Source organism: Melitaea cinxia, chromosome 3 (assembly GCF_905220565.1).
Source record: "Melitaea cinxia chromosome 3, ilMelCinx1.1, whole genome shotgun sequence".
Taxonomy (NCBI): domain Eukaryota; kingdom Metazoa; phylum Arthropoda; class Insecta; order Lepidoptera; family Nymphalidae; genus Melitaea; species Melitaea cinxia.
In genome coordinates, this window is record NC_059396.1 from 14477966 (window position 1) to 14622144 (window position 144179).

Genomic DNA, 144179 nt, shown 5'->3' on the forward strand with positions numbered 1-144179 from the left:
GTTATGTAAAATAACCATGATTATGTACTTGAAAAGCTTGCCAGCAGTTTTAATCTGAAAGAATAAAGTTACAAAAGCTTAATCTTGAAATATTATCTCCAGTATCAAGGATCTCTGTATAAATAAAATCTTTACTTCCGCACCTAGTTTTATGTTCACGTGTGTGTTTATATTTCGTACTTTTAGAAGCGACATTGAGACATAACCGTAAAGTAGATGAATGTGTTATATTCAGCAAGCCGTATAATTAATACTGTTCATTGAAGTTTTTAAAGATATACTAACTAAATTTTTAGAAGAAAATTAATAAGCTTTCACATACAGATACAAGAAATAAGTTCGTCGGATTTTTTTAATCACAATATATTATATTTACAAAAAATAATTAGAAAACAGTGGTATACGAATGGTGATTCATTAGATACTTGTGGAAATATTCAGTTTATTACACGTCATTAAAACTCTAAATAAAATTAGCGAAAATTTTATAGTATGCCAAACAACAAGATGTTTTGAAACTAATTGAATATTTGTAAATAACCAAACGACATAAAAATATTACGACTGTTTTTGATTAGTCGCTCCATAAACGTAAAATGTGATTTCCGAATGTTAATAAGTAAACTGGAATTTTACGTAAAAAAAACGCATTTTCTAAATAGAACATCAATGTACGACATCGAAATCATAAATATATACACACATAGCAATAAATGTTTCTGCGGCCCACGATTCCGCGTCGTGTGTGATGCAATACCCACTCTATAATCGATAAAATGACGAAAGATCGAAATATCAACAAACATAACATTGAATAGCGGACGTAAACTGCGAAAAATTAGGTCTATATATAATTTTAGGGTCCGGTCGAAAAATGTACCAATGTATTTTGTAATATTTAGGTTTTGTGGTTTGTGCTTGTGTTTTGTGGTTTCAGGATATACGACTGAATTTATAGCAATTGAGTATTTATAAAGAACTTGAACTTCTTGCCGATATTAAATTTCTTGCCGATTGTTCTCATCGAATCTATATTTTGAAACACTATATACAATATACAGTATTTATTGTACGTGAGATACGTACCCTAAAATGAGGAATAGCAATTCTACTTGAAATAATAATACATGTTATTCTTTTGTCGAGTTGTCCACATACGAAAAGTCGAAATGCTTAAGACATACAAAAAAATATCAAACATCATCACATCATCTCAACAATCAAGAGCTACAGCTCTTACAGAGCTGGTACTTCGTCAATTCCTCTCAAATAATTTGAAACATTTTTATAAGTGAAATATACTTTCTAAGCAATTCGAAAAAAAGTAACGTTTAAAATGAATACAGCTGATACAACATATTTTAATTTTATAAAACCTTTTGATATTTAATATTTTAATAGTAAGTGTTATTTATTTAGAGTATTCAATTACAGAATAATTTAGCAACGTGTTTGTATAATCTACTTAGGAACGTAACCTCATTCATGGAATGTTATATAATTCGAAAGATAAATATTTTTATGTACGCTAACTGTTATTTTTGCGCATGTTTCACATTAGTGCCTTAATAATTTTTTAAATATTTATTTTGCCCTCGTTCCAAGGATGTGATTATTGCTTTGTACTTCTACTATATCGTTATCACAGTAATTGAAAGAAAAAAAAAACGGTCTCATTAAACGGTTCTAATTAACATTATAGGTAGCTATAGTACGAATGTAATTTTTTTTCGTTTTTTTATTTTTTCAGCACTTTGTGGCTACGGCGATTATGTCACCACTTTTTATAAGGACATATTTATACATTCTTAATACACTGTTGACAAAAAATGTATCTATAATTATTTGTTAAGTAAAAATTCTTGTCAAAAAATATTACCTACAGCTCACGAAATAGTTAGTCTTAAATTATAATAAATATAAGAGTAACAATATATCATATTTAATTAAAATGACCACGAATGTCATATCCGTGTAATAGTTGCAAAATTTATTATAGCTTTTTAATTATACGTATGTATATATTTATACATTCATCCATTATTCCGAAATTCTCAATCATTGTGTTCCTTTATTTTGAATACGAAAATTCTTTGGCTATCTGTCCCCGGAAATATAAAAATGAGCTGTCCCACTTTGACACTTTTAGAGATATATAGTATTTAAAAATACGTCGATCTTACTATTGAAATATTCGGGCTTACTATACTTACATTAAAACATTATTTAATGCTTGTACTACAAGAGGTTACATTACATTTACAAAAGTATATAATTTAACAGTAACATTTAATAATAATAAAATGTATGGAAGAATTAACGAACCAACGTCGGGAAATTTTTGACATAATCAAATAAGCTTTTCTGTTTCAATTACAACGTTTAAAAACTTATAATATTATATCCTGCCGTAATTTTTTTTCAAAAATACAATAATTGTGACAATAGTATTCTATTCTTTTCTTTACACTGACTTTATTTCAAAACACCATTTCAGAACTAAGCAAAAGTAATGAAAATAATGTAAAAATAGCATAATACTCATTACTGTACACTATATAGAAACAAACCAAAAATTAATACACATAAAAAAGATGTACTTCGGCGCTCTTGTCGCTAAGAGGGATTAGTGTTACTTAGAGGTGGATTAGGTAATGTATAAGAAGTTACAGGACTATACATTTTATTATTATATTCTATTTCTAATTACAAAATATTACTACTAATACTACTTCTACTAACGACAAATTATATACTGTGTATAACTGATATGATTTAGATGATTTGATAGCGATCACGAATTCATAAAACGGGCACCTTCTTAGTTATTAAACGGACGTAAGACGGTTATAGAACTGAGATCGAGCGCCCTTTACTATCGACAGTCCCTTTGAAGATAGCCCAGAGTGACTCACTGACGCTTTGTGAAGACGGTAGATAGGTTACTATGTATTTTTACAGCGACTCGCCTTTCAATCATGTTACCAATAGCCATTTGACAGGTCATTACTGAAACACGAAGATGGCTATAAGTAGTTAATGAAATTAATGACGTGTTTTTAATTTAAAATTTTGATTACAGAAGAGACTTCTTGTTTCTATACATTTTATATTTATAATTAGCATTTGTTTGTGTGATTGATTGATTAATGTGACGTTATCACCCATTCGAAATGTAGATTTAACAGATAAAAATAGGCGAGAAAATCCGCAGTTATTAAAAAAACTATCAATAATTGTAAATTTAATCATGTCTTAGGTGAAATAGATCACCACTATCTATATTTTTAACATAATCTTGAACCACTTTGAATTCACTCAAAGTAAATAAATAACAATGAAAAAATGTATTAATAATTATTCATTTTATAATATCAAGTCCATAGTAAGTCTTTGAAAACTTTTTCTTTCAGTATTGTAGACACTTTGCTTGTAAGTACGATCTATGCTGTTGGGACGATTAGGCATCTGCCCTAATTTGAAGATGAGGATTACCCAAATATGTTAATTTACTTACAAGACATTATTTCATATATAAACAAGACGACCGGTACACTTTCATTCGCGTTCACCTTTTTCTGTTTCATTATCCAGATTAGATTAATAAATTCAGCGAACTTTTAACTTTTCTTTAGAACTGGTTTTATGTGTATTTTAAAGTCACAACTTACTAACGGAATGAAAAGGAAATTGGAAATATTGAACTTTAATTGAGATTTTTAAATAACAAGGAATAACGATTAGTACTAAATGGTCTAATATGGATAAACAATAAAAGCATAGTATTCTGTACAGTGTATTATCCGCATAAACATTAATAAAGTCGATGCTGTGCAAAAGTCAAAACAATTGGCCGATAAGACGTCTCTCTCCACATAGTATTTAAAATACATACTTCGTTAGAGACCAGCCCATGCACGTGCTAGCCGTTCGTTCCGTAAGATGTTGAAACTGCGTGGTCGGACGATGCTTCAGCTATTTCCGGATGCTCTCGTAAAACAAACTATGAACTTTTATCTTTTAGAATTACGTAACATTCAGTGTTATTTAGTGTTACTAACACTAAATGTTGAGTCTTATCACTTTGATTGAAGACATCTTTATAGAGTTTTGCAATTAAGTTACTATTAATGATATTTTTTTCTCTCATAACACTATTATACTACTGGCTGTGGCTAAATCTACCCTGTAATTGCAAAAACCAAATACGCGCGTTTGTTTTTTATGAAGTATGTATCTATCTTAATGTAATAATAGTATTGCTGTTTATATTTTATGTGTCAATGACGCCGTTATGAGTGGAATGCAGAACCATTGAACAAAATAATATTAAAGTATACTTTGATATGACTCTTATACCTAACGGTCATGTTATACCTAACGACCATGGCAATTTTCTTTGAACTTCAATGTCAAAGAAGCTTAATCGACTATTATTTTTTAACTATCCGAAATTTTCACAACATCTGCAAATCAAATTGGTAAATAGGCGTAGTCTGGTAGAATCCACAGTATATTTGCTGTGTCCGCGCATATTTGGCGCAGAGCCAATTGCACTCGCCGGATGCCGTTCGTTCTCAAGAATTTGAATCTGAGCATCATCGGCGTCGCGACTCGCGCCCTACCGACAAATGACGGCGCCTGCCCACCATAAATATGGATATACGTATAAGAAATCATCTTTGATTTTACATTTACAAATAAAAAAACATATGTTTTTAGGGTGATATTAGGATTGTGTGTTATAAGGACTCGACTTCTTGGAAAGTTTGTACAGAAGTTAATACGTGCATGCGATGCCGTAATTCCGGTGCAATTAAACCGTTTATGAGAAAATGAGTAAACAGGTTGACGGGGCGCCCACGGAATTTATGAGTTACTTTAACATTTAGAGATCATTGACATCGATATGTTTATAAAAATAAAGTGTCCAATCTAATGAATAAATGATTTATATTTACATAACTAACAAATAGACAAATTGATATTGCTTAGTTACAATCTCATATAGGTTTCAAATTTAAAAAATAAAATAACTACAATGGCAATAGTGTATTTATACGTCGACATCGCTAATAAGGAATAACTGTCTCATCATTCCAGTACAAGACAGATGTGGGCTAGGTCCAGATTGAGAAGTACTAAAGATGTTTAATTTAGAATATTATTTATGCTTTGATGACATCTGAAATTAAAGATATGCGATCCTTGTCGACTTGATGACTACCGGGTCTGACAGAAGGACGCACTTTATAACCCACACAACAAGGCTGAATTATAACTGTAATAATTTTGTCTTTCTTCTCTTCAGGAACCTTGGAAATGTTTGTTCTTTGTAACTTAAGTATAAACAAATAGTTTATTTTACCTAGAGTATCGTTTTTCGTTACATCTTTTTTGTCCGTAGTTCTCATTAAACTGTTAGACAACTAATTATAACAAATTTTTAAATAATATCCTTGGATAAAAACAATGAGTAAATCCTATTGACCTTTATTCTCATCGAGAAAAAAAAAAAAAAAAAAAACAATTGACCTAATTTTCATTTAAAACAAGGCGTGTTTCATGAACAGTCATGCATAACAAGAACTTCCGATTTCTTTCTATCGTAATAAATAAACATGTCCTCGGAGACATCTTCAGTACACCAAATGGTCGCCAGAGGTCGCAAGGTGGTGAAACACATCCGCGGTATTGTATGACAATTAGCGGTATGAGACACAGCTGCTCAGCCGGCGGCCAAGAACATTAGCTGTCATTCTTGAAAATAATGTACTGAACAATAATATTGAAATCGTACCAATATTGATCACATTTCCTGCTAATTTTCGTGAGTAGTTCGATTGATTTCTATACTCTTTTTATTACTGTTTCCTGTAAAAGATATACGACTTCTAGTTAAGTATATTAAATTTTATGAAAATAAGGCAATTTACTAAGATATTTTTTATAAATCACATTCTTTATACTTTAAGCTCTGATTTAAATATTTAAGGTAATGAAGTACTAAAAAGATGATTTTGATCATAAAAAAATCAAAAATAAGAGAAAGTAAGTATATAAAAAATAATTGGCAATTATCAATGTTTATTGAATGAAAAGTGTAAGTGCTGGTCGTCTCATCTCGCGGCCTTTACCGAGGTCGTGCTCGACCTGAATTTGCCACGCTGCCGACGTCGCACAGAGAAAAACATGAGTGACTCACTCTTTCAAGTATAATAACTACAACAACAAACATGATACAACAAACATCGCCATGATATTAATAAAAATTCGCGATCCGATGGGATTTCCCAATGAAAAATAAGAAACTACTAAACAAATAACATCTCTTCATAATCTCACTTTTCTTTAACATATTTGGTGATGATTCAAAACAATTATTAATGCTATCGGACGGTTTTAAAGAATTTATTTGCTTTTAATCTTGTCGGCTTAGGAATACTAGGTAATTAGTAGCCTAGGCAAAGTCTGCATCGATTTCAGCGACACTAAATTGTTAATGCGGGGTCAAAGGTCGTGCTTAACAGTTTGTCGTCAATAATTCCCTGTTATTTATTTATAGAGGAAAATGGTATATTATTAGTTGTAATTAATTCTTACTACTTATATTTTATAAGTAAAGGACAATGACCTATAATACAAAGCCACTTTTTGCGAAATTGAACCCGGTGTGAAAGGTTAAGGAACAATTAGATCGTCGAAATCAACAGATTATAAGGAAGCAACATACCTACTAAAATTTAGCTTTCCTTTTTTCACTTGGATAACTATAAGTAGAAGAATATATGTTATATAATGTTTAATTATATTGCAGAAGTTGTTATTAAGTAGTTATGACTTAACACAAAATATTGAGATGATATTAAATACCTACTATGCCACAACCTATTTCTTATTAAACAGAAGAAAATTAGGAAATATTCCCTGAGACGAGGCTATTGACAAATATAAAATGTATTAAAGTTTATAAGAAATTGATTATAAGAATGAAGTTGCCGATTCTTCTCAGCTGATTCTACATTTGTAATTGGTTGTAGCTTAATACTGATTGTAACTAATTTATTTAATAATATAATATATTCTGTCAATTGAATAGTTTAAAATGCTTTTGTGACCTACTTAAATACAGAAAATATTGATTTTGATTTTTAAACATAATCCGATATGGTGTTTCAATTTATTTATAATTAGCGAACCGCCGCAGCTTCGCAAGGTTGCAAAAACTGTCAGTGTTGCTTTACGATATTATGCATGTATTACACATATAAAACTTTTTCTGGAATATCTCTATTTACCAAAGAAAACTGCATCAAAATCCGTTGCGTGGTTTTAAAGATCTAAGCATACACACAACGGGAAGCGACTTTGTTTTATACTATGTAATGTAATTAAAAATAATAAGATATATTTTAACCAATATCATCTCCACAGTAATTTATAGTTATTACTTTTATCTCTTTATACTTTTAGCTTTTATAACGAACCTGTCATGAAAATGCATCTCAATCACTACAGCGGATAGACGGATTACGTACATTAGTGCCGAGGCACGAGGCTAGTGAAAATGTTTGATCACCTGGTTCAAGCGCAAGTCGATAGTCACGTGATTTTTATTATATGATTGAAAAATAATATGGATTTAATGGTAATAAAATTAATGTATATATATATAAACATTGGTAACAGCGGAAACTGTTGTAACCATATTAATCATCAGACAGGAAAATTATTACGATAACGTTTTTTTAAGCAGGACATATCCTGCTCAAATTCTGGAGCAGCCTGACTCGGATAGAGTATCTCGACCTTACAGAAGATAATACTCCTTTAGCACAGCAAATTAATACTAATCTTACAATACAAGCAGTGTTGTGGTCCTGTGCTAAGTAAGGTGACGAGAGTTCCTGGAGGGATTCAGCAACGCGCTTGTAATTCTTCGGGTGTTGTAGGCATTTATATACGCCTGTTTGCCGTCCGAGTTGTATATAAAAAAATACTTACAGCACCAATTAATAAAGAAGTTTATTTTTGCAATAAGATATAAATATGCCATTAAGTTCTAAAAGTCAAATTAACACTTTGTTTGATGTGCTATGTTATAAATATGTTATATAATACGTTATGTTATATGTTATTTTCGATTCGCGTCCTTTATATTTGAACGAAGATGGTAAATATAATAAATATTAATATTACACGCTATATTATTACAATTTGTCTTTGTAAGTTACAGTTATTGCGATACAGCATTGACTTTATATTTTGTTAATATACAATATTTTAGATGTAAAACAAAGATGTCACAAAATATCAAATTCCATATGAGCGCCGTGAAAAACAAATACCTAACGGTTTATTTGGAACAAAGTTTTCCACAGCAGACGGCTGCGGACATAGAAACCATTGTTTCCTTCCATTCATTACTCTTTTGTTTTGCCCGATATTAGCCGGAGCTATGACCGGCTCGGACACGTGTACTTATTGTTAGCAGTATATAATAATAAATAATGTTGTTATTTATTAATGACTGGCGGTGCCCGCGACTTCATCCGCGTGGAATTTAACAAAAAAGTTATTGTTCAGTCCGCAGTGTTATAAAATAAATAAATTTCTATAATAAAAATAGCCTATGTTATTCCTTATTAGATCCGCTATCTGCCAGTGAAAGTCCCGTTAAAATTGGTCCACCCGTTTCAGAGATTAACCAGAACAAACAGACAGACAGACAGAAAAATTGTAAAAAAAATATTTTCATATATGTACCGTGTATCAGTGTATCCATAATCATCCATATGCATTTAGTGAAAAGCGGTTATTTTAATATTACAAACAGACACTCCAATTTTATTTATTTGTGTAGATATATTAAAAATTTTTAACGCTTTATATGCTTGTGTAATTTTTATAAGACAATTAGGCTCAAGAGTAAAATGTATAAGTCTTGAACAGTAAATTTGTAAAATATTACTGTTTTAAGTACAATTGTTTTATGAGTCTTTTCGTATTTAAACAAACATTTTTTTAGAACTTCGGACAGAGATTATATGCTATAGGGTTTGAATTCAAATTCGATTTTCTATTTTAATTCATTCTTCTAAAATATTATACCTATTCTTCTAAATGGATTCCTTAAGTACATAAAAATAATACCGAAGTACCATTAAATTAAGGTTAGTAAAAATGTTCATATTTCTTAAGCATTGACAGATTTCAAAGAACAATAAACGAAAATGAAAAAGTACGTAAAAAACGTTCGTTCCAGGGCATTTTCAAATTAATAGAAAAGCTTAAAAGCTTTTAAAGATATTATAAAAAAATGTCTTACTTATTATCTAATATATTCCTTACTTATGGTCTTAATCTAAAAGATTTTTCAGAAACTCATGTTTCGTATCAGTGAATTAATCATAATTTGAACAAAGAACTTATGTTTCAAACAACACAGGGCCGTTAAACTCTAATTTAAAATGGTAATGTGGCCTACTATGAAGGAACGAGGGCGCAGTCGACAGGGATTACAAACATCGCTACATTCTCAGGTAGGTAAGGTTTTTGACCGAGCTTTTGACATCGCAAAAATTCCGAAGTGGCGCCCGTCAAATTTATGCGTCGAGCTTAAGTTGTCACGGAGGAATCCTGAATACATTTCGTAGCTAGATGCAAGATGCGTCCCGTTTGCTCTCGTCTGAATCGCGTGAAACCGTCCTTAGGTACTAATATAAAAGTAAACGACTTCTTTCGCTCTTCTTAAATACGGTAAAATTAATAACACGCAATTTGGGCTTGTTTACAAACATTAACACAGTAATACATTTGTTCCGTTTAAAAATGTCGATAATTTTTTCCGTGTTCTGTTTTATTTAGAACGTTCAAATATAATACTTACAGTGAAAAATCATAATATATTATTCGTAGCATCATTCATTTATAATAGCTTTTTAAATGTTATTTTTGGATGCTAACCGCTTCCGCAATAAGAATAGTTCAATTAATGAAAAGGGAATGTCAAATTCTTGGCAATGCTCGTGTAGACAAGGGAATTTTCTTAGCTTTGTTTATTGATATAAGGTAGGAGATTAGTGATTATCGTTGAGTGAGGTCGACTGATGCGTACTTCGATAGTTAATCACAGGACGAATAGCTGGTGAATCACATCGCTTGAGAACGGTGGGCGACAAGTAATCCCGTTTATTTTTACAACTTGACTTGTGATACAATAAGAAAGTAATTTTGGAAAGCTTGTTACGTCCCTGTTAGTATTTATACAATTTTCACTTTCCGTTTGGTAACGCGTGCATCAGTAAGAAGACCACAATTGGAACGTATTATTAACAGTCCAGGCTGCGGCAATAATTCCTTAATGCGACAATCTCAGAATCATAATTATATCGCTAATATATGTAGTCTAAAATTAAAAAAGAAAGATATATGTATGTCGCTTTCAGCCTGAAACATACTACTGCTGGACATACGCCACTTTCTCACTGTGGGAGAAGGATTGGAGCTTAATCCACCACGCTGCTCCACTAAGGGTTAGCAGATATATTGCTTAATATGTATAACGATCGCTATAAGGTACTTATGATAACAACCAAGACCGACAGCTTAACGTATTCTTCGAAGCACGGTGGGGAGACTCGCAAGAATAGATATTCAAATCGTTAAAGAAATTTGTAAAAATACATACATAATAGTATACCCATCCCGAGCGGGAATCAAACCCACAAACCATCGGTGTTTTAGGCGCACACCCGCACCACTAAATCAGAGCGTTGTGATAATGTAACGTTGTTATAAATTATTAATTAAATTTTAAGCGAATGCGTCAGAAAAAGTATTATTTATCTAGAATATTGTTGTATAATATAATACGCTTCATAAATCATAGTAGTTTAACATCACTTTGGATGCAAATATCCATGTGCTGACATGACCAGACCCACTCTTGGTCACGAGGATCTTATCTAAACGCCATTACTATCTGAGTACTCAAACAGACTTTCAAGTGTTTACAATTATTAATAATACGCTCTCCTTTGAAGAAAACAATGTAACAAACATACATATCTAGGAAGAGAAGATTCAGGTGTTCAATTAAAAAAAATCAAAGTACACAATAAAAATATTGAAGTAATATTTTTTATTTATTTATTACTTAGCGAACATTATACAAAGAATACATTTCTTAACTTAATACAATTATCAATATAAAAAATGTTACAAAATATACCTATATCATAATTATACAAACTTGCATGCAAGTAAAACTTTTACACACATATAGAATCAAAACACATAAAAATGAATATAACTCCATATTTATTTTGCGGTTGCCATATTATCAGAAGTATCACAAGTGCGTTACCGACCCTACCCCCCGCCCCCTCCGATTTCTGGTCACCTTACTTACCATAGAGCATTGTTAAACATCCTTTGTGTCGAGATGACTATAAAACTCTGTTATAGATAACACAAAGTTTTAGAGTTTCTGATGAAATTGGAAGGTTTCAAACATATACAAGGAAGTTTCTCAAATACAATCTATTATATAGTTGTCAAGAAACTTAGACTAAATAAGTTGAGCGTGAATGAATATTGAAATAAACTTAAGGCTTACACGTGATACCATGAGGTTGTTGCGGTTTGAGCAGAACGGAAGAACAACTCTAAAGGACTTATAATCCATACTAATATTATACATACGAAGGTAACTGTCTGTTTCTTTTTTTTATACAACTAAGTCGGCAAACGGGCTTATGGCTCACACGATGGTAATCGATTATCATAATTACAGACGCCTGCAAAACCAGAAGTATCGTAAACGCGTTGCGAACCCTACCCCTAACGCCCCAGCAGCCTACCTTACTCACCGCAGTAACACAACACTGTTTTAAAGCAGTATCATTTAGCTATGATCTTCTCTAAGGTACTTCCTTAATCGGGCTGTTCCTGATTTTGAGCAGGATATTTCCTGTTATGCCCTACCTCAAATAAACACATACATTTTGTGATTCATTTTTAAACACGTTTTACATTGTATCATAACAATATTGGATTACCTAATAAAATAAAATATTATCATAATCCTTTCCGTTGAAAGATCACAATGAAACAACGGCACATTGATATTATTTGTTTGCGTATTAAATCAGCGCGTATGAATTTTAACCGAGAAACTTAAAGTACAAATGCTAAAGCAATTTCCTCCTTTACATAAATCCGGACAAAGACATTGTTTGCAAACATAACCGGAGATTACACAAATCACTGGCGGATGGAAATTGGATTAAAAATAAATCCATAATAATAACATAATCCTATCATATTTAACATCTCACAAAACTTTCATAATGTACCTACGGTGTTATTACTTTTATATTGCAAAAGGTAAAATTTGGCTTCTGTTTGTATGTTGTAATAATATGTAGACTTTTAAAAACGCCAAATGTCCATGTGATTTTTCGAAATTGTCGAATCACGCAGTTCATTCGCGGTATCTTAATTTTAAAAAAAAATCTGTAAAAAAAATGAAATCGGTTACCATGATTAAATCTTTTAAAATAATCAAGTATATTATGGTTATTATAATAATAATATGATAAGTACAGCATTATCTAGAAAAAATAAATAAATCTAAATAGTTTAGATAATAATTATTATTGTTCTTCTACAACCTCATATGAAGGTTCCTTATAAACTAAACATTATATATTTCTACCTCTAGTAACACTAAAGTGTTTAAAATTGTACAAACAAGTAATATAGATATTTAATATAAAATTAATTTAATTAACTTTTCTTAGAAATAAATATTTTACATAGTAACACATTCTATATTTAATTTTCGTTTAGCTAGGATTTTACGAGATATGAAAATTATTACGGTCAATGAAATATTTTAAAGTTGGTTCTTGAACTATTCCAGTGTGATATATATATATTGTACAGTGTTTAAAAAATCCCCCTTCCTTCGGGAACAGTCGGATCAATGATGATGCGTATTAATAATTAGTAGTGGTCACCCAGTGGTCGAAATTCGACGATAATTAATTTAAAGTTTGGACATTATTAAGGTTCTGTTGTCAAAGACGCTATACTTCTATAATAATAAACAAAAGAGTATATATACGTGTGTGTGTCAAATACATAGTAGCTGTGTAATGTTTTTTTATTGATTTAATGTACTTTTTATGCATAATTTAAAAAAAATTAGGATTCTGCACTCCTTCTCTATATAAAATATAAGTATGCTAAAGTTCATACTCCTCCGTCCGCGCAATTTTCATAAAAAGATTTACAAAGTTTTTGCTTCACGTATTAATATGTAGATACTATAACTATATGAAATTGAGGCCAAACGTAGTGTAAGTTATCATATTTGTAATTATGGAAAATTTAAAACTATATGAGAACCTACATAATTGAATATTAACGAGTATGCATTTCGGTTGCGTCATTTATACTAATTTAAAGCGAGAAGAGTAGGAGGCATTTGTTGTATGGGAAATTTATTACGTCAGAATAAATATGGCGGAAAAAAGATAACGTTATGGGTCTTTCATAAGAAGAACGCTTACCCAAAGCGAGGCCCTCCGGCCTTTTAATCTTTTAAAAGTATCATCTTTACATCATCTAATTTTTTTCAGACTTTACGACGTCGCTCAATGTATGTCCGTATTAAACTGCGGATTTTAGTGTATGGATTATTTTCTCGAAGGGGCCAGTTCAGGCATTCCTCGTGAATAAAAGGATTAATGTGTTGAATATTTAAGACAATATTTACATGACATAAGCTCGCGTCAAGATCACATCACTATCTTACTTTCATTACAATGTATGCAACATGTTCGTTATAAAACACCCTACATATTACAGTATTTGGACATTAATTACTTTTTTATAACCAATTAAATGAGCCGTGTGCGTATTTTTAGTGAGCGATCGATTTGTGACTGATTCGATCTGGACCTAGGAATGAAATGCATATAATATGTGTTTTGTAAATATATACATAAAAATATTACTTGCTCGCCCTGTGGCGCGAAAGCGCGTGGTGGCCGGGTTGCGCTGGGCTCCCTGGAGCTTTATTCACTTGCTCGGTGCGATCCGGCTACCAGGGATAGGCTTGACCTGATGATCGCCTGACCTCAAACTTTAGGATGCTCCTGGACCTCATCTCCCTCCTGCAGACAGCAGTGGGATTGACTTGGACCGGTTGAGTGTCCCTTCCAACGGGGCCGAAAGGCCAACACTGGGGGTGTTGTGGTAGAATGCGAAAGCAATCCCATTGCGTCCCCACTGTCCCAAAAACAGATGATAGTTTTAGTGGATAGTCTGGCAGTAGGCTGGAAGCTCCACACTCTCGTCGCCCTCGGGTGCCGGTGCTATGCGTAAATAGCATTTCCCCGTCTATAAAAAAAAGACAATTTATGTTTAAAATATAGGTACTCGATACACTAAGTTCATTTCTAAGTAATTAATTTCAGTAAAACTTAAGCATTTAAAATTTGCAATTTACAACTGAAATAGTGTTTTTAAATTTCAAAATGTTAGCAAAACTTCTTAATAATTGATTTCTGTGAGTTTGACGTCTGATATGTTCCATGAGTGGTTCAAGCCCCTTATCATTTTAAGGGTGACCACTCTGTTCTTTTGAGACTTTGACAATATGTTCTGGATACCAAAACACGAAACTTTTTGAGGAGAAGAGAAGAAACCACACAAATATTGTTTCAGTTTGGGCTTCTTTTTATCAATTGGGCCATCTTTAAATTATTTACGTAATTATAAAAAAAATATTCTTGAGAATTATTAAGTTATCACTTCTATTACAAATACTTAAATATCAAATTACAGTTCTACCTGAAATAAAAAAAAAAAAACGTGAAGAAACTTTTTAAGACTAGGGGACTAGATACCACTAGTGTGAATGTCTCAAAAAAAAAACAAAATCGAATACATTTGCAATTACTGCAAAAACGTACGTGTGACTCAAGTTTTCTAAGAACTAAATAGCTTAAAGAACATGTCATTTGCAAGAAACCGATTCATATGTGTAATTTTAGCAAACGAATTTAAACTTAATCCTCACGAGCATCGCATTGTTTTAAACACAAAAGGTATTGTGTAGACAGATATGAAGCCAAACAACAATATTTCTAGTAGCTATTTCCAGTATTTATTAATCGTGATTTCCATGAATATATTTTAATTCCCTTGTTTGGCTTACACGAAAAATAGATTTGTCTGGAGACAGATTTGAATCGTAATTGCTTGAAATTATATTTTGAGCATTATGTGTTTTTAAAAATTTTATTGCGTAATAAACGAAATGTCTCCAGATTCGAAATGTGTGACGGAAGTCCTTTTATATTTAGCTCGAAGTTTAATATCAAAATATTTGAACCGAATGACGTTACTTATCAATATGTGAATAGATAGTTGCCTTCTATGCAATGCCAATAACAACTAAACCATAATACATTTTTATATCAAGAATTTATTATATATATAGTGACATCCTGTATCCTCACTAGGATGTCATTCTGTGTCGGTGGTCTGGAAATAACCACAACACGTATCACAAACACCTAGGCCAAAACATTCATCTATATCTCAGTTCAGCCTATTGCAGTCCGTTGCTGGACACATAGGCCATCTCAAGTTGGTTTATTCAAATATTTGTCACATGCGGGGCCGTATCTTAGACCGCTAATGTACCGTCACTGTAACAATTGCACCATTGCATTGTCTAATATAGACTACTAGTGGATTTATTAACTTTAGATTGTAAAATATTAGACGGACAGACGGTATCATCCACTCATTTAGTCAATTATTATTATTTATTATATATTATTATTATTGTAATTATAATTTTTTTCGTACGAAAAAGTCAAATTATTACACGCTTATGTAGCCAATAATTTCACTTATAAGTAAAATTACCGTTCGTCATTTAAGGAAACGATAATGTTTCTATTTTATTAATATTTTATTAAATATATTAAAATTTTATTTACAATTTTCAGATGCATGGTTCACCAATATACAGTTCAGTAATATAGCGTGACAAGCTCTAGCTCTTTATCAATTTAATCTAAAGGTGAAAGGGCTTTTACTTAACAGTAATTTACAGGACAAAACAATAAGTTTTAATAAACGATTTGTGTACACATAATACAACACAAAATTGTAGCGCATGCGGTCCGCGTGTGCGAATATAGTAAATATATAATACTCCTAATTTACGTTTATTTAATGAATGAAATCCAAAAATAGATTATCAAGTGCCATTTTGGTATCTCGTAATTTACATATTTAGTGATCGTCCACTTCACTCAAGTTGAGTGTATAAATTTCAATGGAAACGTACTTTTTTGGTATAAAAATAGGATATTTTTTATTTATCAAGGTTAAGTCTAAATATATAGCTTTTATTGATTTTTATTTATCCTTTTTAGTCGCATGACTGATATAAGGGTTTGAAATAGGTATCTCACAAAAAAAAAATCTGATAAACCCATTTATAAGCTACGACCTATTGATTTTCAAATTTGTAAAAAGTGCAATATTTACACAGCTTATTTTAATGTTTAACAAGATATTTTAATCCCTATTCATTTTAAATTGTATTATTCTAGAACAATCACATTTTAGCACAAAATGAAACATAAGCTCCTTGTTTTTTGTTATTTTAGGACGAGTATAAAGGCCAAACTTGTGTAAATAGCAGTGTAATATTTGTATAGGTTTTTCTTCACTTTATTTAAAAAGTTAGATTGAAATTTATAATTTTATTAAATCATTAATATTGTATTAGTTTACTTAAATCTACGTACAAACGTCAAATAGCAAGGTCGATATCGGTTATGCAAAAAATACGGTGTAGTAATAACAATGTTTATTGGCTTGTTAGCGTGTTCTCATTTCTTGGACAGTAAATAATTCCGTATATCCGGGGTACCGGCACACATCCCGTGGGCCCACGGGCAATTAATTGACAATTTTATCTAAGACTTTGTCAATATTACGTCGCTATTACTTAAACCTTACAGTAAATTACTCTTTACACGTAACTGACATCACATAATTACATAGACTAGTATATTTATGTATATGTTAATCTGAAATAACAATTCTGGTGTTGCAGGTGTCTATGGATATGGACAAAAAAAACAAAATTATTTATACACCTACCTACCCCTAAAATCGTAACCTATCACTAATAGTTCTAAATTCATAGGTATACTCATGTGTAAGCTAATGTATATCAAGTATTCACCATTGCAGAATAAGCAGTATTTCTGTCTTAAACATAAACGTAGTAATGAGAACGTGTATCATAATACACGAATATCATATTGAATTTGATTTTTTTTTCCCTCAAAAACTTTACCCAATCGTATTCTTAAAACCAAGTTTATATTAGCTGGTTTTTTATTTTAAGTTGAAGGTTTTTGTGTTAATGTACTAAACGAATTTGGTGAATTGATTACTCAATCTCGAAACATTCAGTTTCAATTAATTAAGGCATAAAACTTATTATACACCATATTATAAATACAACTGTATTAGGTTTGTACTGTGATAAGTTACCTAAAACGAGTTATTACTGCCTCAGGCGCAATAACTGTTTGACATTAGTCACGGCAATAAAAAATTAATTCTAGATAAATATGAAAATAATACTCCGATATCTCTAGGCTAATAAAAGTAATATTCCACAATAATACTAAGAAATAATTATCAAAAAATCAATTTCAGAAATCAATTCTATCGGATCGGAATTATTCAGAATTGGATTTTAAGTTATACCACGAAGAACTGGCACTAAAATAAACAGTTGCATTACAAATTCAACTATAATTATATACTGTGTGAATGACAGTGTTACTGCGTTATTTAATTTAATACGTTTTTACAATTGCTATTTATTGTAAATTTACAACAAAGCTACTATTCCAATAGTGAATAATATAATTTTTATGTTTTAATTGTGTTGTGTGTTAAAAAAAAAAAACAAAAGAATAATAAAAGAATGGCCTCCATGTTTATTAATTATTTGAAAGAAAACTTTTATACAGATAAATACAAAAACCTTCACTTATTTCTTTCTCAAGTTCTACTCTCTGTATTTGATTTTTCTCGGTCAATAAACAAGTGTAACACTTTTAATGGAAAAATAAGTTATATGTAGCCGTGATTGCTTGGAGCCTTTTTAATATATATCTCACATTTCTACATAATAGAAAAATTACTAAAAAACTTATAATACAAGAAAAGAAAGGTAGATAATATCAAAGTTTCATTTCTTTACAAAATTAAGTCTATTTTAATCTAACGCACCTCTTTTGCAAATAGTATCTACTGAAGGTTATAATATCTGTAATTTTGGACTGTCAAATCGACAAGCTTGAAATATTTGCGAGACTTTTTTCAAGAACCTTCCCTGTGATAAAAAAAAAATAATGACATCGAAAAACTACCTTAATAAATTAAAACAAAGTATAAGGTATAAGTTTTTTAGATTAAAAGTTTGGCATGATACATTGCCAAGATATACACAGAGAGACACAAAAATATACTACAGTATGTAGCCCTCCCCCTCAAAGGGAGAAAACATTTTAAATATCTTCAATGCAAAGATTTAGACCTGTTACAATTGATAAACAATCTAGTGTATGTTAGTTATTATAGTTGTTGTCTTGTAAAATCTATATAGTTATTTGTATAGTATACAGTCTTTGTCAATAATAGGTCGTCTCGTGTAAAGTTTGTAAATAAACGTCAAAGCTACTTGTGTCGCATTCATGTCACGTCAGTATCGTAGACAAAGCCTTCGTAACGCACCCGCTACGGCTACGAAGTACCTGTCTACACTTTGACAGCAGTCGTTTAATGTGGTGATTTTAAATAAAAAAAAAAGTAATATGTAAGAGTAATATATATCATGTATATACTTTTGTATCCGCCAACCCGTATTGGAGCAGCGTGGTGGATAAAGCTCTGATCCTTCTCCTAGATGGGAAAAGAGGCCTATCCTTAGCAGTGGGATACAGTGTGTCTGGTATCCCCAGCAGTGGAATATTACAGGCCGCAGCGTATACTTTTGTCTAAAAATTATTTTATAAATATTCTTATTATTATGTATTCACACATTTATATAATTTACTAGTTGTGCCCCGTGGTTTTACATGCGTTGATTTTAGGAGAAATAGCCTATATACTTGCTCGGTAAATGGGCATGTTCCTCAGGTTAGCGCCTTTAAAAAAACACAAAAAAAAACTTTCCGCTTTATAATATTAGTATATATATATTTAATAAGGCTAAAGAAGCTTGCTAATATATTTGAGGCTACTTAACTTATATTTTGTATTTCTGAATTACAACAGATTAAATTTAAGTGACGAAACTACTATTATTCTGTTTTGTGTCAATATTTATATTTGTGCAAATACATATATATGGTTTGGTCAGTGACGTGCTCAAAGAGCACGTAGTGTTCAGTCCAGGCTGTTATGCTGTTATTCTAAGAAGACAGTAACGATCCTTACCTTGGGAGAGTGAGGATGATCTATGAAGGCGCAAAAATACTTTTAAGAAGAATTTTTAAGAAATTTGAATTGAATGATGATCTGTGGATAAATTGTATTAATTGCTTAATAATAATGCGTATATGAGTGAACAACTAAACTCAAACATAATTATAGTATGTTTTGTAAAAATAAAATTCGTACAAGTGTGTAATTTCTGAGTCATTAGATACGAAAGAAATTTTTAAGAGACAAAATAGATTGGCATGTAGATTATAATAGCTACAATAAAAATTTTAGCGTAAAATAGATTCGGTGACATGATTTTCTCACACATTACTTTTTTTTTCTTGTCTACATCTATATATAAACTGTCCGAAGCGTACTACTATCTTCTAGTCGATAGGATCTTGTGATAGTCATTTGAAATATAAAAGCTTTTCTGGCTTGGGATACAAAAACCTCTCTATATATTGACCTAAAATACGAGTTGCCGTATTTTATTTCGGTCAACTCCATTGTTAATTTGATTCGTACAAGGAAAAAAGTGTGTATGTAGTTTATCATACGAAATAATTTGCGATTTTACTCACGGTTATGTTTTCGAATACCTACTCTGTCTCGATATATTTATGAAATATTTCCTGCACAGTTGACCTTTCTAAATTAAAAACAAAAATAAAAATACGTTAGTAATTTACGAGATTTCAAACAAATAAACTCTGCTACTTGTAAAAAGACAATGTTTAATCATATATAATATCAAGACAATGTTTTTATAATGTAACTCTGTAAGTATTTAATTGTTATTTTAAATTCATCATATATGTGTAAATGTGTTTTCATAATCATTATGAAAATGCGTTTCAGTAAAACTATCAAATGGATTGCAAATACAAACCAAATTTTCAATTCCTCACAAGAGTTACTGTTAGCGACAGACATTCATGGAAGTTTATTGTCATTGTCGCTTATATCGCGAAAAAGTTGTATACATTTATTCCAAAGTTACGATTTTCAATAATTTTCGTTATGCGTATTTATTTGATATTATTTCCGTTTTTACCAATTTACAAAGTAAGACGTATTGCGCACCAATTACCATAAAGAATGAACAGTGTATTTGGGAGTCTCCAATTTTGTTTCAAGTGTAAATTTTATCCTTGGACTGATTTCTTCTTCAAATCATTTGTTTAAAAATTCCGTTATTACGCTTTCTGCCAAGTTATCTTAACAATTATAAGCCGCAAAATCTGAAACAAATTTGAATAAGTGTTAATCATGTAATGATTTTAAGCTTAACAAAATTCTGATGTGTACTAATAATGAGTTTGTTCTTCATCTAAATGGCTACTTAATATTTCTGTCTCTATATGGTATTGCAAATATTGTGACTAAGTTACTAATGTCGGTCATTAGAGATTGAAAGAATCTGGTCAGCTATCTCCCGATGCATGCCTGGGATCAACGCTCTCATTGTGTCGGAGAAGTTAGTGACAGAGAAATTTAGGTTCCAGATTCTTACTGTATTTTTGTGTGAAAATCGCTCTGAAAACGGGCAGATGTAGCTAGTAGCGATACGTATATATAGGCCTGAGTGAGAGCGGGCAGCTCAGTCACTTGCAGGCGTTCGCTCTAAACGCATGTTAATAGCGCGTAGTAAGTGATTTTTGTAAACATTTCTGTATTTTAAGCATACTGAACTGAATATCTTAGTTATTTGTTAATAAAAGTTGAAAAGCTGTAAAATATAGTGGCTAAAGAACTACTGTGTTTTGTGAGAAGACTTTTTACATACAAGCGTTGCAGAGCCGGCTACTAGTTGACCTGAAACTGTAAACTCGGGTCGACTTTGATTTCATAAATTATAACAGGTGAGTGTATTTCTCGACCCGTTCATCCTTTTCATTCTCTTTTGTATATTGTTACTGTACTGTCCTTATTGTTATTATACAAAGAGTCGTCAAAAAAGGATTTAAAAAAATTATTTATTAAGTGTTTTTGTTTTACATATTTTAATTGATAAATTCATTCCAAAATATTCAATTTCTTATTTTGAAAATTTTTATTTTAATATAAACTTGGAAGAAATCAAATATTTTAGACAGTTCATTCAGTCAACCGAAAATCGTCTTTCTATTTCAATCATTTTGTTAACAATTATAGGTAAATTTTTTATCACTTATCTGAAAAACTCGACCACCAGACTGTCTTTAGCTATGTGATTTTTCTTTGAAAATGTTAAATTCTTTTTTTAACATTTTATAGTTACATTAATACGTTACGTTTTACTATCTCGCAGGCTTATTTTATTTTTACTGTAATATAACACATAGTAATTGCCTTTTTTAAAAGCTTTTCAAATCATAAAAATATTGTAGGAGATCCAATCTAGACGCGAACTTCACCCGTCTATTACTACTTACTTACATTTAATTTTTTATATTAGAAAAATCGCGAAAAGGCTGACTGAACATTCCTGGCTAGGCTATATTTAATTCAAAATTGAAAAATTTATTTTTATTTAAAAATACATCTATGAGCTTTAAGAATAAATTTAATATCTACCGACAATATGAACCCTATAGAAAAATCAATCGTTGGGTTGTCTATTATTTATTTATTTTCCTATCATAACTACTATGTTGGCAGGTATGCCGAAAATAATATAGCCTGGCCAGGAATTTTCCAGTCAACGATTTTGCGATTTATCTTTGACATACTAAAGAAGATAATTATTTTATTTTATATAGTCGGGATCTTAGACTAATAGTAACGTTCAACATATATACTAAATAAATAAATATCTTCATACAAATACGGTAGCATGTTCCTAAATAGGTAACTTAATGCTTGTGTTAACTTAATACAGTTCCGATACTACCTTGGAACTTAAAAAGCCGATCGATGGCGGGATAGCCATTCAACTGCTGACTTTGAAATACACAGGCCGAAGACGGGCAGTAGCGTCTTCGGTGCGACAAAGCCAGCCCTGCGGTCACTAACCCGCCTGCCCAGCATAGTGACTATTGGCAAAACACATGAGTTCACGCCATTTTTGGCGTCAACTTGTGGAGGCATAGGGCAGTAGTGGACTGCGAAAGGCTGATGTGATGATGATGTGATGATGATGTGATGAACGCTTGTGTTATAGGTAATTAGAAACTGATACAGCAACATGTTTTTTTTAATTTATATATATATATATATTTCAGCTGTGTGATTACGGCATCATAGCCCTCTCTTCTCGTAGGTGTCGTAAGAGGCGACTAAGGGATAACACAGTTCCACTACCACCTTGGAACTTAAAAAGCCGACTGATGGCGGTATAACCATCGACTGCTGGCTTTGAAATCTTATACGTGAAGTATCAAATCGTGATATTGTGATATGTGAATAGTAGTATTTTTAACCGACTTCCAAAAAAGGAGGAGGTTCTCAATTCGACTGTATTTTTTTATTTTTATGTATGTTACATCAGAACTTTTGACCGGGTAGACCGATTTCGACAAATTTTGTTTTAATCGAAAGGTGGTGTGTGCCAATTGGTCCCATTTAAATTTATTTGAGATCTAACAACTGCTTTTCGAGTTATATCTAATAATGCGTTTTTACTTGACGCTTTTTTCGTCGACCTACGTTGTATTATACCGCATAACTTTCTACTGGATGTACCGATTTTGACAATTCTTTTTTTGTTAGAAAGGGGATATCCCTAGTTTGGTACCGTGATAAGGAAACCAGGATTTGATGATGGAATCCCAGAGAAATTGAGGGAAATTCTCGAAAATCCGTAATAACTTTTTACCGGGTGTACCGATTTTGATAATTTTTAATTTAATCGAAAGCTGATGTTTATCATATGGTCACATATAAATTTTATCGAGATCTGATAACTACTTTTTGAGTAATCTTTGATAACGCGTAGTTGCTTGACTATTTTTTCGTCAATCTACGTTGTATTACTTGTCGATGTAATTGAAGTCGGTTTTTTTTTCGTTTGCGAGCAAACACAATTATTTCAGAATTGTTCGTTAGGTACCTCGAAACATAAGACGTTATATGTCATGTGAACTATACATAGACAGCCTTTTTCCTTAGGTACATAAGCTTAAGCTCTGATATATTTTACATGGCACGAGCATAGATCAAGTAAAAAGAATAGATAACGCACTTAGAACAAAAAAGTGAAGCCACTTTTTTAAATATGTGTGAGTGAGTGAAGTGTTGACACTTTTTAAAAAAAGTCCCTGAAAATTTTATTAAATGGGATTAAACACAATTAATTTAATATAGGTAAAATGGGTATGCGAAAATAAAAATCTGTTTATAGTTTTAAATATATTTACTCCTTTTTTGCTTCAAATTGTTAAATAAATCTATTGCAGCCATGTTTTGATTTAATGAATTATATAAATTTTTGTCAATGAAAATTGCGTTTTTAAGTAATTGATGATTCCTCTGAAGGGCAAGTTCCTGTTTTAAAGACGTCTAACTCTTTGCTGTAATGATTTAATTTTTTTACATTTTTTTTAAATAAAGTTCCTGCTTTTTTAACTTTTCTCTTAGTTTATGTTTTCTAGGTGTATCAAAGATTGAATCTTGGTTAACGACTAATTTAAGACTCATCCGGTAGGTCCTAGAACAAAAAAATCAACATTAAAATAACTAGTAGTAAGTAGTAGTATATACGTGTTGGTACTTACTCTGCGAAGTCCACGTTTTGTACCGTACATGTCAGCTTTATCAAAATGGTTTGAACAAACCACACTAGATGAGGATGGCTGTCGTTGCAGTTCGTTTCAGCTCAGTCGCACAGCAGCTACCTATTTTATCTATCTCCTATTAAAATATTCGTTGGAAACCTAAAATTATGATATTTAGTAGTAAAATATGAGTAGTTAATTCACAAATTTAAACAGACAAAAACGAGTTAAGAATTCATATTGACTTCAATTTAGGTAAAACATAAAATATAAACAAAAAAAAAAAACACAATAATGATGTCCACTTTCTACTTAATTATTTTTCTATGATTGCCTGCAATTTACTTACCCGCATTTTGCGCTAATGGAAATAAAAATTACTGGTAACACTCCCTCGGTACGTCATTTCGGGGCATAGAAATTATAAGTTCCGAATAACCTCAATATTATTTTGGAATAACAAAAAATATAAAGTTTTGTATGTATTTACGTGTGAAACGATATTTCTTCAGACTTTTTGTTCGCTTTGGTATTGTTTTTGCACCATTTAATTACAAAAGAACGGCATTTTATAGGCAAAGTTACTGTACGAAGCCTCGTGAGATACTAACGAAAATGAGCGTAGTTTGATGCATATGTGTGCGTGAGCGCGTGTGTTTACTTGAAGGAGCCGAGTTTTGTGGCTTCACTAACAACAAAGGCCGCGCATTATCTACCTTTTTTTACTTCATCTATGGGCACGAGTATTTGTTTTTACTTGACATAATTATACACATGGTTGGCTACTAAAATAGGCTACTTAGTACCGGGTATTTACAGTAATTAAAAGCTTGATATACTCGTATACTTATATATACGATATATAATAAATGACTTTTTCACACGCGTCATATGTATATAAATCTATACTACTCGTAATATTATAAAGCTGAAGAGTTTGTTTGTTTGTTTCTTTGAACGCGCTTATCTCAGGAACTACTGGTCCGATTTGAATTCTTTCAGTGTTCAGTGTTTGATAGCCCATTTATCGAGGAAGGATATAGGCTATATATCATCACGCAAAGATCAATTGAAGCGGAGCGCTAATGAAGAACGTTTCAAAATCGGGGGTGTTTTTCAAGTAACTATTCAACGCCGAAGTCGTGGGCAGTAGCTACTATTACTACTAAATTCAGAATCAAACCTACAATACAAGCCTACATGAAAATATAATTTTTGTTATTAACTTTGTTTAATGGAAATGTTAATATAGAGAAAAGTACACATCATTAATCATACACGTTGGATGTTAACGGCCGTAAAATAACTGCGCTTTATTTTTCCGCTGCACATTTAAAAATTTATAAATTTTTATTAGTTTAGTTTGTATACATATATTAGATTTTTAGTCAAATGACGTTCACCTCGGCCTCGAACGCAATAATTAGACGCAATAAGATTGATCTAATTCATTACTTTAGTTACCAATTAACTGTTCTCTGTTTTAATTATTATAGAAAACAGAACGGAAATCGCATAGTTATATTCTGAATGATATGACTATTCCTTAAAAGGCAAGATACTATTTCTCCAAATTCGTATTACATACGAGGAGACAAATTAATATTTTTTTTTAATTTATTTTACCAAATATCTTTAAATGGATCTGAAAAAAATCAAATAATCGAGATACTCAAATTAACGATTGTCGAGATTCTACGAGTACTCTCTTACTGTCTAGCACTGTGTAGGTTATTATGGATAGAACAACCACAGTTATAAATTTCATTAAATAGACAAGAAAATAGGTTTTTTTTTTATATCACTAAGTCGGCAAACAAGCGTACGACTCACCTGATTCCCGTAGCTTATAGACGCCTGCAACATCAGAAGCATCGCAAGCGTGTTGCCGACTCAATCCCCAATCAGCCAAGGAGCTCTGGTCACCTTACTCACCAACAGGAACACAATACTGCTTGACAACAGTATTATTTAGCTGTGATCTTCTGTAAGGTCGAGGTACTACCCCAGTCGGGCTGCTCCATATTTTGAGCAGGAAATTCCTGCTGTGCCCTACCTCAGAAAAGGGCATAGCTTAAACGAGATAAAGCAGAATTTTTACTTTAGTCTCCTGTTTACTTTTCTATGTCCTGTCATAAAAGAGGTTTTATATGTGGGTTGACTTGTTGTTTTATGTCGTAAAGCTTACTTACCTATTTTTTTTTCGCTTAAATTCATTACGGTGACTATTTTTTCAGATTTTTTTGTCAAATATAAAAACCAAGCGTTTAACATGAGGCTTTAACTATAAAGTACGTCAAAGTTTACGAGTAGTATAACGCAATCAATTATCTGAATCGAAAATGGTTTTCATGCTCCCACGTATATTTTTCAACTTTTCCAACGACGTCCCACACTTTGGCTTGAATGAGAAAAAATTTATGTATATGACAGGCTTATGTACTAAAATGAAACCATATTTTATTAGTTTTTAGTACTTTGCGATTATACTAGTATTGTATCGGTTACGGGCAAACAGATAAATAAACTCACTATGATATATGTTATTGCTTACAGGAAAATATAATCTACAAAACTTTTTTACCAATCGTAATGACCAATCAAAACAAATATTCTTTGTTTCGAACTTTCGAATGGTCAAAGGTCAACAAACATCTTTAATATATGTATGTTATGATTACACATTACACCGAAAACTATTTTTACTCTATACCTATATCAAATAAAAAAAAGAAAGTTTGTAAAGCTTTGTTATCCATTATTTTTTTATTAAATAAATTCTCCTGATAGCGATCGTTACTCATAGTAGGCATATATCCGCTACCCCGTATTGGAGCAGCGTGGTGGATTAAGCTCTGATCCTCCTCCTACACGGGGAAGGAGGTCTTTACCCAATAGTGAGATATTACAGTTTGAAGTGAAAATTAAATTCTCGGATTTCGGAAATTGTTTCGTGTTTCAATTTATATTAAAAGTAAGTATTTAATTGAAAATCTTGAAAGATATTAATGGGGCTAGTTTTAGAATATCCATAATGGATGCGGACAAGTCTCGAGACTGAAATCTTAAAAGATATCATATTATAACATCAATCGATTTTCAAGAATCTCCGACATTTTTCTTTGAAATAGCAGGTTTCTTTGAACAGTAAGTCAATTAATTTTACTACGCTGTTAATGCACCATAATATTTTGGGGCATTATTTTAAAAATGATTTGTCCAACTTCGAATGTTTAATATGTATGTTATTTAACATCACTACCGAAGTTAATTTTGATTACTGTTTACTGGTAACTTTATATTTTAGGATAAAATAACAAAATGTAATATACGCGTAGCGAAATATAAATCATGATGAATAAATGTGAAATATAAAATGTTAACATCTGTCATTTATCATTAAGTTTGCTATAAACATAAAACAAAATGTTCATATAAATGTGGGTACACACAAAGTTAAATCATTACACATTATAAAGAAAAAGTATAAATCATAGGCCTCTATTCCTCCATATAGGAAAAGGATCCGAGCTTAATTATAACGAAACTTAGGCCAAGATCAACGTAAGCACTGTACAACGAATTACTTTGTTGTTTGTTGTTTTTGTCTATTTATAATTGATTTTTCCTCCTTAATTTGTGCAGACCTTAACCGCCGCTACTGTATCGTGTCCAGTACCCAAAGGTTATCTGGAAGAAATCGCTATTTAGCGATAAGTTCGCCTTTTACATCTTCTATTGTATCTTTCTTTATTTGTGTCTGTATTTCGGTGTACATTAAGAATGCAGAAATAAATAAATACTTTATAAAACGAACATTATATGTGCGATATTTTCTAATTCAATTCAGCTCATGCCTCCAAATTGTGTCTAGGTAATATCATACAAAATAAATAATTCTTTATATTGAACGCAACATCCATCTTAGGCAAACCCACTTTAGAACGGTAACCCTATTTTGTTTAATACACGTGGTGAAATGATGATCGTTCATATCGTAGCTATGTTTGTTATTGATTCGTGCCAATACCTCGCGGATTTACGATGAAAATATTATCATGGCGTACATCGGAAAGTTTCATGAGCCGTACGCATTTGAACTGTAAGAGAATGATGACAGATACACTTGTTGTTTCCATAGTAATGTAATATAGGAATAAGCTTGGGGAGTAATATAATAGCTAATAAAATTAAAATTCTTATAGTACATAAGTAATACAACATAATATATAATAATCAATTATGGTTTCGCTTATAATTTCCACAGTAAGACATAAGATTCCTGTCAGCATATAAGACTAAACAGTAAACATTATCTGAACTCTTTTGCCGAATTTATTACGACCAGTAAGAAAATGTTAATAAATAACACATCAACATTATAAAATACTATTTACAAATATTAATGGCAAGCTAAATTGATGTTAGCTTCCACATGACCGGATGTAAAGGCGAGGTATAAACACATTGATATTGTATTTCAGAATATTGTATATTAAGCGTTCATTTTCTTTATTACATTCATAAATAAACCGACGAACTGAGTATTTTGAACAAAATATCATTTTGATACGTGCATTCGAATATTCGCAGTTGCCAACTTGAAATAGAACGTATTTTTTATTATTTTTTGTCCTTGAAAACGTCATTACAATGCATATTATTGTTTGACAGTGTTAAAAATTGATGTACAGGAATCTTCATTAGCCTAATTTTACCGACAACCTCAAATGAGCCGGCCAAAACATTGTGCAATTTTCATAACTGGGTTGGATCTTATTGTAAGGCAAACAACTAGGTCAAGTTTACAACAAACAGAGAGACGAGAGACGAGTTATTTATTGTTAAAATATTATAAAAAAAGTCTCAAGTTCAACCAGCCCTTTAATCTTAGTGTTATAAACAGTCCCCCAAGGTTGGCCCTTTTTTAAATGTAGATATTTCATTCACGATCTCGAGTCCTGAATCCGATAATTGTTTAGAAAAACCGTGAAATGTATTGACGCGTGTTACAAGTAATGTACGTAAACTATGGCTGTAGTAAATAGGAATGTTATCAAGGCGTGAAAAATATTTTACGCCTGATGAATAAGCAAACCTTCAAACTTTAAACAACGAATAAAACGAAAACCCATCGAAATGAGTTTGATGTTGAAAACAATCATTTTTAATAATTGAACGAAGGTATGTTAATTCAACATTACGTAATTTTTATAAAATTGATCATTGCCATAAGCTAGTGGGCATGCAACAGGAAATATAAATAATTTGTAGATAATATTCCAACTCCTGCATAACTCCAGGAGGCGTTTACCTCCTGCACTAAATATAATTCGATCCACACCCATTGCGTTAATCCAAGACTATTAGATCGTTGTCCATGATAAAATACCATTGCTGCTATATAAATAAATTGCGTTCATTTAAATTTGAAATGAAAACTGTTTCAAAAATTCCTAATGGTTTTTAGGAATAAAGCTAAGCTACCCTTAGGCACGTTTTCCGTTCTAGATAATGAAATACAAAAAAAATGCTTTCAGTTTTTGTCTTTCACTTTTCTGTAGGCACTATTTTCGAATCATGTACTTATTTCGAATTTTATATATAAAATATATATAATTCTCGTGTCACAATGTTAGTTACAATGCTCCTCCAAAACGGCTGGACCGATTTTTATGAAATTTTGTGTACATATCGAGTAGGTTTGAGAATCAGTCAACTTTTCATATCCCTAAGTTATATGGGGGGGATTAAGGGGGTTATTAACATATATGCCAAAACAACGTTTGCGGGGTCAGCTAGTATATAATTGATTAAAATTTGTTTTTATTTTGTGTACTAAAATGTACGAAGTTTTTAATGTATTTTGGTGTATGTTTTTGAATTAAATCAATTAATTATATAATAAACCTTTCAATTTTTACTATTTTCCTCATGCCATTAATTACGGGAGCCGGGTTAAAGGAAAATTTTACGCAGGAGATATGTAAATACTTCATATTCGGGCTATCAGTGCGTAACAAATATAGTTTTATCGTAAAATAGATGGCACAAATCTTGATATATAACGATCGTATTTTTTGGTTAATGGGATTAATGTATCGTAATAAACCAAAGGGAACACAGACTTAAGATTTTCTTTAATTTTTTATTGAATTACTAAAACGTTTTCCACATCTATTGCAAATATCCGGTTACAGCGCCATTACTATCCGAATAAGCGATATTGTGAAAATCTTTGATCTATGTTGAACAAAATCGACCGAATGTTGCCACCAAATAACTGCACCGAAATGCCGACATCAAAGTATATGTTTTACGACGTTCCGCGATTCTACAATATTTAATCTTTGTAGTGACAAAGTATTGCAAAACTGCGAAATATACCAGCGAATAAAAATAAGCAAATATAAGGACATCCCGTACTGAAATTCTGAGAGGAAATTTTAAGACCTTCTTCTTAGTAGTAAAATATCTTTACTTAAACGTGGGAGTGGTGGTGAGAGAAAAGTCGTTGCGGTAAAATATATACCATAAAATGCAGTACAATGCACTCAAAATAAGAAAAAATTAAATTTAAAATTTAAAAAAACCTTTGATACAATAACCTGATTTGCCTTTAAAAAGTAAAAAATAATTAAAGAAACTCAATCTTAAAGTACCTAAGTATGTACGAGAATTAATAATTCTAAAAAAATACATCGCGTTGGGGGACCGCTCCTACTTATTTATTACCTACTATTTATTTTTCATTAGTATCACATGTCTACTTACTAATTTTGTAAAGTGCACGTGATGCTATTTCATTTGGTAGGTACTTGGGTAAATTTTCTCTCCACCACATATATTTGCAGATATTGGGTATTTTCCCCACTTTTACCCCCAGAGTTTTTTCAGGGCTCAACCGATTTTCATTGAACACATTATTTTGTAATATGCACGTGATGCGCTTTCATTTGAGACTCCACTAGATTATATTTGCAGACATTCGGTTATTCTTCCCCACTTTCACCCCCCACATCTTTTAACCGACTCAACCGATTTTCATTAAACATATCTAAAAACACTCGCCCGTAATTCACCTTTCATACAAAAAAAAAACTAAATTGAAATCGCTTCATCCGTTCGCGAGCTACGGAGTTACAGACAGACAGACAGACACGTCAAACTTATAACACCACTCTTTTTGCGTCGGGGGTTAAAAAACTAAGAACATTGATTTACGTACTTATAGCTATACACATTTATAACAGCTATTTTATTGAAATTTCTCAGTCATCTTGATCCTTTTTCAATTTCGATTCCACTTTTGTTTCAAACCTTGAATTTGCCTTGACGACAAAAACATAGGAATTATTAGGAAGACTTAACGAAAGCCCCGACCTTCCTAGTAAGCGTTCGATTGGGGTCTTTGGGCGAAATCGATAGCAAAACAAGTATTTGATATTGGTGCTGTTTGATTTCAAGGGCGACAATCGAATCGCTTATAATACGATATAAATTGTGTGGTTATATGACATTACACATTAGTGACATTGTTATAAATAGAAGGACGAATATCTTAATATTTAATTTAGGAGCAAAAAGAAATTATATCTACTTTTACTAAGGTACTAGCCGACCCAAAAAACGTTATTCATGTGAAATAACGTTATGTTATCAGATATTTTCTAATTTTCTTAATATTTCATTTCGTAAGAATCTTCCACAAATAATTAGAATTCTTCAAAAAAATCAGCCGAAATTGTCCAGTCGTTTTCGAGTACTGCGTTTAGCAATACCTCTAATGAGCTATTTTTATGTACACAACAAATTATTATCAGACATATATCAGACGCATTAACAATAATTTAATTTAAATTTAATTAGCAGTTAAATTTGAAATTACAGACACGGACGCATTACCGTAACGTATGATCAAACGTTAGTTGTATTCAATTTGCATATTATTAGCGAACTATTTTCAAGTTCAGTGTTTGTGCATACCACCCACCCGTTCCGCATCTATCTACCAAGCGCGAAGGAATCGCCCACGCGCCCGCGGCGAGTCGTCTTCATCACATCTGACTAAATCATTTGTTATCGCTGTATAGCCCTTTATTTAAAATACCAACACCCACGGTGACCTTTGCATTAATATAATTATATTTGCTGGTAAAACAATTCTACTTGTGGATGTACGTCAAATTATATGATTAATTTTCATGTTATTTGTAAAACTTTTTATTCCACTATGTTCTGCTTTTATAATCTTTGACTAACGTATGATATGTCTAACTGATAATGCTATCAACAAATTAAGCTTTGGAAAGGATAAACCCTTAAGAATTGTTTGCGTAAGATATTCAGAATATAAGGTATAATATGTAAATACTTTTTATTTTCAAATTTTTTGTCATTATTAGAACGATCTCTAAAGTACACTTGTAAAATAACTTAAGCACACTTGTAAAGTATATTCAACAACTTGACTTTTATTACTCGTGGTGAATATTTTTGGCGACAACTTTATTTATATCTCAGTATATTTAAACATCATATTTATTCTACATAAGCTTTTGTCCGTGACTTCGTTCAAGTAGAATAACTACATTGAGTGGCATTTTCAGTATTTTAGAATACTTATTTTGCAAATAATAGACTTACTTTTATCGTAATAAACGTTAGCCTAGCTTTCTTAAGGTCTAGTCTATTTCTGTACCAAATTCATCACAATCAGTCAAGTGGAGTCGGTGTGAAAGTGTAAGATATAGACGGATAGGTCTGAGGTAGGACACAAAATGAAATACCTACTCAAATACAGAAGCGGTCCGACTGGGGAAGTACCTTGACCTTACTAAAGATCATAGCTAAATAATATTACTTTCAAGCAGTGTTGTGTTCCTGTGGTGAGTAAAATGGTGAGAGCTCCTTAGGGGTAGGGTCGGCAACACGTTTGCGATACTTATGGTTTTTTTTCTGTTCTGCGTCTATAATCTGCGATAATCGCTTACCATCGTGTGAGCCGTAGCGCTTTTTGCCGATCTAGTTGTATAAAAAAAGATAGAGACAGATAGTTACCTTCGTATATATAATATTAGTATGGATTATAAGTCTAAGTATAAGTTTAGTGTTGTTCTTCCGTTTGCTGATAAATATATTATCGTATCACATGTAAGTCTAAAGTTTATTTCAATATGCATCCACGTTTAACTTATTTAATATAAGTTTCTTAACTACTTTCTTGTATATATTTGAAACGTTCCAATTTCAACAGAAACTCGAAGACTTTGTATTATCTAAAACAGATTTGAATGATCATCCCGTCACAAAGGATGATTAACAATGCTTTATAATATAAACATCGACCTCTAAGAACTTTGCATAACATTCTCTCAAATATAATAAAAATATATTTTAATGTATGTACTCGCATAATTCTTAAGGTAATGTTTGGATGTATAATAAGAATTATTTCTTATGTAGACCCGGCCCAGTTACAGCGTTATATGTATGGATAATACTGCGTCAAAAGTAAAATTTTGGCAGCATTCTACCTTTTTTTCGCGACACCTCTGAAATTATTATAGCTTGACGCCACACATAAATAAGACCTGACAGCGTCGCGACGAAGTTACTACCGGCGAATACAGCAGTGCATCAAACCAATTTGTTTTGTTTTTAACCTAAAAAAACGAACTTTATTGTTATTCCATTAAAAAGGGTCGGTTTTTTATATCAAATTATAACTTGACGTTATATTATAATAATATTTTTTATGTCTACAAAAAATAACAAAATTGCTTCAACATTTATGATGAAGCTATTTTATTATTAAGGATGTATTTTGTTATTGCTTAGAATGAAAAATCACATATTTCAAACCATTACCTCCGATAAATTTTATATCTACTGTAGTACTGTACTGTAGTCTGTACTGTGTACTTATGAAAACACTTTCTTTGAATTTATCAATCTTTGAAAATATTTAAGAAAAAAAAATTAGTGCATCTAAACAGGCTTTTAATTATGCTTCAGAATGGCGGCTACTAGTTCGAGATAAACGACCGGCGAAATAAAATTGATTTATAATTTCAGATTAAAAAGTTTTCTTTTGTACGATAGTAAATTAAATATATTAAAACAGAAAACACTTTCAAGCGGTTTATTTTGAATTAGGTCGACTATTAATTCAAGTACGAATACCTACTTGTAGTACAAATGTTTTTTTTATTTCGTATTTTTTTATGTTTTTTCGCATACAAGTGGCTTACGATAAATTTAAATAAATAATTCATTACATGCAGCTATATCTGTTGTATAATATATTCAAGGATGGAATACATGCGCTTGTCACTTGCATGTTCAGTTAGGGTTATTCAACCATTTGATACAACTGACGTAAGACGAAACTCTATTAATATTTCTTATGCCTAATGAGGCGTGGCAAACAAAGTTGTTTTTGTGAGATTTTTGAGTATATAATTCATCATCTCATGCTTTACGCTACACTTACATTAATAATATAGTGATTCACACTTTGCTTACTAGATTTATTTATTCTCTGGATTGACTGACAAAATTCATTGAACTTAAACGAAAAACTTACAATTAAAAAATCATCTTTGTTAGATATAATTATTTATTTTGAGTAATTTTCGTTCAGCATATATGTTAAAACAAATAAGTCGAAAACTTTGACATCCGCATTTTCCCGTGTTAATAAAAATAAATAACCTATGTTGAAACATATTAGTTCTAAAACTGGTAAGGTTAAGTATGTCGTATTCAGTGAGAGTATAAGTGTGAGACGTCATCATGGTGGTATGCCCCTAATGAATGAACAGAAGTCCGCCAACCACCTCTCTACTCATTTCGATGACATATTAGATTTAGTACTTGGAAATGTTTCAAAACAATTAACAAATTTTTGCGACTGGCCGACGATGTTTTCTTTAAATAATTGCTGTAGAAAAAGGACAAAATAAACAGAGTAACATTTTACACTGACGCATTCGCTTAAGCAGGAAACTGAAAAACCGCAAGATTTAAAAATATATTCCAAGCTGAATTCGCTCTGAGAAGTACCTATACTTAAACAACCACGTTTCATTATATCTAATAGTTATGTGTTTATAAAAGTGTTCGATAATAGATCATTGTTTTGTTCCAGCTGAGCCACATTTACGCAATCATGAGGGACGAGCGTGCCAGTCCTCCGCGCGTGCGCATCGCTGTCATTGGAAGCTCTCGCGTTGGCAAGTCTGGTGAGTAAATACGTTTTTCAATTTTTTTTTGCCAATCAACATTCCGTATAAATATAGTTTTGAGAGATATTAATGATTCTATCGGTAACGTATATCTAAAAATGAATCATGAAACTAGGAGCCAAAATATGTAAGTACGAAAAGAATGCTTTAGATATGTTTAATACTTACGAGTACAGCGTAAGTAGTAATCTAGAATACGATTCACATAAAAATACATCAGCTATCGTAATTTTTATACACAACAATATCACGTCGGTTTGTAGACTGTATATTTAACCTAAATGTTAAAGAGCGTCTGTCATAATTTTAAAAGTTTATGACCTGAAATTATTTTCAGGTCACATCTACTTTCTGTCTTATGAAATTTGAAACTGTGGAATACAGTTCTATATATACCTAACGCTACAAATTATACTATGACATCCTAATGAGCAAAGGTGTTAAAATGCATAAGCTTAACAAATTATTGTGCGTATCTATCAGAACCGTAAGAAAATTTTACAAGAGTAAAAATATTGCTTTCCTTTTAATAAACAATAAACGGCAATACATATAAATATAGAAAAATATTTATTACTTACCTCCATTTTCAATATATGATATTATAATATATGATATTATTATAAATTATATTTGTAATGACAATTTTTTTTAAAACGGCACCAAACTAACTCTACAAGTAATCTTTAAACTGAACAGTGGCTTTTTCCATTAAAATGTATTTCGCGCGTTTGTTTGTTTTTGTTTCGCATACATTAAAACGAGCTAGCATAAATTTATCACCAATAAATTTACCACCAACTACAAGCAATACCTATATTTAAATTTTTTTTCACGAAATGGACGAACTTCTACTTGCATTAACTCGTAAAATAAGATATAAAGTGCAAGTTATTTTATTGTAAAACTTTGAAAATAACAATCGAATTTTTTAATTTTTCCGAGTTGACAAACTTTTAACTAGTTTATGAATAGAATATCGAAAATCTTGTTAAGGAAAAGTGTTAGCATAAACAAATTATTTCACTATTATTGCACAATATGGTCGCGATAATTTTTCTGGTAATGTATTCATATTGCTGTTTTCTTAAACAGCATTCCAAGTTCTCATCAAGCCCATCAATCTTTCAATTTTGAATTTCCATCAAATATCATTCTAAAACAATTTGCTAACAAAAAAAAAGCATTACTGTTGGGTACTTATTTTCGTTAGCGATGCAATTTCTTTTTCCCGTTCTTTGATCATTTTTTCCATGATCATTAGTTTTTCGATCTTTTTAAAAACTTACTAACCATTATTTTGTTACTGAATTAATTAACCGACTTCCAAAAAAGGAGGAAGTTCTCAATTCGACTGTATTTTTCTTTTTTTTTGTATTATCGTTGTATTATAACACATAACTTTTTACTGGATGTACCGATTTTGATAATTCTGTTTTTGTTGGAAAGGAGATATCCCTTGTTTTGTACCATGATAAGGAAACCAGGATTTGATGATGGGATCCCAGAGAAATCGAGGGAAACTCTCGAAAATCCGCATAACTTTTTACTGGGTGTACCAATTTTGATAATTTTTAATTTAATCAAAAGGTAATGTTTATGATGTGGTCACATTTAAATTTTATCGAGATCTGATAACTACTTTTTGAGTAATCTTTGATAACACGTAGTTACTTGACTATTTTTTCGTCGATCTACGTTGTATTACTTCTCGATGTAATTGAAGTCGGTTTTTTTTCGTATGTCTGCAAACACAATTATTATGTTAAAAGCGTTCGGTCAAACACCGTGATACACAATCTCAAAGCGTTATCAAGATATGCAAGCCCACACGATAAAATAAACGTTGTTTAGTTCATAATATACAAACCCAATAACTGATGTTCTTTGTTTCAGCTCTTATCGTACGATACCTTACTAGGAGATATATAGGAGAATATCATTCAAATACAGGTTAGTATTCGTGACTACTAGAATAGTATTTTTATATTTATATATATATAATGGATAAATAAATAAATTAATAGTATTTTTAAATAATTGTCGATCACGTTATTACCCTTGTTGTGTACGTATTTATTGATACTGATATATTCATATAATATGTAGTGTGATTATTATAGCCCATGTTACTTTTAAGTTTAAGCTCTAATACATATAAAATATCCTTTTCTTTACTTAATATTGTACGACTGATTTCTCAGTTCCGTAGTTCTCTTAATACGAGTAATATTGGTGTAGACAAAATGTTCTAATTTATTCTCAATGTTTAATTAAGTATTTTTATTGAAACTTGAAAGTAATAAATTACCGCTTTAAATGTTTTAAACGTGTCAATTATTTATTCATTTTAATTTTGACAGATCTCCTCTACAGACAAACGGTTCCAATAAATGGAACTCCAGTTGAATTAGAAGTAATTGACGTATCTGGATCGAACGCTGACAAATTTCCGTCTGAACAGGTAATGTAACTTAATATACAGAGAAACAGCTAAAATACAAAAACATATAGGGACAACAATATACATTCTTGCAATAGAGATCATTTATATATTCACTTTACCACATAGATATATTAATTTGTTAGAATCAGTTCATTCATAAATGTAGGATAATAAATACATCATAATAAAACTCACTTTGCGGGAATATATTTTAGTTTTACTTTTTTTTCATGTGCGATATGTTTCTAAAGGAACCAATACGTTGAATTTAATTCTCGTTGTAAATAATGACTTTTAAAGCGTATTATTAGGTTAGTAGAACATTGAGATGATGTTTGGCATCCTTAACCTACAATCACTGCATTACGGAAATAATAAGGATGTTTAGTTTTCTTTTGAATAACTGTCCGAGGTCATATGTTATAGGCACTCAACGCCTTTGTTTTACGCCACATAATCGTAAAATAAACTGATTTTTTATTGAAACAAACTTCACAAAAATATTATTGTTCACTTCCGTGCATACGTATTACGATCTTTTTATTTACTGACATAACGATTTTCCGTGACATAAACCTTATGTTTTTACACGTGTGCTAGTGTTAAACAGTCCAAGTTGGATCGTCGTAGTTGCAAATGAAATCATAGATTAATCCAAGTCAGCACAGTCGTTTAACGTCCAGGCAAGTGGGTTAATCGTTGCGAATATAATACGAATGTTAGGAGGAGCGAAGTCGTTCTAGTGACCCGAACCGTCGCTCACCACGCGCTGCGTATGAATCACTCTGTTTACAGCACTGCGTTAAATGAATAATTTCTCTTACCTGTCTTGGACTTTGTATATTTCCGCTGCCTTGATATCTGCTTCAATTTTGGTCTGAAATAATGATCTGAAGATGTTTTGAACTTTGATGCACGAGCTTTTGTACTACGTATTTAGTTATTTACGTTAAGTACTACCATCGTAATAGTAACTATCTAAATTTATAAAACGAGCAAGTGATCAAGGATCAAATTGAATTGAATGGGTGGAAATTTTATCGTACTCTCAAGGCCGTTATTGTAAGAAAAAGTAATCAATCATTGCCCTAGAAATGTTTTATACAATAAAAGTTTTTCATTCAGTTTTAATTGAGTTTATTTTTTTTTTTATTTTTTTTATTTTATACAATGATAGGCTTGCGTTTGACCACTATTTCACCTGATGATAAGTGAAAATGCGGTCTAAGATGGAGCACGCTTACCTAGAAGTAACCTATTCACTCGCGACTTATAGATCCCCAGGTTATAATTTTCTGGAAACACAGACGCTGGTAGAGAGTTCCATTCTTTGGCTGTACGGATCAAGAATGTACTAGCGAATCGCTTAGTGCGTATAAGGGGAATGTCAACCATATAAGGGTGGCGTAACGCAGAGCGTCTGGTTGTACGATGATGGAAGGGCGAAGGGGGAATCAAGTTATGGAGTTCCTGCGCACACTCTCCGAAGTGTATCCGATAAAAAACCGATAGGCCGGCCACCCTCCGTCGATGATGCAAGCTTTGCAGCTTTGCAGCGACCAGTGCATCATCACCGATGAGCCTCCTGGCTCGTCTCTCAATCGACTCGAGAAGCTCCAGCTGGTACTTGGCTGAGCCATCCCAAAGATGAGAGCAGTACTCCATGCATGATCGAACTTGCGCTTGATATAAATTTAGAAGCTGTTCCGGAGTGAAGTACTGTCTCACCTTCGAGAGGACGCCCAGTTTTCTGGCAGCTGTTTGAGCCTTTGTCTCTATGTATGAGCCGAAATTGAGGGTGGATGACAAAGTAACGCCAAGAAGCTCTAGGCGGTCGGTTATGGGCACGGGCACACCGCGGAAAGAGGGAGTCAGATGAAAAGGACTCCGCTTTGCCGAAAAAAGACACGCCTGGGTCTTAGAGGCGTTGAACTTGACCAGGTTTGCGTCACCCCAATCGGAGACAGCTTTAAGGGACAAGTTCAGACGCTGAATCATAGCTTCCCTCAGCGATTGGATCTCAGACCCACTCGCTCGTGCGTTGGACACGTAACGCTCGACAACGGTGCTGTCATCTGCATACCCAAAAGTTCCGGGTTTGAGCAGGTCGTTGATGTGCAGCAAGAATAGCGTTGCCGAGAGTACAGACCCCTGAGGAACCCCGGCATTGATGGCCAAACGATCGGAATCGCAACCGTCTATGACAACGCGGATCGATCGATCCCTCAGGAAGTCAGATATCCAAACACAGAGAGAAGTGGGTAGGCCGTATGAAGGAAGTTTGCTAATAAGGCCGTCATGCCAGACCCTGTCAAATGCCTTCGAGATATCGAGCGAGACCGCAATGGCTTCCCCGTGTTTCTCGATAGCCTCACTCCAAATGTGTGTGGCATACGCCAGAAGATCACCCGTTGACCGATTACGGCGAAAACCAAACTGTCGGTCGCTAAGGAGATCGTTCTTCTCAAGGTGTGCCAGGAGCCGGTTATTCAGTATACGTTCCATACTCTTACAGAGTATGGACGTTATGGAAATAGGTCTGTAATTGACAGGGTCAGCTCGACTGCCCTTTTTGGGCACAGGCTGCACGTTAGCTTGCTTCCAGGCTTTCGGCACTTGTCCTGTCGCTAGAGAGAGACGAAACAGACGTGTCAGGATTGGAGACAACTCAGGCGCACAAGTTTTGAGTACTATGGCAGGTATTCCGTCAGGACCACTAGCTTTATTTACGTCCAGATTGCGCAAGGTTTTAAGGACCTCTTTTTGACGGATTCGGACTTCAGACATAGACGTCTCGCATCGAATCGAAGAAGTTGGAGGTGTGGCGCTGCCTAAATCAAGACGCGAGGATTCCGCAAAGAGATTAGCAAACAAGTTTGCCTTCTCCTCAGCGGTGTGGGCTAGTGATCCATCGGGTTTTATCAGTGGAGGTAGTGAGGGGCGACAGAAGTTCGATTCGGCCGCTTTAGCCAGGGACCAAAAGGCTTTACTACCAGGTGGGTATGACGCAAGTCTAGTCCCAATTCTGCCAATGTGGTCAAATCGAGCCTTCTGCAGAGCCTTCTTGCAGGACTTAGTGGCTCTGTTATAGGCTTTCTTCCTCTGACCCACGTCTGTTGTCTTGTGGTTACGAGCGTCGACCCAGGCCAAGTAAGCAGTGTTCTTTTCTGCTTCAGCACGAGAACAGTCAGAATTAAACCAGGGTCGAGCTGCCACGGATGCTGATGCGTCAGTGAATGGTATGTAATACTCCATTCCCTGACGCAGAACATCAGCCACAGCATTCGCACAAGATGAGGGATCATCGGAGGAGAAGCAAATCTGTCGCCATGGGTACGATGCAAAGAAAGAACGCATCTCATCCCAGTTTGCTGACTTGTATCGCCATATTCTACGGGTGCCTTTAGGGCAGGGTAAGGGCGGTGAATGGACGGATATGGACTTCACCAGACAGTGGTCAGAGCTGCCTAAAGGCGATGAGACCGAAACCGAATAGCGGTCAGGATCTGTTGTCAGGAAAAGGTCCAAACAGTTAGCAGTATGCGAGTCAACATCGGGTACCCTTGTTGCTTCCTGGACCAGCTGGGTGAGATTGAGCGCTAAAGCGAGATTGCGAATCTCTTTACCAGCGTGGTCAGTGTGCTGGTATGGGAATAGCCACTCTTGGTGGTGGGCGTTAAAGTCCCCCAGCATTACCAATTGAGCAGTAGGATACCGGTGCTGAGCCGCATCAGCCGCCTCACTAAGGTGTTGAATAAGCCTGGTTGTCTCCAGATCTCCGCTGTGCGAACGGTAAACACAGACATAAAGAATTTTCTCCACTCCTGTGTCCACCAAAACCCATAAGTTAGAGAAGCTGGGATCTTCAAGATTACGAAGACGCCGGCAGCATATGTCGTCGCGGGCATATAAGCAAACACCCGCGTGTGGTTTAAAATTATGCTCCAAGGTATAACCCGGGTAACACAAGTATGCTGTGTCAGACGGGCTGCCGATCTGCGTCTCCGAGAGGAACAGTAGGGCCGGTTTCTCAGTCTCAAGATGGTGGTGGACTGCAACGAGATTGGAGTGCAAACCTCGAATGTTAGAGAGGTGCACTGAGAGTGAGAGGGAGTGCAACCGCTGTGCTGTCTTGTTAATTCTGTTACTCTTTTTCATAAAGGCGAGTGAAGGAAGGTGAGAAGAAGGAAGTGAAACGAGGCTCCACACTACTAACCCTCAGACTTTCACCGAATCACTACGATGGAAAAGGGGATTGGACTGGAGACTGCGGGGACGCCCGAGCCCCCCCGGAGATGTCCACCGGGCCCTCTCATCCGGTCGCCAACCGGCACGATGGCGCATCCCGGGATTTTTCGACAGTTGGCGGGGCAGCCTTTCGTGTGTGGCTGGCACATAATTGGGCCCCCAACTACCTGCGGTCGGCCAGCGGTGCACCGTGCCTCGGATCCCGCTACCCTCCAGAACCAATCACCACAGCGCAGCGGTACCAGTGCCAGTCAGACTGGCCAATTCGCGCGGAACAACTTTTTCGACCCAAATTCTCAGTCGGCTACACCGATCAACGTACCGAAACACGAAACCGCTTGACGGTACGACTTTGTTCGGTGGGTGGTCGCGAGCCGTCGGCCAGAGCCTACCACCAGTATGTCACCTGATTAGCACCACCCAGGGACCACGTGTAGGGTTTCACAACGGGGTATACACCTACGGACGAGGGCGACTCAGTCCCCAAAAACCAATTATATTGTAACGGATTGATTTTGTAATCAATAAACTCAATTAGTACGATAAAGTTCAAGTCTGATTGTACTTTAGCGTAAAAATTAATTTGAAATTCTAAATTAATTTAGTTATTATTCTACTTATTCGATCTTATTATGTGAAGCTTTTTTTACAAAAGCGAATCCAAAATATTAATACTGTCTGGCATCAATCTCAGAAAGACTACCTGCTCTACATTACGCGACCTAATTAATATCCATACACGGCACTTGAATCTGTATGTTCTATAAGTTGTAAGACAAGTTATTAACAATATAATATAACCTATTTTAATCAGCGAGGAGTAAATCATTAATGTTTTAGTATATGTAGTTAGTTATAGTATCCATATTTTATAATTTATTTCATTTGTTACAGATTCAGTGGGCTGATGCCTGTCTTCTTGTTTACTCCGTTACGGATAGAAGTAGTTTCGACTACGCCACAGAGATTTTAAACACATTAAAAAGAACGCCTATGCATGGAAGCCCAGCCCATGGACCAGCGGGAGCGCAGTCAGGAATGCCTCTCGCACTATTGGGGAACAAAACAGACTTAGATCATCTACGACAGGTTAGTGTCTAAAATAAACTTGCTATTTCAGTATTCGTAATTAACGTTTTACTATATAGTGATTAGACTTTTAACTTTCAACGCCTCCACGCCAAATATTTATAACGTAACTAGCAGTTGCCCGAGACTTCACTCGCGTAGAAATTGATAACATTTACATATAGGGGCTAAAGTAGAGTATAATCATTATAGTACAAAAATTTATGACCTCTTTGTACCACATTGATGGTTCACCTTTCATGTCTTAGAATCACCACATTGCTGGAAAGCTCGCTCTCAATCAAGCTTCATGAAACAGTCGTGCAATAATCTTCCCTTAGGTTTCTCAAGTTATTTTTGCCTCAGTATCAATATTACTGATCAAATATCTATGGAAAAAGTTTAAAGCTTCTTACTCCAGAAGTAACGGATTTCTGTACAAATTTTATTCCGTATTTCACCCATTTACGTTTAGAATTTACACAAAAACTGAAACACTCGTTCGCTCATTTTTAATAGTAGTCCAGAACTATAATTTGATGTTTTGAGCTTCAAAATAGACGAATTTCTCAATCAAAATTTCAATCCCTATTTCATCCCTTTAAGGGCAGTTTATCCACTAATGCTGAAATGCATATTTATTCATTTTTAGTTAATAGTACAAAAATAATTTCATGCCCCTAAGTTAAAAAATATAATGAATTGATTGTATGACAAATACACATGCTTACTAACTATTGACTATCTCCCTGCCAAATTTCAAACTTTTAGCGTTAAAATTTAAGATCTATCATACAAACTTTCTCTAGCCCTTAGATCACAATAATCCGGTCCTGTCACAAAATACGCTCTTAGCGGACCTTTACTAACTTTAAACTACATCTGAGTCACATTTCAAACTTTTAGTACAAAAAATGATCGACTTTCATACAAACTTGTGAGAGGCCTTTCTAACCTTAATCCCTATCATCCTTAAGCCCTATCGGAAAAACCGATCTTAGCGGACGTCTACTAACTACAAACTATATCCCTGCCAAATTGAATCTTTATGTGTCCTGCGGTTTTTGTGATTTCGTAATGAATCAATGACCTAATATACTTATATAGACTAGCAACATATAAAAAATGAGCTCAACTCGTAATAACTGCTGAAAATTAATTTACTATAAACAAATTTAAAGTTTCACATTATAGATTATTAAGTGTTAAATTTAATTTGATATTCTATTAGAGTATACCTATTTATGTCTTTATAATTAGTATTGATCGTACTTATTCAAGGCTTCATCGTACAAAATATTTACTCAATACAACTTTATCGCTACCATTATCCATATCTGTGTTAAAGTACATAACTTCCTACTTACAACATAAATAAACTGGGAAATATCTTTTTGTGTTTCGTCAATTATAAATATTTAATAATAAAATTTTATGGAACGTAAAGAAAATGTCTGATATATTATATTGTATTTTTTACTACATATCCTTATAGAAGATAAGGACGCGTGGGTTTAAATTTATATTACATCTAGACTCTATACATTATTGATAGGTTATAAAGCATGAAATTGTGTGCGTGGGGATAGGTCCTTAATGTAATCTTAGACGTTTGACATTTTAAAACATCAACTACAAAAACTATAATTAAATTATCTTCTGGGATGGGGTTTTCGCAAATTTGTATCAGTATAGTAGCTACTTTCCTTACCGTACATTCACGAAGTCTTAATGTCCCACTGCTGGACACCCCTACCTCTTGGAGAAAAAGCTGAGTGAAAGAGTTTACCTCAATGGGATAGCGTTAAAAAAATCGACTTGAGGTGATGAGTTAAAAAATATGAGTTTCAGAATTTCTTCCCACGTAAGCTTTCGAGTACGCGTTAAATTCTACGATGGAATAAAATTACCCTCGGAAACATGAATACGTGATATATATCATATTCGTATCATTAAAAACTATATTATATAATTATGTTATTAGTTAAAAATAATTATATATGTTATTAATTAAAAACTATATTAAGCCTATAGACTCTCACTTTGACGAAGCGGACATATGTATGATTGACCATAAATATACAAGTACAACGTTATGAAATTCTAATTTTTGGGTGCCGTTGTTACGAGAAAAGAAATCACGTCGATTACTGGAACATATTGAATAATCCATCATCGACATAGCTATCGTCCATTGGAAGTTGTAGTTTAGAGTAGTTTGACGATTTAAATTAAAATAACTTATTTTTACAGAGCTGAATGAAATAAGCTAAATAGCAATATAAGGCGCACAAGAGCAATAAAAATAAAATTTTCAACATCCGTCGAAGATTAGAACATGATAAGAAAAAGCATCTAATTACTGATAGGCGACTTTTCATACTGTAATTTTAATTTTGCCCTGGTAACTAAATTACTAGAAGACTAGAATTTGTGTATTAACTTTATAAATAAATAACATTTTTGAAAAACGAAAAGAAATAAAAGTTATGGACAATATATCCTACACACCTTCTTAGTGATTTCACTAACAAAATTGGATTTTTGTTGAGTTCTCTCGCGGTCGAAATGTATGACAACGCCGTTTTATTCATAATATCTGAATATTGGAAACGCTATCCGCTATTTCGAGTAGATCATCCTTGTCTATATTTGTTCGCCTAATACGTTAATAAATGTGAAAATACTATAGATATAAAATGCTAGTAATAATATAATGCGTAACTAAGTTACATAATTAAATATGATATTGAAAATTATAGTAATTGAATAAAAATACACCTACACTTACCGCCATATATACAAGGCAGGTCTGAGAGTTTGCGTAGACGGAAATTCATAATGCTTAAAACAATGGCGTAGGTAGACCCCTCGTTTGTGTTTCAATTGAGGTTTGTCAGTTTCTTAACGAGAACGACAGAAATAATATAAGGTACATATATGTAACCTGATGAGTCAGTATATCCATTTCACTGTCGAAAACAGTAGGTATGTATGTTAATTTTTTTTTTGCATTTGACTAACGGGTAATATCAAACGAATGTATTTTATATTACGTGTCTGTTGCTCTTGTATACATATAAAATAGTAATTAGTTTACTACAAATGCGTCATTATATATATCGAAGAATTTTCTTATTATTTCCGTTTGAAAGATCCAAATATGTCTATACTTTTGGGAATATCCCAATAGAATCCCTTACATTTGTCATCTATTTTTTCGTATACTTAAGCTAAAATATAATTTATTTTTACAGGTACCAACAAAAGAGGGTCAAGCTGTTAGCGTAGCGTACGGTGCCACGTTCAGTGAAGCGAGTGTGGCCGACAATTCCGGCGATCTCTATCGTTGCGTTGACCGCTTGTTAGCTGAAGTACGCACTCCACAGCGAACGAGAAAATTTTCTGTGACGAAGATGTTAGGATCTTTAATAGGTTGGTAAATTTTATACATTCGACAAACACATAAAAATTTTCACGTTGTTGGTATAAACTCAATGTGTATCTGTACATAATATAAATGAATTAAATATAAATTAATAATCAATAAATAATATTATTTTTAGGTGGAGCAACGAATAATAACCAAACAACCCGCGGATCCGTAGTGGCGTGCCCGAGAGTGCCCGCGCCGTCGAGGCCTCCACTAGCGGCCGCTGCACCCTGACCGACCCTGGAACCCACGGACCGCGCACGCTGACGTTTCGCCGGTGCCGTATGCCTCGTCTGTCTACCAGTACCATCACGATTCTCATCACCACTGCCTAATATGTAAACCTCTTCCGCAAAAAAAATATGAAGACATTTCTTCGTTGAGAAGAGGATAAACACATTTTTTGGTTTCATTTTACAGTGATTGGTGGTTGAAGACAATGCGCCTAAGTGCTGGTGTATTTTTAAGCTTTAAATTTCCGTTGCTTTGTTTTTTTAGGTGTATTTTATGATATTATAAATCTTATTTACAATATGACAAAATACACCTAAAAGAACTTAGCAAAATACATATTTTATCGTAACTTTGACAATAATCATATCTTGGAGTCATCGTTAGTAAAGATACCTGATAGATATCGTGCCAAAGAACTAAAATGACTATATATGATAAACGATGTAAAAGGACACATTTTTAGAGAAAATTTTCTTACTTTTTCACTTTATGCGCAAACGGGGACCCAAAATCCAGTAGATCAATTTCATTGTATAAATTATGAAAATGTTAATTACGTATTTTTTTTATACTGTAGAAAATAAAACGTTCTCTATATATCTACAAAATATCTTAAATATTTAGAATTATGATGAGACGATCATTTGTGACTCGATAAAAACTTTTTATATAGGTGTAACAATACACTAGGTACATACAATTAGTTAAAATTCATACACGATTTTCTACTTTTGCATTGTATTAATCGTAAGAATTTTTATGGTATACATAACAATTTTTACTACTTACTGTAACTTGAAAGAAGAAAGAAGGGATACATATATAGAACTATTGCAAATTTTTAAGGCTGCTTTTCTATAAATGTATTTCTATAAAGATCATATTATTCTCACAAAAATTTAATTTTGCTAATCTATAGTATAATCCACAACTAGGCTATATCAACAATGGCAAATAGATATAAAATAGCTTATTGTAACAATAACAAAGTATGAAAAAAACACTGTTCTTTTAAGAATTGACATTCCGATTGAAAGTATGAAAAAACTGTAAAGTTCTTATTCGTGTGAGTTTCAGATTTTTTTGCATTATTTATTAGTTTCAAATTACTTATACATATGAACAAAAATTCGAATATATTAGATATTAAGAATTCATAACCCAGTTAAAAGCTAATTAATTGTTTCGATAAATACATTATATAACGTGTTCCGAAACAGGTGTCCTTCCGCTTAGGGGCATATAGAGATACATCTAGGCATCAGTCAGTCAGAAAGTTCAGCCTATCGTGGTCCTGTACATAGTAGGCCTCCCCAAGTTTACGCCAGACATCCCGGTTTTCCGCAATACTCATCCAGCCTATACCGGCAATCTTTTAGTCGGGCATACCGTAGGCGAAATTATAAGTGAAATAAATAAAAAAATAAGAAACTACAGCTAAATAATTAAAAAAATCAACACATTTTAAAAACACACGTCGTGAAGGCATCGGTAAAGAGGATATAATAAATAACCGAATTTACTGTAAAATAGTTACTTAGTAATGAGCTACTTTTTCATTTTTTTTTTCACTTATAATTTCGACTGTGGTATGTATGCCTACCCCTAAATGAAAGGAAACCTGTTTGTGTTAAAATGTTGAAATAGTATTTAAATTATAAAATATTATTATAATCTGTCTAAAAATTGTCATAAATGTGTCTTAACCAAATATATCAATAGAAAATCTTTTACGCATGTATTAAAAAAATAGTCAATGTCTAGTCATTAGGTATAGGCTGTGAAAAGACATGAGAAGGAATATGCAGAATCAATGTTTTTTTTAATAAAATAACTAATTAAAGCGTATAACGATGATTAAATGTATGTTTCTTATTCAGGATCAAAATGAAACTCGAATTTGAAGTTTCGATTGTATGATGTAAGATGTAAAAATCATCAAACATGTCTAAAACTACATTATTTTATTAAATCTTAAATTTTAATTTAAGATAAGAGAACTGCTTTTTTGAAATCCTTATGCATTGATAAGTTAAGGTGGATTTTGATAAAACTTGATATTGGTATATCTATCGGCTTTTGGCAAGCAAGCACTTGCTCATTATTAGAACATCTAAGTTTTAATAACACAATGTAGCTTTGGTGATTTTACTGTTTATATAAAATATTTGAGCGGAATGTGCCTAGAAAGTATATGAAATGTGTAATATTTACATGTTTGTAATTTATGTATTATAATAATATGCCAAAGAGTCAAAATATTCGATGTTATAGTTAATGGACAATGACAGGTGAATTATGTTTGTTGATGATTACATGTTTATTATAATTCGATGTATTTAATTGATATTAGATAAGAATGAAGTAAGGGTAGAAGTACGTGTTATAAATAGAAAGTAAGGAATTTGAACTGACTGGGATAAGTTGTAAATAAAATGTATGTTAAAAAATAAACGTTTAATAAATAATTTCCTTTTTTATTTTCTTCAAAAATATTTACTTTTTTTTTTAATTATAAATAGACTTGAAAACAATATAATATATCGGAATTATTTTTTTTATTTATGAGACAATATTTACGAATTCTTAAGCTTCAAATCAGTGCCATGACTTTTATAAAAGGACTCGGTTATAAGATAAATATCTTATTTAAATAATTTTACCTACTTATTGTACGTTTTCAGTTTGAGCACAAAATAATATAATACTTGGATGAGCTATGAAAATTTTCACAAAATGAATGTAGTACTTCGCACCACTGTTTCGTTATACAGTTTTCTAGCGGTAATAAAGAAAAAAAAAACTCGTTACACTGTTATATACTTAAATTCACACTAACAACCAAAAAATCATAATAAACACATATTTTATTTTATTTTATTTTTATTTTATTTTCAAATTTTGAAAACTTACAGCTAAATTACAAATATAAAAAAAAAAACAATGATCAAGTTACGGCCAATTACAAGTTTTCGCAAATAGTATGGTGGACATATGGAAAAAAATCAATTTAATATAAGATCGAAAACAATAACCACGCAAACAACTCAACACAACGGCCAAGAACACACCACTTCTGAAATAAATATACTACCGTTGATTTGCAAAAAAATCGATACACATCGCTCTTTTTAGTCTTGTCACAGTTGTGCTAAATATATCAATATCGACCCTCCGGCACACCGCATTGAACAACCGACAAGCTCTGATCATGAATGAATTCTGCCTATAGATACTACGGGTGGCAGGAGTGTAAAGAAGATCATGTTTTCGTAATTGAGCTGATGGTACGCACAGTCCAATTTTGCTCACCAGCTCGGCTACATTCGTCGACCCATTTGCAATTTTAAATAAAAAGGCAATATCCGTTATTATTCTACGCTGTCGCAAAGGAAGTAAGTGAAACTTTCGGCATCGGCTGAAATAGTCCGGCGAATATGTTTTGGAACGATATTGTATGAACCTTAAGAACTTTTTTTGAATATTTTCTAAACGTGAGATATATATATCATAATTGGGGTTCCACACCTGAGAAGCGTATTCGAGGTGACTACGGACAAAAGCGCAATATAAAATTTTGATTGTTTTAATGTTTTTAAAATCTTTTGATGACCTAATGATGAATCCTAGTGCCTTATTTGCCTTACTAACTATGTTTGAAATGTGTGCATCAAATAAGAGCTTTGAGTCGAATGTTACCCCAAGATCTCTGATAGCGTTAACTCTAGTTATTGCGATACCAGATAATGTGTATTGGCAAATTATTGGTTTAGGCTTGCGTGTAAAAGTACAAACATAGCATTTTGAGATGTTCAAGTCCAGTTTGTTTTTTGTACAGTAAATTCGGAACCGATCCAGATCGTCTTGCAGGTCAATAGTATCCTCATATGAACATATTTTACGAAGTATTTTCATATCGTCTGCATACAAAAGTATTTTTGACGTACGAAAACAGGATATGACATCGTTTATAAATATATTAAATAACAGAGGTTCTAGCAAGGACCCCTGTGGAATTCCTGAAGGGATACACAAAGACCTCGTCGACGAGTAACCGTTAAGAACGACAACTTGACTTCTGTTCTCAACATATGATGAAAACCATCTGTACAGATTACCGCATATACCCATATGTAATAGTTTCTGTCTGAGAATAAGATGATCTATTCTATCGAAACACTTGCTGTAATCTGTGTATATAACGTCTACCTGGAATCGTTGTGACATGTGTTCCGATATAAAATCGCTGCAAACTATAAGATTTGATGTGGTGGAGCGACCACCAAGAAAACCGTGTTGATGCTCACCAAAGTTAAGTCTAATAGCCGAATAGAGTTGCCTGTAAATAATTTTTTCGAGTATTTTAGCGAATACACACAGCTTGGAGATAGGTCTATAGTTCTCCACCTCATCTCTCGGACCTTTTTTGTGTATTGGAGTTATATATGCCGACTTCCAAATCGCAGGTACTTCTCCCTCAATGAGAGACCGTTCAAAAAGGATCGTAATAGGAACAGTTAGAGATTTAGAACATTTAAATATGAAGATTGGTGGAATATTGTCGGGTCCTGCAGATTTATTCAGGTCAACCTGTTTTAATAACTTAAACACTTCGGCTTTTTGTATTTCTATCGAGCCTATACCTGAGTTATTCCCATAACAATAATTATGAGTCAGCTGGGACTCTTGTAAACCAGCGGTCACGTTAGTATCTTGAGGATCGGAGTGTTGAAAGTTAGAATAGAAATATTCCGAGAACAGATTGCATATGTCTTCCCCATTTTCCAATGACTGTCCCTTATATTTTAGTACAGAGGGATAAGAATGTGACTGATTTTTATATTTAATATATCGCCAAAAAGCTCGTGGGTTCTCAGAAATATCCGACTCAATTTTTGACATATATTCATCAAACATACTTTTCTCTAATTCCCTGGCACGCTGTCGCAGTGTAATGAAGGAAAGTTGATCAGATAAGTTACCATATTTTTTGAACTTTTTGTGTGATTTAGCTTTTTCTTTAAGAATCTTCATTAACGGTTTATTATACCAAGGGTTGGTACCGTTGGTATTATACCAACGGTTTATTATACCAATATCTTTCATGTCTCTAGTTTTATGACACTTTTATTAGATAATTATACATATAATCAGAAAAAATCAAATTGAATTAAAAAAAAACTTAATAAATGTAACAATTCGTTGTGCATTGTTGCAACTTGTAAAAAAATTGAAAGTATACATATTTTCCATTTCTAGGTTATCCCTGCTCCGGTGGATAAAAACGTGATATTGAAAATAATACCTTTATTCCAGTCGTTCTAATTTCATGAAAATTTACACGTACACACGTACGTAATACTATTTGGAATGAGCTTATACGGAAAACGAATCTAAATCTGATAACAATGAAAAGTTTTAATAACTCTAATAACCCCTGTAGGGAAAAAAATATGCCCAATGGAATCGTTTTTTTTATCTTTTTAATTTATTCAGTTTTTAAAAATCAAATAACTACAGTAGTTATATTATTGTGCTTTTATATGCTACTATTGTCTATAAATTAAAAAATCATTTTATAAATCAACATAAAAAAAAAATAGCTATACAAATACTCTACAAGCAGAATGAGCTGATACAGTTTGTTGTTTGACTGACTGTTAAATATTTCGTTGCCTAATAAGTAAACATTGTACAACAATTTGGATGTCGATATAATTTTTAACCAATCATAAATGCAACTACAATTCGATTTTGTATCCTTTGCCTTCGTAATTAGGATTTAAGGAGTGTGCGAGTGTTTGCTTGACAATGGCGTAGCATTACTTTTCGCTGCAAAGCACATATTTGCTGATGCTCCCTCACAATTTTAGCTATTACTTTAAAGTTTAAGTATCTAATATTTTATTAGATTTTTTTTAATTTAAAATTGAAAAAATACGACACCACGTTTCGTTTGCTACTCGTGGCCTCGGTCTCCTGAGATCTTGCACGCTACGCCATTGCGATCTGTGTGTTATCAAAAACTCCATTAACTCCGACTGCAGGTTTGATATAGGCACTCATTTATTTGATTCATAAGTCTGATATATTATGTAATTTTTGTGCAGTAATATTATTGCGGCGTCATTATCATGTCACCAAGGTATCATTATGGTTTATAATGTTATATCTAATTTTTTACGTCGTCTTCCCGAAACTCACTTAATATATAAATTTTACATTACCCACAGATATAATATTCCAAAAATAATTAAAATTCCAAAAATAATTATTATTTCCAAAGAGGCGTAAATTTTGTGTTTATAAAAACTAGATTCATAGATTATAATATAATCAGACAAAACAAAACTGTTTATTATTCAATCGCATCAATCGACCTCGACCTATTGAGAAAGAGTGCGTAAGGATTTAAAAAGTTTGGTTAACTATAAAAATTTTAAACAATTTTATAAGTCAGCGTTATCTATCAAAACCAGTTTAAGATTTTCCGAGCATTCAGAGCTTGGGAAATTCCTACAATAACAGTAGCCGCGATGTTTCGTTGATTTAATACTAAAGCTCATCTGCATTTAGCCCACTTACAAAATTGCTAAATAAATTATATCAAAGTACGTTGGAGGTGGTGAATGCACCGAATCTACTGACGAAATACCGTTAGTACAATATAAATAAACATATTCGTCATTTTTAACCGACTTAAAAAAGGAGGAGGTTACTCAATTCGACCGTATATATATTTTTTATGTATGTTCGGGGATAACTTCGTCGTTTATGAACTGATTTTGATATTTTTTTTATTGGAAAGTAGATATCCCAGGTGTGGTACCATGATAAAGAAACTAGGATGTGATGATGGGATCCCAGAGAAATCGAGAGGAAATCCTTGCAAATCCGCATAACTTTTTACTGGGTGTACCGATTTTAATGATTTTTAATTTTATCGAAAGCCGATATTTATCATGTGGTCACACTTAAATTTCATCGAGATCTGATTACAATTTTTGGAGTAATCTTTGATAATGCTTATTTACTTGACTATTTTTTCGTCTACCTATGTTGTATTACTTGTCGATGTAATTGAAGTCAGTTTTTTTAGTTTGCCACCAAAGACAATTATGTGTTTTCAATTAAAAATCGATAATTATAAAATGTTGATTGCAAAATATTATTTAATATACTTTCTCAAATTTTTTGAAACTCAAATAAAAAATTGAAAGTTTTTTAAACTTTTTATTCTTTCTTGCTTAAAAATGTGTACTAGATAAATCTGCAATTTAAATGTTTTTCTCAATTACTACATAAATTATTTATATGCCCAAATTAAAAAAAAAATCATTAAAATTGATGTGATTTTAAAGTAAAAAATGTTAGGGTGAATCGAAGAGCGGGCATCATAATCGTGATTATGCTATAACAATAGACGCACCAATACCGCGGGTCGTGCACGCGCTCAAATAAATCACATTCGCATCTCCGAACAATGCCGCGAGATCAGAGGGGTGCGCACCCCAGCTGCGTGCCCCGATCGATCTGTGGACCGCTCCAACTTCTCGCTGCAAAGCTTTACTGTCTGTCAACTCCGCTCCAAATTCAAACGTCCGTCAAAAACAAAATTAAAAAATAAACGTTATGTATTAATTACTGGCCAGTCTGCGTAGATATATTTTGTGATTAGTGCTATGTGTTAATATTTTTATAATGGAGGGGCGGAGGACTTGGGATGGAGTGCCACTGGGCGAGTCGCACTCTCCTCCACAGTCGGTGCCGGGGCGACGGACGCCGTTGGGAGCCGTCGGCCTCGGCGGATTCTACATGCAAGGAGGCCAGCCTCCGCCTCAACAGCACTGCTATCCCACTGATGAGAATCAACCAGAACCAGGAACAAGCTATGCTCAAAGGTTAGTTGAATATCACTGAAGTATATTAATGTTAGTATAGATTAAGGATTAAGTAATTTGAAATGTATTTCGTACAGTGTACACAAATATATATTATACATTATGAAAAATTAAAATAACATATACGGCTTATGTTAAATGTATAAAACCACATTAAGCGTTATAGAATAAATAAATAAAAATAAATTAGTATGTTTATATAACATGTGCACAATGTAACATAAATTGAATGTAATTCTATAAAATATACAATAAAATTAAAGCAATTAACCAATTTCCATTACGAATTAAAATTCTGTTTATCCTACCTGCATATGATTTATATAGGTCTATTATTAATTGTACAAATTTTATTCTAAATCATTCGTACCGGACATTTAAGAGGAAGCCCGTCTATTGTTAGACACCGTACACTCATACACTAACACTTGTTACGCTTCGGTACATTGAAAGCTCCGACCCGATTCCCGTGGGTTGAACGTGTCGATTCACTTACTTATAAACGTATTTAATAACAATACATAATAAAAAAAATCTTATTAATGCAAGCTAAAGTAGTGGATTTAAACAAACTATTGATAGGACGCGTTTGCGCAACGGTCACTGCACTGGTTTGTGGCCATGTCGGTTGCAGGTTCGATCCCCTCACACATTACATGACAAACATTTGTATTGGCCATACAGATGTTTGCCGTGGTCTGGGTGTTTGTGAAGTCCTTGTGGGTCTCCCCACTTTGCCTAGGAGAGCACGTTAAGCTGTCGGTCCTGTTTGTTATCATGTACACCTGATAGCGATCGTTACTCATAGTAGGAAATATATCCGTCAATTCGCGTTGGAGCAGCGTAGTGGACTAAGCTCTGATCCTTCTCCTACATGGAGAAAAAGGTCTATGCCCAGAAATGTGACATTACAAGCTGAAGTGTGAAAACCAAAAAGCACTTTATTCTAGTGTGTATAATCGTTCATGCTACACGTCATAAAACCAAAACATCGACTATAAAATAGACGGTAATTTCATTGAAAAAATTCTTTATTTACAGACCTATCGGAGAAGGTAAATCAAAACAGAAGATAAGACAAGGAAAAAATGTGAGACTGAACATAAATGCACGGGAACGAAGGAGGATGCATGATTTAGTACGCACTTTTTATTTATTTAGACTTTAAGTAAGCCACTACATTATTTGTTAAAATTCTGACATTTAATGTTCATAAGGATTATAATACATACATCTAAACAAATAAATAAAATTGGAGCGGTTATCTTAATATTTGTAATATTAAGATAATCGCTTTTTACTAAATGCATATGGATACATAGTACATATGCCAAAATAACATTTTTTTTACAATTTTTGTCTGTCTGTTGTTCCGGTTAATCTCTGAAATAGCTGAACCGATTTTTACGGAACTTTCACTGGCAGATAGCTGATGTAGTAAGAAGTAACATACGTGACTTTTATTTTAGAAATTGATATTTATTTTATAGCACTGCGAACTGAACAATACCTTATTGTAAAATTCCACGCATTCCACGAAGTCGCAGGCACAGCTAGATTTTTGTTGATAAATACCCTTTTCAAATGAATTATAACGAAATAGTAATAAAACGTCATAATATGTGTAATTATGTAATTTTGATTTGTTGTACTTTTTTGCGTATGTACTGTGTTTATAATTTAAAGTAATAATAAAATTGTAAGAGGATAATTTATATATAATTGAAGGTATTTTCTCTCTATTGACACTGAAGCCAATAACGTATTAATTTTCTCTCAGTCTATCTTTCTAAGCCAAGTACTAAATGAATTTGAATAAAACTTAGCAGGGTTTTATTATTTAAAGATTTATGAAACTGGGTACTTTTTATACAATTCAGCTCGGGTTCTTGGGAAAGGATGTGAAAATCAAAATATTCATTACATTCGTAGTCCAATTTTATTATTTATTTTTTATTAGACAGGAGGATGATACTAAATTATCTACTATACTAGTTTACTAATAATAATTAACCTTTGTATAATTTTTCTATCTACAGAACGACGCGCTCGACGAATTGCGCAGTGTCATTCCCTATGCTCATTCGCCATCAGTTCGAAAGCTTTCAAAAATAGCAACGTTACTTCTTGCAAAAAACTATATTCTTATGCAAGCCAGCGCTCTGGAAGAATTACGAAGGTATGACTCCTTATATATCTAGAATTTTATGTAGACTTGTATGTACTTATATGGAACTTATTCTATATATATGTAGTAATGGTAATCTATAAACGCACAAACTTCAATATAGAACACATTGCTATAAATACGAATATAGCAATGACTTTATAAAATTATTAATGTATTTACTAGATTTATATAATTTAAAATAAAAGTATTTAACTGCACATTAAAATTAACCGAAATTAGCTTAAGCTTTTCTTATAAGAAGAATTTGAACAAAAACATATATTTTGACCTTTTTTATATCCAGGTTGGTAGCCTACTTACAAGGCACGGCGACAGCTGCTGGTATTGTTCCACCGCCTGGTTTCGACCTAGCAGGTCTTCCTGCAGCAGCAAAGCTTCTTCAACCACCTGCTACTGGGCCGCCCGCCCCTCCTGATCCACCCTCTTGAGACCCAACTGTCAAATATGAACCATAGAGTTAGCAAGTATAAAACTTATTTTCACTGGTAATATTATAAAATTGAAATAATAATGTAACGATTTAAATTCTAGGAAATGTAAAACTTACCAAATCGCTTCGTTGATGCTTGTTCTCATGTTAATTTAGTCTTCTTTTGCAATCACCATACATAACTTGTTTCACATAATAAAAAATATACCGATATAGTGTTTATTGAATGCAACAACATATTTATAAAAAATATTCTAATGACTAGAAAATATGTTTTATAAAATATGGATGAGGTAATAATTATTTCCGACAGTCACAAAAATATTGGAATAATTATTATTTACACTAAGAATAATTTGTCAAAGAAAAACGTGGAAAATAATTAGCATTTAAGATAAATAATTTACATAATAACAATCGTTTAATACAACTGTTTGTTTGGAAATAGTTGTGAATGCTGTTAGTACTAAATATGCCTATCTGTCATCTTAGATCCTCTGATTTGAAAATTTGTGTGTGTTAATCAACGTACCTAGTAATTTAAAAATATTATAGGCAATATGATAACAGGCTAAGCTAACGCTTATTTGACGGATGACGGTATCCAACAGATATTTTTTTTATATATTATTCTTTATTACTATCGAATTCCACTATATTTATGAGATATTCTATTCGCAAAAACGAATCTAAAGGTTTTAGTTTATTAATTGAGAAGAAATAGGTCCTAATGGCCTATTCTACCTCCTACTATTAAATTTATTCGTAACTTATTTGCAGGATAAACTTTCCTATCAACCGGTGAAACAGATCCCATGACTTATATTAAAGGAGCAGTAAACATAAACACCAATAAATAATAAAGCCAACGGGAGTCGAAATTTAAAATTAATTGAACTGCAGGGCTCAAAAAATATATGTATAATAACAATTTCTCTTTTTTATATATACAATATGATTTATGTATACAAAGTACATGTACATATGTGCTATGACAGAAATTATTACAGTTTAGTTTTAAAGAACTAGCTTTAAGAAATAGCTCTATGTCGTTTAGAACTTAACGCTCATTTTTTTTTTGTTTTTTTTTAACGTAGAATATTCAAAATAAGGGGGTTTCTTTAGCTTGCAAGATGGCGGTTACTTGCTCATACTACATAGCTACACATCACGGTTTTTCGGCTTTTGTGTTGTACGCTTATTTTAATAAATTAAAAATAGTTTTATAAAACGATATTTTACCTTATATTGATTATTTTTGAAGTAAAACTTCTTAAAGCACGATTGACTTGGGGTGTAAGCTGATGGATGCGTGACAAGAGCGTTACGAAAAGTGTGATCGGGCGAGGCGAACTGAAATTGAGAGCGACATAAGTTAGTGAAGATAGATAGAGAGAGAGTTACGTTTCCTAAGTTTTACTTCAGTAGTGTGGTCTAAAGCACATAGTTTTTTTTACTATGAATTTGCTTAATATTCCTCATCTTGCAAGCTCTAGTAAGTAACAAAACTTTTTCATCCTCTTCTCACAAAGAGGAGACTGTGAATGCATGTGCCAAATAATTAGAAAGTATTATAGTAAAAATGTAAGTTAATGCATATTGTAATCTTTACTAAGCTACTGTAATAAACTTCTTATATTGTAGTTAGTAATACTTATATTTAAATATAAGTGGCATGTATATTGCCTTTAGAGTTAAGTACGAGTGTTAAAATAGTGTAAAAAAAATACTTAATTCGATTTAATAGAAGTTAATTTTTTTTTGCTGATTCCAAGTCCAAAATTATATGTTTCTAAAACAGATATAATTATAGAATTTTATACGGATATTAAAAAAAATCATTTAATATAATTATATTTTTAATGAAATTAAATCTGCTTTAAAAGGACTTTTAATTTTGGTCAAAATGGCAACGAGTTGTATCAAAGTCATTTCCGTGTCATAGGTATGTTTATATGGTCATCGTTTAATGTTGCATTATAAATAATTATAAAGAGTTTAGATATAAATAGATTTAAGTAAAATATGTATTATGATTTAAGTTTTTCTATAAACCAAAGTAAAATGTGATTTTTATTAGCAATAAATCTTAATAAATATAATTATTTAATTATTTATAGTGAATTGTACCTAAAATAAAAAAAATTAAGTGATAGACAATGTGTCTTTTATTAATTGCGATTAAAAACTATGTTTGTTTCAAAAATACTGACTTTGTTGCAGATAACCCTAAATTCACTTTAATGAGGTAGGGTACTGCAGCAAATATCTCGTTCAAAAACTGGAGCGGTGCGGCAGAAGAAGTACCTCAACTTAACAGCAAATCATAGCCTAATGATACTCCTCTCAAGAAGTGTTGTCTTTCTGTGATGAGTAAAGTAGCCAGAGCTCCTGTGGCCGGATGAGGGTAGGGTCGGCTCATAATTTTGCTGGTGGTGCAGGCGTCATTTGGCTACGGTATCCGATTCCCATCAGTAAAGCTTATTCGCCACTCTTGACGTATAAAAAAATGAAATAAGCCTAATCTAAATACTCACTAATCAGTTTTACGTCCCTGCTTCCTTAGCTCTACGTAAATAAATGTGCTTATTCTTCATTTTTTTCACTTGAACAATAATAAAAGTATAACATCATTACATGTTAAAATTAAATTGGTATTGTTAAATAACTCCATCTATAGAAATTCTCTCACTTAATTTAAAGCGACATTAATAAAATTATTGTTATGAGAATTAGAAGAATATCAGACACGTATATAGTTTGCATAGTTTTAAAAAACTAGAGCAAAAGGCAGCAAAGAAGTTTTCACACATGCCGGTAGATGGCGCTGTAATTATAATTATAAAAACCACACCCAAATGCATATACATACATCTACATAAGGACGAATAATGTACGTATTATATATATAGGTGTAGAAAATAATAACACACAACACAGACACAACTGGTTTTATATGAAGTAGGCGTGTACGTTTACCGTTACAAAAAGTATTAAAATGAAAATTTTACTCAGTATGAAATAATAACTTATATTGATAAAACTTACATGTATAAAATTATGAATATATAAACTTAGACATTTCGGTTTATAAGTCGTCATAGCAAAATAAATTGTTATCAAGTATTTGTTTTAAATTGAGGCAAAGAATATATATTTAAAAAATTACATTTAGATAAATACATACGCTTCTATTGTTATTTATTCATACGTAATAAAAATCGCAAAAAAATATTTTGAGATATTTTTCTCCTTGTATATAGAAATAATGTTTGTACCTAAATTATATTGTGTTTTCCATTGACACCATGACCTTTGTATTCTAGGTCGTGACATTTGACCTATGCAACGTGGACTAAGAAAAATGAATGTATAAAACTATCACTTGTAATAATAATTATAAATTGAATATGTGTATTACTAATATCGTGTACTTCGCGTTTTTGTTATCATATTATAATTCAATTAATTTACACTTTATCACGTTAAATATTATAAAGACGATTATGCAAACAATGCTATTTTCGATAAGAATACTTTTTAAATAATATTCCTTATTAACTTTACACTTCCTCATATGATATATCAAAGCCGTCGCAGGTAATGTCGGGGCCCTTGAGCACACTTTACTTTTAGGGTCCTAATAGAAAGTAATAGGTAAGTAGTAAATTATATCCAACTACGTCGAATTTCTTCACAAACAAATATTTGAAAATAAGTAGAACAACCTAAGATAGCTAATAAGCTACACGAGATATACAGTACTGGACAAAAATAAGTACGCACTGCTCAAATTTCAATCGATGGGTTTTTCTCATTCTAAATATTAAATATAAACCAAACTTGGACCATTCATAACAAAATTTCATTTATTTACCTTTACGCTGCTTTTAAAAAAATGTTTTAAGTAGTGGAAAGCAGAAATAAAACGATTTTAGAGAAAAGATGCATCTTATCTGCTAAACAAAAAAAAGTATGCAGCCCAGGCTTATTTTTTGCCTATTTTCTGTATCCAAATACGATAGTAAAAATTCCACGATATAGAATTTTTTCATCTAAGTACACATACTTATAATTAAAGACCAAAAAATTACCTCTCTAAAAAAGAAATCAGGGCATAATATTAAAAGGTTCAGGGGTAGTTATAAAAAGAACCAAAAGCTTAAAGAATCGCAAATAGTGATAAATGAAAATGGCCACATTGAAAGATCGTAAAAATCAACTGTTAACTACTAGCCGGGTAATTTTCAAAAATACGGGGATAGATGTTTTTAAAAGAATATCCCGCAGAAGACTTCGAGCAGCAAGGAATAAAAAAGTTTTGCCCAACGTCGCCTGTTTATTCAAAAAGGATTTCGTTTCGGAATAAGGTTTTTAGAGTGAAAAAAAATTAATGTGGATGAAGGCCTATCTAGCTTCGTGATGAAAATATAAAAGATAAGTATTTAGTACGAAGAAAACAGTACATTAGCGAGGTTTGAGTGAGCAGGTGTGGAAAAATTAAATCAAATCAACGGCATAGTAACCGTAAATGTAGAAAAAAAGATTACTTTAACTTTATTTTTTAGCAAGATAAAGATTCCGAGCACGAAAATAATTATTTATTTCTGTTCTTCGCGAATAAAACTTTGCCGATTTGGTTGCACACATTTAAATTCTAACGAAAATCTGTGATCTGCTTTAGACCGAAATATTAATAAGGACAAAATTAGAATAAAGACAAGTTTTTTAACCGACTTCCAAAAAAGGAGGAGGTTCTCAATTCGACTGTATTTTTTTTTTTTTTTTTTATGTATGTTACATCAGAACTTTTGACCGGGTGGACCGATTTCGACAAATTTTGTCTTAATCGAAAGGTGGTGTGTGCCAATTGGTCCCATTTAAATTTATTTGAGATCTAACAACTACTTTTCGAGTTATATCTAATAATGCGTTTTTACTTGACGCTTTTTTCGTCGACCTACGTTGTATTATACCGCATAACTTTCTACTGGATGTACCGATTTTGATAATTCTTTTTTTGTTGGAAAGAAGATATCCCTAGTTTGCTACCATGATAAGGAAATCAGGATCTGATGATGGGATCCCAGAGAAATCGAGGGAAACTCTCGAAAATCCGCAATAACTTTTTACTGGGTATACCGATTTTGATAATTTTTGATTTAATCGAAAGCTGATGTCTATCATGTGGTCAAATAAATTTTATCGAGATCTGATAACTACTTTTTGAGTAATCTTTGATAACGCGTAGTTACTTGATTATTTTTTCGTCGATCTACGTTGTATTACTCGTCGATGTAATTGAAGTCGGTTTTTTTTTTCGTTTGCGAGCAAACACAATTATTATCTTAGCGAGAGACGGGACATTAATCCCGTAAAAAGTGTAAGTGGTCACACAAAATGTTACATGCCTGTGGTGCCCTTTGCGTGCGTACTTTTTTAGTCCAACATAAAATTTCGAATTAGTTTTATAACTTTTCAGTGAAAATGTAAGCATTATGTGATAATAAACTCTCTATGAAACTTTTTTAGAAGTACTCCATTTATTATTTTGAATTGAATTATAAAGAGTATATACATTATTTTGTCCGATACTATAAATTTGTACATTAATAAAAATAACACCAAGTCATATTAAGCAGACGGAACTTCTTTGCACATATGAAGTTACAAGAAAAAAAATTAAAACTACAAAAAGTTAACTAGTTTTTGTTTACAATTTAAAATAAAACGAAATTATCCATAAAGACATTAATGGAGCTCGTCTGTTATTAAATAAAATGAAGGTCGTAACTGTGAATTATTTGCAACATTGATATTTTCAAGATTTCTATTCTACGAAATATACTCACGGCGGACATTAAAGTAGATTTTGTCAGACATTTGGGGTTCCCAAAATGTCGGAGGCTCTGGTAAAGCCTCCTTGTGCATATGATAATATGATTTTAATCGCTAATGTTGTCGGTTTTCGGATTTCGACTTAGTACACATATTCACTAATAGATCCTAGTATCTTAGGACCCTAAGACCCTGGTACGTATGCACTAAATCAATTTTGAGTATATTTGTCAAGACCTATGTATGTCCGTTTATACATTTGTATAGGGTATTTACATATATAGAAGCGTAGATAGAGATATCTTATATTATTCATAATGGTAGTTTGGATTTACAACCATTTAGTATGCACTTCCCAGTTTAATGTCCTCCTCCTTTGACAGAAATTCAGGATAATGTCGATATTTACACGGACTTCTTTTTGTGTTAATTTTTTTTTTTTTGTATTTTTTCAATCTAATAAGAATAAACAATAACTAATCTACTCATCCTTCATAAATGTTAGACATACTAAGTGTTTGAAAAGATAACGTTTGGATAAGACTGGGTCAAAAGGGCATTGAACTTCTTTATAAAGTAATAAGCCTCTTCACTGTGTCCTTATCAATATATGCTTGTTTTGAAAATACGACATAACAGTAAAATCTCGTAATAATAAATACCTAAAGTTTAAAGAAATATCTTTTAATATTATTAAGTTACAATGTAAAAAATAATAATTAGTCAATATTGAGATATATTCAGTGTTGTGCATAACAATGATGCATAGCATTATTAATAAAATTATTGTAGTTTACAGTAAAAATAAACTAAGTAACGAATATCGAATCGTAAAGTCAACATTCGGAAGTTTAATCAAAATCAGTCTTCATAGCTAGGACCGGGTCTTATTGGCAATAAAGTTTTGTTTACCAGCCAGAGGCGAGTCATCCTAAACATAAAAATCGGATATACCAGTATGTGACAGATATGTCATAACATTTCTATATTGACTCTAACTGACCCCGCCAACGTTGTTTTACCATATATGTTATTAAAACGATTCTCAGACCTACCCGACATGCACACAAAATTTTATAAAAATCGGTCCAGCCGTTTCGGAGGAGTCTGGTAACTAACATTGTGAGACGAGAATTTTACATATATCTCATATTTTTTTGCTATCTCAGATTTTTTTGTATACATATAAACTTGTTGTTAAGTTGACATATTAGTCATCTAACAGTATCAAATAACTCGCTAGTGACTATTAACATAGTCGGAACTGCAAAATCGCATTTTTTTGTTTATTTCATAAAACGTTCCCAAATGACCAAGTCTTTCATCAGCTGAATAGAATTTTTTTATTTTATGCATAGTTTTTGAATTACTTAATTTAAAAATGTCGGATATTACCTGGCTAGCTCGCTAACAATGTCAGATGATAACTACCAACGTTGTTAGCGGTGCGCAGGAGCGGGTGAGTGCGCACGATCTCCCACTTCAGACTATGTTAGCGGGACTAACTGATGTTGCTATGACACTTGTGTTTTTAGGACATTTTATTGTTAATCCTTTACTTTATAACACCGTTCACAATGTCTAGTAGATAAGCACGTTTAATCAAACTAGCTACTGGACGTGGTAAACAAAAACATAGTAATAGAAGTAAAAATGCCGATGAAAACATTTTGAGCAAAGCAAAACCTAGTGAGAAACAGGTATTAATTTTTACTTATTATATTACTTTTACGATTTCTAACAATAAAGTTCATAGTTTAATACTATTGCAAATTTAATAATAGATAATAGAAATTACACGAGACATTTACAGTAAGTAATTTAAAATCGTAGGATGTACCTCATCCAACTTTGTTAACCGGTTTTTGAAAGGAGTTAAATGTCGTTAGTACCATATCCGACGTTGTTAATCGGTTTTCAATATGAGTTTAATGTCATTAGTACCACATCTGACGTTGTTTATCGGTTTATCAAATGGATTCAATGTCGGTAGTACCATATCCGACGTTTTCAACGTTTTTTTTTAATTAATTAAATGTCGGATATATTACATTTGGAGTTCTTTGAGGTTATGCAGATGACTTAAAATATCTTTAGTACCAAATATAACACCCAAACATATAAAATAGTTAATTTTAACTGTTTTTTTTTTTTTATTATCATTTCCTATTGAGTGAACTCAATTTTTTTTATATATAACTAGATCACCCAACAAGCGTAAGGCTCACTTGGTGGTAAGCGATTACCGTAGCTTAAAGACGTCTGCAACCTACTCACTAACAGGAACACAAAACTGCTTGAAAGCAGCGTTATTTAGCTTTGATCTTCTGTAAGGTCGAGGTACTACCCCAGTCGGGCTGCTCCATATTTTGAGCAGGATATTTCTTGCTGTGCCTTACCTCAATAACTACTAAGTATGGTCATAAAATTTTATTATTTCCATCCAGACCATAAAAAGTTATAGTATGTAATGTTCTTAACTACAATATCTGCAGGTAAGCGCATCATCTCACTACATAATGGAAAAAATTGAGGAACGAATTTCAGTTTTAGTAGATCAACGTGGCAAATATTAGCACAAGAACTGAATTAAAGATAAAGAGATGACGAGAAGTGTGTGTGATGATGTCAAATCGTTTTCATTGATTGTATCATATTGTGTCAGCAAAAATTCAAAGAAACTATATTTAGAAGGTGTGGATAGTGCTTCTCGAATGTATAGCATATACACGGAATGATTTGATTCTAAAAAAATATAGTGACAAAGCAAATAAATAGGAATATACTTAACACAAATTTTAATATTGGCTATCATAAGCCTAAAAAAAGATCTCTATGATACTTGTCACACATATACGAAAGTAAAGAATTACCTACAAATGAAAAGTAATCAGTAGATAAAGATGAAGCTAAGTCGAATGAAGAAGTATTAGCAGCTACTTTTGATTTTGAAAAAGTTTTGATAACACCACATATATATGTAAGCGTGTTTTACTACAAAATGAAATTGTCTACCTTAAACTTTACGTTCTATAATTTGTCTAACAAAATAGCTACATGTTTTATGTGCCACGAAGCTATTGCAAAACGTTGTGCAAATGAAGTTTCAGGTTGACTTTATCAATATATATATATAAGAAAACGCATATAGTCTAGGCAGAAATTTTGGTCCGACTATAGCCCGGGTCAGAACAGGAACGGAAGGAAGGTTTTTTCTCTATACTTGCTTGCAGTAAAAGAATTTGGAGTCACGATTACTCACTGTTTCATGGAGAAGGGTCATACTCAGGATGAAGGGGATAGTGTGCATTCAATCATCGAGCGCGTAGTGAACGCAAGATGCTATATTATATACCAGAGAAATGGTGCTGCCTCGTTCGCTGTGCCAAAGCTGAAGGTGAACCTTATGAAGTTAAAGTGATGACAACTCCAGAAATATTGGATTTTAAATCCTTGTTTTGAATTATATTAATTACACTGGACACATATGAAATATGTAACAGTTATGACACAGTTTTGACAGAATTTAATATGAATATAATTTTTAGGACGCATTTAAGTGACTAATCCCCAAAAGATATCACAATTTTTATTAGAATTCTATAATGTATCGGAAGGAATCTTCTTGGATGAAGAAGACTGATTTTCATTGATTAATCTAAAACATGTTACAACATCACATTTGATTACTACCCAAGTGTCTTATTAAATCTAGATAATTATTATAGAAGATTTTGTCTTTTGTTTAGTAGATTTTAGTTATGCCACCAATTGTTGATTGTCAATAAGAAGATTGATTTGATTTAGTTAATCTGAATATTACTTTTAAAAAAAACAAAAGCTGTAATTATTTGTTGAGTTATTTCATCATCTCAGCCGATCACAGTCCATTGCTGGACATAGGCATCCATAAGTTCACGCCAAAAATGGCGTGAACTCGTGTGTTTTGCCCATAGTCACCACGCTGGTCAGGGAGTTGGTGACCGCAGGGCTGGCATTGTCGCACCGAAGACGCTGCTGCCCGTCTTCGGCCTGTGTATTTCAAAGCCAGCAGTTGGATGGTTATCCCGCCATCGGTCGGCTTTGTTAGTTCCAAGGTAGTAGTGGAACTGTGTTATCCCTTAGTCGCCTCTTACGACACCCCCGGGAAGAGGGCTAGGGTGAGAGGGTGGTTGAGTTATTTAAGTCAAAAGAAATATTTTGTATTTATTTTGATGATTTCCTTTATTCAACAAACTTTTCTTTGTTATTTTCTAAATAAATATATTCACTTTTTTAAATTTTTGGTGTTTGTATTTTTTAGTAATATTTACATACGACATACATTTGTTATAAATACTAACAATGAACAATGACGTAAATGGAACTTCCGACAAGCAATCATCAATTTCGTACAATCAACAATGTCGGTTGTGGTACTTCTGACAAATCAGTATTAGTCTTAACCCGTTAAAAATGTAACAAGTGACTTTTCTCATATTTACACATTAAATACCGGCTAGTAATAATATTATCCAAAATATAAATAGCCTGTACAGCATTACTCTAAAATTTCATGACCCTGCTTAAAATGAGTAAAAAGATACACGCAATTTACACTTTGAATCGCTCTCCTGTAAAGTTGCTGTTTTTCACATCCGACGTTTTTAATAGTCATGGGCGAACTATTAGATATTTTACCTTTCTTGCAAATTTTTAAACGCGAGAAGGTTAAGTAATCATTTCGTTTACGTAAAAATTTTTCTAACTATACCCATCAATTCATTCTGTAAAATCTTATATATTAAATTCTCGTATCACAATGTTAGTTAAAATACTCCTCTACACTGATTTTTATGAACTTTTGTGTGCATATCGGGTAGGTCTGAGAATCGGCCAACATCTATTTTTCATACCCCTAAGCTATAAGGGGGTTAAGAACACACATGGCAAAACAACGTGCGGGGTCAGCTAATATATTTATATATATTCGACAGTTAGCTTGCAATATTCTTAAAAGAATCAGTTCAAAATTTTTTTTAATTATAATTACATATTATATTTTAATAGTTTTCTTGGCAACAATGATATTTTCTATTATAATATTTGGGGTTAAGGGGGTTAATAACATATAAAGCAAAATGACATTTGCGGGGTCCAGCTAGTAATTTTATAAAATTACTAGCTGTGCCCGCGGCTTCGCCCGCGTTGAAATTAGTGTGTCACAAAGTTTTCCCGGTAAATTTCCAGTGAAACTCTCATCAAAATCGGCTTAGCCGTTCCGTAAACCTTCTTCTTGCCAGTGGTGGAGCCCTCTCTCCAATGGTGAAACCGCATGAAAATCAGTTCTGTAGATTTTGAGCGAATCGATCACATACACTTTTGGGGACTTTGTTTTATAGTACACTAACTGTTGTCCGCGACTACGTCCGCGTGGTTATGAAGATATGCATTACTATTAAGATGGTGAACGCAAATTATTTTTTTTATTTCAGTCACTTGAAATGCTTATCAAACTGAGTAACTTTTTAAAAGGCACAATTTAGTATAATTTAATAGTTATTTTTATAAAACCTCTCTATACACCACATTTTTAGTTTTGTTTTCAGGCTGTATATCTTTCATACAAACTATCAACCCTAATTAAACCCCCTTAGCGGTGGAATATTGTAAAATCCGTTCTTAGCGGACGTCTGCTAACTATAATCTACCTCCCTGCCAAATTTTATCTTTGTCCAACCTGGATGGATAGACCATCCAGCGGTTTTTGAGTTCTCGTGATACGTGAGCTATTTACCTTTCTCTTTTATATATATAGATAACGATGCATTATTTGGACACCTCATCACCATCTAAAGAGCGTACATTTTATATTTCAAGTCTCTTACTTCAAAAACATAGGACTTTCATACAAACTTCCAACCCCCGTTTTATCCTTTTAGGGGTCGAGTTTCGTAAAATCATCTCTTAGCAGATGTTTAGGCCCTATAAGGAACCTACCTGCCAAATTTCAAGTTTGTAGCTGTTATAGTTTCGGAGATTTCGTGATGAGGGAGTCAACCTACCATCCCCCGTTTTAACCCCAAAAAGGAGTTGATTTCTAAAGATACATTATTTGGACACCTTCTCACCATCTAAAGAGCATATATTTTAAATTTCAAGTCTCTTACTTCAAATACATAGGACTTTCATACAAACTTCCAAACCCCGTTTTATCCCCTTAGGGGTCGAGTTTCGTAAAATCATCTCTTAGTGGATGTTTACGCCCTATAAGAAACCTACCTGCCAAATTTCAAGTTTGTAGCTGTTATAGTTTCGGAGATTTCGTGATGAGGAAGTCAACCTACCATCCCCCGTTTTAACCCCAAAAAGGGGTTGATTTCTAAAGATACATTATTTGGACGCCTTCTTATCATCTATAGAGCATACATTTTAAATTTCAAGTCTCTTACTTCAAAAACATAGGACTTTCATACAAACTTGCAACCCCCGTTTTACCCCCTTAGGGGTCGAGTTTCGTAAAATCCGTTCTTAGCGGATGTCTACGTCCTATAAGGAGCCTACCTGCCAAATTTCAACTTTGTAGGTGTTATAGTTTCGGAGATTTCGTGATGAGTGAGTGACCTTTCGCTTTTATATATATTATAGATTGCAGACTAGCTGTGCTCACGACTTCGTCTGCGTAGAATTTAACAAAAAATTTATTGTTTCGTTCGCAGTGTTACAAAATAATTAAATTTTTAAAATAAAAATAGCCTAAGTTAAGTAAGTCAACAATCCTAACATAGTGCATTCGAAACTGAGGCACTTATCCCATCGAGGCAACTATCTAACCATCAACATCTTTACCCTACAACATTTTTAAATTACTAGGTACGTTGATTAACACACATACATTTTCAAATCAGAGGTTCTAAGATGACAGATAGACACATTTAGTACCAACAGCATTCACATTCATTTCCAAAGAAACAGTTGTGTTAAACGATTGTTAGTATATAAATTATGACATGAAATTATGACATTATTCTAAGTGTAAATAAAATGATTCCAATACGTCGTGGCTGTCGGAAATAATTGATATCTCATCCATATTTTATAAAACATACTAGCTGTGCCCTGACTTTGCCCGCATAGAATTTAACAAAAAAGTTATTGTTCCGTTCGCAGTGTTATAAAATAATTAAATTTCTAAAATAAAAGTAGCCTAAGTTACTCCTTACTACATCAGCTATCTGCCAGTGAAGTTCCGTCAAAATCGGTCCAGCTGTTTCAGAAATTAGCCGGGACAAACAGACAGACAAACTGACAAAATTTGTAAATAATGTTATTTTGGTTTATGTATCATGTATGTATCACATGGATGTATATATGCATCTAGTAACTAACGGTTATTTTAATATTACAAACAGACACTCTTATTTTGCTTATTTATATAGATTTGACAGCTGTTACGCTCTAGGAGGTGACATAGAATAAGGTACATTTGTACTCATGCTAAACCTAAATAAATTGAATTACTTATTTTTATTAATAAAATATTAGCAGGGAAAAGTGCATTTGTGCTTTATACCATGTAAAATGGTAAGTATTTTGGTATAATTTGACTGTTATATTTAATAGGCAATGTTGAGATTTTATGAAACTCCTGTGTTACTTACACCAAGGGGTAAAACGGCCTTGTGTCTTTACTACTAAGATTGTACGTTCAATCGATGTGGATGCGCGTAATATCGATAGAATCCTAAACATTCTATTGATTAGGTAATATAGTTATGCAAAATGGAAACAAATTTAATAATAATAAATTGTTTGATATAATTTGAGTTCTACACAACTGAATTAAATGCAGTCCAAACAGATTGTGGTTGCGAAAGAAACATACTTTGCTTTAGCTGGTAATGAATTTTTTCATCAACTTGAAGCACTGTAAGTAAAAGAAAACATTATTTTATCTTGAAAACCTTCACTAGGTCTTCAGTAAGAGACTATATAATACATGTAAGTAGGTATGTTTGTATGCGTTCAATTGGTTTTTTTTATTAGAAAACATCAGAGAGACTAATTTTTAAATTAAATAAACATAATTAAATTGAAATTATAGATATTGTTAATCTGTAAAAGAGTTTTATTATAGGTACTGACTCTTGTATTAAAAATTTTAGTCGTGAGTTTGTAAATATCGTATACAAAACTAAAAGAGCCTGACTGACGTCGACATGTCCTTATTAAATTAAATAAAAGGATTACGGAAATCTTACAGAAAAATGTAGTCTATTTTTTTTACGTTCCATAATCTTCTCTTTTTATAATTAAACAGTGTTATTACAAATTTCCTGTTCTTAAAAATTATAACAAACATTTTAAACCAAAAAAATTGGTTGTCTCTAAAGTTGGATTATTATTATTATTATTACGATAGTTTAACGTGACAACGTCGTAACAAAACATCTCCTCGGACGCATAGGCCAATCGAACGGAAGAGAGATAGACGCGGCGCAAGCGATCGATTTATTCGACGTTGTCACGTCAAAAATAAATTCTCAATCAGTACATATCATAAAATGGTACCAAAATAATATCGCACTATTGCTAAAAGTAAAACTTATTTTAATTTTACAAAGTGCTTTCAGTCTGACGACTAGTTACAACCTGAATATTTGATAAAACGAACATTAATCAAACGAGTTTTCAACGAAGCATTATTTAAAATTAAAAGAATTTTTACTATTATATTACGATATTACTGTTTTTCTTACAAAACGCGATTTATATTTATATTATAGTAAGTATAGATAAAAAATTCGACTCTTTCACGATTTAGCCAGTATGGCTATCTCACTGCAGGGAATTACCCTCTTTCTCAATGTAGGAGAAAGATCGACGAGACTTCGACGAGCTTAATCCGCCACACTGCTCCACTGCAGGTTGACGAATATAATCACCTTAGAAGTGATGATTGCTAAAAGGTGTCTATGATAACAATCGGGACTGACTGCTTAACGTGTTCTCCGACGCACAGTGAAGAGACCCACAAGAACAGACCGGATCCAAACCGGAAAGAAATATTTGTACAAACACAAACTGCGCCAACGGGCTAATCAGAAAGTTGCCTTATAAATAGAATATCACTCCTAGACCTTTTTTATACTAGGTTGGCCTACAAGCATACGTTTCGACTTACCCTATTGACGCCTACAACATCAGGAGCTACGCAAGCGCGTTGCCGACATTACTCTTATCCTTTCCCAGACGCTCTGGCCACCCTACCCACCGCAAGAACATATAACTTACTTGAGAGCAGCATTTTGTGGCTGTGATCTGCTGCCTCTAGTCAGCCCACCCCAAAATACACTTTCACTGAATTTCGAAATAAATTTCTTATTTTATTATTTGTTTTGGTTATAAGAAAAATAGGCTAGGAAACATAGGTAGTACATAATAACTCGGTAATTTGCCAATAAAAAAAATTGAGTATGATTCCAAGAAACTTCATGAGTTAGGCATGTTTTTTAAGCTATAAGCCTCCTAGGTCTCCCTAGGTTTTTTTTATACCACAGGTGCTCAAACTTTATCTCAAAAAATTCGAATCGACAAAATCGAAAAAAAAAAGAAACAGCACGTGGAGCTGTCGGTCCCGGTTGTTATCATACACACCTGATAGTGATCGTTACTTATAGTAGCAAACGTATCCGCCAACCCATAACGGAGCAGCGTGGTGGATCAAACTCTAATCCTTCTCCTACATGGAGAGTGAGGTCTATGACTAGCAGTATGATGTTACAAGCTCTTTCGTCATTTTTTACACATATATGATTACTTTGTTTATCCAAACAAATTATAAAATTTACTTAAAAGTTACATAAATTCTGATAAAGATTTGTTAGAATACAAAGTTTGCTACATGTCATAAATTTTGTTTTACTAACCTTGCTCATTTTTTAGCGATTATTTAATCACACAAAATAGGTTCTGTAATTGTTTTATTTACGTAGTTTCTTAAAATTTAGACGAATTAACATTATATGTATATATAAGCAGAGCGTATGATACCTAATTTTTACATGAGAAAAATTATTGCCTAAATATTATTTAGGTAAGAAAGTAACCACAATGCCTTTGGATTGACATAGACACGATTAAATAGGTATATTAGGTCGAAATAGGATTATTTTTCTCTACGTCTATGTTAGGCAATAGAGACAAAACGTTCCTACTCTACTAACTCCATACTAACTCGCTCCCAAACAGTATCTAAGAAAAAACAAATTATTAGAGTTGGTTATATTAAACGAAATAATTTTACTGCATTTATTATATAACTAAAACTAGCATGTAATTATAAAAAATAATAATAATCAAAAAGTTTTTATTACAATGCTTGCTCTCTCTAGAATTTTCACACGAGTTTTTTAAATTGTTCAAGTCAATTAATCCGATTTATAAAAATAGATTTTACTCCAGATATCTTTCAAAAATTTGGTTGCAATTAAAATTGTTTGCAATTGAGTAAATTTTGTATACAGCTCTACCGAGGTCACTACTTCAAGAATATATCACCACATGTTCTCAGAAAAAAAGATGCTATAGCTAGTGTAGCTAGCTAGTCTTGTTTGCTTTTATCCATTTAACCATAAGCGTTATACATTATACAAGTGAAGTTGGTGATCACCAACTCGACATCAAAAATTCGCCTACTGCTTACCGTCAAATTAATTTATTAGAGGTTTTTTATCGCGTCACATCCTCGTAGACGTACTATACAAAACATTAAAGATATCTTTCTCCGTTGCCTTACCTGTGTATTTCAATGGAATATGTAGCTACTAGGACAGTATTGTGAGATGAAATACGTCAGGAAGCAATCCCAACGCTAACGTTGATGAATACGAGAGAGCTTGAGGCAACGCTAGGTATGTAGTATGAAATTTAATCTACCCCCGTCTACCCCCTACTCCACCCGGCCCCTACCTTCTTTCCTTCGCCTACCTTCTGTATGTCCATTATAAAAATAATTTATTCATATAAACACAAGTTTTTAATGAATATACCAATACGTAAATGATCGCTGTGTAAAGAAGTTTGCTTTCCACTGTTGCCATGTGAACGTTGAAGCCAGTTTGAATCAGTCTACGTAATAGTGCCTAGGTACGAAGCGATACGGCGTTGGACTATATACGTATTACTACACAGACCTACACAGTACACAGGGACTGGCAGCGACACAGTATAACGTTAACTTTAGATAAAACTGCTTTAATTACAAGTTTTATTTCAATTTTTATGTCATTATTTATAGATTTTTTTATTTCTTATATCTTAACTTTATATTAATAAATTTTTTAGAAGTCCACTTTGCCAATAATGTCATATACGTCGCGAACTTACTAAAGTGCGACACATGATAATTATTTTTGAAAATAGAAGATATTATAAAATATATATACATATTATAAATTCTTACTTTCTAGCTAGTAATTTTTGGAGTATCTTATTTCTTATTACCTTCTGAAACATCGTAGGTATTTTTATTTTCTAAGTATAATATCAATACTGTCTTCAGATTTTAGGGATAAAAATTAATAGAAAAAATGCGTAAGAACGATATCTACAAACTGAGTAAATAATTATATCTTGAAGACTTTATGATTAGGTTATAATTTTAAAGGGTAAAAACGGAACAGTCAAAATCGTGTAATCCACGCGGGCGAAGCCGCGAGCAGGAAATTAGTGTCATTAAAATCAAGAAGCTCACGAAAACAAGTACGCCTGATATAAATTGTTATTGTTATGATACTAAAATATTTTATCAGTAGGTATTTCAAATGTATTTATTTTCGCTCAAAGTTTGTGTGACCTGAAATGATATCACTAAAAATAATTTTAAATAGACACATACAATTATAGTAGTACCTATATAATTCGCAAAACAATAAATTAATTGCGCATTACTAGCACCATATATCTTCATCATTTAATTAGTTGCCGAATTTACATAAAAATTGTTAAGTGTATTACAGTCTTCATTTAAACCATAAAGTTTTTAACAACTTTTTGACTATGAACCCCAAAACAATTAAACTTTTCCTTTTTAAATAAAGGATTTTTGAGAAGATTTTGGTAAATTATTTATTAACATATTATCTTTCTTAAAATTATCTGTCTATATCGGCTGCTATTAAATTATCTGAATTCTAATATTATGTGTATGATGCTTACTATATTTTATAAATTGTAATATGTATGATATTACCACAGAATGCAGTTGATGTATTTCGTGATTTATTTAAGACAATTGATTAAGTGAATTAAAAATCTTTTAGATATAGCTACACATTAGAATGCTAATGATAGAACTTTTCGTCTTATTACATGATTTATATCTCATTGATAAAATGAAAAACGTTTTTTTACAAATATTATAGTCTTCTGGACCTGTGCTAAAAATTAGAACCTCACGGGGACTAATTTTATTTCCTTTTTTATTGTAAAGAAGTTCAATCAGAGCTTCTGTAGTGGTAGCCAGAGATTATCGGCAAGCTTTTTGTTGACCGAGGATGTGAGATTGCGATGCTCTTGGTGTTACAAGCATTCATAGGCCACCCCTTCTCAAAATTCTTGTTTTCTGATGACACTTATTTTAAAACTAGATTGTTTAACAGTTTATTATTTACTTTTATATATCAAGAAATACTATAGTTTTTACTTTGTTAATGTTTTTACGTTGCAGAGTTGTAGCAATTATCATCGAATGGTAAGTAATAAGAACTTTAATGTACATACAGTTGTATGTTTTCCATCATACATTTCACTTTCCACAGTATACACCATTTAAAGTATGAAGATAAGAGGCAAAGAGAAACGACTCGTATGGGGTATCACTCCAATCAGATAATAATTGCCTATCGATACGTAGCAATAATTGTGTTTGTAGACAAACGAAAAAAAAAACCGACTTCAATTACATCGACAAGTAATGCAACGTAGATCGACGAAAAAATAGTTAAGTAACTACGCGTTATCAAAGATTACTCTAAAACTAGTTATAAGATCTCGATAAAATTAATATTAAATAATTAAATAGATGTGACCACATGATAAACATCAGCTTTTGATTAAATTAAAAATTATCAAAATCGGTACACCCAGTAAAAAGTTATGCGGATTTTCGAGAGTTTCCCTCGATTTCTCTGGGATTCCATCATTAGATGCTGGTTTTCTTATCACGGTACAAAACAATGGATAATATGGATAATCCTAAATGGATAACTATGGATATCTCCTTTCCAACAAACAAAGAATTATCAAAATCGGTACATCCAGTAAAAAGTTATGTGGTATAATACAACGTAGGTCGACGAAAAAAGCGTCAAGTAAAAACGCATTATTAGATATAACTCGAAAACTAGTTATTAGATCTCAAATAAATTTAAATGGAACCAATTGATATACACCACCTTTCGATTAAAAAAAAATTGTCGAAATCGGTCTACCTGGTCAAAAGTTCTGATGTAACATATATTTAAAAAAATACAGTCGAATTGAGAACCTCTTCCTTTTTTGGAAGTCGGTTAAAAATATGGTTCCTCATAATTGCGCTGGCGTAAAAAAAAACTACGATATAAACTTAGCTGTTGTAAACGGAAAGAAGTGTGCCGAGTTCAGACATTTAAGATGAAGTAAAAATATTGCATGGTGACTATGGGCAACATACATGAGTTCAGGCCGTTTTTGGCGTAAGCTTGTGGAGGCCTATGTCCAACAGTGGACAACGATAGGCTGAAGTGAAGTGAGTGTTAATACCTATATTATAGAACAGTTATAAATAACACAATAATATCGATCCTTTGACAGTCGCTTCAGCCTGTAATATCCCACTGCTGAGCATAGGCGTCTTTCCCCATGTAGGAGAAGGATCAGAGCTTAATCCACCACGTTGCTCCAATGCGGGTTGGCGGATATATTCCCTACTATAAGTAACGATCGCTATCAGGTGTACATGATAACAACCGGGACCGACGGCTTAACGTGCTCTCCGAGGCACGGTGGGAAAACCCACAAGGACTGCACAAACCAGACTACTGTAAACACCTGTATGGCCAATAGAAATGTTTGTCATGTGCGGGGATCGAACACGCAACCGCCAGCGCAACAGGTACAATCCATGGCTGTGACCGTTGCGCCAACGCGGCGTCAATAGTTACGTTATATTAAAACCACAAGAAGAAAGGATAACCTTATAACAACATTCTTTCGACTTTGAAAGATCAATATTTTCTTCGGGAGCAAGTTGGAATCGAATTTTTTTACCAAATGAAATATTATAAAAGGACGTGTTAAAAATTTTTGAAACACAGAATTAGTTTATATTAGTTGAAAGCCATTATGCTGAATGAATGAATGAATAGTTTATATTGATGATTATGTACATATTTTGCTGTCCTTCTGACGCAATATTTAAATTTTTAATTCTTTAGTGTTGTATTTTATTTACGTATACTACAGATTTTTTTTGTTTTGGTCATCCTTCCCAGCAGAATTTCAATAACGGTTATAAATACTTTTAGAGTACACACGAATAACGTATACTTCAATTTTGACATACACGGAAGGCCTATCATGCTCTACATGTGAAATATAATATATGAGTATACTATAGTGCTTGTAACATCAGTTACGCAAAAGAAGAAAAGATCTCAAATGGAAGATTTTATTATTATTTTATGAACAACAATATTCAACAAAGTAAGGAAATATCGTAACATTTTACCTAGTCTGTAAAAATTACAGGCGAGAGCGAGAAAGCCCTATGCAAGCGTCGCTTTCGCCCTCCGCGAAAGCCTCCTGAAAATATCTATTGATTATCGTATACATGCTGCTTGGTACGTATAGCCACCTCGCCCTATATTATGTCTACCGCCGCAGAGTGCCAATTTATTTGACGAACGCTCCCATATTGTAAGCGAGTACACCAACAACTCAGATGCAATTAACAGTAACAGAAACAGAGAAAAAACTATAATGTAAATATATATAAAAAAATATGTCTACGCTTTGTATTTTTAACATTTAAAGTAAAGTAATGTCAAAATATATATTTATTAAAATATATAAAACATCTCTTATAAAAAGATACACGGTGGCATTTATTAAAATATGTAGGTATATATGTACAAATGTTAGAACTTTGACGCAGTTTTTACCGACATATTCTGTATTTACAAACGCAACCGATATATTTCGTTTAAGCACGCCACCATGTCCTACTAATAATAAAGTCTTAAAATAGATTAAAACATACGTCGATTACCTTGAGTAACGAAATGCTATTTTTATTACGAATTCATGCTGCTCGCCGTTCAACGTATATCTAACTCACCTTGCATTTAGATTAAATTTGAAAGAAATAATTGGTCACGATAATATACCTATCTTACAACATATGGTTAATAAATAGATCTCTTTCTCTCCGAAAATGTAACTGTACTAATTAAAAATTCGTTTTTGTTTTGCTTTGAATAACATAATGACCTTTGTAGTGTTTTATATATTCGTTGTAAGTGTTGTGTATCATTGGAGTTTTTCCTTCACGAGTAACTAACGTGAACTCAGATGGATGTGTTGGACTTTAGCTTAGAGATTACGAATGATTATGTAAAGTTGTTTCTCGTAATTGATTACAGTTTTGAATAGCTTTTTTGAATATTATTGTTTTGTAATCAAAATCTTATATTATTATTTACTTTAAAAAATCTTAATTAATTCTTAATATTGAAGTAATACCATACAAATTTTCGTGTTCCAATTTAAACCTGTACCTGTGTAAATGATGAAAAGTAAAAAACCTAATATTCACGTTTGTTTCTTCCTTGACACCAATAAATACATGTAAAAATTTATTTGACAAGCTTTAACTGAAAGGACCTCTATACAAAGCTTTACATAAAAAAGCAATCAAGTAATAATTTAGAACGTATTATTTTCCAAGTATAATTAAACTGAAGTATTTGCTTCCTTATTCCATAAAGCTATGTATGCGAATTTAATTGATAAATATTTATTGATTTTGATTATATTATCGTATAACGGATAATATTACTTTTTATCAAATATTCAACAATGAAACTTTGAGTTAGGGTTAAAAAATATTTTGATATTTAATCTATAAAACGTTTAAATAAAACTTTACATAAAAGTGGTACAGTTTGTAGTATAGTAAGTAGAGTTGTAATAAGGAGTATCTAGATTTAAATCAATATTGGTCTATAACACTAGATGTTAGAGTACAGAGACAAATAATGTAGAGAATTCTTATATATATATATATACAAAACTTACATTTAAAAATCTAAATAAATAAATAATTTTTGATTTCACTTCAATGCCTCTATCAATTTTCACTTAAGGTCGCAAATAAAAGTAGATAAAAGTTAACGGCTTCATGCTGAAATCAGTACATTTCTGATTACAGTCACATCCCTAAACAGTTTTAACTTACAACATCTAAGTATAGATAAATAGCACGGTACATCTTTGTATTGCATATACATCCCTATATACACACATATTGCTTACGTTTTTAAGCCTATATTTTACTTTTGGTTTAAGTTTACTAAGTTTAGACGACGCGTTGGCGTAACGGTCACAGCACTGGTTTTTGGCTGTTGCGCTGGCGGTCGCGGGTTCAATTCCCCGCACATGACAAACATTTGTATTGGCCGTACAGATGTTTGCCGTGCTCTGGGTGATTGTGCAGTCCTTGTGGGTCTCCCCACCTAGGAGAGTGCCTAGGAGAGCATGTTAAGCCAAGTCGGTCCCGGTTGTTATCATGTAGGTACACCTGATAGCGATCGTTAGTCGTAGTACGGAATATATCCACAAACCGTATTGGAGCAGCGTGGTGGATTAAGCTCTGATCCTTCTCCTATAGCGGGAAAGAGACCTTTGCCCAGCAGTGGGATATTACAGACTGAAGCGGGCGAACTTTTGGAACGAAGTTCTTTACGGAAGGCTTGATATTTGGCTGGGCGAGTGAACTTAAAAAAATGTGATACTAAAACCGTAAGAAAATTATATAACGGAAGTGACGTAATATCAGTCACACGACTGTATAATGTGACGTTTGTAAAACTAAAATACTACTAGAAAACTTTTTTTAAAATTCTTTATGTAATATTATATTGTCGACAAAAATAAATAAAGACGTGTTTTTTTATTTCACTTAATATTATTATTGTTATTATTATTTTGTTTAATTTATTTTATTTTACGGTATTTGTTATTTTCTAAAATACTAAATAATACTTTTATGTACTTAATTAAAAACCAATCGAAAAAATTAAAAAAAAAATCAAGAACTAGAAAATATATATAAAATTCAACTTTTTTTAACCGACTTCCAAAAAAGGAGGAGGTTCTCAATTCGACTGTTTTTTTTTATGTATGTTACATCAGAACTTTTCACTGGGTGGAGCGATTTCGACAAATTTTCTTTTAATCGAAAGTTGGTGTATGCCAATTGGTCCCATTTAAATTTATTTGAGATCTAATCACTACTTTTCGAGCTATAGCTAATAATGCGTTTTTACTTGACGCTTTTTTCGTCGACCTACGTTGTATTATATACCGCATAACTTTCTACTGGATGTACCGATTTTGATAATTCTTTTTTTGTTGGAAAGAAGATATCCTTAGTTTAGTACCATGATAAGGAAACTAGGATCTGATAATGGAATCCCAGAGAAATGGAGGGAACTTCTTGAAAATCCGCAATAACTTTTTACTGGGTGTACCGATTTTAATAATTTTTAATTTAATCGAAAGCTGATGTTTGTCATGTGGTCACATATAAATTTCATTGAGATCTGATAACCACTTTTTGAGTAATCTTTGATAACGCGCAGTTACTTGAGTATTTTTTCGTCGATCTACGTTGTATTACTCGTCGATGTAATTGAAGTCGGTTTTTTTTTCGTTTGCGAGCAAACACAATTATTTTAAATTGTGTTGCTTCTATACGTACAATCCGAAGGAACTTCATTCCTACCTGGTGTCCCATGACACCACATAATTTTTGGTAAACTTATTTTGTGTGTAGGGACTACAATCCTGCAGCACATTAAATCCCGCGGGATCACTCAATCTTAAAGTTATATTACAAAATGTCGATTGAATATATAATTAAATATCTATCTATACTAATAATCTAAGGAACTACTGGTTTGCATTGAAAAATAATTTTTGGGTCGGATAGTCCATTTACCGAGGAAAGCTACAGGAAATTTTTCTTAAATTAACGCGTGTGAAATCGCGGGGCAGTTCATCTATACAAATAAATAAAATGGAGTGTCTATTTTTAATATTAAAATAACCGCTTTTTGCCAAATGCATATGAATGTAACACGGTACATAGACCAAAATAACATATTTTTTTTTAAATTTTATCTATCTGTCTGTCTGTTTGTTCGGGCTAAGCTCTGAAACAGCTGGATCGATTTTGACGGGACTTTCACTGGCAGATAGCTGATGTAATAAAGAGTAACTTAGGCTACTTTTATTTTGCTACATGGATTTATTTTATAACTCTGTGAACTGATATTGTTCATTTCCACTTTTTTGTTAAATTCCACGCGGATGATGTCGCGGGCACAGCTAGTTATAAATAAAATGTTAATACAAGTAGTTAATAAGAGTTATTTTACACTGACTATTAAATATTATAACTTAAATGTTAATACTAGTAATCAGAATTTTCAGGTCAATCGGGTAAATTACCTGGCAATCCGAATGCTTACCCTGCGTAATGGATCCCGCGGGATTGCCGGATCCCGCTTTGCGGGATTGCAATCCCTATTTATGTTAAACATAGTTGTACAAAATGTATGAATCTTTCATAACTTACGGACGTAGATAACTTAACGGTGGTAGAATATTACCATTTTTTTAAGGAATCCTCGTATGGTAACTATCAAAATTTTATCACTTTTTTTTAAGAAAATACTAAATTTGAGAATAACCTGGACGTGAAAAGTTACGTTCTTTCTTTTTCTGCTTCAATTGTGCATGCAAGCTATCAAAATATAATACGAAATCAAAGTTCAATTTTTTTCCAACTAAGCGAAGTTTCTCACGAAAGGACGGCGTTTTTATCATTTACTAGCTGACCTGGCGAACTTTGTACAGCTAATTTTTTTTTCTTCAATATAATAACTACACATATCAAAATAAATTATAGCCTATTTTTCAAGTTGGATCAAACTGCTCTCGGTGTGCTAATTTGATTAAAATCGGTTATTCAGTTTACTAGTTTAGGAGTCCATCGTGGACAAATCACGTGACACGTAATTTACGATATATAATATATATAATACGAGTATAGTTATGATAATCGAAATACTAGACAGCACTCATTTTGATAGGTAATTGTTATCAGTAATTAATTATTTGACATTGTTAATTTGAATTTATTGCATATTTAAGAAACATAAGAAGGAAATAAACGAACACGTGTCGATACAGTTTACAATAATTATTGTTAAACATAACGATTTAATATCACCCAGACAAGTTACAAGCCTACTGATTGCGCCAGACAGATTTCTATCCTAGGCTGCGGCAGACAAGAATCGGGACGGCGTGTGGGCTTTCCTAAATAATAACTACATATTATTATATTTAAACGTTATTTAATGAAAACATGGGGGAGAAGACCGAACAGAAGTGCATGATCAACTGAAATTACATCTTAAGAAAGTTAACAAGAAATAAGTATAAGAAAAATTTAGTTTAAAAAAGACTTCTGTAACATTAACATTTGTGCAAAACATTTAGGATGCAAAAGAGGTTAATTGTAAAGATAAAAGTCATTGATCTAAAAACCTAAAGAATTGAAAGGAGTGGCGTACGTTATAAGCACTTCGCAGATGCTACCTACGGTTACATAACTACCTACTTATAGTTATGTTTATACGTTTTTACTGTTATACAGTTCTTGCCTAGAATCCATAAATATATAGTATGCATACATTCTAAGGAACAACCAAAAAGGTAATTTTTTTGTCCATATATGACTAACGCAATAATAGGACCCTTTTTGGTTGCAGGTATACTGCTACACATTTTTTATATAGTATTGTGAAATTTCATTATTCTTGAACACATTGTAGAACTATAAATTTCTTTATTTCTGTTTTTGTAATTATTTATGCTTTTTAACCTTGACTGACTGAACAAAAGGTTTTTTGTGTAGTGTGAAGTTTCAATGCATGTGTTTTTACTTAACTGTCGTACAAATGTAATGGGTACAAAACCAAATTAAGCTATGATAAGAGATATTATTAATGGTTTTTATTTTGGTACAACACGATATTGCTTTATGCTTTTCTCGTGTCTAAGGAGATAAAAATTAGCGGTCGCGTGAAGGTTTTAGTCAGTAGAAGGGTGTGTTAGATTAATTTTTTTCAATCACCTATTTATTATTTATAGTAAAGTAAAACGTATAATTCTAATAACACAATAAATAACAAAAGTACACAAATAGTCGTACCTAAGTAATAACAAACGTTGACAAATCTTGAAACATGTGGGTACTTGACACTTAAGAACTCGAAGCTTCTTATCACATTGTTACAATTCAAATGAAAAAAGTCCTTGTATTGATTTCTAGAATAATTAAATAATAATAAAAAACGCTAAAATGGATTTGATAAAATTGTATGGCAATTGTTTTAAGATCTCCTGCTATCGAAATGATTATATATATGTAGGTATGATTATACATATGAATAATGTATGTATTGTGTGGTTGGCTTAAAAAATAACCCTATGGATCAGATTTTTACATCTATACTTATATTATAAAGCTAAAAAGTTTGTTTGTTTAAACGGGCTAATCTCAGAAACTACTGGGTTAAATTGAAAAATATTTTTGTGTCGGATAGCCCATTTACAAAGGAAGGCTATAGGCAATTTTTTTTTCTTCAAATTAACGCTTGTGAAACCTCATGGCACAGCCACTTTATTTATATACAGGTAAATGTAATACAGACTTATAGTTAATAGTTATGTACTTTAATAATTAATAAATTAGTTTCGTGGCATGTAAGTTAAAGAGGCCTACTTTAACAAAAGATAATGGTAGTTTTTTATAAATATTTAAACATAAAATACATGTCGCATACGCCATGTATGTCTATTGATGTATTTTGTTCTAATATTTGTAGTAGAATAAAAAAAAACTATAATGTTTAACTAACCAGAAAACATTATGAAAATCTTAGATAGATATTTATATTTTTTAAAGTATCAGTTAATATTTGTTTTTAAAGTAAATTTTACTAAAACTTTCGCCTAATAATTTTTGATTATAATTTATCGCTTTATTACAATAAGAATGATACATTAGCTTACTAGCAGTGTCAATTGAATACATCACATTTTAACATTATTATTTCTTCTAAATTATTTAAGATAAAGCTATAAATTAAATAACATTTTTTTACGTATAATTTAATTCGAAGGAAAGTAATCTGAAACGATAAAAACAATGTAAATAAGTTGAAAATACTAACAGTCTTGATGAGTCAATCGTAGTTATTACATTCGCGTAAAGTTCGTGCGAAGTTAATAATATATCATTATATTTTTCCTATGTGGTTGAAGAGTACGTATAATACTATTTGAGTACAGAAAAATTAATAAAAAGAAGAAAATAAAAAATTTGTGGTATTTGATTATTTGTCATTCGTACATTTTCATTAACCGTCATTTTATAGTTATTAATGACTACACTAATTAAATCATGCTATATCAACCTAGTACATAGAGCAGTTGCAAAATGACGTAGAGCTTGTGCTGAACGAGACCTGTCGAGTGTCGTATTTTCTTGAGCAGAAGGTTATGAACTGCAGTGTTTGTTTTATTTCCAACATTTAAAGGAGATATTTTTAGCAACATTTATATATCTAAAACATTATTACTATAAAGACCTTTGTTTCGTTGACTGCGCCGAAGTACTTATATAAAATAAATAATTTTAATCTACATTGCTTATTTAATTTGCATTGACTAATACAATATATATATATATATATATATATATATATATATATATATATATATATATATATATATATATATATATATATATTAGCAGTTTTTCATAAAAAATATACATTAATTTATAGAAAATACAAATTTTCACTACGATCCTACAGTGAGGGAAATGATATTGTAGAGCTGGTATTATCACTAAGCGAGAGCCAAACCGCGCATGCGCGCGTTCGACGGGTAAACACGGTGCGGAGGGTCGCAAGGCCGGGGGGAAGAGTAAAGGGAGAGGTAACGTCACGTCGAACAACGCAAGTTTTATGCTACCTATTTTAGTAGGTCTTGAGCACTCCCACTGTTCGCCGCGTTAACCATCTTTTTAATCTGGTCGAGTTAAAACTTGCCTGCGTCGCTCAAGAGTCGTCGTACATGATTACGAGAGTGGGAACGGCAAGTTCGTTGTAGTAAAAGTGAGCTCTCTCCGTGCGATTAAATTGTGTTGATGTTGATTTTTAACATTATTGTTGCGAAAAATGTGTTACGTGTTTAGTTTTTTACAATAACAATTTCGATAAACTGATTATGTGCACCTAAGTAATATATGTGGAACAAATATCAAAATAAAGCAGAAAATAAATAAATAGGGACCGATACGGCGCGTCACCAATGTAGTGCTAGTTATAATAAGAACCTTATTTCGTTACATTTTAAAGTGATATTCGCGTAAACTTGCAATTGTGAACATTGATAACTAAATTAATAAAAATTATGACTCTTTGCTTATTTCTCGACTGCTGATTCTAGCGTATGGGTACGGTCAGCACCTTGTTTAATGAATCATAATGGACTGGAGAATTCGAAGACACTCATACGAATGCCGGTGAAGACCGTTGAGGCCACGGACTTTTGAAACAGGTACCGGTTTTGTATTATCATTTTGTTTGATTTATAATGCTGCTCCGTTCAAACCCGACGGGTGCCTTGCACCGAACTATAGTGCAACAATTTTAAACTTTATTTGACCTCAATTTTATAAATATAATTTTAATTTTCACACAAATACTTTTGAATGCAAGTTATACAATTATAACCTTAAAGAATGTATTACTTATACTTTTTCCGTTTATTACAGATAAAAATTATCAGCAAAGTTAAGTTCATTCTAAGGATTAACACAGAACAGTGTACCAAGAAAATTAAACTAATAGCAACAAAATCATTCTAAGCCAAAATGGAAGAACCAACAAATGGCTGTTTAGACATAAACAAGGAAGAAAAAAATAGTGACAGTGATGTTAATAGTGAAGAAGTTAGTTCTAATGATGAACAAAGTAATGTAAATAGTAATAACTCTCCGTTTTACGAGAGTTGTGATAGTAAAATGGATTACGCTGTGAAGTTAGACGACAACGACACTCTGAGTGACATAGAAGATATAAAGACAGATTCTGCATCAGCAGATAGTGAAGACTCCGCGCTTGGCAGTCTTCCACCGGACTGTGTATTAAACGAAAAAGAAGAAGATGTACAAGAAAGATCAGACGGTAGCGACTCCGGTTTAGGTTCAGAAACTTCAGATGATAGTAAAATACCTAACTTTAACCTAATACCACCTAGCGAGAACGAATCACGAAGCGTACAGCCAAGTGAAGAAGATATAAATGTAAATTCTTTCCCTAATAATAACAACAATGAAAGTGAAGACCACACTTCTGCTGAAGTAATTAATAAGCCCCTTAAAAGTAGCCTCAAAAGGAAACACGAGAATGAACAAAATGAAGAGCCACAACTGAAAAAAAAGAAATATAAAATACAATTCGACAATGTGACGGTTTTTTATTTTCCTAGAGCTCAAGGCTTTACGTGTGTACCTTCACAAGGAGGCTCTACATTAGGAATGGAATGGGAACACAGTCATATTCAAAAATTTACACTTGTTGAACACGCAATGGAACAAAGACGACTGCACAGACAAGTACTACAGCAGTTAAAAAGTGAACGGCACAATTTACAAGGGGTATCTCTTTCGTCCAGTGAAGACAGTGATACTGAAGAAGAAACTAGCGATATATCTGAGTCAGAGTTAGATTTAGATAGCTACTATTTTTTGCAACCAGTTCCTACCAGACAGAGGCGAGCATTGTTACGAGCAGCTGGTGTTAGAAAAATTGAAGGCTATGAAAAAGACGAATGTAGAGACATTAGAACATCTCGCGAATTTTGTGGTTGTGCTTGCAAAGGTGTATGCAATCCAGATAACTGTTCTTGTAGTCTTGCTGGTATTAAATGTCAAGTCGATAGACTTAATTTTCCCTGTGGTTGTACGAGGGACGGATGTTGTAATACTACTGGAAGAATAGAGTTTAATCCTATGAGAGTACGAACTCATTTTATTAATACGCTTATGAGGATTGGTCTTGAAAAGAAAAATGAAGAGAATCAGGAAGTTGCTAAAAGAAAGTGGGCAGAAGCACATAGTGCTATATCCTCTCCTTGTGTGTCTACCACACCCTATAATAAAGAAAACTGCCATAGTCACGATGAAACTGCAATAGCCAATATGAATCTACCTCCTAGATTAGGAATGGATTCTTGTATTAACACTGGAAGTTTCAGTAGTATACACCACAATATCAATAATTCTAATAATAGTGATACATTTAATTATAGAGGTGACACAATAGATCACAGAAATTTTAAAATCAATAATATGATGGGATTTGAAGACAAGTCCGGTCATCGGAGCCACGAACCCTACACGTCTAACATTCTTCAAGGGAAAGGTCCACCTTATCATCCTATAAATACGATGGAATTTAACACAATGACGAACAATATGCAGAGATATCATTGTGAATACTCATACGATCAACAGTACCCAGATAGTCAACATTTTAAAGGATTACAAACGTTTTCGGCTGCTAGTTTTGAAGAGTTTGCACATAACTCACACATGTCTATGCTTAGTCATTATGGCCACATGTATGTCTCAGATTACATGCAAAAACCAGGCACAAGCATGTCTGAGCATAGTTCTATGCAGTACCAATCGATGCCGCATAACCATTACGACATGTATAAAAATTCCGAGTGTGTAAATACCGAAAACAAAGTAGATCCACACTATACAACTTTAATGACGATGCCATATCATCAAAGTAATAAACTACAAACAGTAGATAATGATGAAAATTGGTTTAGTGACAACACCCTGCTTAATTTAGATCATTCAGTTCAGGTTAATGAAAATGCCTCAATAGTGCAAACAGAACAAGTTCAAACTGTGACAGAAAGTGAAGCAAGTGACACTACAGAAAATTTTGGTGAACTCATAAAAAAGACTATGGTAGAGTCTGTTATAGTATAGTCATATTATTTGTTGTTTTTAATCCTATCGAAAATCACTCACGTTACTGAGTTTTTGATTATATTAATTGGGACTTCAACTATCATTATGTTATTATTATTCTATCAAACAGACCTAAAATTGCAAATATGAAAATGTTTTTCTTAAATTTGATAAGGACTAAGTCATGTTATACTTAAGAGTGTATTTATTATCTCTAATTAAATTTAAGTATTGAAATTTTAGGTTAAAAAATAAAGTATTAATTAATTTACTAACAGTATTTTTACTTTTAACAATTTATTTATATTAATAAATATACCATTTTCTTTCCTCATATGTTTCTTGGCATTAAATATGTAAATCAACTAAATCTAAGGTTTTTGAATTATAAATAATTAATTAACAATATTGATCAGGATTATGCTTTATGGTAATTATTTTATCAAATTCTAAACAAATTGAATATCAAAGAGTTGTTTAAAAAGTAGTGGTAACATATACGAATTATACTAAAAATACAATGACTAATCAAATTGTACCCTTAAAAATTTTAGTTAACGCTTAATTCGACTGATACCTACCTGTATTTTATAATTAGGCAAATTACCATGAGACCTCTGATAGTGTCATATGTTTGATAGTCTTTAAAATTATATGTACCTAAATCCTAAATTAACAAAACGCAAACTTTCCGCGGTCCTATAAGTACAGGTAGCCCAGTATTTTCATTAAAGAAAACGTTAACCTTAATCATATTCTTCCTAAATTTTAATAATAGTTTAGAACTTTTTCAATGTAACGTAATGGGGCATCAATTAATTACGTGAGCTATTTTTGGATCAGTTTAGAAGGGGGGACCCCCTTTAGTAAGATTTGCCTGGATCCCACCTTCCTTTACGTGAGACTGACGATAAAAATATTTTAAAATAACTCTTTTTTATTTATTTTTTTTAATTAAACGATTTTAACAGCCATCAGATTTATTTTAGAGGGCAAAATGAACACTCAAAATAATTTTCCTTTAATATCTGTAATATTTTATATATTTTGAAGTTAGGTGAGATTTTCGATTATCCCCCCTCGGTTTAAATGAGATTTGGTGATATTTCATTGGACCCCTCCCCCCCAGCCATATTCTGAGCTCACGTAATTAATGGACGTCCCCTAAGCTCATAGATCAGACAGAAGCGAGTTGTAAATTCTTGGTCTTTAAAATCTGCGTGCTCAGCAAAGGAAAACCTGATGATGATGCCTCCATTATTTTGGTTTTTTTTTTTAAATTCTTATCCACATGCACGCAGCGCAGCAGTTTTAGAGACAGCAGGGTATTATTAACAGGTCACTAGAATACAGCATTTACCTAAACTTGAATGTAACAAACCCTTCATAAACAATACACTTACAATTTAATGAGATTTCTTTTAACTGCATGATCTAAAATTATTATATTCTAAGAATTACACTATGTATATGTAGCATATTATACCACTATTTTTTACATTTAAATACTGTGTTCTCAAGTAGGTACCAACATGATTCGGTATGTTTAGTCAAAATAGAGATTGCGAAAAAAAAATCGTTTGCGGTTTTATATATTTTATTAAATATTAAATTGTCCATATACTATGCAAGATTTTAGTTAATTCATAATAAAATCCAAATATGGATATGTTGAAAATATAAATGTTACTTCAAAGTAAATCTAATTAACGCCATCTACGAGTGGTATGTAAAAGCAAGACTATTTTTAGTTCATTCACGGGTCTCGAAGCCCCATTTCATACTCCATCTGACGCATACTTGTGAAAAAGTACAGTAAGTAACACTAATCCTTTTTTCATTCACCCGACATATATTTTAATTACCCCGATACACCTGAATTATATTTTATAAAAAAACTAGCTGACCCGGCGAATTTCGTATCGCCTAACAGTCGATTCTTTAATTTTATTGTTTTTTTTTTTAGAATTTTCTCTCCGTAAGAACCAACCTCGTACTTCAAGGAATATTTTAAAAAAAGAATTAGCGAAATTGGTCCAACCGTTCTCGAGTTTTGCGCTTAGCAACACATTCAGCGAGTCATTTTTATATTATAGATTAGTGATTTGTGCAAATATAAATGATTCATTTAAGTTCTAAACCACCATATAATTTACATAGAAGATAAGACGACAAAAACACTGTTAATATTTCATATACAGTACTTCCTCTTATTTTTAATTTTGCGTTTATTTTTTTGTTAGGTACAGCAACTCAAAAATAAAAGATAAACATTTCAGATATTTATTCACAGTTGGTATAATAAGAGTACATATTTTGTTTAAAATTAAATTTAAATCATGCGCTATTTTCGAAGATGACATTTTAAAAATGGAATGAAATTAAATATCTATTCTAATTTAATATCACTTTATTGTCCTTATACAGGTATACATAAGTCATGAACATCTCTATTTTTACAAAATACTCGAATACTTTGAAATTACAGCTATAAAAAAAATAGATTTGCCGTAATAATACTGAAATAATAGTAAATAACAATAGGTCAGGATCTCTGTGTTAGTTGCCACACTTTAATCGATTTATCATTACTTGCCGTGATAAGAGTCTTTGAAGGGTAATCGAAGTGTATACTCTGGATTAAATCTGAAAATGCATACAAATAGAAGTTATCAATACACATCACTCATCATCATCATCACTTCAGCCTGATACAGTCCACTACTGGACATAGGCTTCCACAAGTTCATGCCAAAAATGGCGTGAGCTCATGTGTGTTGCCCATAGATTTTCACATTTATCTACAAATATCTTGTTCGCGAGACTTATTAATTAATACTAGTTTACGAATGCACTATATATATATATATATAATCATTATCATCATTTCAGTCTATTACAGTCCATTTCTGGACATAGGCCTCCACAAGTTCGCGCCAAAAATGAAGTGAACTCATGTGTTTTGCCCTAAGTCACCACGCTAGGCAGGCAGGTTGGTGATCGCAGGGCTGGCTTCGTCGCACCGAAGACGCTGCAGCCAGTCTTCGGCCTGTGTATTTCAAAGCCACGAGTTGGATGGTTATCCCGCCATCGGTCGGCTTTTTAAGTTCCAAAGTGATAGTGGAACTGTGTTATCCCTTAGCCGCCTCTTACGACACCCACGGGAAGAGAGGCGGCGGCTACATTCTTTACTGCCGTAGCCACTCAGCAGTAAAACTAAATAAGTACTCATAATGTAAAGTAACTAAAAGAATTTAAAAATAAGTCAGTGATGTAAATAGTACCATCATGGGCGTGCTCATCACTCAGTTATGCTACAATTGCCATGTTCCAAAAACGTTTGGAGCGCATAAAACAACACATTTTTTTAATTTTGAAAGACAAAAATAGTTCAGAACTTTTTTTCTACCGTTACTATTCTTTAACTCCTACCAGTAAATATCATAAATAAGTACATATAAGTTTCAAAATATAAATCATTAATGAAATACCATCGTGTGCTTGATCTTCGCTCAGTTGTGCTACAGTAGTCATGTTCCACTGCAGCAGGGTCCCCGAGCTACCCCCGAGCCACACACAGGTGCCGTCACAACAAACAGAGCTTATTGTTGCAGACACTTGTTTTTCATACACCTGACAAAAAATCATATTTTCTAACATCTATAACGATATCTAATGATTTTCTTAATTTTACCACTAAACATTTTTAGCTTAGCTAGAGCCAAATATTACACAATTAAATCTTTTAATGCTTGAAGTAATTCGAAACCTTTGTTCAGTTTTCAGGATGAGGGTAAATCCATTAATTACGTGAGCTATTTTTTGCGATCAGGTTTGACCTCCCTCCCCTTAGGTGAGATTTAGTGAGATTTGCCTGGACCTCCCTCCCCTTACGTGAGATCGACGCTGAATATAATAGAGATTGACGGGAAATAATAAACTGTTTAAGTATACTATAGTAAATTTATTTCAATTAAATAAAATTCAAAGCAAAAACTTAATTAATTTAATAGCCTTGAGATTTATTTGTGTGGCTAAAATTAACACTCAAAATTATTTCTATTTAATATCTGTAATATTTTATATTTTTTGAAGTTGATGTGAGATTTTCGATCATCACCCCTTCGGTTTAAATGAGATTTGGTGAGATTTCATTGGACCACTCCCCCCATTCTGAGCTCACGTAATTAATGGATGTCCCCAATCCATATGACAGAAACTATATTAATTTAAATTATTTAATACAATAAAGCTGAAGTTTGAACACTCTTAAGATCTCCTAGTTTCAAAAATTTAATATATATCACTTTAAAAATGCTATTCATCATAAATTCAAATTTATAAAACATCACAAAATCAAAAATAACTTTATTCAAATAGGCCCCATGAGAACTTTCGAATCGTCATTTTACAAATTAAAACTTTAAGGTGTTTATTATTTTTGTAAAAGTAAAGCTACCACCGATTCGGAATGTAGATTCTTCAGAGAAGAATGGGCAAGAAACTCCGCAGTTACTCTTGTGAAAATAAGATATAAACTGTGGTTTTGTACAAAATTAGTAATAACTTTCATAAAATACAACATCACTAAGTCGACAAATCTTTATCAACTATGTAATCCTGCACCGAATAATACGCTTTATCTATTAATCTCTTTTTAATAAAAACTTTAAATTTATGTTGAGACAATCCCAAAATTGTTTGTGGGATTTCATTATACATGCGAATACCATAACCCAGAAAGAAGATGTTTACTTTGCGCAGTCGGAAACTGGGGAGTTACAATTTTGTTATTCCTTCTCGTGTTTACATTGCGATTATTACTATTTATTTCAAAACAATAAATATTCTGGTACATCTGGTGAGAAAAATCCCGTAGGGAGACTCGGTAATGAAGTATAGGTAAACAACATAGATGAAAAAGCAGGCTAGTACTATTATATATATGGAATAATATACTGATTAGTTATACATATGGAATTACCGAGTTTAAAACACTGAGATCCGTAACGCTCAAAGTGCCATCCTCGCTTGTTGTAACAATCCTGTCTTCGCACAACAGACTCACGCCGGTCACATCTGACGTGTGAATATTGATTTTGTTTATAAGCTCCTTTGTAGAATAATTCCAAATAAATATTTCACCATCCGACGTTCCCGCCAATATGTCGAGGATATGTCTCCTATATCTGTACGATAAATAGTACCAATTTAGTAGACTACATGTAAATTAGACGTGCTTTTAGAATATTTCTTATATCAAGACCAAAGTAGATCAAACCTTCAAATTTTTAGTTGTGATTTGTGATTTATAAATTTGCAATACTTATATGTTTTAACTTAATTAAAAAAAAGAGTTATGTTACTAAAAAGAAAAAATAGTTATGTTATCATTACAGCCTATACAGTCCACTGCTGGACATAGGCCTCCACAAGTTTACGCCAAAAACAACGTGAACTCATGTGTTTTGCCCATAGTCACCACGCTGGGCAGGCGGGTTGGTGACCGCAGTACTGGCTTTGTCGCACCGAAGACGCTGCTGCCCGTCTTCGGCCTGTGTATTTCAAAGCCAGCAGTGGATGGTTATCCCGCCATCGGTCGGCTTCTTAAGTTCCAAGGTTATGTTACTAAATTCATAATCAAAAGTACAAAAACAATTTACCTAAAGGCGATAGAGGTGATTTTGCCATCATGGTCGAATTCCGCCTTCAGTCCGCGTAGAGCTTGTCCCGTCTTGCCCACGTTCCCCCATACACGCACCACGCCGTCCCATCCTCCGGATACCAATAAATGATCTAGAAAATTAATATAATAATTATAGCAATATTTGAATATATCGAAAACAATGTCAAATACGTACACAGACAATCATTCATCATCATCATTACAGCCTATACAGTCCACTGCTGGACATAGGCCTTCACAAGTTCGCGCCAAAAATAACGTGAACTCATGTGTTTTGCCCATAGTCACCACGCTGGGCAGGCAGGTAGTGACCGCAGGGCTGGCTTTGTCGCACCGAAGACGCTGCTGCCCGTCTTCGGCCTGTGTATATATGGTTATCCCGCCACTGGTCGGTTTTTTAAGTTCCAAGGTGATAGCGGAACTGTGTTATCCCTTAGTCGCCTCTTACGACACCCACGGGAAGAAAGGGGGTGGCTATGGTCTTAAGTACCGTAGCCACACAGTATGTAGTAGTACACAGACATATAAATGTCTAAATGCTTATAAAGAAGAATTAGAGCATACTGTAATATCGTAAAAGCACATTTCTCAAATATGAAAAATTCCTAACGTTATTTTCTTTTAACCCTGAGTTCTATACAATTTAATGGTGCGTTCAGATTTGGCGAACGTTCGCATACTTTGATTTACTTTTTGTTACGTTTGACAGATAAGGAAAGTTTTTGGAAGCTCAACAGTACGACATTTACAAGCATACTTTTGTTATAGCTAACAGAAGTATGCTTATTAAAATAATAATGTTAAATAGTGCGAATTACCTTTAGAAAGCCACTGCAAACAGCTGACCGAATCGTCGTGCGCTCTAAAACTCTCAACAATCCGACCATATTCAACATCATACAAATAACTGAAATTACATATTTCATAATAAAATAATTTTCAACACTAAACATAAAACAATGATAAATCTTGTATATAAAATTCTTGTATTACAATGTTAATTACAATACTCCTCCGGAACGGCTGGACCGATTTTTCTGCAATTTTGTGTACATATCTGTCTGAGAATCGGCCAACATCTATTTTTCATAATGGATTTCATAAATTAGGGTATTAAGGGGGTAAATAACATATATGGCAAAACAACGTTTGCGGGGTCAGCTAGTATTTAAATAATATTCAAATAGGTAACAAAATTAATATATTAATTTATGTCAATTAAATACGAAAAAACATGATTTAAGAATACCAATGATTTTATAAGCAAAAAAAAAATTAATAATAATAGCAAGCTATAAAATATAATTACATTTCATTATCCCATGATCCAGCAGCAACAATATTCTGATCAACCATAACGCACGAGCTTAAAGGTGTTGAACACAGTATAACACTCCTTATTTGCTTCATGTGGACCATATTATATACTTTCAGAGTACCATCCTTGCTCACCGATACTATTATATCACCAGTACGTAGTGCTGACGTCACTGCTTCTTTATGTAATGTTATAGTATTTATACATTTCATACTGTATTCGTGATTGTCATAGCCTTTATTTGATAACGGTCTTAGGATTGTCGGTAATATCTTCCTGACGTGAGGTTTAGTGAACAATTGCTTGGGTACTTGACCAAACTCCATTATTTGAACCTCAAGAGCGTGTCTGTCGTTCATATCGTAAATACATTCAAGATCAACGGATCCTTCATAGCAGACGTGATGGAACACTATAAAAATGTATTTACAATGAGTAAGTATCGAGACGAAAAGATATAGGTCTATAATTGTTGGCATTGTTATATATTTTGATCTAAGGAGGGATAGATTAATTGTATCAGTCTTATATAACAATTTTACAATTGTCCAAAGTATCGTAGCCACAATATATCAAATAATAATAAAAGTATATAAAACTTCTCAATTATTCAAATGCTTTGCACCAAAAATATGTAAGTATACTTGAATATGAAAGCTACTTGTATTTTTTATAACTATAATAATTAATATTATTTTGTACATACTTAGTTATGTAATTCGAGCATAAAAATAACTTACAAACCATTATAAGCTTTCTCCGCCTCTTTTCCTCTTTGCTTATAACCAAATATAAGATCAATCCATAAGTGTAAATATCTAGAAACATACTCGGACTCCAAAGCTTCCCTGAGTTTGGTTACAAAATCCTCTGGGGATAAGGCCCAAGGAGGAAGATTCACATTGTCCACCTTACTACCGTCATGTCGATCCCCAAAATCAATATTGTATATATTTACTAAAAAATCTCCCTTTGCTGAAGTGTCATAGAATTCGGGGACTAATTCCTGAAAATTGATTTAGTACAAATTATACTTTTGAACTCAAATAACATTGCAAAAATATTTTATGAATGAAAGAATGTGTTTGTTTGTTTGTCTTTCTTTCTATGATATAAAACTTTTTGTCATAGTTATGTTTATTAATTAGTAAAGAAATGAACTATAAATAATAGAGATAGGATCTCTTATGGAAAACAAAACAAAAAGGAACTTGTATAACTAATATTTATATGAACAACCTATATTGTCATCATCATCATATCAGCTCACGGACGCCCACTGCTGAGCATAAGCCTCCCCTAATGCTTTCCACGACGATCGGTCCTGCGCAGTACGCATCCAATATTATATTACATGTCAATATATTATATGGAAGTCGTTTTCGTCGAAACACAATTTTTTAACAATAGAAATAAATTTTAACATATATTTACTCACTTTAAAGTCAGACATATTCTTCAAACAATTGTTGTAAACATCTTTCACAGAATTAAACATTCTATCTGGATGGTCAAATCTTCCATTTTGTAGACACAGCATGTAATGAGGATATTTTCGTACCTATTAAACAAAATTGATTTTTAAAATAGATTACTGTTATTATGAAGATGACTATAGGCGTAAAAATATTATGATAACATTATTTTTCAACTTTCGTCATCGACAATTCGTCATCATAATAATTTGAACATTCTTTGTTTAAAGTACAACAATTGCAAACCATAAAAATGTGTAATGAAAATGAATTTTGTACAAATTGTAGTTAACTGGCAAAAAAAAAACAGATAAGGATATTTTAACACTTTTTAAATTGAGGACGAAAATTGAGGAATTGAGGAATGAAATAATTTCATATATCACATATTAAATTTATAGTTATTAACAGTTCATGGTTAGCAGAAATAGATTTAAAATAAACAATGCTTCTATTAATATAGTGATATAGATCTAGATAGATTCAACAATTTAATTCTTTTTGCACACAAACTTTTATATTTGAAAACCCTTAGTACAAGATGTAAACTATGTATAAAAAGTCTGTAGAAGCAATAATCATAAATTCTGATCATTTCATTAAATTATAAAACAAAAAGAAATATTACTTATATATTATAGGAAAAGTATATTATCAGAACAAGACTTACTAAATAAAATAAGACCAGACCAGGTGCAGAATAATGAGACCCATATAAAAATTTAGGGTCTGACATTTCATGGTACCTCTCCAGCAGTTTCTCCAATCTATCAGGATTTAAGGCTCCCATTGGCTTGGATAAGTCTCGAAACGTCTGAGCAGATTCCATGTCCAGTATTTCTGAAGTATAATCTGCTATCACCCATGGGAATACAGGGTATTGAGTGAGATCATTTTTACTTCTATCTGCAAGGCTTAAAAAAATATCAATTTCATACTATATTACATAAAAATTATAAATAGACACTATTTTACAAATAAATAATTAATAAAATAACCAATAGGTAAGCTGCATGTGAGACAATTTAAAAAAATATCTATTCTGATGTAACCTAATGTAAATCAGGAGAACTCTTACTACCGGGCATAGGCCATTTTCTCTATGCTGGTCAAGGGTTACAACACTTAAGTTTACTGGTACAACGTACAGTACAGACTAAAGTAAATTGAAGTCATCTCTCACATTACTACACTACTTATAAATAGAGGGTATATTATGTCCGAGAGAATCAATAAAAGTAATTACCAATTTAAATACATCAAGTAGTCAAAGTTAGAGACAACACCATTTTGCCACTGCAGTGTCATTTCTTCTATGTGCACTCGTTCTAATGCAATGTTAGGAGATTCTTCCAGTATTTGGTGCGCTCTGTCTCTTTCTCTCTCACTTTGAAACGCTAAATAAATATGACATACTGAGCTTTCTTCTGAACAATATATTTCAAGGCCCTAAAATGATGATTATAAATAAAATCAAATAAACATTTGCTTTTAATTTTAAAAAGATAGCCCCAATAAGCTTTTTTTTCTGAATTTATAGCACACAAAAACATCAAGGCATTTATTTAAAATAAAATAATATAAAAAAATACTAGCAACATCCATTAGAAGCAACTAAATTTAAATTATAAACAAAATAATAAGTGTTAACATACATGGATACATACAACTTGCCTTAGTAAAAATCTTCTCTTATATATCCTTCTCATATGTTCGAGCTTCATCTTCAGAATAGGGCTCTGTAATTAAAAAATATAACCAATAAGAATACACACGCAAAATAGGCGCAAAGTCGTCGAGTTGCGGAAACCAGCCCGTGTTAACCATACCATACCAACCAACCAACCAATAAGAATTTTTATTTTACAAAATGCTAACTGAGATTTTCTTAAATTATGCTAAAAACTGAAACAAACAGTATATTTATTTTTATTGGAGATTTTTTTTTTATAATTTAACAAAAACAATAAGTCGATTTACTGTGCACTGAAAAAATTAAGTACTATCTTAATTTACATTTGTTAACAAATGGCCACTATAACAACAATTAATGTTGTTTTATTTTAACTGACTTAAAGAGTCATTAAACCTTACGCTACTTACATTTTCAACATTACTGAAAGGCTGAAAGTAAAGAGTGGTGGGTGTCAATGCAAGTTTCCCTTGATGTCTGACTAATGGAGATATTTTTTCAGTTTGGAATTCACAAATAATTTTCTCTGTAAAATCTTCCATCATAATTGGATCAAAAACCATTCTAGTGTACCGAGAATGGAGAATTGTAGCTACCATACTATTGTGTTCTGGAGCATGTAGTGTGGATGCCCTTAACAGTTGCTGCATTTGATGCAAGCATTCATCAGCAGATGCAAAATCAAATTTAAAAAAGAAATCCATACTTTCATATACAAATTTATATGGTGCTAAAATGTTTTCCTCCAACATTTCCGAGTATTGTTTGACTTTAACTTGAATCATATTTGACTCATTTGAATTTTTATTTTGTATAGTGTCTATGGCAGTACACTCTTTAAAATGCAACTTAATTAATGGATTAACCCAATCTATAGGTTCGAAAACTAGTGATTTCGAACAAAGCTTTAACCGGCCTTGCAGTCCACATTCAGTTTTCATTTTTATCATATTCATTGTACATGAATAATCTTCAAAATATATTTCGCCAGGCTCCAATAACAACATGGAAAATCTGAAATATTAATTAGTTTACAAGCTTATCAATGATATAATTAGGTACTACTTCAAACTCTTATATATATAGCTGACTCGGCAAACGTTGTATTGCCACTAAACGCTATTTAAAAATAGGGGTTGGTGGTAGAAGGGTGAAAATTTAGGGTTGTATGTATTTTTCAACGCCAAATCATAATAAAATAAAAAATAAATTAGCGGTGGACCAGCCTTAACATTTAGGGGGATGAAAAATAGATGTTGTTCGATTCTCAGACCTACCCAATATGCACACAAAATTTCATGAGAATCGGTCAAGCCGTTTCGGAGGAGTTTAACTACAAACACCGCGACACGAGAATTTTATATATTAGATTTTTTTTTTTGACTAATACCTGGATTTGTTCATGATTGCAATAAAAAATCTCACAATTTTTTTATTATCTTTTATCAGTCTTGAAGCTTTTACAACACTACAGTCATCGTATATGTATTAAATTTATTCAAACAATGCTGAGTAGCAAGTATTTGTTTAGGTAGTAAAAATTGAGTGTCGACACTTTATGCCTGAAAAAAACTTCTAATATTCACTAGATAATCACAACACACAATCAACTGATATTAATTTCTACAATTTTACATTTCTAATATTCGTTTAACTTCATCAAATTTATTTTTTTATTTTAATATTTGACGGAAACAACATTATTTCACTAAATAGTGCATGACAAGCAAAGATTTTTTTTTTTTTTTTTTTTATGGACTGCACGTTAGTGCATTGCCAATGACGAGCAGGAATTAAGAAAAATGTTCAAAAATTGTGGATAACGGACAAGACGAATTTATGAGAGGATTCAGAACAGGATAGGAAGAAACACAATAATATATTTTATGATGAAAAGGAAAAAATAAAAATAAATAAAAAACATATACAGTATATTAAATGTCTATATTATTAAGAAATATATAATCCAATACAATTTTATATATATCATACTTTCTAGAAGACAATAAACAATTTATAGATGTAGGAAAAGGAATTTTATATTCAATCAGTGACTCTAGGAAACGGGAGCGGTTGAAAAGTGGACAAGAGAATAAAAGATGGTTAATATCCCCCGTTTCATAACCACAAAAACAGGACGGACTGGAAATAATTTTAAATCTAGCCAGATGGTGTGGAGAACAAGTGTGACCAAGCCTTAGTCTCGATATTATGCTACAGCCTTTTCTATTAAAATCCATATTATAAAACCATGGTTTTACCAAAATTTCAGATTGTAAACTATAATAATACGTTCCTTTTTGCCTACTACTATGATCATAGGACTCTTGCCACGACTTATCCATACAAAGTTTGGGCAAAGTTAATAAATCTGGGTAGGAAATTTTATATGGAAAAAGGTCACCACTTATTGTAGCTTCTCTAGCCAGAGTATCTGCTCTAACATTTCCCTCTATTCCACAATGGCTAGGGATCCAAGCAAGCGTTATTAAAATGCTTTTCTCAGTGCACTCCGTTAATAATTGTCTAATGCCAAATATATAAGGATGCTGTTGTTTAATTTTAAAAGGATTCTTGACAAGAGCTTGAACAGAACTTAATGAATCTGTGAAAACTATGGATTTTTTAAGTTTAGCTAACCTTATATATTCTAAAGCTTTTAAAATGCCTAAGCATTCCCCAGAGAATACTGTACATTCAGGAGGGAGTTTGATTTTTTGAACAATATTATATTGAAAGTGAAAAACTCCTACTCCGACATTACTATTGGCAAAATGTTTTGACGCATCTGTGAAAATATAATGATAATCGCTAAATCGTGTTTTAATTATTCTTTTAAATTTTTCATCAGCCCTAAAAGAATTTGTTTTTTCTATGTCAAAGTTTACAACATTAGGAATAGAAATAAGGGCATTGTATGAACAAGAGAAAATTGGTAAATTACAAGAGCTTTGAATTGGAGCGGAAAGAGATTTCAATTTAAGATAACTTGTAACTAAACACGGGTTTGGTTTATTTGTCCAATACGAACTATTAGAAACAAAGTAAGCAAGTTGTTGGAGCTTTGCAATAATTGGATGATCAGTGACTTGAAGGCAGCGAAAAAGGTATTTGTCTGCCAAATATTGACGACGTAAATGCAAAGGAGGGTCACAGCATTCAGCCTGTAAAGCATTAATAGGGCTAGTTTTCATGGCCCCACAGATGATCCTAAGACATTTACTTTGAATTTTGTCCAATGCTTTAAATCCCGACATTGACCCAGGTTCTAGCAAGAAGGTGCCATATTCTAATATGCTACGTATTAATGCGTTATATATCAATTTTAAGTAAAAAGGATGGGCACCCCACCATACACCTGCAAGACATCTCATAATATTTAAATTTCTCTCACATCTATTTATAATAAAATTAAAGTGAGGAGTTCCTGAAAGCTTTTCGTCTAAAATAATACCTAAAAATTTATGATGGTTTTTTTGCGGTATAATACTATTGTCATAAGTCACATGAAGTAATGGAGCTCTACGCATTCGATGAAAAAGAACGACGGAGCTTTTTGATGGTGATAAATCGAGACCATGATTATCTAACCACCGTTTAAGATAACACAGAGATTCCGTTAATTTCGCAGACGCATCATCAATATTATTTCCTTTTATGTATAAAAGTAAGTCATCCGCATATTGCAAAACATCAACATTCTTGTCAATTGCTAAATCTAAATCATGGGTATACAAATTGAACAACAAGGGGCTTAAAACTGACCCTTGAGGTAAACCTTTGGTGAGGATTCTTAAATATTTTTGGTTATTATTGTAAAAAATAATTGATCTATCAGTAAGCATATTTATTATAAATGAAATAATTTTGCTGGGGATTTTAAGACTGAATAATTTTTGTCTTAGTATTGATACAATGACATTATCATAGGCATTCGACAGATCTAGGAAGGCTGAAAGCACAAATTTATTCACAGAAAAAGCTAATCTTATATCCGAAGTATATATACCTATATTGTCGTACGTGCTTTTATTTCGCCGAAAACCAAACTGGGACGAAGAAAGAAGAGAGTTACTTTCTACGAACCACTCAAGGCGATTTTTAACTAAATGTTCAATTATTTTTAAAAGGACTGATGAAAGAGCTATGGGGCGATATGAGGATGGAAGGAGAGGATCCTTGTTTGTTTTTAATATAGGGATAATAAGTTGACATTTCCATTCTAATGGGATATTGCCAGACTGAAAAATAATGTTTATTATTTTTAGGTATATTGTCAAACTATTGTCATTAAGATGGGAAATAAATGAGTAATATATACCATCAGGTCCAGGGGCAGAGTCTGAGACATAAGATAATACATTTTTTAATTCCGTTTTGCTAAAGGAAGAATTTAATCCTGGAGATTCGTCATGTTCGTCTGCTATGCTATTTTTGTCTAATAGGTTAATATTTATGTTAACTGTTGGAGGAGCAAGTTTATCTAGAAAATCATTTGCTATACTGCTGGGGAGTGATACAGAATGGGTTGTATTATATGCTGACTTGAATCTTCTTATCTTTTTCCATACATCTGATGGAGGAGTATGAGGAGATAAGGAGGAGCAGAAATTTCTCCAACCATCACATTTTTTTCTTTTGAAAAGTAATCTAGTACTGTTTACAATATTTTTTAATGACAGATAGTTTTCCAAACACATATTGTTATTATATTTTTTTTCAGCCTGTTTTCTTTTTTTTATAGCTTCCGTACAATCTTTATCCCACCAAGGTGGACTAGGAATATGAGAAGGTTCATTTTTCACTGGGAAGATTTCATTAGCACTTTCAATCAAGACATCCGTGAAAACAGGAGCATCAATAAGAGCATCCTTTGACAATAGTTGTAGCAATTTTGTATCTACTTTATTACTAAATTGCTCCCATGTTTCTGATGTAACATTATTAAGATTATATCTAGGGAGCAGTTTTATGTTTTGTTTTGGTATATTTACATTATTAAAAGCACAAGAAGTGATTACAGGAAAATGATCACTTCCATAGGTTGAACTTAATACAGAACATGTTAATTGTGGCACAAACTGTGGTGAACAAATAGTTAGGTCCACTGCGCTTTTACCTTCAAAAGGCAGAGTCCGCCTTGTAGGCTCTCCAGAATTAATAATACACAAATTATTTACATCAAGAATATCTAAAAGCTTTTTACCATAACTGTTACTTACTGAACTACCCCAGGACTGATGCTGGCAGTTAAAATCCCCTGTTATTATTAACGGCTTTGGAAGTGATGCTAAAATATTATTTATTTCATTTAAAATATTATTAGAAATATGAGAAATATATACAGACACAAAAGATATGTTATGTACACTTATAGCTAAAATAGAAAGTTCAGAACTATGTACAGGAATATTAATTAAATTAAAAGGAACGTTTTTCTCAATGAGAAAGGCTACTCCGCCAAAACCATCTAGTCTATCTTCTCTGATGGTATTATAATTACGAAACCTAAGATTATTACTTGGCCTAAGCCAAGTTTCTGAGATAGAAAATAAAAAGGGTTTATAATTATTTAATAAATAAATTATGTCGTTTTTTTTATTAATTACACTTCTGGCGTTCCACTGTATTATTATCTGGGAACTGTCCATTTTGAATTATATTTACGATACACTGTATTAAAGGGGCAACGATGGACGGTAAACTTTTGTTGTTTTGTAAATAACTCTGTAATAGTGAAAGCACATCTGAAATTTTGGCAAAATCATTTTTAGAGTTAATAATATCTATTGGAGTTGAATTTTTTTCAAATTCATTGAATGAAAATTCTTTTATTATATTTTTATGAGCAATTTTATCATAACCTATATTAGGCTTAATAGGATCCCGAGGTCTAGATATAAATGTTTTTTTTGTATGATTTATTAGGATTTTGGCTAATATTTACTTCTTTACTAACTTCTGAATAAGATTTGTATGACGTTGGTATCTCTTTATTAGCCTCTGCATATGATACACACTTTTCAGCCATATGTACTTTAATAGATTTTTGCCTATTGAATTCAGGGCACGCTTTACTATTTGCCATATGGTTGCCAGAACATAAACAACAAAAATAATTATCATCATTGGCATTGCATGATTCAGATGTGTGCTCCTGACCACACTTTAAACACCTAGGCTTAGACCTGCACTGCAATTTTGTGTGTCCATAACGACAACATTTGTAGCATTGGATTGTGGGAAAGATGTAGAGCTCGACTGGAAGAGAATTGTAACATATAAAAATTCTTTTTGGGAGGACCCTGCCATCAAAATAAATTACTACTGATTGTGTGGGCTTCCACACAGTAGCGCCTTCAACAACAGTTTTGTAATTTAAACGTCTAACCTTTACAACTTTACCACAACCAATAGGTGTAGAAATATTTTTTATAATTTCTTCTGGGGACCATTCTATTGGTACACCCCTAACGATACCGATTCTTATAACATTAAAAGATGGTATAAAAGCGTGATAACTATTTTCAAGAAGCAGGCTATTATTTAAAAAAGAATTCGCGTCTTTAAAATTATTAAATGCTACAGAAATTCGGTTTCGTCCTATCTTTTTCAAGCTGCCGTTAATAATATTATATATTTTATTTTTCATAAGGAAATCTCCGAATGTGATTGGGTGTAAAATCGTTCCATCGTTATCACCTTTTGTAATTTTTTGAACATGAATTAAATATGGAGACACGTCATTTTCATTATAAATATTTCTGCCTATGGAATTTTTAGAGACAGTGTTATCAGGTTGGAGATGTGATTGTGGTACCGAAACGGGGACATTTTTATTACTTTCATTTTTATTCGTCTCATCTGATTTCTCAGACTCCGAACAATGACAACCAACTTTTTGGTTTCCCGCGTTTTTTCTAACTTTTTTATTACATTGTTTACAAATTTTATGAAGACGAGATCTCTTAAGTGGCTTTTTAGTCATAGAGTGATCAGTTTCTATACTCGATTCATCGTAATCAATAGTAATAAAATTGCTAGGTTGCGGAATATATTGTGAATTAAAATCATTCCCGCCACCCGGGTCCGGAGGTTCGTTCATTGTATAAATATTTACATACACTTACCAAAAATAGAAGAAAAACAAACTAAATACAAAACTAAAACTAAATAACTAAATATATACACTTTACACCTGATCTGAACTATATTTAAAATAATTTTAGCAGTAGCAAGAAAAAACACAACCGCGCGCGTTTAAGTTTCCCGCTCGTTCCCGACAAGCAAAGATGACAATTGTATATATAATGTACTCTGTGATGACAATTGACAAAAAGTATTTTCGTTTCTTTTTAATATAATTCATTATTTCATTAAGCAAAAATAGAAAATATATATCGGCCCATTATTTGTTAAAAGAGAATAATGTTTTACAATTAAATTTAATTAATAAATATTTATTTATACTCTGAAACGTAAAAACTGTTTACAAAAACATTTAAAATAATGCACAAATAATGCCGCTGAGGCCATCGAACCATAAATACAACCATACATATGAAAAAATTATATTTTGTAGTTCACCAAGAGGTTCACACATTGAAGTGAAGTATTTAATAAAACGAAACCTCGTTATACTTTTATTTAACTCTAAATATAATATTATTGAATTATTATTACTAATTTTAAATTGTTTTGTATTGTTTATATAAAAAAAAAAGGTAATCTGTTTAGATTAGTAGTTTTTCGAAATAAAAAAAAGTTGAATAGAATTGTATAGAAAAATATCGATTAAAAAAAACGAAAGGTATATTATGAAAAAGCACAAACGTATTTCTTAGTCCAGAAACACTCCAGAAATAAAACGAGGTTTATCCACACACATATTAACATAATATAAGAGGAAGGTTTATCGAATTATTGATGGTTGTGGCCACACTGCTTCTTAAAGCCAACATTAAGAAAATTAATATCGGAAAAATACAGAAAACTAACTAATCCGGCGCGAACTTTAATTATTGCAGTTTTTAATTGAAAAATGTGTGCTTAATTTAACCCTCTTAAAATTAAATTATAACTAATTAAAATATTAAGTTATATTTAAGTTCAATATTAATTATTAAATAATATAAAAATGCAGGAAGCTACAAACGCTATTTCACAAATGCGTTTTCCGCAAAAGCTGTGGTATTTACTCAATTTGAACACCGATGCAATATTATGGGGCGGAACAGGTCGAACTATTTTGTTAAATTATAGAGTCCTTCAGCATTATTTAAAATGCGACCAATCCATCTTTAAAACAACCAATATCTCCAGTTTTATAAGACAGTTGAATTTATATGGTTTTCGGAAAGTAACTTCACATCTGCAGGACCCCCTATGCAATTCTAGTAATCCGTATATGCATGAATTTATTCACGATAACTTTCAGTATCAAAGACCCGAATTGCTTAACAAAATTACCAGAAAAGCACTAACTATAAAAAAAGGATTTAAGCCGAGGGTAAAATATTCGTCCACCTTTTACTTTTTTATTGCTTAAGTGAAATTCTAATTGTTCGGTCTATTTCAGAGCTTAAATAATTCAGAACAAATTATTTACATCTCTCCGTTACAAAAAGCGCGCCATGCTTTGCGCTTAGCATTGAAAAAAGCTGCTCAAGATCTGCTTGTATTAACTACATCAAAAGCAGAGTCTAATGGTCTAAGTGATGGTAAGTTGTGAATAGCTTTTCTATTGTTGATATATTATTTAAATTTGATTTTTTTTTTTGTATAATTTTGTTGTACTATATTAAATTATGAGATATTTTAGATTCACCAGGCGATTGCTGCGAGGAAGAAGAAAATACTGAACTTGATTGGCTTATTCCAGAAAGCAGCATTGATACCCAAAAAGATTTCATTAAACCAGGTCTTTTCCCAGTTCCTATTATTCAAATAATCTTGATAATTCTTTTTCCCTGCATTCCTTATTCTTTCCTTCATATTGTCCTAAACAGATACTGTTCAAAGAATAAATGAAAATACAAGTGCTACTACTAACTATGGGTAAGTTAGTTATTTTATGAATATCATAAAATGTTAGTTCAAAATTTTTATATAATTTTTTTTTAAGGGACTTATCTCAAGATAATCTTATGGATTTTACCACACAAATAGAAACATGTCAGCAGAGTAATGAAAACTTTTCATCTCAATTTCTGAGCATGCCAGATCTTGACGATGAAACATCAGAAAAGAAATCTGATGTTGAATTATTAGCAGAGTTCAATATAAACAGTGATATTGAACAAGATATCGTAAAAAGAAGTGAAGCGTCTAATGAGGGCTATTCATTGAATTGTGTCCTGCCTTCAGTAAATAATCAGATTGATGATGGTGTAATTCCCGAGGTGATACATTTTATTTTAACACTTAATATTTTATTCATGATCTAATTTTATCACATATCACAAACTACTTATTTTTCTTTTATAGAAGGATGACATAAATCACTATCATGGTGAATGGGATCAAATGTTCTATGACATGATTAATAATAAAGGTTCTAATCAAGAAGGTCTTTCAAACTTCAGAGAACTCTACTCACAAATTTCTCAAACAATAGATTTATTAAATTCCTAAACCCGATTTGTATGAAATGAAAAATTTATGTAAAAATTTTACAATGTATTATAGTAGTTATTTAAAAAAAATCATTTCTTTTGTTTTTTCTTTTCGGCTTCCTCTTCTTTTTCTTTTTCAATCACGGTCACATATGAGTTTATGGTGTCCATATCTAACATTTGCATTGGTTGATTTCTTCTCATAACTGCAATTTCTAGGTTTTTCTGCCCAGATTGAACTACTTCAAGTAGAGCTCGAATTGCCAGCTGCAAATAAGAATAAATATAAATCAACATTCCATTATATGATTAAATTATACACAATAAAATATATGTATAATATTACCTTTACAGCGCCGTTTTCGGTAGCTACTTCATCTGCAGTATAATTTTTTTCTAAAAATTCACGAACAGTTTTTGCAGATCTGCCTGTAGCATTAGCTTTCCATTCATAGTATATGCCAGAAGGTTCCGTTTGAAACAGGTGGGGTAAACCATCGTAGTCAAATCCACCAATAAGACACGATATGCCAAAAGGACGACGTCCATTACTTTGTGTGTACTTCTGCTTGAGGCCAGCAATATATCTAGTTATGTATTCTAATGTAACAGGATCCTCAACAGTCAGTTTATGAGACTGGCACTCGATTTGTGCGCGGTTAATGAGAATACGTGCGTCTGCTGTCAAGCCGGCGAAAGCCATGACAACATGATCGTCAAGGAGACATATCTTCCTTACAGTCCTTTCTTCCTGCAGTTTTGCAACAGATTTTTTTTCAACGCCTAACACAACAACATCTTTACCTCTAACACCAACCTAAAATAAAAAAAGAACTATGAATATACAGTAAATTAAGAATAGTTTGAAGTATTCACAATGGAACATACCGCAGTAGATCCCTTGCGTACAGCTTCTTGTGCATATTCTACTTGTAATAAATGACCGTCCGGTGAAAATACTGTTATAGCTCTATCGTATCTAGCGGACATTGTATAAAGTTAGGAGGAAAATGCTAACAACAGAATCTGCTTAGTAATTGCTTTACCGAAACAAGTTCGCCCAACACAGACTATAGCATGACGAGACAATTTGACAACAGCAAAACAAAATACAGATAAGATAATCTCGATGTTGGGCTGGGTACACTACATGCCATGTAGTAGGTGAGGCATAAACTGATATTTTGTATACATCAAAAGATATAGGAGTTTATTTTAGGATTATAGGAGTTAAAATATCCGCAATTTTTTTGGCTTCCCATCATTGTCTATGCGCATCCGCAGCGCTCACCTGTCTTATGATATAAACGTTAAATTTGTTCGAACTATATATATTTATTTAAAAATTAAGGAAAGTGGAGCTGTTCCAAACTACTTGAGCAACTATTAATGCAACTTGAGCAGTTTTTTCACACTTTGAGCAATTTACAATTTGTATACATCAAAAGATATAGGAGTTTGAAAATATTGATAATTGAATTTTTTTCAACAACTATTGATTTTTAATTAAATTGTTTAAGGTGAGCAATTTAAAAGGATAACGTAGTTGAATTGAGTTCTTGAAAATGTATCGATTAGTATTTTTTTTTCACAAATATCATTATTTTATCTGTTCAAACTATTTATATTTATTTAAAAATTAAGGCAAGTGGTTCTGTTTCAAACTATACTTGAGCAATTATAAATGTAACTAGAGCAGTTTTTTAACACTTTGAGCAATTCAAAATATTGTATACATCAAAAGATATAGGAGTTTGAAAATATTGATAAATGAATTTTTTTCAATAACTTTATTGATTTTTAATTAAATTATTTAAGGTGAGCAATTTAAAAGGACAACGTAGTTGAATTGAGCAATTGAAAATCTGTCGATTAGTATTTTTTTTATTATAAATATCATTATTTTAAGGCTGGGGTGGGGTAGGTACCTTTACCCTAACCTAACATTGTTGCATGACCTGTCTATAAGACCGTGCACTGGCCACTGAGCACTATAAGCATAGATCAAGTAAAAAAAGGTAGATAACGCACCTAGAACAGAAAACTGAAGCCACTTTTTTATAGATGTGTGAGTGAGTGAAGTGTTGACACCTTTTAAAAAAAGTCCCTAAAATTTTTATTAAACAATTAATTTAATATAGGTAAAATGGGTATGTGAAAATAAAAACCTGTTTATAGTTTTAAATAAATTTACTAAAAATAAAACAAAAAATCGGTAGAATAATAAAAAAATATATTCGTAAGATAATCGTATGAATGGACACTTCCTATCCCCTCTGTTTATCTCTTTTCAGTTTGCAGTCGGTTTTTTTTAAACTATTTTTCTTAAACCTAGAATCCTTTATGTTGTATAAGTTTTTTAAATTTTTGTCGCTTAGAACTCAGAGTCATCGTCATTGTTTGCATTTTACTAATATGATGTAGTCTTATGTTCAAATATTTTTCAATCACTAATCGTATTAAATTGACTTTATGCGCATGGCCAGCATAATCGTGGTCATTTTCTCAGTCTTACAGCCGCTACCCATTCACCTCTTATTAAAATATTCGTTGGAAACCTAAAACCATGAAATTTGATAGTAAAATATGGGTACCTAGTTTACTCAAAAATTGTAAAAAGTTAAAACATAAAACAAACGAGTCAATAATTCATAAATATATTTTGATTTTTTTATTTTCAATTTATGTAACATAAAATAACACGAGAAAAAAAAACAATAACTATGTCTACTTTTTACTTAATTATTTTTCTGATTGCGTACAATTTACTTACCCACATTTTGGGGTATTGAAAAAAAGAACTACTGGCAACACTTCCGTGGTACGTCATTTCGTGACATTGAAATTATAAGTTCCGAATAACCTCAATATTATTTTGGAATAACAATAAATTTAAAGTTTTATATGTACTTACGTGTGAAACGATATTCCTTCAGATTTTTTGTTTACTTTGGTATTGTTTTTGCACCATTTAATCACACAAGACGGCATTTTATAGGCAAAGTTACTGTATGAAGCCTCGTGACATACTAACGAAAATGAGCGTAGTTTGATGCATATGTGTGCGTGAGCGCGTGTATTTACTTGAAGGAGCCGAGTTTTGTGGCTTCACTAACAACAAAGGCCGTGCATTATCTACTTTTTTTTACTATATCTATGACTATAAGTCTACATTCTAACTCTACACTACCTACCCCACCCCAGCCCGCAAAATAATGATATTTGTAATAAAAAAAATACTAATTGATAGATTTTGAATTGCTCAATTCAACTACGTTGTCCTTTTAAATTGCTCACCTCAAATTATATAATTAAAAATTAAAATTAAAAAAAAAAAAAATATTTTCAAACTCCTATATCTTTCGATGTATACAATATTTTAAATTGCTCAAGGTGTTAAAAAACTGCTCAAGTTGCATTTATAATTGCTCAAGTATAGTTTGGAACAGATCCACTTTCCTTAATTTTTAAATAAATATAAATAGTTTGAACAAATAAAATAATGATATTGGTAAAAAAAATACTAATCGATACATTTTCAATAGCTCAATTCAACTACGTTGTCCTTTTAAATTGCTCACCTCAAATTATTTAATTAAAAATCAAAAAAGTCGTTGAAAAATATTCTTTTATCAATATTTTCAAACTCCTATATCTTTTGATGTATACAATATTTTAAATTGCTCAACGTGTTAAAACCCTGCTCAAGTTGCATTTATAATTGCTCAAGTACAGATTTAAACAGCTCCACTTTCCTCAATTTTTAAATAAATATATAAAGTTCGAACAAATTTAACGTTTAAATCATAAGATAAGGTGAGCGCTGCGGATGCGCATAGACAATGACGGGAAGCCAAAAAAAATGCGGATATTCGTAATAAAAAGATGCTAATCGTTCAATTTTCAATAGCTCAATTCAACTACGTTATCCTTTTAAATTGCTCACCTCAAATTATTTAATTATAAATCAAAAAAGTCGTTGAAAAAATTCATTTATCAATATTTTCAAACTCCTATATCTTTCGACGTATACAATATTTTAAATTGCTCAAGGTGTTAAAAAACTGCTCAAGTTGCATTTATAATTGCTCAAGTATAGTTTGGAACAGATCCACTTTCCTTAATTTTTAAATAAATATAAATAGTTTGAACAAATTTATCGTTTAAATCATAAGACAGGTGTACGCTGCACGTGCGCATAGACAATGATGCGAAGCCAAAAAATTGCGGATATTCGTAATAAAAAAGATACTAATCGATAGATTTTCAATAGCTCAATTCAACTACGTTGTCCTTTAAAATTGCTCACCTCAAATTAATTAATTAAAAATCAAAAAAGTCGTTGAAAAAAATTCACTTATCAATATTTTCAAACTCCTATGTCTTTTGATGTATACAATATTTTAAATTGCTCAACGTATTAAAACCCTGCTGAAGTTGCATTTATAATTGCTCAAGTACAGATTTGAACAGCTCCACTTTCCTTAATTTTTAAATAAATATATAAAGTTGGAACAAATTTAACGTTTATATCGATAAAGTGAGCGCTGCAGATGCGCATAGACAATGATGGGAAGCCAAAAAAATTGCGGTTATTCGTAATTAAAAGATGCTAATCGTTCGTTTTTTAATGGCTCAATTCAACTACGTTGGCCTTTTAAATTGCTCACCTCAAATTATTTAATTATAAATCAAAAAAGTCGTTGAAAAAATTCATTTATCAATATTTTCAAACTCCTATATCTTTTGATGTATACAATATTTTAAATTGCTCAACGTGTTAAAGAACTGCTCAAGTTGCATTTATAATTGCTCAAGTTCAGTTTGGAACAGCCCCACTTTTTTGGCAGGCAGATTTCATACTTTCCTCGTATAATTAAAATAATTACCTACTTTTATTAGTTATCAGGATTCACATACATCGTTAAAGTAACATTACTTTCCACTGTCATCCTCAATTGCCGGTTGCTTCTATTAAATAGTTTAAGGTGAACAATTTAAAAGGCCAACGTAGTTGAATTCAGCTATTGAAAATCTATCGATTAGTATCTTTTTTATTACGAATATCCGCAATTTTTTTGCTTCGCATCATTGTCTATGCGTACGCGCAGCGTACACCTGTCTTATGATATAAACGTTAAATTTGTTCAAACTATTTATATTTATTTAAAAATTAAGTAAAGCGGGGCTGTTCCAAACTGTACTTGAGCAATTATAAATGCAACTTGAGCAGTTCTTTAACACTTTGAGCAATTTAAAATATTGTATACATCAAAAGATATAGGAGTTTGAAAATATTGATAAAAGAATATTTTTCAACGACTTTTTTGATTTTTAATTATATAATTTGAGGTGAGCAATTTAAAAGGACAACGTAGTTGAATTGAGCAATTCAAAATCTACCAATTAGTATTTTTTTTATTACAAATATCATTATTTTGCGGGCTGGGGTGGGGTAGGTCTCTACCACAGACATATAAGAGAAATATATGTCTGTGGTCTCTACACTACTACAACACTACTAGTATATAAGTGTATAATCTATGGTCTACACCTCAGTTGTTGTGACAAATATCTTAATTTGTCAAAAAATAAAATTTAATTGCAATGTCAACATGGCGACTGCAATAGGCGAATTTGAGCCGTGGTTAATTGATAAATTAAAGTCACTGAAAACTGATGAAGGTGTTTTTGGATCATATATATCAAGTATTTTGGAAAGTGAAGAAACTATAGATGAGAAAAAGGACGCTCTGGAAGGCATACTATCTGAGATTGTTGTAAGTAATGTAACGTAATGGTTAGAATATATTTTGACAATGCCTGTTGCTTAAAGTTTTTGAGAGAAATAATTATTCTCTTTCAGGAAAAAGACATATCAGAGCACGTAAATGAAATATTAGAGAAGTGGGAGCTATGCAGACCAAAAGAAGAGAATCAAAAACCTGCAGCAGGTGTAGATCTTCAGTTGGCAAAATTGTTAGAATCTCAATCATTAGCAACTACCACTCGTCGAGAATACACTGAAGAAGAGAAGAAAATACGAGAAGCGATATTATCGCAGTACAGTCAGCTCTCTGATAACGAGGTAATTAGTTTAAAACTTAATACTTATAGTAGTAAACTTATTTTTAACATATACTAGTAGTAATGATATTTAACGCGATTACAACATTTAAATTTCAGCAAGATCAAGATAATGAGGAGGAAACAGATTGCCAAGATTTGGTCAGAAACACAAATGCTTTAGACGTCGCTACTGCTGCTCGTGAGCGACGTGAAAATGCTCGTCTAGAGGCTCAACGAAAAAAAGAAAAGGACAAAGAAGATAGGTACGTTTTACTCTCTTTTAGTTTTGTTAGGGTATGCAATAACAAGAACAAGAAGTGTTATTAATATTTATATAATAACCTCAATGTTTTCAACTTTAATTCTAAATAAATTAGTCTAGTTATTATATTTGAGTATAATTATATATTTTTTGATGGGTGCTCATTAAACAGACATGTTTTTAATAGTATCATTTGCCCCTAAAAATCTTCATATTGTCTTCTAAATTAATAAGTCAGCCACAAATAACAAGCATCTGAATGATACTATCTTAACCACCAGTTGTCTCCTATGTAAGCCACTCTAAATACAACTCAGCGTGGTGGTTATTTTTTATCATCTAAAGTTATAACTGTTGCGGTGTGGTTACGGCATTAAGAATATGGCCACCCCCTCTTTTCCTGTGGGTGTCGTAAGAGGCAACTAAGGGATAACACAGTTCCCCTACCACCTTGGAACTCAAAGTGATGGCGGGATAACCATCCAACTGCTGACTTTGAAATACACAGACCAAAGACGGGCAGCAGCATATTCGGTGCGACAAAGCCAGCCTTGCGGTCACCAACCCGCCTGCCCAGCATGTTGACTATGGGCAAAACACATGAGTTCACTCCATTTTTGGTGTGCAGACGTGTCCAGCAGTAGACTGTATTAGGTTAATGTGATGATGATGATGATGAGTGATGAAAGGAGAATGATGCGATTCCATACATTCTTGGGCCAAAATGTAATGAAATGAAAATGGTATAAATTAATGCATTTAGGCTTATTGATCCCTCGCTGAAAATTATCTATATTTTGGCTATCTGAGAGTGGAGTTATTCGACTTTTTGTAAAAGTGAGGTTATGTTACAATGTCTATAAAAAACCCGATCACTAAGTTCTTGTAGCATTAATGTTTGTTATATTTAGTAAAGACTGTTTGAAAACTCATTACAAATATTGATATACACTTGAAACCATAAATAAATATCAGGAATGGACTCAGAATGCATCGGAAAACAGTAAACACTAAACGAGTGACGGCCACAGTATTACTGTTAGTAAGCTGTCGAAGCTGTCATTAAAAATATGATTTATTTTAAATCGATACGAAATCGATAATCATTTTTGTTTATCAAATATTAATTGATATTTTCGATATTAATGTAACTTTATTTAAATACACATTATTGTTTACAGCTTTAATTATGTATCTAAATATCTTGAGTTAATTAACTAGTGCAAACATTTTCTTTTTGAATTCTGTAATCGATTATAGTGGAATCGATACCCAAATAATTTGATGAAAACTATCTTTCTCAATTTTCTCCGCTTCTAGATTCAGAATTGAGGTGATATTTTATATTTTAAAATAAAAAAATATGACCAATTTTTTAAACAATATCTCTACTCATTACATTTTGGCCCAAAAGTCGCATTCTCCTTTGTAACATCCATTCAAGCAATAAACTTCTAAAAATATTAATATATATCACATCAATTTAAGATATTCTATTAGTTTAAAAAAATTTAACTCAGTGTGTTTAAATGTAACTCATCCTGCATTAATTGATCGTCAAATATTAGCTAAATTTTTTTTATCAAATAGTAAATTGTAGCCACTAATATTACCCTGAATCTTTTTAGGGAAATAAAATAAAATACTTCATTTTTGAAAAGATAAAAAAATTGACCATTGTGTTCGTTGCAAGCGCATGTCTACGTTTGATTTTTTTAACGCACTAACGATAATAAACGAATACAGGTGACTTACTCGTCGTCGGTACATGAATCAAATGGCGCCCTCTGATTGGTGCAAATGGCCGGTCACTGTCTTCTCACGCGCTCGCGCTAAATCTTGCTTTGGCTATTTTTGCTAAAAGAATATGATGTATTATTTTACATGCTAAGTTATTATAAATGATACTGTCTATGGAAGCTTGAATTATATTTTTTGAGGACCTTGTGTTGAAGCTGCAAAACGTAAAATGGTGATAATATGTAATATTTGTGGCCGAGTTAGTAAATTATGTGGCAAATAAAAATAAGAAGGACAAGTAAAAATAATTGTAGATCTTTACTTGACGCTTTCTATAGAATATTTAGTTGGCGTTGTAAAAAAGACGAATTAGTCTATCTCGTTTTCCCAATGCTTAGTTATAAAGTGAGAAGTTAGATTACGTGGCCAATAAAAAATCTGTGGCAGCTTATAGTTTCCCTTGTTTGATTTATAGCTCACCAAAAAAATATTTCTTTTTTTAATATTTATAATAGAAGTGAAAAACTATTTTGTTAAATTTTTCTAATGTTGTGTTTTTAAATTTCACTTAGTTTCACTTGGTAATTTCATTACAGAGAGAAGCAAAAAGCCCTTAAAGAAGACAAAAAAGAAAAACGCAAAACACAAAAAGTTGAAAGGAAAAGGTAGCAATCTTAAACAATAGCCAAATAAGCTGCTATTGTTATATTACTATTAGTAAATAGGTTGAAAATTATTCTTTCTAATTTTCCTGCAAAATATGTGAAATTTTTGAGACTGCGTTATATTGACACATTTCATCAGTAAAGTATTTATAATTCTTGTTTATACATTTTTATGCTGACATAATTATTATTTCCTTGCAAATTTTTACGTTGCATGTGTGTATAGTTACTGTAAATTGTATTAAAATAAATTATAATCATAATAGTCATTATTTATGTAATAATAGTATTACTCTATGAAACTTTTAATTTTAATTATTCTAATTGTCTGGAAAATTTATATGATATTCAAGAACATTTCAATAAATGTGAAATTTTAACCTTTTATTTTGTTGTTATTATTTAAATGAGTTTTTAGTATGTAAACATATTTGTAGAAAAACTTAGAACATGTTAAAGCAAGTATTGAGAATGTAACAAATTATGTAGTAAGGAACAAACATGAAATATATAATTAGAATTTCATTAAGAGAACCAATTTACCTAATTTAAAGGAAAGCAAGGGTCGTTAACTGAATAAAATAATAAGTTATGACATGTAGTGACCAATTGGTTGGTTTAGGCAAAAATTGATACCACTTAGGTGCTGAGGAATTTAATGTCTATGTAAGCACATCGATCTTGGTCATACTTGTGTTTGACATTGACTATGTGTAAAGTTGTCTTGGGATTTTAAATACAAAATATATAAAATTCAATTACAAGCTGATCCGGCAAACTTCGTAATGCTATATTTTTTGCTGAATACATTTTTTAAATTTTTCTTTTATCTAAACCTCGTCTACAACAACACATATAACATTAGTTTTTTTTTTAAATTTATATACTAGCTTTTATCGCGGCTTCGTCTACGAAGGTCTACATTTTAAATGCTAACAATATCTAGATATAAGAACCATAGAAATTTAATAGGTTCAAAATAATTTCAAAAAATGGCAAGAGTAATATTAAAAATTAAAAATTCAATTAAAATAAGTATTAATATACATGATTATGGTTTTACTTTAATTGACTTGTTACAATATTTTTAAAAATACTTATGAAAAAAATTGAAAAAGTCTTAATGTATTATTAACCAAAAAGCCCGTTGGCGCAACGGTTACAGCCATGGATTGTACCTGTTGCGCTGGCGGTTGCGGGTTTGATCCCAGCACATGACAAACATTTGTATTGGCCATACAGGTGTTTGCCGTGGTCTGGGTGTTTGTGCAGTCCTTGTGGGTCTCCCCACCGTGCCTCGGAGAGCACGTTAAGCCGTCGGTCCCGGTTATCATGTAGACCTGATAGCGATCGTTACTCATAGTAGGGAATATATCCGCCAACCCGCATTGGAGCAGCGTGGTAGATTAAGCTCTGATCCTTCTCCTACATGGGGAAAAAGGCCTGTGCCCAGTAGTGGGATATTACAGGCTGAAGCGTAACAAAACCCTTACTAATAGTAACATAGGTTAAGTGTATATTTTAAATAGAACAAAAATCTTATATATATAAAAATCTTGTGTCATGATGTATGTTGCCAATAAACTCCAAATCTACTAAACCGATTTCAATCAAATTTCACATGTACCCGTATTTTGGTCTAACTTGCTGGATAGGATAGATATCATCTCAATTATTCGACCGTTGCGCCAACGCGGCGTTTTTTTTATCCTTGTTTATATATAGTTATTATTAATATTTTTAATATTAATATTTATGCATTATTTATTAAGACAAGATTTAGTAAGTAGTATTTTTTTAATTTTATTGAATGTATTACTTGTGGTTTTACAGTCTTGAAATACAATACTTATATCCCTTGGTTATAATTCTTGTACTGGTTCTTTTACTGTTTATAATAAAATAATAGTGTAGGACTTAGTCTGAAACTAATAATGAACTATGTAATACCTATGTACCTACTGAAATACACATTAAAAGAAAGTAAAAAGGAGGTCAAAATAAACCATTAATAATAATTACTAAATAATTAAAAGTAAAAACCCTATCCCTATTCAAACTTTATCTTTCCAACTTTCCTAGTAACCCCTCATGCGTCCCTATTTATCTACTTGTTTTCATGTTTTGGCGTGTTTATTTAAACGCGAGTACCTATTTCATATTTACCCTCTAACCATACTTTTATAACCTCGTATCAAATCGAAATGAGTATTATTTTAAATATTTTTTAATCTATAATCTATAATATATATAAAAGCGAAAGGTCACTCACTCATCACGGAATCTCCGAAACTATAACACCTACAAACTTGAAATTTGGCAGGTAGGCTTCTTATAGGACGTAGACATCCGCTAAGAACGGATTTTACGAAACTCGACCCCTAAGGGGGTAAAACGGGGGGTGCAAGTTTGTATGAAAGTCCTATGTTTTTGAAGTAAGAGACTTGAAATTTAAAATGTATGCTCTATAGATGATGAAAAGGTGTCCAAATAATGTATCTTTAGAAATAAACTACCTTTTGGGGTTAAAACGGGGGATGGTAGGTTGACTCACTCATCACAAAATCTCCGAAACTATAACACCTACAAACTTGAAATTTCACAGGAAGGCTCCTTATAGAGTGTAGACATCCGCTAAGAACGGATTTTATGAAATTCGACCCTTAAGGGGGTAAAACGGGGGTTGGAAGTTTGTGTGAAAGTCCCATGTTTTTGAAGTAAGAGACTTGAAATTTAAAATGTATGCCTTATAAATGATGAAAAGGTGTACAAATAATGTATCTTTAGAAATCAACTCCCTTTTGGGGTTAAAACGGGGGGTGGTAGGTTTACTTACTCATCACGAAATCTCCGAAATTATAACACCTACAAACTTGAAATTTGGCAGGTAGGCTCCTTATAGGACGTAGACATCCGCTAAGAACGGATTTTACGAAACTTGACCCCTAAGGGGGTAAAACGGGGGGTGCAAGTTTGTATGAAAGTCCTATGTTTTTGAAGTAAGAGACTTGAAATTTAAAATGTATGCTCTATAGATGATGAAAAGGTGTCCAAATAATGTATCTTTAGAAATAAACTACCTTTTGGGGTTAAAACGGGGGATGGTAGGTTGACTCACTCATCACAAAATCTCCGAAAGTATAACACCTACAAACTTGAAATTTGACAGGAAGGCTCCTTATAAGGTGTAGACATTTGTTAAGAACGGATTTTACGAAATTCGAGCCTTAAAGGGGTAAAACGGGGGTTGGAAGTTTGTATGAAAAGCCTATGTTTTTGAAGTAAGAGACTTGAAATTTAAAATGTTCGCTCTTTAGATGGTGAGAAGGTGTCCAAATAATGTATCTTTAGAAAGCAACTCCCTTTTTTGTTAAAACGGGGGATGGTAGATTGATTCATTCATCACGAAATCTCCGGAACTATAACAGCTACAAATTGAAATTTAGCAGATAGGTTCCTTATAGTGCGTAAACATCCGCTAAGAACTGATTTTACGAAACTCGATCCCTAAGGGGATAAAACGGGGTTTGGAAGTTTGTATGAAAGTCCTATGTTTTTGAAGTAAGAGACTTGAAATTTAAAATCTTCGCTCTTTAGATGGTGAGAAGGTGTCCCAATAATGTATCTTTAGAAAGAAAGTCTTTTTTGGGGTTAAAACGGGGGATGGTAAATTGATTCACTCATCACGAAATCTCTGGAACTATAACAGCTACAAACTTGAAATTTTGCAGGTAGGCTCCTTATAGGACGTAGACATCCGCTAAGAACGGATTTTACGAAACTTGACCCCTAAGGGGGTAAAACGGGGGGTGCAAGTTTGTATGAAAGTCCTATGTTTTTGAAGTAAGAGACTTGAAATTTAAAATGTATGCTCTATAGATGATGAAAAGGTGTCCAAATAATGTATCTTTAGAAATAAACTACCTTTTGGGGTTAAAACGGGGGATGGTAGGTTGACTCACTCATCACAAAATCTCCGAAAGTATAACACCTACAAACTTGAAATTTGACAGGAAGGCTCCTTATAAGGTGTAGACATTTGTTAAGAACGGATTTTACGAAATTCGAGCCTTAAAGGGGTAAAACGGGGGTTGGAAGTTTGTATGAAAAGCCTATGTTTTTGAAGTAAGAGACTTGAAATTTAAAATGTTCGCTCTTTAGATGGTGAGAAGGTGTCCAAATAATGTATCTTTAGAAAGCAACTCCCTTTTTTGTTAAAACGGGGGATGGTAGATTGATTCATTCATCACGAAATCTCCGGAACTATAACAGCTACAAATTGAAATTTAGCAGATAGGTTCCTTATAGTGCGTAAACATCCGCTAAGAACTGATTTTACGAAACTCGATCCCTAAGGGGATAAAACGGGGTTTGGAAGTTTGTATGAAAGTCCTATGTTTTTGAAGTAAGAGACTTGAAATTTAAAATCTTCGCTCTTTAGATGGTGAGAAGGTGTCCCAATAATGTATCTTTAGAAAGAAAGTCTTTTTTGGGGTTAAAACGGGGGATGGTAAATTGATTCACTCATCACGAAATCTCTGGAACTATAACAGCTACAAACTTGAAATTTAGCAGATAGGTTCCTTATAGGGCGTAAACATCCGCTAAGAACTGATTTTACGAAACTCGATCCCTAAGGGGATAAAACGGGGTTTGGAAGTTTGTATGAAAGTCCTATGTTTTTGAAGTAAGAGACTTGAAATTTAAAATGTATGCTCTATAGATAAGGAAAAAGTGTCCAAATAATTTACCTTTAGAAATCAACTCTCTTTTGGGGTTAAAATGTGGGATCGTAGGTTGACTCATTCATCACGAAATATCCCAAACTATAACAGCTACAAACTTGAAATTTTGCAGGTAGGTTCCTTATAGGACGTAAACATCTGCTAAGAACTGATTATACGAAACTCGACCCCTAAGGGGATAAAACGGAGGTTGGAAGTTTGTATGAAAGCCCTATGTTTTTGAAGTAAGAGACTTGAAATTTAAAATGTTCACTCTTTAGATGGTGAGAAGGTGTCCAAATAATGCATCGTAATCTATATGTATAAAAGAGATAGGTCACTAACTCACTCATTACGAGAACTCAAAAACCGCTGGATGGTCTATCCATCCAGGTTGGACAGAGATAAAATTTGGCAGGGAGGTAGATTATAGTTAGCAGACATTCGCTAAGAACGGATTTTACGATATTCCACCGCTAAGGGGGTTTAATTGGAGTTGATAGTTTGTATGAAACATATACAGCCTGAAAATAAAACTAAAAATGTGGTGTCTAGAAAGGTTTTATAAAAATAACTATTAAATTATACTAAATTGTGCCTTTTAAAAAGTTACTCAGTTTGATAAGCATTTCAAGTGACTGAAATAAAAAAATAATTTGCGTTAAACATCTTAATAGTAATGCATATCTTCATAACCACGTGGACTTAGTCGCGGGCAATAGTTAGTGTATTATAAAATAAAGTCCCCAAAAGTGTATGTGATCGATTCCTTTAAAATCTACTGAACGGATTTTCATGCGGTTTCACCATACGAGAGAGGGCTCCACCATTGGCAAGAGGAAAGTTTATGGAACGGCTAAGCCGATTTTGATAAGAGTTTCACTGGAAGTTTGCCGGAAAAACTTTGTGACACACTAATTTCAACGCGGGCGAAGCCGCGGGCACAGCTAGTTTATTATATAAATTGATAATATATATGCTTATCTTGTAGTAAGTATGTATGTGCAATAATAAATCACTTGTTATCGGAAACTAATTTTATTAGACATTTAGACTTTTGTAGATATTAAACAAGTTTTGAGAATCACTAAAATCACAAATTTGAGGAGCTATGTTTATCCCTTTATTTTACACGTTTTTTGAAAATTCCTCACTGGTTTGGCGATACTAAAGTCAAGATGAGATACTTATTCTATTATACGGTAAAATTAGTCATATCAATTTCGATTATGTATGTGTTGTTTATGTATGTATGTATGTAAATAAGTAAATATATTCAAACGTTTATGTCTCAATTTGTACACCTACACTGACACAATACCATCTCCTCTGCCCCTAGGTTGCCTGGAAGAGATCGCTTTTTAGCGATAAGGCCGCCCTTTGTGCCTGATGATACTCTGTTTAAGTCCATAATATGTATTATTTCTGTTTTGGTGTACAATAAAGTGTATTGTTATGTTATTATGCAATGAAACCAAGCAAGTCCTAGTGACCCCGTTTTAGGGTATTACCCCGTTTAGGGTTTTAAGTGCTTATTATTTATGACTATAAAAGAACGTTATTCAAAATAGATTAATTAAAAAAAAATTAAGTCTGAAAAATAGCGTTAGGTCCCTATGCCATGTGCATTTCAAGTTTCATGGCGTTCGGGCAAGCCGTTGATCCGCGAAAGTCGAATAAACAAACTCACTTTCATATTTATAATATTAGTGTAGATAAAATATAATAGTATTCTGCTAGTATCACTTTGACATTTATAAGGTAGGTACATGTTTAGCATTTAAATGAAATTATGTCTTGGGACATAGCGAACAGCAATAAATATGGTGATTCATTAATTTCTTTAATATTCATTACGATATATCGTTTTGGTGTGGCAAAGGTAATAAAGAGTTGGGCGCACGTGGATCTCGGGCAATAAATTGCGTTAGTCCCGTGATTCATGATCAGCCCGGGAATATACGATTACACTGGCAGCTCGACCATATAACGCCTTTGTGGCACACAGAACTAACAAGTATTACATGTATGGAAGCAGAATTAGGTACTAAGAATGCCTGAAACTTAATTTTAATACCTACTATTACAGTCGTCAAAACGAATTTAAAAAATATGAAACTTGAAAAAAAAAAAAGATACAGAAGGTTAATTTCAGTAAGTACCTATTGATTTTATATATTTTCTTTTTTACTAAACTGCTAAAATCTAACGTAGCAGTTATGATGTTATCGGATCTTATTTTCTTACTTAGATATGCTTATGTATTTAATTCTAATGCGTAAAGTACAAACTTAATATTATAATAGAAAACATCATGTATGTTGTCAAAATAACTTAAATATAATATGCAATTAAAAATTTAAATTTTTTTGAACCTATTCTTTTAAGAATATTGCAAGCAAACTGACCTAAATTAGCTGACTCCAAAACTTAATCCACTTAATCCATTAATTAGGGGTATGAAAAATAGATGTTGGCCGATTCTCAGACTTACCCGATATGCACACAAAATTTCATGAAAATCGGTCCAGCGCTTCGGGGGAGTAAGTATTGTAACTAACATCGTCACCCGAGAATTTTATATACATATAAGATATATGTATATGTTGTGACCGTTAACGCAAGGATCACAGTACTGGTTTCATTATTCATAGTAAAAGCAATTTACTAGCGATAGAATTTTGACGAAAGCTCCATACAAATTTTGTCAAAAATCTATCGCTAGTAGGCAAAACCAGAGACAGATATATTATTGAAAACGGTCGTAAGGAGAAACTCAAACCGCTGCCTTGTCTCAGTAGTTCATTCATATAAGTAATTCTTCGGATTTTTAGCTAATATCAATTTGCTATTTCTTTAGTATTAAGTTCTCATTGATTTGAGATTTCACAAATTAATTAAACCTATAGTTTGCCGTCGACGCCTATATCAAACATAACATTATTGCTTGACTTGACGCTAGTACGTTATATTATTGTAAGCTATAATACCCGAAGCGGAGAAGCGTGGTGGACCAGTGGATTAAGCGCCGACCCTACATGGATAACGAACCCTCGTTCTATGCCCTGCAGTGAAACGTGAGACGACGGTAAAATGTCAAAATAAGCTAAAGTTTTAACTAAAAGTTTGAGAGCACCTAACCTTCGATAAATAGTGTTAGCACCTGATTTAATATGTACTTATGTGCGACTAGTACCTACCAGTATATATTATATTATAAAATTTCTTAATTTACAGACTATTCAGAACATATTTGTACACGTTAGCCTTTACGAAATCCGACAGTAATTTTTCAAATCAGAAGAAAGTTTAAGGCCTTTCTTACAAATAATAGTGTGTGTTCCGCTTATCTACCTCAAATTGCTTATTTTCCACTCCGCAGGATGTCCATATCTTCCAAACTACTGAATATTTAAGTTTGAAATTTATGTATGGTAAAGTTCAGGACATAAACTATCTTTCATATGTTTCGAAAACACGATTCCATAAAATTTTCTCGATACAAAAAAATCGCAAAATTACCTCTATTTTTGTATTAAAACCTTAATATCTCAGTAAATATAGAAGTTATGGACTTGAGATTAAGCATGGTAATTAAAATAAGTATGAACAACATTTTACATGTTGCGTTTTTTAAAAAATAACTATTGATAATGTTTGTGGGGAGAAAATACATATAATTCGCGCGATGAACAACCAAGCGCTCTCAATTCTCATGTGTATTTAGTACGGGTAAAATCTGAATTCGAGCTGAGGTAGTGTAGAGTGTAGTATAGTTAAGATTACACGATGTGATGTCTGTTACAGATTTGTACAATCGTGTTTGGTCGCAGACGAAAAAAAAGCGACTTTAATTAAATCGATAAATACACCGTAGATCAGGGTCTCCCAAACTTATTTTGTCTACTGCCCACATTGAGAATAAATTATTTTTAGTGCCCCCTTTGAGCAATATCTTAATTAATATTAGTTGATGTTCACAAGTTGTAGTCGAGAGTCGAGAGCTCAGTCGTTGTCTAAAAAGCCCTTATAGATAAAATTACAAATCACTCTCAAAGCCTTTACGCAACGCCACCACTTTTTTCTCTTACCTTTTTTCTTTACTGTAGCTCTCACAAGGGGGCGTTATCGCCTACTTTGGGATAGACTGCCGTAGATAGACGAATAAAATAAACAAGTAAATACGCATAATCAAGAATAACTTAAAAAGATAAGTTACATCTCGATCAAATTGTAACCAGTAAAAAGTTATGAGGTGACAGCCCAAAATACAATCGAGTTGAGAATATCCTCCTTCTTATACGGTCGGTAAAAAATATACACATATTATTGTCAAATGTTTTTCTTTGAAACCGTTCGGTATGTTGAGAACATCAAATTATTATAAGTGATTGGACTTTGTTCATCTGGTTGTGGGCCTTTTTGGGATTTTTTAAAGTCGACATCAGTTGCTCCTTTTCACTCAATTTTATTTTACATCTGATTTGTAAAACCAATCAAACAAAATTACCAAAGCGCTTTACTATTGAATTGGAATAAATCCAGACTTAAAAAGCGCTTCGTTCTTACACAAAAAAAAAATGGTCAAAGAAATAAATCGGTGTAAGCTGAAATACCTTTACGAGCAAAAACATTAAAGGGACGATTACGGAACGTGTCACGTGCATTTACTTGTGACACCAAAGAAAGATATATCGTAACATTCGAACATTTTCCAAATGTATCCAATTGGCTTTTTCAGCGCTCTGTCATTTTTCTTGTCTTCCTGTCAAGTTTTTGAGCAGTTATCGAAATGGTTAAGGATGTAGCTGTAAAATATTAAATGAAAGCTTATTTTTAGAGCCAATTTTGGCAGGCAACATTTGGCAGTATCGAAAAAAGAACAGACAACTTAATTCAGCCCACTCAGCCTTTAAATTTGTATACCTACTTAAACATAAATCATTTCTGTTTTCATTTATTCTCGTTTAGTTAATGGTGCGTTGCCTCTAGATTTGTGAAGGTATTTATAAAATATTTATTTGATATTATCAACGGTCACTTTTATCTTAGTCGACTAATTTCCAATAAGGGGTCGATTTAATTAACTGGTCTGATAAAACAATATCTAAGGGTGACAACAAAATATTGTCATAGACATCATTGTTTATTTTTTATAGTCGGTCGGCAAACAAGCGTACGGCTCACCTGATGGTAAGAGATTACCGTAGCTTATAGACGCCTACAATACCAGAAGCATCGAAAGCGCGTTGCCGACCCAATCCCCAATCCCCCCCAGGAGCTCTGGTCACCTTACTCACCAACAGGAACACAATACTGCTTGAAAACAGTATTATTTAGCTGTGGTCTTCTGTAAGGTCGAGGTACTACCCCAGTTGGGCTGCTCCATATTTTGAGAAGGAAATTCCTGCTGTGCCCTACCTCAGTTAAAATTATTATTATTTATTGTCATCGACTTGACACGGATGACGCGAATCGCTGCCAACTGACGATGAATCAGTTTTCCTGATTTGACGATGATTTAGCAAATAATTTGTGTTGATCGGTAATTTTATTAGAGTTCAAGTCTAAGGTCAAATTATTTGTAAATAACATGTAACTGAAGAAAACACCCGTCGAAATGACTGTTCAATTGGCTTATAACTGCTGAAAGCTTTTTAACATAAGGTTTCGCGAGATCAATCGGTTTAATGCATGTAGTGCCATAATGCGCATCTCAAACCGATCCTGCATGGATTATCTGTTTTTGCTTAGCTAATTTTGTATTAAACTAACTTTCATAGTTTGTTTTCCGCCTTTCTTTTATAAACTTAATACCATCTCCCTAAAAGTAATAATCTTTCTATATTCTCTAAAGAATTTAAATTATCGACCTGAAAAACTACGGTAGGTAATTATTTTTTATTTCAGACGAACAAAAAGGGTTCTCATGAGATAACAAAAAACCTTGTCTGCAAACCACCGATCGCGCGAATCAGGTCGCGGGCATATGCCAAGTATAAAAACTTATTTTCCCCTGTTATATTCTTTCTAGCGCTCGTGTAATATGAATGTCGATGAAACAACATCAATCACATTTTGGCGTTTGATTTTACCTTATTTCCGCTTTTATTACGAATGTGTGTTTAAACACATACTTCTACTACACTCGGTTTTCTACTATCGAAAATAAAAATTTCTTTTAATTATTGATATTAATGTAAAATATTTTGATAATATCCAAGGCAGCCTATTATTTGAAACACAGAGAATAGTTTCATAGCCATTTTTAAATTGTCGTCTATACATTTATTATATAATATATAGTTATTTACACGATACTAAAACACAAACAAACGATTATTAAAATGTTTGTCCGGGCTTAATCTTCGGAACGGCTAAACCGATTTTTACGGGACTTTAACTGGAAAATAGCGGAGGTTATGGAGCAATATACGGGCTATTTTTATCTCAGAAATCATCTGAAATCGGGATTTACGGAGGAAAAACTGCGTTTACTGTTGGCGAGTATCTACCGCCCAGAAAGATATGAAATAAGCAAATATTTTTGTATTGAATATGTGTACATTTTGCACGCAAAACAACTAACATCCCCTAAAAATTTAAATAAATATAAAATAAAATATCTAAATAGTAAAAACAAATGAAATTAAAATAATACAATCTGCATACAAAAAAATTACCATGTTTTGTCAAGTATTGTTATTTTTACCCCTGTCTATTTGTTTTGTATTTGTACAACTGTCTCTGGGACGGCTAAAGTAATATAAAGGCAAGTCACATGACAAAATATATTTTTTGTCCCATAATTCGCACGGGATCAGGATCACGCCATTAAATGAATAATGAGCTGTATCCAGATAGAATCTTTAAAATAATAAGCACAATTAAAAAGCTATCACCGGTTTAGAGGTAACTCAACATTTTTATATTTAAACAATAACAAGTAATTAAATATATAGATGTGAATTAAAAAAAGTTACATACGAGAACAAATTATGAAGTATTGTAAAAATATAAAAATAAAAAATCATGTAAAAAAAGTTTAAATGTTTAAAAAGCCAATTACAGCAAACGAGATAAGAAACCGTTTTTTTATCACTACCTAACTACTTTGTTTTATTTTTGGCGTACATTTTTATTCCACTCTTTTTTATCCTGAAAAACTGAACGTGTAATGAGATAAAGACCGGCGAGGGTCACAGGTCGAAGCTAATCTGTTTAAATTTCTCTGCCACTCGCTAGCATAAATCCTGTTAACATAAACGTAAAACTGTCCATGTGTGCCATTACTTAATCCCTTGCTTTAATCCCCTTGAAAATGATCGCGTCATGCTTCCAACCCTTCAAGTTTTACATTTTTTGTTACAAGACTTAAATCTTTAGAGAATTTATATCTTGGAAAACAAGAAATGCCAACAAAAATGTTTATAAATAAATGACTATACAAGGATTAAAAATTAAGAGTAGATAGGTACAAGGCAGGGCAAAGTAGGTACTTCGGCTTAACAGAAGACGAAAGAGAAACGACGAAAGAGAAGACGAAGAAGACGACAGAAAGTACGAAGAGATACAAACTATAAGACAATGAAAACAGGTCGTTAAATAAACGTAGTGAAACAGTATTCATAAGCTATAACATTTTTAATCGATTTCAAAACATGAGAAGGCTGGCCCTACGTTTGAGTGTATCTACTCTATTTATTATTTAAGTAGTGTTCGTCAAAATCATCTCCAATTGTGGACCGATTTTTTTTCTTTTTATTGAAAGGGCAAATAAAGGACTGGCTTTTTTATGTGTATTTGTCGATATATTCGTTGATTTTTATTATGATATTTTTTATTTTTTTAAAGGGCTTACCTCAGAGCTGGTCACCATATCAGATCTGATCACGGCAGGTTGGGTCATGAAATGTTTGTGTTTTTTTTTAATACTTTAATCAAGTATCCGTATCTGAAAGTTTGTGTATTCTAACACTAATATAATAAAAAAGTTGATAGTAAATGCATGCATGTAAACAATTTCTTATTAGCGATACAAATAAACAGTTGTTTTTTTCTGTATATACATATATATACAACTAGGACGGGATATCCTGTTTTACCTAAATTTGTTGCATGAATATAGTAAAATGGAGTCGTAAACATCTAGGGGCTCTATCTAACCTTGCTTAGGCAATTACAAGAAAGACGTAACGAAGCTTACAGTGAAATAATCACAATCAGAAAACAAAGGGAAAAACAGTTTAAGCTAATCGCCCCTACACCCTAACCCCTAAAAATAAATATAAAAGCTTAAGTTAAATTTATTGTATTTTATAACTAAAAAATGTTGTTTAAAAAAATGAGTAAGTATTTAAATTAATTTCCGTCGAAGCTGTAAAAAACTTTTTATTCCTTTTACTGTAGCTGTTTATGATGGTACGTTGACCTCAGCCTGCGGCATCTTAGTGTAAACCTTTTGAAAACCTTACCTTACCGGAATGAAAACTGTCGGGATGTAGAACGAGCGTTGACCGTTTAAACTATAGTCATACATATGCCCCGCGCTACCTCCGCCCTGTTTTGTCTATGTGTGACTATGTCGTGGTGTTTGTTACTGTGCGCGCGTAGTCGCCTGCGCCGCCTGTCCGTTATTGTTGTTGACGGAATTTTTTAGTATTCGCATTGTTCGTTTGTAATTGACTATAGCGCAAAGTGCTCTTTTTCTGAATTTGGCTTGTTTTATTGAATTTGTTCTGCTTCGTACTCCTGTGACTTACGGCTTACTTTTATTGGATTTCGTAAACTATTGTTTTCTAATGTTTACGCGAATTTTACTCATTTAATAAAACATGGTCCTCCCGTGACCATGGTTGCTGTAAAGTATCCGAAACGTCGGGAATCAAAAGTTAACAATAAACCGCGATAAAATCCGAAAAAAGTGTTTTATTAAATTTCGTAAACTAGTTATTATTTTGACTTGGATACTCTTTGTGACTTGGATACCTAAATTGATCGGATTGTAATCTACTTAACTATATTTTGGTGAGTAATTATTGAAATACTTAGGTACTTTATTTATAAATTACGTATGTACCTAATTACATGGTTGAAGTGTGTGTAAGAATGGGTGTTGAGATACATACATATAGTGTATACATGTAGTACCTATATAGTTTAAGTTTAAGTATAGTATAATTATACATGTATAGTAGTGATACATACATAGTATAAAACATTTGTCTTAGTATATAATTTGTAATCTCATGTTCGTCGCAATTATTAATACGTAGGTATAGGTTATATTAATTAACACATAATTGTGACGATGTGATATCATTATTTTATTTGTATCTTTTTAGTTACGTAAATTACGTAATCGATTCAATTTTTTTAAAATAGTTTGGTGTTTTAGTCATTTGGTGATTAACATAACATAAAATAACAATACACTTTATTGTACACCAAAACAGAAATAATACATATCAGAAAGTATCATAAGGTTACAAAGGGTGACCTTGTCGCTGAATAGCGATCTCTTCCAGGCAACCTAGAGGCAAAGGTCGTCAAAAGTGTGTCGGTGAAGGTGTACAAATTGTGACTTTCTTATTGTATTTTTTATTAGTATTACGGTACTAATAATCATGATATACTTTTTTGAAATCATTGTATTTAGCCCTTTTATTTGATACCAATATTGTATAACTACAATGACTTCGCACAGTCGCCATAGTTGATTTTTTAACGTCACCTATCTAAGAACATTTGGACTGATAAGACAAATCTAACGATACTTCAATTATGTAAATCTGTTCAGTGGTTCTGGAGATATGATGTATAGAATATTACATACATAGACACAAGATATGCGCGAAAAACATAACCTTTCCTTTGCAATCGGGTGAAAATCACTATTCCTTACTACGCGATCAGAATGCAGTGCAAACTCGATCGCTCACTGGCAGGATCACCATGTAAGGAAAACTGTTGATAATGTTACTAGTTGATCGGTGAGCTTAATTTTACTTTACATACATGAGACATTACAACTTATTTATTGAGACAAACAAATTAGTTACACTACACTACATATGATTATGACACCCCAATGCGGTCAAATACTTGTGCATTTATTATCTACATTTTTTTCAGAAAAACAACGCGAAGTTACCTAAGTACTTAAACCTACAATGGGTGGTGGAAGAAAAGGATACAAATCTCGTTTATTTCTGAATGCTAAACGGAAGAAAAATCATTTCAAAATTAAACGCCAGGTTCATGAACTGCGTATGATTTCCAGGTATTTTATTCCACCTATGTTATCTTATCTATTAAGGTAAGTATATGGTAGATAGGTACCTGCATGAATTTTATAATCATTACGCAGGGGGTGTATTTAAAAAGTTTGACTTGATTTTTGTTTATGAGGTTCAAACAAGTCTTTTTTCAGTGTTGCTGATGAATATGACGCTGCTATAGAAAATTCACCTTAAATGAATACAAACAACTCAGACGACAAAAATTGTGAGAAAAATTTAACGCCATCAATGTCATCGCCAGACTATTTGAATGTCGAAGGAGAAGTTACTGGTGATTGTGAAGAGGTCACTACTGATGAACAATTAGAAGGACGCAGAGTAGTGGATATAAAGTATTTTTTTTCTGTAAATTCAAATATAAAACACGAACACACTAATTGTTCATTCGTAGAATTAAAATTTATAAAAAAACCGGGATGGATTTCTGAGTATATTTTCGAGTGCAAAATGTTCAAATAAATTAAAAGAACTCATTCTGAAGACCCGCAGATGGAACTATCTGTGAATACCGCCTTCGTTGAAGGAATAATGTGTTCTGGTAATGGCTATTCCCAATTGAATGAGTTGTGTAGTGTATTAAATATGCCTACCATGAGTAGAAAAACCTACACAAACACAGAACAAAATTTAACGCCAATAATTCACGAATGTGCCTTGGATGAAATGATCGCAGCAGGAGAAGAACAGAAGAGCCTGGCTATTTTAAGTGGTGACGTGGACACCGATGGAATTCCGTTGATAACAGTGGTGGCCGATGGATCTTGGGCGAAGAGGTCCTACAAAAGTGGATTCAGTTCCTCATCAGGTGCAGGATGCATAGTTGGACTGCGGACCCAAAAAAAATTATTTATCGGAGTGAGAAACTCGTATTGTAGTATATGTGCGAGATATCAAAAATTAAAATTAGATGTTCCAGAGCACACGTGCTTCAAAAACAGGCGTGATAGTGCAAATGCAATGGAGGCTGATATAATTGCAGAAGGATTCTCAAAAATTATTGAACTGCATGGCGTAAAATTTAATAAACTGCTCGAAGATGGTAATTAGAGTATCATGAAAAAAATGATTTTAAAAAAGCCATATGGACCTAATTTTTTAATCCTAAAAATCGAATGTAAGAATCATTTACTCCAAAATTTTTGCAAAAAATTAAATGTATCGTATAAAAAGACCAATAACGACAAAGGCTTTGTACCAGTATCACTGAAGAAAAAAGTTGAGGACAACATTTTACGAAAGAGAAAAGCCATAGTTGGAGCAATGAAGAACAAGATGAAAGAACAAGATGCTACGTATCTAGAGAAAAATAAATATTTAAAAATGAACATTTAAAATTCAGCCAATCACGTTTTCGGCTACCACAAAAACAGCGCGTCATATTTCTATGAGCCTGAAAATTATACCACTGAAATAAATTAAGTCCCTGAACTGCAAGCTTGTGGATTATGGTCGCCTGACCAGCAATTTATATGTAATTTAATGGTAAATGGCGACAGCCTTATTTTAGACGTGACCAATAACACAGTCGAGCAAGTTAACAATGTTATTGCTTAATTCATTGGAGGCAAAAGAGTTAATTTCACTGCAAGAGAGTCATACCAAACGAGGTGTTTTGGTACTGTGACATCATGGAATAGTGAAAGAGCTGTCCATAATCACCTTCAAAAAAGGCTTCAAAATCGTAGTGCTGGAATATGTATGAAACAATACAAAGAGAGGAAAAAGCTTTCTATAGAATATACTGAAAGATGTCGTAAAAAAAAAATTAGATACGAATAAAGACAATTCCTATAAAAAGAAGAAAGTTTCAGGACCTGATGAAAATTATGGACAGTTGGAGCTAGGACCCGATATGAGACCCGAAATTCTTGAGAGGAAAAAAAGGAGAACTTCTAACAGAATTGATAAAATCAAATACTGAAGAGGTTGAAAGAAACACAGTAAATCAAAGCGAAAATAGTCTGTGAGTTATTGCAAGGTGAAAGCGACTTACAGCGTCTAATTTGGGTAAAAATTGTAAATTGCGAAAAAAAAACATCAGTAGCAGGAATTTTAAAAAGTATACTATACTCACAGTTTAAGGGAATTCTAGCTACAAATTATGGCAAAGAAAAAGAACAGAAAGCAGTGGAACAATTTATGGCTGATACGGGACTACAAGTATCGAGCTGGGGATTATTTGTCGATGATGACAAAAGATTTTTAGCTGCAAGTCCTGATGGTCTTATCGGAAAAGACTCAATCGTGGAATTTAAATGTCCGTACAAAATTGCAGAAATAACACCTATCTATGCAAAAAAAGAAATAAAAATAAAAAAAAACACCTATGCAAGGAATTGAATAAAAAAGTTGACTTCTGCACACTTGAAGGCAATCAGTTAAAACTGAAAGAAAACCACAATTATTATTACCAAGTGCAAGGCCAGTTGCATATAACCCGCAGAAGCTAGTGCTATTTTATATTGTGGAGCCCTAAAGGAATCATTTACCAAAGAATTGAAAAGGACGATGCTTTCTGGAATTTAATGGAACCAGTATTAGAATTTTTTTACTATGATTGCCTTTTGCCAGAAATAATCGACGGTCGTATACCAAGAAATTTACCAGCAAGGGAAAGGAAAGGAAATAAATAAATCTTTACAGACTTGAACTAAATAAATCCTTCTTATACTGAAGTTTTTTTAGCTTTATTTAGGTTAACTAACATTTCCCAGTGTCTGTCCGTCCGTCGTTCTACACTACTTTGCACACTCCTTTGCCTCTGTAATCAGACTACCGTTAGCCAAAATTTTAGTCAAACCAAAAACAAACAACATAATTATTGAAAATGCTTCTTGGCAGCCCTTTTAATAATTGCGTTTGCGGGCAAACGAAGAAACACCGACTTCAATTATATCGACAAGTAATACAAAGTAAGTAGGTAAAAATAGTCAAGTAAATACGCATTATCAAAGATTACTCCAAAAGTTGTAATCAGATCTCGATGAAATTTAAATGTGACCACATGATAAACATCGGCTTTCGATCAAATTAAATATCATTAAAATCGGTACACCCAGTAAAAAGTTATGCAGATTTTCGAGGGTTTCCCTCGATTTCTCTGGGATCCCATCATCAGATCCTGGTTTACTTATCATGGTACCACACTGAGTATATATCCTTTCCAACAAAAAATTAATTGTCAAAATCGGTTCATAAACTACGAAGTTATCCCCGAACCGTAATGATGATGATGATGAGTGATACATAAAAATATATACATAAATATATATATATATATATATATATATATATATATATATACGGTCGAATTGAGTAATTTCCTCCTTTTTCGAAGTCGGTTAAAAAAGAAATATTTCAGTTTTTTTCAGTAAATCTAGTAAAAAGTTAAATACAACGCAGGTCGACGAAAAAATAGTCAAGTAAAAACGCATTATTAGATATAGCTCGAAAAGTAGTTGTTAGATCTCAAATAAATTTAAATGGGACCAAATGACACGCACCACCTTTCGATTAAAAAAAATTGTCGAAGTCGGTTCACCCAGTCAACATTTCTGAAGTAACATACATAAAAAAGTTGAATTGAGAACCTCCTCCTTTTTTGGAAGTCTGTTAAAAATAAAAGCGATTTTACACGCCTAAGGAATTCATATGTTGAGAAGCTTGAACAGTGAAAGATTTAGTAAAAAGAAGGGGAGTGAGAGGGAATTTCAAGAAGTAAGCTATCCCCAGAACTAAGACTGCGTTCATGGGAATCACTAAGAAATTTAAATCGTTGCTTTAGTTAAGCAGGTGCAACAGGGTTAAATAGAATAGAGTAAAGTAGGTTGAGAATATGCGTATTCCTGCGAAAGCGAATTGGGAGCCACTTGAGTTTTTTACGCAATAGAAATGTGATCATATTTGTGAAGTCCAAATACGAATCGCATGTCTACATAAAATCTGAATTCGCTTAGGTTTATTAATCTGTTCCTCAGTAATGTCAAGATAACAATTAAGAAATTTTTCCGACGAAAAAAAAAACAGAGGAGGTTCTAAAGTCACCACGTACCTATATATATATTTTTTTTATGTTTGACCATGCATAACTTTTTACAGAGTTTAACTATTTTTTTTTAACTTTCTTATTGTATTTTTTGTTACTATTACGGTAATAATAATCATGATATACTTTTGGAAATCTTTTATTTGATACCAAAAACAACACAATAATTATTGAGGATAATTATCTTTTTTATTTGTTAGCTTTACCCTTTCTTAGCCCAGGTTTGTACATTGTAACAATGAAAACCGCCTCCAAATGCGGTTTTATTATAGTTATGAAAAGAGAGATTATTTAATTTTGTTAATACGAATTTTAGAAAATATCGTCTAAAAATTACATCACTCACATCACATCACAAACAGCAAGAAAGAGACAACTGCAGCTCAAACTGTTTTAGGTACTTAATTATTGGCCAAAACAGTATTTCGTAGTCGACTATTTTCTCATCAAAACGACAATTTTTTTTACATAGCTAAAAAAAGCCTACAGCTATGCCCATGTGTTCTCGTTTTTTTGAAAATATGCATATATATTTTTTAATGAGTGTCTGAAAATGTACAAAAAATTAGGCAAGATTTCTAGTTTTCGAAGTCTCTTACTTCCTATGATAATAAGAATATGAAAAAAACCAAGACCATGGTCATGGCAGTAAAAAGTTTAATGTTACAAAAATTGAATTTGATCTAGTGTCATTATCCAGGGAGAAAACAGTCGACTACGTTTGTATGGAGAAAGAGCTGGTATCCTTTCCTCATGATATGTTTATCTGTGAGAGGCGTTGGTCAAAAGAATTCTTATATCTACACTTTTGTTCCTGGCAAGAACTTGTCTCAAAACAGTTTACGGGGACGCAGCCGCACACAAACTTTTCCTTTCACGGAATAAATAGAACCTTACATAAAAGTATAACGGGATAACTTATTAAACTTTACTTTCCCAATGTGTTTTACCGTATTGGACAATAAGGTATTTTGAAACATTTTTACAATTCATTTATAAATATGTAACTTATTTTAATATTTTAACAAAATAACTAACTGCAAATGACTAGCTGAAAATGCAGAATTGTGAATCTGTCTATTTCAAAATTAATTAATTTAATGTACTTTGTAATTCTTCATGAATAAAAATAGTGTATGCGTGCCGTGTGCACGTACACACTATGTGACGATGTGATACATCTAAAAAATTCGTAGGAAGGTAGGCCGTTGCGATTTGTTCTATCGACGATAACCACGGTCTCGTGATAAGGTCGTAAGCGTCATGCAAAACGCGACATTTACGCTTTTTGAGGAGTACCTAATGTTAGAATTCACATTCTCTTCTACGCATTTATAACATCCTTAAAATAAATTATTATTATTATTTATGCGTTTGTTTCTTTATCGTGACGCATTTTCGTTTCATTAAACGATTCTAAAGAAGTTTCAATTCAAAAGGATAAAGCAAAATGTCATAGAACAAAACGATGACTGTAAAAAAGGGTGAGTTAAGCTGCCATTGTTTTAGTATCGGCTTGTCCGGATAAGCTCTTGTGAGTTTTCGTGGCAGGCTTATGTATAAGTTTTAACTATGTGTTTTTTGTATTTTGAACAAATAAAAAAATAAAAAAAATAGTAATTGCAGAGTGGGAGCTTAAACTTCACAGCGTATATTATGTGATCCATACTGTTGTGGGAATTTAACTGTTTATTACCTATTATTTCAGATTTAGTAGGTATTTAGTTTCATGAGCAATATTTTTAGATCGTATTTAATAAATACTATAACAAAACACAAATTATCATTAATATGCGTCTAACAGCTTAACTTTTTATTGGACCTTCCTTCTATTCGGGAAACCTGGGAACCGAAGATGGATGACGACTGTATTCTGAGATTAGTTAGTAGAGAGCATACGGCTGGAATAATGATAATCAGCAATTTTTATTTGCATCGTTTATAAAACTTTCTTTAACCAAATCAGTTTTTATCAAATGGTCATAATAGTCACGACAGCTTCAGAGATTTATTGTTCCTGTAATTTTAGCTGGTGTATTTGAGATACCTAGCAAATAAGAAATAAAGCTAAAGTTGTATCATAATTGTCTAAACATATGTACACACACAATCCTCTGTTTTTAAGGTAGACTAGCTTGCTGCTTATCTTAATGCATGTATTATAGGTAACAGTCGACTGATATAGCTACATACCTATATACTTACTGCTTAAACTGATGGTAAAAATTATTTACTGCAAGTTATTAGATCAAAAAATTATAACGACTTGATATACACGAAAAACTCATCGCTATATAATGTTAAAAATAGTTGCATAATTTTATGGTTCAACACACAAATTGCAAGTTTCTTCTACGGTAAACTAAATGCTCCAATATTTCAATGTTCAAATATTCCAATATTTTTATTTTTATTTATTTCAAAAGCACACTTATAACATAATTACATAAAAAATTTAAAATTAAACAATACATAATAACAAAGTATCTGATATGCATGTCAGTTACAAATGTACATAATACTGTGGAATACAATGGTAGAAGCACAAAAAAAAAACATAAATAGTTAAAACATTTGAACTTTAAACATTAATACAGTTCAACAATATTTAAAAAAAAAGAAAAGAAAGTGACACCCCATCATCATAACAAGCAAAATAATCAAAATCAAAAATCAAAAAAGGACAATTATAAACATTTATAAAATTAAACAATTGGATAATTTAATCAAAACAACTAAAGATTAGAAACAAATTATCATTAATTAAATAATTAAGAATATGAAAACAAAAAACCAAAATATACAAAATTCCAAATAGAAAAAATTAAAATTATTGTTAAAATTAATTTTTTAAACTAATCATGCACTCAAAATTGCGAATATTTAATTTGTTCGTAATGTTCGATCAAGAATATTGCTTGAATAATCAAGAAACAATCTCAAAGTTGGTTGTATTAAACAATTTCAAAGTCAAATCATAATACGCCAACAACTTGTAAAAATGTCGAAACAAGTAGAGTATTTTCAAATGTTCTGTATTGGAGAAAGTTTCTGATCTTTTGAACAATGTTTACGAAATTCATTTAACGAGTTAAACCGTCTACGTCGTGATTGTTCAGTAAATAACTAAAAAAGTAATAGTACCTAATATTTTAGTTTTTAATGTAGATACCTAATTTAAAGAAGTGACGACGTTATAATTTTTACACAATATTTTCCATAATGATAATTATACCAATGGTTGAGACATTATTTTACTCTGATACTGCAAGGATGATTTCAAAGATACTGGTATGGTTTTGCCGACAGTATGTATGCCATTTGCCATGAATGGATTTGTAAGGAGTCACGGTGTTGCATAACATTTTAAATAATGAAAATAATATATTTTTTAAACAACTAGGACGTCTAACAAACGTACGATTGGTAAACTGTAACGTAGCCAATAGACGCCTGAAACGCCAGAACCAACGCAAGCCCGTTCTGACCCTACCCCTAACCGTTCCTAGGAACTCTGGCAAAATTACTTTGAATGATAATAATAGTACGTATTTATTGGCTAACTATCCTGCAAAACATGAGTAAGTATAATGAGTATAATATCATATGAGTCACAGCTATGAAAAACTAAATAAAACAGTTAGATTTTAGTTGTTTTATTTTTTAATAAGCATACAAATATTATTACAGAAAGAAATTAACAAGTTACATGTAAAAAATAATAATAACTAATAAATTTATTGGTAACTAAGACAACAAGTAACTTGGACATCTTCAATTACATCGACGAGTAATACAACGTAGATCGACGAAAAACAGTCAAGTAACTACGCGTTATCAAAGATTACTCAAAAAGTAGTTATCAGATCTCAATAAAATTTACATGTGACCACATGACAAACATCAGCTTTCGGTTAAATTAAAAATTATTAAAATCGGTACACCCAGTAAAAAGTTATTGCGGATTTTCAAGAGTTTCCCTCGATTTCTCTGGGATCCCATCACCAGATCCTGGTTTTCTTATCATGGTACTAAACTAGGGTTATCTTCTTTCCAACAAAAAAAGAATTATTAAAATCGGTAAACCCAGTAAAAAGTTATTGCGGATTTTCAAGAGTTTCCCTCGATTTCTCTGGGATCCCATCATCAGATCCTGGTTTTCTTTTTATGGTACTAAACTAGGGATATCTCCTTTCCAACAAAAGAAGAATTATCATCTAGTAGAAAGTTATGCGGTATAATACAACGTAGGTCGACGAAAAAAGCGTCAAGTAAAAACGCATTATTAGATATAACTCGAAAAGTAGTTGTTAGATCTCAAATAAATTTAAATGGGACCAATTGACACACCACCTTTCGATTAAAAAAAATTGTTGAAATTGGTCCACACGGTCAAAAGTTCTGATGTAACATACATAAAAAAAAATACAGTCGAATTGAGAACCTCCTCCTTTTTTGGAAGTCGGTTAAAAAAACAGGAGAAAACAGTAGGTAAAGTAAAAAAAGGCAGATTTTATACTTTCCTCTATAATTAAAATAATTACCTACTTTTATTAGTTATCAGGACTCACATACATTGTTAAAGTAACATTATTTTCCACATTAATCCTCAATTGCCTCAGTATTAGTGTTTCCAGACTAACTTTCCTTCTTAAAATCATACATATTGTTGATAATTATATTAATATATTATTATATATAATAGGCTTTGTATGTATGTGTTTGTGTATGTATAAGTTTATGTATATATGTATGTATGTATGTAAATAAGTAAATATATTCAAACGTTTATGTCTCAATTTGTACACCTACACTGACACAATACCATCTCCTCTGCCCCTAGGTTGCCTGGAAGAGATCGCTTTTTAGCGATAAGGCCGCCCTTTGTGCCTGATGATACTCTGTTTAAGTCCATAATATATATCATTTCTGTTTTGGTGTACAATAAAGTGTATTGTTATGTTATGTTATAATTTCTTTATGGCCTTTTTGTGTCTTCAAATGAGTAGCAATCAGTTATTTCGGATTTAACCGTTTGCTACTCATTTGAAGATTTAATTTGTATGACCTTACGGTCGATATTTTGATGCGTAATTAAGTTTTCATAATATTTATAGCAGAAAATAATCTTTACACGGTGGCGCTGCAAGTAAGCACAAAAGTTTCTTCAGCAATTCACACAATACACACAAAAATTTAACATTTGTAAATGCTTGAAATGTTTAAAAATATCCGAAAAATAGGTTTTGGAGAATTTTGTATGTAGTTAATTTTGTTCAAAGTTTGTACACGATTTCCCCGTGTATAAAATATTAATGTCAGTCATAATCATAAGTATATATTATATTATATTATATAGCACTTATTTAGCACTTATTATGATGCTTGCTGTGTGGTTACGGCACTAAAGAATTTAGCCACCCCATCTCTTCCCGTGGGTGTCGTAAGAGGCGACTAAGGGATAGCACAGTTCCACTACCATCTTGGAACTTAAAAGGCCGACCGATGGCGGGATAGCCATCCAACTGCTGGCTTTTTAAATGCACAGACCGAGGACGGGCAGCAGCGTCTTCGGTGCGACAAAGTCAGCCCTGCGGTCACCAACCCGCCTGCCCAGCGTGGTGACTATGGGCAAAAACCCCCATGAGTTCGAACTTAAAAATAAGGCCCTCAGTTCCCGGCAGCCCCACTATTCCCGGCTACGGCAGCGGCCGTGGTAACGGTGGGGTAGAGGGTGCCAAGAATCACCGGGGTACGGGAGGCTGCCATAGAAAAATATTCCTGGCTACGTATAATGGACGCACGCTACGGTTGAACCATCACCTCACCGAACTTGAGGTAGAACTTAGTCACATTAAGTGGAGCATACTGGGGTTGTCTGAAGTCCGAAGAGAGGGAGAGGACACGATGATCCTGGACTCCGGGCACTTGTTCTACTTCCGTGAAGGTGATGGGCTTTCCCAAGGTGGCGTCGGTTTTCTGGTTCACAAGACTCTCACTAACAACGTTGTGGAAGTCAGTAGTGTGTCGACCCGGGTAGCGTACCTTGTACTTAAGCTCACCGACAGGTACTCCCTGAAAGTGATACAGGTATATGCGCCGACCTCGGCACACTCTGATGATGAAGTCGAAGCCTTGTATGAAGATATTACAAGGGCCATACATGGCACTACTTCGACCTTCTACAGCGTTGTTATGGGAGACTTCAACGCTAAAGTGGGAGTACAAGGCCGCGACGGATCGAGCATCGGACCACACGGATCGGGGCACAGGAATCACAGGGGGCAGACGCTTGTCAACTTCCTCGAATCGGAGGGGCTCTTCTTGATGAACTCATTTTTTGAGAAGAAGCCCCAAAGGAGGTGGACATGGCAAAGCCCCGATACTGTGACGAGGAACGAGATAGATTTCATCATAGCGGATAAAAGGCATATATTCAGAGATGTCTCAGTGGTTAACAGGTTTAACACCGGCAGCGACCACCGGCTAGTACGGGGCACTCTGAATATATGTCTCCGAAAGGAGCGGACCCGCTTGATGAAATCTACTCTCCGACCTACGCTGCCTCAAATACTATGTGGCTCCGAGCAGTTTCAGTTGGAACTCCAAAACCGATTCGATTCGCTGGAAACTACTAGCGACGTGGACGAGATAACCGACAACGTGGTAAAGACGGTGTGTACACTGGGTCGCAGGCACTTTCCACCAACAAAGCCAACGAAGCAGTCCAAACTTTCTCCCGAAGCCTTGGATCTGATGCGGCAGAGGCGCGAGTTGCCGGCTGCTTCGCCAGAACAGAAGGCTCTTTCCAAGAGGGTACGGAAAATTATTCGCCGAGACCTCCGCTGCTCAAATACGAGAGAGGTTGCTACTCTGATTGAGCAGAATAGGGGGTCTAAACTTTTCCAAAGACCATTGGGGAGAAGCCTTCTTGCGAAGCTTAAAACAGCAGATGGCAGAACCGTCTGCTCTCGCCCACAGGTCCGAGAAGAGGTTGAGAATTTTTATGGACAGCTGTACTCGTCGAGCGCACGCAAGCCTGCGACTTGGGACACCGAAGATCCACGGGCACCATTGTTGCGCCATTATTCGGAGTGTATCCCGGACTTCGAAGAGGATGAGATTGGTGCAGCGCTCGGCCAGCTTAAAAACGGGAGGGCCCCGGGGGATGACGGAGTTACCACTGAACTCCTTAAAGCCGCAGGGCGACCTGTCCTGAAAGCCTTGGCAAGACTATTTAACGCCGTCATCCACCGAGGTACCACGCCGGAGGCGTGGTCCAGGAGTGTGGTGGTGCTGTTCTTTAAAAGAGGCGATAAGTCTCTGTTAAAGAATTACAGACCGATCTCACTTCTGAGCCACGTCTATAAGCTGTTTTCGAGGATTGTTACGAATCGTCTCGCCAGAAGACTCGACGAATTCCAACCACCAGAGCAGGCTGGGTTTCGAAATGGCTACAGCACCGTGGACCACATCCATACTGTTCGGCAGATTATCCAAAAGACGGAAGAATATAATCAACCGCTGTGTATGGCTTTTGTGGACTACGAGAAAGCCTTTGACTCCGTCGAGACCTGGGCTGTCCTGGACTCTCTGCAGAGATGTCATATCGACTGGCGATATATCGAGGTACTAAAATCTATGTACGACGCGGCGACGATGACCGTTCATGTCAATGACCAAAGAACAAGACCTATTTCCCTCCGGCGCGGGGTAAGACAGGGGGATGTAATATCACCGAAACTGTTTACCACTGCGCTAGAGGATGTTTTTAAGACCTTAGATTGGGGGGAACGGGGCATCAACGTCAACGGTGAATTCATCTCTCACCTTCGTTTCGCCGACGATATTGTCATCTTTGCGGAGACGCTGGATGAGTTAGGCCAAATGCTGGCCGGCCTAAACGAGTCCTCTCGACGTGTCGGTCTC

General features: G+C 32.6%; 7 protein-coding genes and 1 long non-coding RNA gene across 8 annotated transcripts; 5 read left to right on the plus strand and 3 right to left on the minus strand.

Annotated features, from left to right (window-relative positions):
* The first annotated feature begins 35418 nt into the window (after positions 1–35418).
* On the plus strand, positions 35419–48069 carry LOC123669211 (ras-like protein family member 11B). The gene is made up of 6 exons (XM_045602839.1): positions 35419–35491; positions 37391–37447; positions 37858–37958; positions 43083–43277; positions 46514–46691; positions 46823–48069. Exons 1-6 carry the CDS (start codon positions 35419–35421, stop codon positions 46921–46923), a joined length of 705 nt encoding a protein of 234 aa, XP_045458795.1. The 3' UTR covers positions 46924–48069.
* A 6555-nt stretch (positions 48070–54624) lies between these two features.
* Positions 54625–57656, plus strand: LOC123669212 (class E basic helix-loop-helix protein 22-like). The gene is made up of 4 exons (XM_045602840.1): positions 54625–54824; positions 55866–55962; positions 56864–57003; positions 57299–57656. The coding sequence occupies exons 1-4, from the start codon at positions 54625–54627 to the stop codon at positions 57441–57443; spliced, it is 582 nt and encodes a 193-aa protein (XP_045458796.1). The 3' UTR covers positions 57444–57656.
* LOC123669213 lies at positions 56748–57466 on the minus strand. Its single transcript, XR_006745709.1, has 2 exons — positions 57316–57466; positions 56748–56986 (listed from the first exon to the last, which is right to left on the minus strand). It is a non-coding gene; the product is annotated as an uncharacterized LOC123669213 (long non-coding RNA).
* A 27993-nt stretch (positions 57657–85649) lies between the features above and the next one.
* LOC123669562 lies at positions 85650–88929 on the plus strand. Its single transcript, XM_045603163.1, has 2 exons — positions 85650–86224; positions 86442–88929. Exon 2 carries the CDS (start codon positions 86541–86543, stop codon positions 88674–88676), a length of 2136 nt encoding a protein of 711 aa, XP_045459119.1. The 5' UTR covers positions 85650–86224; positions 86442–86540; the 3' UTR covers positions 88677–88929.
* Positions 88930–91050: 2121 nt separating this feature from the next.
* LOC123669563 (protein FAN-like) lies at positions 91051–100234 on the minus strand. The gene is made up of 13 exons (XM_045603164.1): positions 100221–100234; positions 99241–99844; positions 98805–98876; positions 98384–98586; positions 97808–98051; positions 97101–97223; positions 96407–96668; positions 95654–96074; positions 95163–95251; positions 94322–94454; positions 93643–93847; positions 92150–92291; positions 91051–91304 (listed from the first exon to the last, which is right to left on the minus strand). Exons 1-13 carry the CDS (start codon positions 100232–100234, stop codon positions 91204–91206), a joined length of 2613 nt encoding a protein of 870 aa, XP_045459120.1. The 3' UTR covers positions 91051–91203.
* A 6733-nt stretch (positions 100235–106967) lies between these two features.
* On the plus strand, positions 106968–108463 carry LOC123667843 (heat shock factor protein-like). Its single transcript, XM_045601683.1, has 6 exons — positions 106968–107339; positions 107409–107550; positions 107652–107750; positions 107839–107887; positions 107925–108231; positions 108317–108463. Exons 1-6 carry the CDS (start codon positions 106968–106970, stop codon positions 108461–108463), a joined length of 1116 nt encoding a protein of 371 aa, XP_045457639.1.
* LOC123669565 (proteasome subunit alpha type-7-1) lies at positions 108245–109561 on the minus strand. The gene is made up of 3 exons (XM_045603165.1): positions 109333–109561; positions 108791–109261; positions 108245–108711 (listed from the first exon to the last, which is right to left on the minus strand). The coding sequence occupies exons 1-3, from the start codon at positions 109432–109434 to the stop codon at positions 108535–108537; spliced, it is 750 nt and encodes a 249-aa protein (XP_045459121.1). The 5' UTR covers positions 109435–109561; the 3' UTR covers positions 108245–108534.
* Positions 109562–113971: 4410 nt separating this feature from the next.
* On the plus strand, positions 113972–117449 carry LOC123669214 (coiled-coil domain-containing protein 43). Its single transcript, XM_045602841.1, has 4 exons — positions 113972–114224; positions 114311–114532; positions 114631–114776; positions 117112–117449. The coding sequence occupies exons 1-4, from the start codon at positions 113988–113990 to the stop codon at positions 117182–117184; spliced, it is 678 nt and encodes a 225-aa protein (XP_045458797.1). The 5' UTR covers positions 113972–113987; the 3' UTR covers positions 117185–117449.
* The last annotated feature ends 26730 nt before the right edge of the window (positions 117450–144179 follow it).

Coding starts and splice junctions, on each gene's coding strand:
- LOC123669212 (XM_045602840.1), top strand. CDS start 54,625: ATGGAGGGGCGGAGGACTTGGGATGGAGTGCCACTGGGCGAGTCGCAC. Junction 55,963..56,863: donor GAAGGAGGATGCATGATTTA/GTACGCACTTTT, acceptor TTCTATCTACAG/AACGACGCGCTCGACGAATT. Junction 57,004..57,298: donor GCTCTGGAAGAATTACGAAG/GTATGACTCCTT, acceptor TTTTATATCCAG/GTTGGTAGCCTACTTACAAG.
- LOC123667843 (XM_045601683.1), top strand. CDS start 106,968: ATGCAGGAAGCTACAAACGCTATTTCACAAATGCGTTTTCCGCAAAAG. Junction 107,551..107,651: donor GTCTAATGGTCTAAGTGATG/GTAAGTTGTGAA, acceptor GAGATATTTTAG/ATTCACCAGGCGATTGCTGC. Junction 108,232..108,316: donor ATGATGGTGTAATTCCCGAG/GTGATACATTTT, acceptor TTTCTTTTATAG/AAGGATGACATAAATCACTA.
- LOC123669562 (XM_045603163.1), top strand. CDS start 86,541: ATGGAAGAACCAACAAATGGCTGTTTAGACATAAACAAGGAAGAAAAA.
- LOC123669565 (XM_045603165.1), bottom strand. CDS start 109,434: ATGTCCGCTAGATACGATAGAGCTATAACAGTATTTTCACCGGACGGT. Junction 109,262..109,332: donor TACGCAAGGGATCTACTGCG/GTATGTTCCATT, acceptor TTTTTATTTTAG/GTTGGTGTTAGAGGTAAAGA. Junction 108,712..108,790: donor CCGAAAACGGCGCTGTAAAG/GTAATATTATAC, acceptor TCTTATTTGCAG/CTGGCAATTCGAGCTCTACT.
- LOC123669563 (XM_045603164.1), bottom strand. Junction 95,252..95,653: donor GGATCATGGGATAATGAAAT/GTAATTATATTT, acceptor ATGTAATTTCAG/TTATTTGTATGATGTTGAAT. Junction 92,292..93,642: donor ATCTCAGTGTTTTAAACTCG/GTAATTCCATAT, acceptor ATTTTTTGTCAG/GTGTATGAAAAACAAGTGTC.
- LOC123669211 (XM_045602839.1), top strand. CDS start 35,419: ATGAGGGACGAGCGTGCCAGTCCTCCGCGCGTGCGCATCGCTGTCATT. Junction 37,959..43,082: donor ACAAATTTCCGTCTGAACAG/GTAATGTAACTT, acceptor CATTTGTTACAG/ATTCAGTGGGCTGATGCCTG. Junction 43,278..46,513: donor ACTTAGATCATCTACGACAG/GTTAGTGTCTAA, acceptor TTATTTTTACAG/GTACCAACAAAAGAGGGTCA.
- LOC123669214 (XM_045602841.1), top strand. CDS start 113,988: ATGGTCTACACCTCAGTTGTTGTGACAAATATCTTAATTTGTCAAAAA. Junction 114,533..114,630: donor GTCAGCTCTCTGATAACGAG/GTAATTAGTTTA, acceptor TTTAAATTTCAG/CAAGATCAAGATAATGAGGA. Junction 114,777..117,111: donor GAAAAGGACAAAGAAGATAG/GTACGTTTTACT, acceptor ATTTCATTACAG/AGAGAAGCAAAAAGCCCTTA.